Source organism: Mus musculus, chromosome 3 (genome assembly GCF_000001635.26).
Source record: "Mus musculus strain C57BL/6J chromosome 3, GRCm38.p6 C57BL/6J".
In the NCBI taxonomy this organism is placed as follows: domain Eukaryota; kingdom Metazoa; phylum Chordata; class Mammalia; order Rodentia; family Muridae; genus Mus; species Mus musculus.
In genome coordinates, this window is record NC_000069.6 from 127523251 (window position 1) to 127666857 (window position 143607).

The window sequence follows — 143607 nt, forward strand, 5'->3', positions numbered from 1 at the left end:
AGACTGCCATATCCAGGGATCCACCCCATAATCAGCATCCAAACGCTGACACCATTGCATACATTAGCAAGATTTTATTGAAAGGACCCAGATGTAGCTGTCTCTTGTGAGACTATGCCGGGGCCTAGCAAACACAGAAGTGGATGCTCACAGTCAGCTAATGGATGGATCATAGGGCTCCCAATGGAGGAGCTAGAGAAAGTAGCCAAGGAGCTAAAGGGATCTGCAACCCTATAGGTGGAACAACATTATGAACTAACCAGTACCCCGGAGCTCTTGACTCTAGCTGCATATATATCAAAAGATGGCCTAGTCGGCCATCACTGGAAAGAGAGGCCCATTGGACTTGCAAACTTTATATGCCCCAGTACAGGGGAACACCAGGGCCAAAAAGGGGGAGTGGGTGGGCAGGGGAGTGGGGGTGGGTGGATATGGGGGACTTTTGGTATAGCATTGGAAATGTAAATGAGTTAAATACCTAATAAAAAATGGAAAAAAAAATATATATATAAAAAAAAAAAAAAAAAAAAAAAAGATCACTGGGGCTACATGACAGCTTAGTAATAGATCACTGGTTTAGCATTCCAAAAGCCCTGGCCTGTTTTCTACAATCATACACACACACACACACACACACACACGCACACACACACACATACACGCACACACATATGTGCCAAAACACGCACACACCTGTTTAACACCTGATTAACCTGTTATCACAGATGTGCATGTTAGGGTTAAGGTATGGCTCAATGGTATAGTTCTTACCTAAGGTTCTTTAATCCTTGAATTCACCCACAGAACTGCTAAACGATATTAAAAATAAATAAATAAATAAATAAACCCATACAGAAGTAGTTCTCAACCTCTCTATCTTTCTTTGACCCTTTAACCTTTCATGTTGTAGTGACCCCCAACCATAAAATTATTATTAGTATTACTATTAATTTTTTTTTTGGTTTTTCGAAACAGGGTTTCAGGCTGGCCTCGAACTCAGAAATCTGCCTGCCTCTGCCTCCTGAGTGGTAGGATTAAAAGCGTGCGCCACCACTACCAGGCCATAAAATTATTTTTATTGCTACTTCATAAGTGTTATGAATCATAATATAAATATCTATGCTTTTCAATGGTCTTAGGTGACCTCTATGAAGAGGTTGTGATCTACAGGGGTTGTAACTCACAGGTTGAGAAATGTTATCATACAGAAAACATGTTGTATCAAGACTAAATCCCATTGCTATGGTATCTCATAAGTATATATAAAGTTTTTTGTTTTTTTTTTAATTTGGAGCTGGTGAGAGAGCTCAAAGGAGAAAGTTCTTGCTACACAAGCCTGATAACCTGAGTTCAATTCCCAGGACCCACGTAAAGGGGAAGAGAATCAACTTCACGGAGTTTCCCTCTAAGAGCCACATTCACACCATCACACCATCATGTACACAGGCTTTACACACAACAATACTTCTATAAATAATGAAAAGTTCACAGTTTAAAACAGCTCTGATCCAAGTATCTTGGATTAGGGATGATCAATCTGTATAGAACACTAGCCATGAGCCACAGATCCAGTTCAGATAGGAATGACGTGAGAAACAACTGCCTGGCATTATCCTAGCAACAACTCTGATCTTGAAGAAGAGCCTCACACACAGCACTGGCTGGTGAGGAAGCATCGTCTTAGTCTGCTGCTGGTAAAAGACTGGAGAGATGGCTCAGTGGTTAAGAACACTGGCTGTTCTTCCATAGGACCAGGGTTTTGTTCCTAGAACCCACACAACAGCTCTCAACTATTTGTAACTCAAGTTCCAGCCAATCTGACTCCTTCAAACAGGCAGACATGCAGGCCATACACAAATTCACATTAGATAGGTAGATAGATAGATAGATAGATAGATAGATAGATAGATAGATAGATAGATAGATAGATAGATAGATTCCAGTAATTCAGGAAAACTTAAACTTCAGAAATCCCATTGCCTTCCAAAAACCCTGTCCCAGTCATTTCTCATTCATGTTAATAGAGCTCTTCTTTTCCTCTCAGAGCAGTAGAGCCAAAGGAAATTACTTCAAGGGCCTCGAAGAGAACAAGTGGCTAAATATAGCCACATGGTACTGTAGAAAGCACCAGCTATGTAAGCCTGCCAAAGCTGGGGCCCATCAACAAGGAATACATTATGTTGTTCTTCATTTCAACCTTGATGCAAGAAAGGCTAAAAATTAGTAGTCTCAGCGATTGTTTTATGTAACAATTAGAATTTTACAGGATTGGATTCAGTGTCTCACACAAGCCTCTCAGCCAGGCAAACCTGTCAACTACTGAGCCACACTCCAGCTCCAGGATTTCCAATGACCTAGCATTCGGACTGTCCTTTCAAAGTGCAACCTGGATATTTAAAGGCAGGAACTATGTGACTCCAGACAAAAATACACGGTATCAGCCTGGAAGCCGCCAGTGCCTTCCCAGCTGCTGCTGGGACACTTGTGTGCTAGTGGAATTTGTCTTGCTGCTGATGGCTGGATCTCAGAGCAGCGTTGTCCAGCGCACGTTGAAAGCAGAGCAAGAAGATGAGCTTAGCCATACTGTTTCTGATCATTCCAAAGTATGCAAGCAGTAGGGATGGTATGTCAATACTATGTGGGGGAAGACCAAAAGGACTAAGGAACCAAACACTTCTTCAGCCCAGCGACACACAGGGTCTCCCAATCCCAAGCTTGCACATCAGCTTTATGACAACTGAAACAGTTGTAACCACATCAAAGCAAAGCGGCTTCGACTGAGTATACAGCTTTCTCTCTTGCTCTTAGCCAGGAAGGAATGAGGGGAGAGGTCCTGTTTTAGAGGACCAGAGATCCAGAGATCCTGTTTTGCATAAATGCTGTAGGAGATGAGAAGCTGCACACAGCAAGGAGCACATTGGAAGAAGAGAATAGTACAGAGCTAACACAAGCAGAAGAAGCCAAATGGTGTGGATTAACTTGTTCTATACAGGCCTGACCTTCAGGACATGATAGCACTGCAAATGGCTTTTTCTTTTTCTTTTTCTTTTTCTTTTTCTTTTTCTTTTTCTTTTTCTTTTTCTTTTTCTTTTTCTTTCTCTCTCTCTCTCTCTCTCTCTCTTTCTCTTTCTCTTTCTTTTTCTTTTTCTTTTTTTTTTTTTTCTTTTCCTTTTCCTTTTTTGGTGTTTCCAGACAGGGCTTCTTCTTCTTCTTTTTTTTTTTTTTTTTTTTTTTTTTGGTGTTTCTGAGACAGGGATTCTCTGTATAGCCCTAGCTGTCCTGGAACTCACTTTGTAGACCAGGCTGGCCTAGAACTCAGAAATCCGCCTGCCTCTGCCTCCCGAGTGCTGGGATTAAAGGCGTGTGCCACCACTCCCAGCTCTTTTTCTTTTTTAAAATAAACATTCTCCATAGTTAATGTTACAGAACTCTGATGATCACAGTGCAGAGCCAGGACCTGAGATCTTATTGAAGAGAGGAAGTCTCAGGCCCACTGCAGACCTGCTAAAACACACCGCCATGTGCACAGAGTTCAGCAAGCCTCGTGATAATAACACTTGTCTTGTATGCAAAGGGTCCTGGATTCAATATCCAGAACTAAAAAACACACTATGAAAAGGGACTCATCATCTGGCACCAGAGCCCACCTCTAATGCCCTGTGCGGAATGGATGCGTCAGCAGTTCCTGGAGACAGGAAGTACGAGCAGACATAAGTGCATCAAGTATACACAGAAAGCATGACACTGTGCCCCTCAACTACTATGTACTCATTTGTATAATACAGAAAGTTTACAGCAAAAAGTTAGGACTATAGCACCATTTAGGTTGGATCAAATAGTTGTGCCTATTAGATATGTCTTAGGGTTAAAATGAATGTTTATGTACTGTTCTGTGATATGTGGTGTGCTAGTTTAAAATTCTATGTTGCTAGGAATTAAACCTGAGGCCTGTGGCTATTATGTACACATTTTACCACTGACTGATTTGTGTGTGTGTGTGTGTGTGTGCAAGTATGTGTGTGTATAAGTCACACATGCATGTGTTTGTGTAAGTCACACATGTGTGTAGGATCTTCTGCTTGTCCTTTGTCTATAAGATTTCAGGTTACTACATAGCACTTCCATATATTGCACGTATTAGTTTAGCCCATATTTTTGTTATTTTTCTGGTTTATAAGTTCCCAGAAATTACTAAATTATGACTTGATATGACAAGCAGAGGTGATAATGTTTGAAACTGCTCTTAAAGGTCACATGGAGAGCCACCATGCAGGGAAATTCGGCTGCAACAACAAAGAAAAACCAGGGATTGATTGGCTCTGGGCTCTGCAGAGTCAACAGTCACTCAGAGGTAGCTTAGGAAACTCAAGACCCATAGTGAGAAGCTAGGCAGAGCTTCAGTGGTGAGGGGATGGGAAGGGGCGGTGCGGAAGACAAGGGGAAGGTTCCCAGAAAAAAAGGAAGCTCTGGTCAGCACAGGCCAGGCAGTGGCGGAGGACACATTGGCAAAGTGTGGAGAAGGCATTCCAGGTTTAGAGAATGGCCTTTCTAAGCCCCAAGGAGAGGAACTAGCAAGTCATGTGCTGGGTCCTATCTGCCAATTAACTTGGCTGGCGAAGAAGGTCATGTTAGGGCACAACAAAAATGAGGTTGACAGCAAGCCCAGAATGCTAAACCCAGAAATACAGCCACCAGTAAACAAGGGAATCTCAATGCATTCACAAAGAGTCAAAGGGACCATGAAAACCACAGTCTCCTGTAAAAACAGTTGACAGAAGTAAATACTGTTACAGAAATAAAATCCATGGGTAACTGACAAAACAAACCATTTGAAGCAGGATTATTTATTAATAGGATCGAATATTTTGATTAATACTTATACAAATCAACATTATTAATTATTAATAATTATCATTTTTATCATCAGCAGCAGCAGCTTTTGTCTTGTTTTGTTTGAGACAAGCAGGTTTCCTCTGTGCATTCCTGGCTGTCCTCGAACTCACTCTGTAGACCAGGCTGGCCTGGAACTCAGAGATCCAATTGCCTTTGCCTCCAGAGTGCTGGGACTAAAGATGTGTACCACCATGCTTAAGCTTGAAGCAATATTTTTATGAACAAGAAATATAGAAGCTCAAGGGATTACTCAGCAATTAAGAGGGAGAGCTAGCTTGACAGTGGTGGCACACGCCTTTAATCCCAGCACTTGGGAGGCAGAGGCAGGCAGATTTCTGAGTTCGAGGCCAGCCTGGTCTACAGAGTGAGTTCCAGGACAGTCAGGGTTACACAGAGAAACCCTGTGTCTCAAAAAACCAAAAAAAAAAAAAAAAAAAAAAAAAGGAGCGTGAGCGCTGGAGAGATGGCTCAGTGGTTAAGAGCACTGACTGCTCTTCCAGAGGTCCTGAGTTCAATTTCCAGCAACCACATGGTGGCTTACAACCATCTGCAATGGGATCCAATGCCCCCGGTTCTGGTGTGTCTGAAGACAGCGACAGTGTACTCACATACATAAAAATAAGTAAATAAATAAATAAAATAATTAATTAATTTAAAAAAGAGTGAGAGCTGTTCTCACAGAGAAGCTGGGTTCTGTTCCCACCACACACAATGAAGCTTACAAAACTCCTGTAATCCTGGGCATCCAGCACTATTCTAGCCTCTGTTGTGGGCACTCAAATGTTGTGAGCACACGATGAACATGGTCACACACACATACACATAAAATAAAAGTAAAGATCTTATTTTGTATTTATTTGTTTGTTTTGAGATAGGGTCTTTATATACATAGGGATGGCTGGCCTGGAACTAGATATGTAAATCAGGCTGGCCCCAAATCACAGAAGTCCACTTGGCTCTGCCTCCCAAGTACTGGGAATAAAGGCGTGCATCACCAAGCCTGGCTAACTTTATTTTCTTTTTTTTTTTAATGAAACAGATGTAATTGTTTGTACGATCATGTCTTCCTTCTGCTGTGTTTTCTACTTAGTGTGCTGCCATAGCTCTGTCCTATTTACCTCAACATCACAGTGGGAAATGATTCTAATGTAAATTATTTATGCTAGAAAGTAACTCTTGCCATAGAATTAGCTTAGCCTTTCTTGAAAAAAATTCTTCTGTTGATGGGAAGTAATATCCTGTTCAGTTTGTACTGAGATGTAAACTGTTCCACTCAGGATCGGTCCAACCGGAGAAGCCTGGGTTTCTTAGAGCTTTTCTCATGTTCCCTGAGCTACAAAGAGGACAACTGCATCTACAATCACGTGGCATTCTTGTTCTCAAAAATTATGTGTGAGTGTGTATGTGTGATTATGTGTCTATGTTTATGTTTAGTATGTTATATATATTCTCATAAGTTATATATATATATACATATATATATACTCAAAGATAAACACATACACACACATATGAACATCTCTACACACATACACGCACACACTGACATACACACATATGTACATCATCTCCACATACATACATACATACACACACACACACTCTCACACACACATATACACACACATATACATCATCTCCACACACATACACACACACATATGTATCTCCACATACCTACATACATACACACACACACTCATACACACATATATACATCGCCACACACACACATACACACACACACACACATACACACACACACACACACACACACACACACACACACACACACATACACACACACACTCACACACACACACACACACCCCTCCGGGTCCACAGAGACCAGAAGTGGGTATCATACCTCACAGACGCAGGGTTATGGGTGGCTGTGGGCCGCCTGATATAAGTACTGGGAGTCCACCTGCAGGACTTGCTAAACTCTTTCTTGCTCCTAAGCTGCCTGATCTTTAACTACAGCATGATGAAGCTAAAGTTGGATGTAGTTAAAGTTTAGAGCTATTGCTCTAAAAATCTTGATACAAACCAAGGAGGAAACAAGGTGCTATACTGTGAAGTATCCACTCTGTATTCTTCTTTTTCTTTTCTTTTTCATTTTTAACATTTCATATCTCGAGAAACAAAGAAAAAAATTGACAATTGTAAGAAGCCGTTATAATGACCCTTAGTTAATTGCAGAGCCACATAGCTCAGGAATCCGAGAGTGAATTGACTACAAGAACAAAGCTGATGCATAACAAATCCCTGCAGGGATCCTGCCAGGGCTTGATAGCCCCGGGAGTGATTGAGTACAAAGTGAAACCTGCCAGGGACCAGGAGTTGGAGACAGGAAAGTCTTAAAACCCAGAGTCCATGTGTTTAGTACAGCATGCTTGTTGATCTGGGGACAAAGTGCTAATAAGCACTGAGAGATAAGGACTGAGAGTGAGTAACTGAAATGGAGAGAGAGAAGTGTAAAGATTTCATTGTAGATAAAGCCAGAGAAGGTCATTTAGTTTCTTCCCTAGCGACATTTATGTGTCTTTGTTCTCATCAATGCCAGGCTTTTGTGGGCAAAGGGAACCAAACACTACGACAGAGTCACAACACATACACACTGACTTTAACTAACAAACTTCGTGGTGCTCACAAAGACAGAGCAGAAGGAAGGAACGTGGAGACACAGGAGGGATGAGGGAAAGGGTGACAGTTTAGTTGGCATCAGAAATAGTCTACTTACCAAAAAAAAAAAAAAAAAAAAAGCCGGGCAGTGGTGGTGCACGCCTTTAATCCCAACACTGGGCAGAGGCAGGTGGGTTTCTGAGTTCAAGGCCAGTCTGGTCTCCAAAGTGAGTTCCAGGACAGCCAGGGCTACACAGAGAATCCCTGTCTTGAAAAAAGAAAAAAAAAAAAAAAAAAAAAAAACAGAGAAAGAGAGAGAGAGAAGAAAGAAAGAGAGAAAGAGGCTACTTGATGGAGAGGTGAAAACACGCCTTTTTCAGTCTGGCATCTTCTCTGGGTGTGAACGTCAATGCCCTCTAGAGTGAAGCTGTGGATTTGAATATATGCATTTTTCACTACTTGACCTTTTATCCATTGGTGTCCAGCTTTAGGAACAGAAAACTGTTTCTAATGATGGTGGGAAACTGGCTCTGCTGGGCTTAAAGACTTAATCTTCTCAACTGGTACAGTGGTCTCATGCCTATGTGGTGGAAAGCTGAAGCAGGAAATTTTCATGTTCAGAGTCAGCCTGGCTAGCAAGATTCTGCGTCAGAGAGAAAAGAGAGAGAGAGACAGAGAGACAGAGACAGAGACAGAGAGAGAGACAGATTGAGTCTATTTGGCCTACTTTTAATTTGCCACTTAAAAAAACACAAAAGGAAGTTTAAAGGATGAAAGATATTTAATATCATGAACTTATACATATTAAAATTTTCTAAAGTAATGGCTGAAAGAAGCTCAGTTAGTTGAATACTTGCTTAGCATGAATAAAGGCCCGGGTTTGATCCCAAATACCATTTAAAACCTGGTGTGATGTGCACACCTACAACCCCAGTACTCCAGAGGTGGAGGCAGGCAGAGCAGAAGTTCAAGGCTATCCTTGGCTTCCTAACAAGTTTCAGGACAGCCTGGGATACATGAGATTCTCCAAATAAAATAAAGTAAAAATGTCATAAATGAACCTACGAGTGTATTTGGGCTCCTGAGTTGTCTTTTGTGTTATGCTGTGTTGTGTGTGTGGTGTTAACTACAGCGCACAATGGTCTCCAGCTTGAGGTCCTCCAGCTTGCCTTGGGCTTCTTCCTGTGTGCCAAGATAACAGACTGTACCATCATGTCTGGTTGGCTGGCACTATTAATCAACTCTCATGACACAGTACTACTACTACTACTACTACTACTACTACTACTACTACTACTACTATTATTATTATTATTATTATTATTATTATTATTATTATTTTGTCAAGACAGGGTTTCTGTGTAGCCCTGGCTATCCTGGAACTCACTTTGTAGACCAGGCTAGCCTTGCAATGAAGAGCTATGCCTACCTTTACCTCCCAAGTGCCGGAATTAAAGGTATATACCACCGACATCACTTCCTGCTCCATAATATTCTAAGGACCACAAATGTTCTGTTAATTATCCATTGCAATGTTCCAAGCCAATGAAAAGTATCAGGACTTTTTGAAATGTCCAATGTCTTCATTTAGGTTTTCTGTGACTATCTCCATGAGATAGTTTTACTGACGTTTTGTTCTTTCTATTATTTGTTTTGTGCTTTGGAACAACACTGCCTTGTTAGGCTAAGATAAAACTGGGTACATTTAGGTTATTCAAAATGGTTCGTGATCAAACCCAGAGTGTCACCCGTTCTGTGTGATGGGTAATTGCTCTGCTATGGAATATGGAACTGTGCCATTGCCACTCTGGGACCTGGGAACAGGAAGTACATCTCTGAGTGTGACACACTGTGTTTTCTGTCCTGAGGCAGCCGGTACTATTGAGCCCTCTACAGTGGTTGAGGCTCCCTTGCTTTCCTAGTACACAACATTGAAACCTTGATCTGTTTCCCCCTCGATTTCATAAGGCCTACTGTGAATTCTCAGGGTAATCTTTTCCCTTTCTTTGGTGTAATAGTTACTCTCTGCTTCTTGCAGCCAAATGTATCACAGATAATACAATTTACTTTTCACATGCTCTTGGATATTTAGTAAACAATTTAACATTTATATGCATATGTGTATGTGTGTGTGTGTGTGTGCATGCATGCACATGTGTATGTATGTGGAGGGGTGTTCCCATGCCAGGGAGCACATATGAAAGTCCAAAGACAACTTATTGGGGAGTTGGCTCTCTCCTTCTACCATGGAGGTCCCAGAGAGATTGAACACAGGTCCTCTGGTTTGTCAGAAGGCATCTTTTCCCACTGAGCCATTTTGCCTGTCTGTTCTTGCATACTTAATTTTATAAATCACTGTGTCCCACATCAGTCTATCCCTGCTTTGATTTGACAGGGCAAAAACAATGGAGCCAACAATCTTCCAAGGTCAACTTCAGAAGCTGGATAGAACAGTATCACTCCCATTATTTTGTGCTCTGAGCATGTTTCAGAAATGGTTTTGAGAACTTAGAGGGCCAACTGAGCAGGAACAAGCACGATGGATTTAGATTTGGGACAAAGCTGAACAATGGACTTCTCAGACAGTTGACTGGAGGTCCCAGTGTGTTATTGAACAAGACTGTAATTTTTAATTTTCACTTTACTCTCAGATTTAAGAGATCTAAAATCAGAGTGATACTATAAATATTTGTGGGCTGCGCAGTGGTGGCACACGCCTTTAATCTCAGCACTTGGGAGGCAGAGGCAGGTCAGCCTGGTCTACAGGGTGAGTTCCAGGACAGCCAGGGCTACACAGAGAAACCCTGTCTCGAAAAAGCCAATCAATCAGTCAATCAATCAATCAATCAAACAATCAAACAATCAATCAATCTTTGTGGGTTTAATGAAAGAAGTTAATTAACATTATAGAAAATAAAGTTGAATGACAGAAAAAATAAACTTTTGAGACAGGGTCTCACATATATCCCTGGCTAGTTTAGAACTTACTGTATAGACCAGACTAATCTTGAACTCACAGATCACCTACTTCTCCCTCTATGATGCTGGGATGAAAGGCACACGGCCACATCTGACTTGAAAATAAAATTATATGTAAACTTCTATCTTTTCCCGGTTCTCCCCCTTTTCCTCCTCCTCTGATTTGTTTTGTTGCTCCCTTTGAGATAAGACTTTTGTAGACTTTATGGTGTCTCAGTTGACTGTATATCCAGAGCTAATTTTCCTGCCTTTGCCACTCCGGTGCAGGAAAGGCTGCAGGTCCGCAGCATCGCAGTTGGCTTAAGTTATAGTCCTTTTGTATTTTATCTTGTAATCTGAGATTTGAATGGAGGAGAAACACAAGATTTTCTAATACTTTAGGTAAAGGTCTATAAAATGCAAATTATTTGACCAGTCATTCACATTATATTAAAAATCTCAGTAACTAAGTCCTGACTTCTTTAGCTAGCCCATCAACTATCATGAATAAGTTTGAAATGTTCATCCAAATTTATTACCTCTTTTATATCAAAATGAGGATGATAGGAATATAAGTCAATGTTATTTATTTATTTATTTATTTATTTATTTTGGTTTTTTGAGACAGGGTTTCTCTGTGTAGCTCTGGCTGTCCTGGAACTCACTTTGTAGACCAGGCTGGCCTCGAACTCAGAAATCTGCCTGCCTCTGCCTCCCAAATTCTGAGATTAAAGGCATGAGCCACCACTGCCTGGTTTATTTCTCTCTCTCTCTCTCTCTCTCTCTCTCTCTCTCTCTCTCTCTCTCTGTGTGTGTGTGTGTGTGCGCGCGCGCGCGCGCGCGCGCACATGCATGCGCAGGTGACTGCACGTGCATTCGTGCTCATGACAGTCCAGGTACCCTTGGAAGCCAGAAGCATCGGGTCTTCTTGAAGCTGGAGAAGCGCCTGCTGTACAATCCTGACAGCCTGAGTGACCCCTCAAACCACGGTGGGTAGAGAGAATAGATGGTGAAAAGTTGCCCTCTGATCTTCACATGCTCATGTGTGTGCATTCAGACATACATGTTAACAAAAGACAAAAAGAAAAAAAAAGAAGGAAAGAAATCAATGGAATCTAAGCACAAAATAGCTCCCTATAACTAACTAATTAACTAAGCCTTTTTAAGTGGTTTTGGATACTCTCATTTGATCCAGTAACTGTCAGTATAATCAGATAGTCAATACTGGCATCAATTCCAGTTGTACATATATTTCCTCTGAATCAACTTTGACCAATCAAAATCTAATACAAAGTTGGGCATGGGAGCACATAACTGTAGTTCTACCAGAGGCAGTCAGATCACTGCAAGTTCAAGGTCAGCCAGGGGTCCATAGCAAGACAAAAAGAGCCAAAGAAATGTGCATACGTAATTAAATATAAAGCAGCATTGAATTAAACCCCTGCCTAATCTAGTTTTGAGAGAGGGTCTCATTGTGTAACCTTGGCGGGTCTAGAACTTACTATGTAGCACAGGGCACTCCCTAACGCACAGAAATACACCTGTCTCTGCTTCCTCAGAGTTGTGATTTAAGGTGTGTACCACGAAGCCCAGTTCCCTTAAAATGACATCTAAAAAGATTTCTGGACATAGTCTACAACGTATCTTTATGCATGTTTTGCATGCATATGTACCATGTGTATGACTGGTACCCTTTTGAAAGTATTTTATTTGTGATGGGGGGAGTACACGCATGTAGGAACGAGGCTCTGTTATCATGTGGGTTTCAGGGACTGAACCAAGATCAGGCTCTGCAACAAGAGATTTTTCCCCCCCACTGAACCATCTTGCCAGGTTCCCCAGAAATACACTTTCTAACAAGCTTCCATTTTAAAAAATTTGTCTTTATATACAATACAGGTTTCATGAGGAAAAAAAAAACAAACAAAACCAAACCAAAAAATTTGCTGTTAGTGTTTCCCAAATGTTATAGCAACATCTACAGATACTCCATAGTAAATGTTCGATTCTTCATTGAGACAGTCTCTATGTAACTTCTATCACATCCAGGCCTAAATGGTCCACCCTTCACTTGCTGGAGCTCTTTTATTATAAGCCTAAGCAAGCATAACCTAGAAACAATTATATATAAATAAAATCATGTTCATACATATAAAATCACCCGGCGGAGGAAAGGGTGAGAGGAGAAAAGACGAGATAGGCAACTTGCCAGGGTACTCATATTTGGAAGCGCTCAGCTGTTGCTGCCTAGCCAGTGATCCTTCTTGTGGGTCAGTGACAGAAGACCACAGGGCTCAGGGAGTGCACAAAAACTGCCACTCCCTCCTGCAGGCAGTGTCAAAGCCAGTGGAAGCAGCAATAGCACATTACCTGAGAGACAAACAGGACACTTTCAGGATATTCTGATAATGTCTAGGATACCAGTCCTTCATAGGTGCTGTAAATACGCCTCTGCAAACAACTTGAGTCTTACTAATTTCTGTTTTCTTTTTTTCTTTAGTATAGAACAGAGTTTATTCAGGGCATAGGGAGGGGAGTCAAGAGGGTAGTAGAGGCAGAGAAAGGCAGAGAGAGACTGTAGAGAAGTAGAGACCAGACATGAGCATGTGGAGAGAGGGGTAAGGGAATGGGGAGGAGGGGGAGGGGAGAGGGGACAGAGCAGGAGCAAGAAGGAAAAACCAAGAGCAGACTTGTTTTCTGTAAGGTCGATTCTCAGACTCCCTCTAAGTTCATAGTACCTTGCACATCATCTAATTAAAATGTCTATTTATGAAAAACAAACTCAATGCTTTTAAAATTCAACATCTTAATAAGAAACGTTTGGCACAGTCTGTTGCTTGAAGGAGGGAAGGAAGGAAGGAAGGAAGGAAGGAAGGAAGGAAGGAAGGGAGAAAATAGCAGGGAAAAGCAGTTACAGTCAGTTTACATCTGACAGCCCTGCATTTTTATTTTTTCAATTATATATTTTGTAAATAAAACCAAAACAATTATGTTCAAAACACATTTATTTATGAAATCTGAAGTTGCATTTGCGTAAATTCAAAAGTAAGGGTGTTCATTGAAAAAATCTGACAAACATGCACTTGTTATTAGAAAAGTCTTATTGACACATTGAGGAGCCAAGGTTTTTTCCTTTTCTTTTCTCATGCAGATCTCAACACAACAGTCATGAGGCAGCCCAGCAGTAAGAACACTTCAGCAAGGGAGGCCCAAAAGTCGTCATCTTCTCAGTCATACTCAGAGAAACGGATGTGCTGACTGGCTTGCTGAGTCTTAGCCAGTCTAATCTTCTCAGCTTTGGTGATTAGCTAGAGAGAAGGTGAGAAATTAGAATGCCTCAGGAATTCCAAAATGAAAAACAAGCATCACTCCTAAAGCCTTACCACTATCAGGCTGAGGAACTTAAAAGCTGGGGTAGAAAGACAAATGAGATCATTACGTTCTGATCAAATCAATTTACAGAGAACTGGAAGATTTTTACGAAATAGACCTTAACTCTTAGAAACCTCCATCTCCCTCCAATTACAGTTCATTACTCAAAATCTTTCACTGACATGTCACCCACTCCTCATTGTCCTTTAGCTTTTCTTAGGAAGAGCCACAACTTAGCATTATTTTGCGTACCCCCTGGACCTGGATAATAATTACTAAGACTAAATGGTGTGAGACCCTTAACTACATTGTGAGTAAAGATTTATGTTATTTAAATGAGATGTTGTGTTTCTGGGCTGGGTACTTCTCAAGTTTGCTTTACAAATTGCTTATTGGCCAGGTATGGTGACTTATAGCTTTAAACCCAGCATTCTAGTGGCAGAGGGATCTCTGTGAGTTCAAGGCTAGCTTAAGCCACACAGTAGGACCCTGTTCTCAGAAAAACAACTAAAGCCAAAAGCAACAACAACAGAACAAAAATCAAACTGTGTACTGGAAGGATAATTCAAGCAGAGCTATGTGACTATGGTACACAGCAATTCTGTACACTTAGTTGTTGTTGTTGTTATTATTATTGTGTTTTTAAGATTTATTTTGTGTATGTGAGTTATTATTATTATTGTTATTATTATTATTATTACTATTATTATGTTTTTAAGATTTATTTTATGTACATGAGTAACACCATGGCTGTCTTCAGACCAGAAGACCAGAAGAAGGCATGGTATCCCATTACAGATGGGTGTGAGCCACCATATGGCTGCAGGGATTTGAACTCAGGATGTCTGGAAGAGCAATCAGTGCTCTTAACTTCTAAGCCATCTCTCTAGCTCCTATTTTGTTTTTTTGTGACAGGGTTTCTTTAAGTATCCCTGGAAGTCCTGGAACTTGCTCTGTAGAGGATGATGGCCTTGAACTCAGAGAGATTGCCTGCCTCTGTCTCTAGAGTACTAGGATAAAAAGTATGTGATGCCATGCTCAGCATGTCTGTCTGTCTGTTTATTTGGAATAAAGTCTTATTTTGTACTCATGTCTGGCCTGAAATTTACTACACAGCCCAGGCTGCCCTGAGTCCTGGCATTTAAGGTGCGCCTGTGCACCACCACACCAGGCTCATTTTCTTTCACTCTACCTCTTCTATATAGAATTCTTTTTTCAGTTTTGTTTTGTTGTACCCTTGGCTGTTCTGGACCAGGCTGACCTTACCACATCTATTTTATGTTACAATTCTTTTGTGTCAATTATACCTTCTAAAACCTTAAAATTTGCTTTACAAATGAAAAATTAGGATAAAAAGCTACAAATAAAAAATACACATTATATATTATATAAAATACAAGATATATGTATTTTTTTAAAGGAGAAAATAAGACTTTTTTGAAACACAGAAGACAACAGATTGAAACATGCCCAAAGCAGTTGCTACTGCTTTTCTGCAGTGGGTCTCTGTGTAATGCAAGCTGGCCTGAAGATCACTCTTCTGCCTCCTGAATAGCTGGGACTGCAGGTGCAGACAGCCAGCAAAAAGTTTCCTTAGCAGAGAAAAAAAAGTTATATTATAGTTTTAGGGGATCAGAAGTACACAGCCTTTCTCAGGCACACAGTAAGTCTGAGGTCAGCATGAGGTACCTGGAACCTTTGTTTCAACCCATGAAACAAATCTGCTGTCATATCTGTTGACAGGATTCAATTAAAGCACTGTTTACAAATGGCAAGAATAAAAATTCTGGCTAGCCTAGCAACTAATGATATGTTCCCAACCAGGAATTCTGCCTTCAGCTGGGTAATATCCAGCAGTAATTCCAATAAAAGTCCATTTTGATTAAAAACAAAGGCAAACATCTAAAAATTGTGGTTGGTGGTAGATGCCTCTGGGGGTAGGGTGCGTCCTTCAAAGCCTGACTACGGACCAACAAGTTGCGCTCTTGGGACTCACAGGTAGAGGCAGAGAACAAGCTGCCCTTTAACTTCCACATGCATGCTGTGGCACAGGCACACCCACATGAATTTAAAGATATAATTAAAATAATTAAAGAACAATAATGTCAGAACCACTGAAATTTTGCCATTATTTTCTATATACTTAATGATTCTCATTACTTTAGCCTAGAGTGTTGCACTTCTGAGCTCTCTTGAGTGGATGTGAAAGCTATCTGGTTTACTCTTCTGTGCCACACTGGTATTTTAAGCAAGCTACAGAAGAACGAACGGGTCAATGTGTCCTACGTGCCTGTCACTTTACTTGTAGGAACACAGAGCGTCAGCTCTGGCAGGTAGTCCACAGGGGCAGAGCAAGCGCTCCTTAACACCCTTAAGCAGCTGAGTTCAAGCTCCAGCAGCAGAAAACAAGTTAGATTAGCAACGGTTAGGTGTGGTTCCCTTTCTTCTAGCTGTGTGCTTCAGTTGTTCCTACCTACATCATGCTAACAACCCTGAAAATGAAGCATTTTAACTTACAAAGAGTAACTGTTTTGTTGTTGCTATTCCAGTTTAATTTTATAAAATACGATAGGCAATGTTTATTTTCTTGCTTGAGACTAAGATAAATATTAATGAATTTCTAAAATTAAAAGTAAAATGTTTTAATTACCAGCTTAAAAAAGTATAGCCAATTCAAACAAAACTTCACACCAATTAGAAGAGTAAATATTACTTATTTGTTCTAGATTACTGACATTAACATCTGAACATCTCTAACAAGTTTTGAAATTCACACCTTCAGGAAGAGAAAGCGCCAAGAAAGGAGGCCTTCCCATCTCAGCAAGAACAGTCTCCATTGAAGAAAAAAACTTGACAAAGACCAACAGTAACAACAGCCCTGTCAATCGTTAGAAATGCCAAAGGAGGAAGATGAAAAACACACCAAGCCAATATGCATAGAAAATCTGAACCAGGTCTTTCAAAGCTCTTAACAGTCTATTCTAAATACGTCAGCTACAACAGCATTTAAAAGACTAAGCATCGAATAAATGTCATTCTCAGTGAGTAGCGTTGTATTAATTATCATAGAAATAAAATTGTTGAATGAATCAGTTTGTTTTAATTATTTCAGTTTGCTCCTGCCACTTATTATAATAAAAAATAGCAACCTTTCTCATTGCCATCAGGAGCCTTACATGTATCAAACCTGAACAGAAGATAGTCTTTCTACAGGCACTCATCCCCACACTACAGAACCCAGGAGCTCCAAATCAGAACCGTGCATATTTAAAATGCAATTACAATTATGGATCCTTGTGAGCCAACAATCTTAATTTCATCTACTTTGAAAGAAGGAGAAATCTGTATTCTTTTCCAGTCTGAAGCAGTACTCTCTAATAGGAAATCCAAAGTGAATTTATCGTCATTTATTATTGTCAGAAGATGCATATAACCATTCCCCTTACCTTTTCTGTGCCTCTTTTCTTTTCCCGAGGTTGATTAAGTTTGGCCTGTCTATCTACCAAAATCTTCTGCCAGTACCTCTGCTCATGATCCCCTTAAAAAGAAGCAAAAGCTCTGATCACAGAGTGTAAGGATATACACTCTACCTCACCAGCACGAGTGCTTGGGGAAGAAAGTTAGTTCCATTAGCCCAATGTAGAACAAGTAAGATAATTCCCAATAATAACTGTTTACTAGAAACACAATCAGGTTTTACCAGAAAGGACCTCGAGGTTCCAACTGTGCTTCTTTCTAATTTCAGTCTGTGCATTCATTACTGCCTGAGCATCCTCGGGGGTTTTAAATCGGGCATGGCATTCAGTATCTCCTTCTAGCAAATCAATGTAAACAACTTCTGAGATTGTGGCCAAAATATCCTATATGGGAAAGAAGTATGAAAACTTAAAAATCACACTTACAATGTTTGACAATAAATGAATGTAACCACAGAGGTTGTCAAAATGTATTCTATCAAGCTACCTCTATAGTTGATGGGTAAATATATAAAACATACAGAATTACTCTTTGAATAGATTTATACAAAAATGAGATGCAATTTAATAATTCATCGCGAATTACTGTAGCTCATCCTCTTGGTTCATATTTATGAACTGACAAGGGGCTCTGCTAAGGGTAAGACTTGGAGAGTGGAACGTAAATGGCCCCTCACTCAGCACGCTGGAGGAGGTTAGTACCAGGAAGACTAAAAGAAAAGAAAGATAGGATTGGAGAAGTTGAGTCTCACTCACCTACACAACACCATGTGTGACTTAGAACACAGAGAAGCAGCTTTCAAGATTTTACAATAACCAACAGAATCCTAGGGCTCTCTCTCGGGTAGGTTTACTGAACACAGCTCAGTGGCTCTCAGTTTAGATAAAACACCTAAGTAACCTCTTCTAAGCAAGCCGAGGGCGCCCAGCAAGGGGAGAGTTTTACCTATGACACCTGCTGTGAGGTCTAATTAAGGAGATTCCTGCATTTTTAATCAATTTTTTTCTCACACCAGGTTCTTCACAGAACACAATACATTTATGCAGGAATGTAACAGTAATCTTCATTGTTAAATTTCACTCATTAAAACTAAAGAAACCCTATTTAATTTACAACAGAATTTTCTAGACACAAGAACTCAAATTCTTTTAAAATGTCACAGAAAAAATGTAGGAGATTTTGGACACTGTAGGATAAAAATAGTGTATTAGTTACCAGTAAAGGATAATTGAGATTTGCAGGTCTTTAGAAGACAGAAACTCACCCTTACCACACAATATTCTGTAATGTAAGAAAACCCTTACTGAAAAATGTTTCCTTAATCAAGAAAAAAAAAAAGGACTGGAGAGATTGAGACCTGGGAATCTTCCAATGCTTTTAATCTAGTGAATCATTACTAAGTAAGATACACAGCAAGAGACCAGTCTGTAGTAAGTTGATGAAATTGTAATATATTTCCTATTAGTGGTAAGAGTTTTATAACAGATTTTTCAGATAGTTTAGAGTACCACAGTTCAACTTACTATGCATCCATTAAAAGTCAGGCTGATCTCCTAATTGAAAACCCATATAATGACCAATTAATCTGGTAATCAGCGACAAGCAACAGAGCTCAGGTTTTGTTTCAGAAAAACGAAGTAATTACTAGAGGACTTTCAACGGTTGCATTACCAAGCTCTTCTGCTTGCTCAGGACGGAATCCAGGCCTCCATGCTTGCAAAGCATTTGCTTACTGACATCCGTTCAGGTTCTTCATCTAAATTCTATATTGTTACCATCTTTTCTTTCTCTTTTTTAAAGATTTATTTATTTATGTCATGTATGTGAGTACACTGTAGCTGTCTTCAGACACACCAGAAGAGGGCATCAGATCCCATTACAGATGGTTGTGAGCCACCATGTGGTTGCTGGGAATTGAACTCAGGACCTCTGGAAGAGCAGTCGGCGCTCTTAACCACTGAGCCATCTCTCCAGCCCCCTTTACCATATTTTCAGATGTAAGCTAATAGGATTTAGGATTGACAATTATAGCTTGGTCTACAGTGAGTTCAAGGACAAGCAGGGCTACCCAGAGAAAGCCTATTTTGAAAAAAACCTGCCAACTAACAAAATATGGAATCAAATACCTTTATCAACAGAAAAACTCTTTCAAAGCATAACATTGAATACATATTACTTCAACAACTCCAAGTTAGAATCACCATATCATTCTCCACTGAACTACACAGCCACTAACCATTAGTGAAACAAGAAAGAAAGGTGTACAGGCTATTCGATGTACTTAGGCCTTATTTCCTGAGGAATAAGGTATTTAGGTATTTAGAGTAAACTTAAGAGTTATCAGTGTTACCATGGACTCTACAAGTAGTTTATCAGAAAGGTACAAATTCTGACTGGAGTTGCTTTGTTTTCCATACTATTTTGAAAACATTTCACATGGGGTTCATAAATATTACCTTGACTTGTTTCCTGCCCGGTAGAGGCTCTCCGCTCACAATCTTCACAATCACTCCAGTCACAAACTGTGGGCCTTGTGCACTGACCTTCTCCTGGGTGGAACACTCTTGACCACTGCCTGCTGCTGTGAAGAGGAAGGAGCCAGAGGTAACCTTCCCACTCCTGACATTTCACATGAGGAGCACTATTCTACAACAGCAGCAGCAGCAGCAGCAGCGACTTCTCAGGCTAGTTTAAGGATCTCAGAATTGTAAATAATATTAAGGAATCACACTGCCCATTGGAATCAACATGGCACAAAAGGCATTATACCTCTAAACCAAAGAATAAAGCCTTAATAAAGATGTATGCCTATATGAACATAAGACTATTCAAAGTATTCTATTCTTTTTTTTTTTTTTTTTTGGTTTTTCGGGACAGGGTTTCTCTGTATAGCCCTGGCTGTCCTGGAACTCACTTTGTAGACCAGGCTGGCCTTGAACTCAGAAATCCGCCTGCCTCTGTCTCCCCAGTGCTGGGATCAAAGGCATGAGCCACCACTGCCTGGCTTCAACAATTTCATTTTTTAAAAAATTTGTTTATTTATTTTATTTATGAGGACGCTGCAGCTGTCTTCAGACACTCCAGGATAGGGTATCAGATCCCACCATGTGGTTGCTAGGACTTGAACTCAGGACCTCTGGAAGAGCAGTCAGTGTGCTTAACCACTGAGCCATTTCTCCAGCCACAAAGTATACTGTTCAAATATGAGAATTTGTATAATTTGCAAGAACTTAAAACCTTTACTAATATTACAATGAACGAGAGTAGTGCTCTAATATGCTCCTGCTTGCTGAACATCATCCACTAAGCCTGCAGTCTTTATTTCTCTCTCCAGGCACTCACAAGTGAGCTCGCAGGTAAGTAGAGAAGAATAAACAGACTATTAAAACCTAGTGTGTAATACAAAACTTCACATTTTTACTTTTCTTAAAACATTTTGTTTTTGGAAATGGTTCAGCTTAAAACTGAGGAAGCCACTCTATCACTGCAATAAAACTGCCCCTGAAACCATTCATAGACTAAAGCCCACTCTTCCATTACATGAGCGTCACCCTCTCCGTTCCCCACTGCACACTTACTAGGCGCTTTACAGTCTGTTTCCATTTCTGATTCCAATTTGATTTGAGATATTGTTTTTTTTAGAGAAGCCATGCTAGCTTTTTGCAGTGCCAAATACTCTTTCTTCAAATCCATCCATTCAGTCCTGAAAAACAAAAATTGAGCCATTACAGTGATAAGACGACCCAACTAGAAATCTGAAGTTGATCTAAACACAATGTTCATAGGAACTGCAAGTCTTTCTGACTTTTCTTTCTTTTAAGGCATATGTTTACATTATTTGTTAAGCCATTTGTTAAAGCTACCTAGCAAACACACAAAGGAAGTTTCTTTGTCTTAACAGGCAAGGAAAATGCTTGAGTTTCCTGGTTGCTTCTAATATTTAATTGTAAAATCACTTTTGAGTCACTTCTATTAAGTAAAATCACTAAATCAGGCAACCTGGAGAAAAAGTAAGAGACTAAAACTTAAAGATTTCTCAAATTGCTTCCAATTTGAGAGCTAACATTCCTTAGGATTTACTTGAATCAAAAGGAATTTCTAAGAAGAAAAAAACACCCCATGGAAGCAATTTATTTATTTACATACATTTAACATGTAGATGTATCTTCAAACAGCTAGGGCTCCTCCAGAGAAGCACAATGCATCTCCTGGCTCTGTGGGAGCGCTCATTGTTACCCTAATCTGTGCCATCAAACGGGCAGATAGGAGATTTTTTTTAAAGAGGAGGATATCTTGTGGTAATGGTTTTAGCAGTTAACATTGACATCTGTTTACTTCAAAAAAGGAAAAAAAAAAAAAAAATCCAGACCTACCCAGGTCCCCAGGACCTACTTTCCCCAGAGCTGATACATTAAAATAACAAAGGGTCTTGTAATGATTCTCAGAGATAGAAAGCCAAAAGGAACTCAGGAGTTAGGAGTAGTATAAATACAAGTGGTCTAAAGTCGGCGTCTTTCACCCTCCGAGGACAGAACAGGACTCTTTGGGAGGCGGTCACGAAGGTAAAGGAGGTAAAGCTTATGTCTGTAACCGGGTCACTTTACTTTCCTGTGGGTTTGCTCTTCTGTTTTAACTAGTTGCCTTGTGGGTGGGTTCCCTTCAACTTTAACATGGGAATGCTTTCTGTCTCATCGAAGAGTAAGTGCTTCCATGTTTTAGTAGAAGTGAATTCAAGAAACTCTGGAATAAGAAAGCTAGCCTTTTAATTCAGAGTCTGATGGGAGTCCCCTCTGCTTTAACATGGGGTTACCTGCTGTGTTAAACAAAAGCAAGTGCTTCCATGTTTCAGTGGGGGTGTCTTAAACTGTTCAACATTTTCTCTAAGATGCTGTAGGTTAAGGGAGTTATTGACTGGGCTTCCCACCACTTAAACGTGGTTGTACTTGCTTTAGACCTAAGAAAGTAAGTGCTTCCATGTTTTGGTGATGGTATGTTTTCCTTTATATTCATGCCTTTGTAAAGACCACTCAAGTCTGCTTAAGGGGCCTCCTTTACTTTAACATGGAGGCACTTGCTGTGCATTTAAAAATAAGTGCTTCCATGTTTGAGTGTGGTGGCTCCTACTTAATCTTCATTGTGCTGCATATAGATAGACCAAGGCCGTCACTGTTGCTAACATGCAACTCTGTTGAATAGAAATTGGAATTGCACTTTAGCAATGGTGATGGACCTGTGTCAGTGGCCACTTACTTGGACAGCACTCTCAATGGTATAACCTCCTCGCCCATCTTATGTCTCTCCTTGTGTTTCTTCTTATGCTTCCTCTTCACCTTTGAGAGTGAGTCACCTTTTCTGTCTGTCTCCTTCTCCTCCTCAGTAGAGCAGAATTCTAAGTCTAGAAAAAAGATTTCCGTAAGTCCGTTGTTGTGGTTAAACTGGTTAAAACATTTGTAACCCTACTGCCACGGTACCTCTGCTCTCCTTGGAGACCTCGGAAGCTGCTTGGCCGACGCCATCCTTCTGAGCCCTTTTCTTAGCTTTTGGCCTTGGGGGGAGGCAGTCTTCGTCCTCGGCGCTGCACCTCTCCCTCTTCCCTGCCCTGGCTTCAGGTAAGCTGGATGCTTCCACCTTGTCCCGCTTCTTCTTTTTCTTTGCAGGTTGCTTTGGAGCTTCCGGGGTTTCTGCTTCGGAGCCCTCAGAGGCCGTCCTTGGTCTCTTCGTGGCTTTACACACGCCCGAGCTGCTGCTGTCCACGGCCGACTCTTTGGCCTGCACACTCTCTTCCTTCTTTATTCTGCCTTTTTTCTTTTTCTTCTTTTTCTTCTCTTCTGTAACAAGATTTTATTATTTACAGTCATAATAGTTTATTGTTTACTTGGCCACTCTAAGTAAGCACTCACCTGCTACTCGTAAGGAAGGGATGGGCTTGTTTTTCACTGTCTTGGGAAATATACCAGGCTTTCTAGGTGCTTCTTCTGGTGGGTTGTTCAGAAACTGAAAAGATTGATTGCAGAATTTGTTACTCTTGTTAACCCTGTGCTTTTTCTTTACTTTTCAGGGTCCCACAGAAGTACGTACCTCAATGGCTTTTGCTGCTTGCTCTTTTGTTTCAAATTCCACAAAGGCAAATCCCTTAGGATCCCCAGTAGACTTGTAATGTGGAATACTTATGTAAACCACATTGCCACATTTCCCAAATACTCTCTCAATCCAGCTATGAGTAACATTTTTGGGGAGCAACTCCTGTAATAAATCATGGTATGAACATTTTAAAGTTCCTACATTTTTACCAATAAATGAATTATAAATAAATGAACTAGAATTAAAATTTGTGTCATTTCTTACCACATATACCGTGCGTTCCTCCTCGTCCTTTGGTCTCTCACCTAGGGGTTTTTTCCTCCTGATTCTGGTCCCTTCTAAGTCCAACTTTATGAGGGGGGAAAAAAAAAGGAAAGCTAAATAAAGTCAGTAGTTAATTGGATGTGGGTGACTTGAAATGTAAGTTTTTTACCTCTACAACAGATGAGCTTTTCAATGCTCTGGCTATTAGCTTCCCATCAGTTGTCAGCTTCTTCATTTTGTTAAAAGACACCAGGAGAGAAATGTCCACATCTAGTAAATAGGATAGTGGGATGTTAAACACTGGAATATATACATGTGTGCAAACAAGCACGAGTTCAACATGCAGTTGTGTGTCATGAACATATACAGTACTGAGCTCTCAGGAGGCTCTGGCCCCATATAAATGTGAGTTGGAAATTCCAACAAAGACAAAAAACTTACATCCATCTCTAGACTTTTCAATTTGCTCTCGCAGAAACTTGTCCTTGTGAAGGTTTGCATCTCCAAACCAGAAGTCCACCTGCTTAGCAATATCTGCAAGCACCTGTTTAACCCGGGAGCGCTTCTTTTTTTCTTCTTTTCTCTTAGTGCTTTCTTCCATAGTTTTTTGGTTTTCAGTTTCCATTCTGAGAGGGGAAAAAACAAAAATGCCAAACTGTAAAGTGCCTAAATGCCCCTGTCACCTGAACCTTCCTGCTGCAGGAATTCCTGCTGCAGGACGCCATCTCACTGACATCAGTAAGGATGTTTTTAAAGCTGGTCTGTCAGGCAAGTGCAAATTCTGTAGTAAATTCAAGTAGTAAAACCTCTACCTCAAAAGATGGCCTAGTCAGCCACCACTGGAAAGAGAGGCCCTTTGGACTTGTAAACTTTATATGCCCCAGTACAGGGGAACGCCAAGGCCAAAAAGGGGGAGTGGGTGGGTAGGGGATTGGGGGGGTGGGTATGGGGGACTTTTGGGATAGCATTGGAAATGTAAACGAGGAAAATACCTAATTAAAAAAAAGAGGAAAAAAAAACCCTCTACCTGATAATTACTAATTAAGTACATTGTAGCCCTATGGGGGGGGGGGGAGGGCTGGAGAGATGAACTGCTCCTGAGTTCAATTCCCAGCAACCACATGGTGCCTCACAACCATCTATAATCTGTAAGGGGATCTGCCGCCCTCTTCTGGCGTGTCTGAAGACAGCTACAGTGTACTTGTCTTTAAAAAATAGGTGAATACTGGATCTCATCTCAGGTTTTCAACTCACCGTATCCTTCCAGGCTTTCATTCCTACCATTTAAGCGGAACCCCAATGAGCTCAGTGTTTGCCTAATGCCAACAGTTACCTGACCTCTTCATCTGGCTTTAAGTTTGCCTTTTCTGGATCCTTCCAGAAAAGGGACACTTCCAACTGTGACTAAACTCCTATCTTGGCCTCCTGTCTCATCTATCCTCTCTGAGGGTCCTGGCTATTCAATTCTGGGCTCTCTATCTCATACATACACACTCTCATTAGCTCCATATTCCAACAGTCAATTACACACTTGACATCTCCATTTGTTCATTTAGAGGATATCGCAAACTTTATCTGACAAAAACAGAATTCCAGCCCCTCTCCCTCATCCCTTCTCCTGTCTTTATCTCTTATTCCCTGCTCTTTATCCCTCTGGAATAAATAAATCTCTTTTGTGTTTGAAAAAAAAAAACAGAATTCTATAAATTTAAGATTTTTTTTCCTCTTTGCAAAATACCAACTACAAAACTGTAAAACCAGAAAGCAGTCTCACTCCCTTCCTCATACTCTACAGTCAATTCAATTCACCAGCAGTCAGACTAGCACGGGCTTTAAAATACATCCTCAATTAATCCTTTTATTTCTAATAAGCTACTTGGTCCAAGTTATTATCACATCTCACTTGAACTATTCCAAGATCTTCCCTAGAGGTCAGCTGGCTTCTACTCTGTTTTATTATAGTCAATTTCCTGCTGTTTCTTTCCCTAATACTCACACACACTCTCATGTCAAGTGTGTAATTGACTGTATGGTTGGCTTGGTTATTTACCCAGATCTGTGAATGCCACTGTTTAAGAGAGCTTTGTCTTTCATCCAACCTACAAGAGTCCCATGGATCCCAATCTGAACTATCCCCTAGACTTTTCTTTCAATGCTCACCACTATCTGGAATTAGAGTTTTGTTATCTACCTACCCCACTATAATACAAATATAGAGGCAAAGGCTTTAATCACTACGTATTTGTGAAGTAGTTACATATATTTAAAAGTCCCTGTAGCTAGGCATGGTGGTACCTAAGCCCCAGCACCCACGAGGCACTGGCAGGTGGGCCTCTGTGAATGTCTCGCCCTATATAATGAAAATAAGGTATTAAGCATCTCAAGTTCTTTTCTAAGGTGGTGGAGTATAAACAAATATAAATACAGACTTCAGTGATCAGAGCAGGCTCCACTGCTAACTGTTAATCATAATGGGCGGGCTTACAGCTTTCTAGTTCTTTTTCCTGTCAAAGCCCACCATCTAAGGCAGAGGTTCTCAACCTGTAGGTGAGACACTTTTGGGGCTCACATATCAGATAACCTGCATATCAGATATTTATATTACTACTTAAAACAGAAAAATTACAGTCATGAAGCAGCAACAAAATAATTTTATGCTTAGGAGTTAGTACTACATGAGGAACTGTATTAAAGTGTCACAGCATGAGAAAGGTTGCGAGACTCTGATCCAAGGCATAGTGGAACTCACAGCTACTCTACTCTTCACCCACTAGATCTAAAGCAGAGCACACAGAACTGCAAAACACAGATGCTCACAGTTATCATTCCACTACCTTAGCCCAGAGGCCATTCTTCCTGTTTCTCTTAAGGGTTACTTTTGTAACTTAGCATATTCCAGTTCAGATCAAATACACCTTCAATTTGGAACAAGTTACAGACCAAACAGAAAGTCACATAAACTACAGAACAATTTAGCTTCCCTACTCCAGGTCCAAAGAAAACCAGTTAGTTAAATGGCTACACCTTGGTTACAGAGCTTCCTCATCTCTACCCACTTTCTGTCTGTCTTTCTCCTTGATGCTAGGAATAGGAATTAGACCCATGGCTTTCCATATCCTACCACTGAACCACTCCTCAGCCCTTGCTGCACTCCTAACCCTATTTGTACTTTCCCAAGGTCCTGTAGTAATGAATAATTATATTGCCATTCCACACATTTCAAAGGAAATGTATTCTTTCCGGCCAAAATCTATTTATCCTCACTAATGTTAACACTATAATCCACCAAGTTGACCAAACCATATCTGCATGTGTCTGGAAGTTTTCTCATTTCTGTGGTCCATAAAAGGTAGACACAAGTCTGTGAAGATTGATTAAAGAAAATGTGGTTTAAGCACTTTAAAATGTTGCTGTGGAGAAGTCTGCAGAGATGTGGTTAGGAATACTTATTGCTCTTGCAGAGGACACAGGTTCAGTTTCTAGCACTGATATCAAAGCTTACAACCGCCTATAAGTCTGGTTCCAAGGGGGATCCAAGCATTCTTCTGACTTCTGTGGGCATCCGGTATACATGCATACATTCATACATACACACATATATTCCGGTATACACGCATACATTCATACACACACACACACACACACACACACACACACACACACACACACGTATATTCCGGTATACACACATACATTCATACATACACATGTATATTACATAAGTTTAAAAAAAGACTCGCAGGCTGGAGAGATGGCTCATCAGTTAAGAGCACTGACTGCTCTTCCACAGGTCCTGAGTTCAATTCCCAGCAACTGCATGCTGGCTCACAACCATCTGTAATGGGATCTGATGCCCTCTTCTGGTATGTCTGAAGACAGCTACACTGTACTCATAAACAAAATAAATCTTAAAAACAAAAACCAGCCAGGTGTGGTGGAGCATGCCTTTAATCCCAGCACTCAGGAAGCAGAGGCAGGTGGATTTCTGAGTTCGAGGCCAGCCTGGTCTACAAACTGAGTTCCAGGATAGCCAGGGCTATACAGAGAAACCCTGTCTTGCCCCTACCCCCCCCCCCAAAAAAACAAAAAAAAAACCCCAAAAAACAAAACAAACAAACAAACAAAAAAAAACAAAACAAAACCAAAACCCAAAGGGGGAAAAGCTGCCATGGAAAACATGATGCCATGTTATTTTTACCAATCTTTCACTAAATCCTATCAATTTCATCTTTGAAATGGCTCTTACCCCCATTTAATGTTTTCTCCATCTGCTATTAGAATATGAGTTTATAATTGCACTAGAAGTCACCTATCCTTTACAGAAGTTTGTGTCACCTGTCCATAATACTCATATGGTTTATGATGGTTATATTTTATATTTTTGGGAGTGAGCCTAGCTTTTCATGGCTGAGCTATCTTTCTAGTCTGTGAAGGTTATTTCTAAACTTGAAACATTAGTGATTCTGATAAGTTTTTCTTTTTTCTTTTTTTTTGTAGTGTCATAAATATACTGCTAAATGAATGTGGTGATACACAACTTTAATACCAGTACTTGGGAGGTAGAGGCAGGTGGATCTCTGAGTTTGAGGCTGGCCTGCTCTGCAGAATTTCTGGACAGCCAGAGCTACATAAAAAATCCTGCCTCCAAACAATCAAACAAACAAACAAACAAACAACATCCACCCACAAAACTCACAGTCTTGGAACAAAGAAATTACTGTGAAGCAATGCCAGATATTTATATAGATAGATAGTTTTAAATCTTGACAATCCTACTTGGTCGTTTCTTTCCCCTTTTCAAAGGGAGGCTGAAAGGTTATGTAATTCAGTCAAAACTAGGTAGGTAAGCAAACCGAGGTGTTTGACTCTTACACTGTCTACCGTTTAGTAGAAGCTACACTCTGTCAGCATTCACACTATATTCTGACCCAGGAATTTCTTTTTTGGGGGGTGGTGGGTGGTGGTTTCAAGACAGGGTTTCTCTGTATAGCCTGGCTGTTCTGGAATTTACTCTGTAGATCGGGCTGGTCTCGAACTCAGAAATCCACCTGCCTTTGCCAACTCCCAAATGCTGGGATTAAAGGTGTGCGTCACCACTGCCTGGGCTGTCCCAGGAATTCTTCATCTGACCTCCCTGACACTTCTGGGAGTTTAAAGACATCTTAGGAATCCATGAGATGTTATAAGACAAACTTTTAAACAAAAGGTAAAATCATGCTTATACAAATATAAAGGAATATGGTAAATTTAAGTGGAACTAGTCTGTTTAAAGGAGAAAAGACCAGATCAATATGCAGCATAAAGTCAAAATGAATGTTAACATATACTGGTCAGGGGCAATGATTGGGCAAACATGGTTTTCATCTTTATGTTTTCAACAAGTTACAAAGTTGCAACACTGCCCAAAGACAGTGAATGTCACAGATAATCTGGAAGTAAGCTGTGCTAGATGTAAAGCAAAAGACCATTTTTTTTTTTTTAAATTTTAAATCAAAGGTTTTGTTTGTAAAATCACATACAAAATGTTTCCACAGGTACATGTAAAATTTTCAAAGGAACTCGACAATAATATTTTCCAGGCTTTAAACAAAAAGAAGAGTACCCAAAAGATTGAGAACCAAAGTTGTAGTCACGGCAAACCCTTTAGCGGTCTGGAACTTTGCTCCAAATAATCTTTTAGTGTGAATGTTTTATGAAGTCATTCGGTTTCCCACCACCGCCCGGCTTCGAAAGACTACTAAAAGGCAGTCTTACTTCTTGAGGATTTCCATTCTCAATGAACTCTCCACTCATATTTCTCCTTAATTTCTCATAAACGCACTCAGAACTTAAATTCATTACTGTTAGCCCCTTCTACAACGGCTTTTTCTATAGAGGGACTAGCAAAAAGAAAAGACTGAACTTTAGAATGCAAGTTCTCACAACTGATGTCCTTTGGGAAGACAACCTGCCTAACACCCACAGTTCCTCTGAGCAACCCTACTTCCGCACAGACTCCCCCCCCCCCCCCCCCCCGCAGCCGGGCGTGCCCCAAACACCCCAACCCCAAGCTCGGCCCGCCCCCTCTGTACTGAGCTCCGAATAGCAGGGGCCGCCAGGGAACTGCGCGTGCGCACAACGCACGGCGCCAAACCAACGGCACAGTGGCGACGGGGGCGGGGTGAGGCGGACCGCGGATGGAGGGTGGCCCTCAGGAGACCCGACTGAGAGGAGTTCCCACCTCTACGGGTCTGAGAGGCTCTGCAGGCCAGTAGTGACTTACTCCGTGCTCGTCCCCAGATCCACGGTCAGCGCTTGTGTTCTCCCACGCTTTCCTTCTCCCGACCCCTGCGGTCGGCGGAAATTTGCGTCATTCGAGTAGCGACGCGCTTCTCTCAGCCCGCTACGGAAAGACGGGTCCGAGGCCCAGGGTTCGTTGCTGACGTCATAGGCGGAGCATCTCGGGGGCGGGAGCCACGCGGTGACTGCGCTGGCACGCGGAGTTCCATTGGTGGTTTGCGAACGGCGGCGGGCGGGGCCTCCGCGGTACCGTCCCTGCTTGATGACGTCACTTAAGTTGGCGGGAGAAATTAGAAAGTGGAGTTTATGTCATTGAGCCGGTGAAGTGGAGACTTTTCTCTCCCGTGTTCTAGGCAAGAAGGGTGGACAGACCGGGCGACTTGGCGCGGTTGGGAGAGCACTGGACACTGACTCGCCTCCACGGAAGCGACCCACGAGGCGCCGTTAGAGTGCCGGGTGAGGCGGTCACCATAGCGGCCCATCCCGGTTGTGGGTGTTTTAGGGGCTGACATAGGACCAAGGGGGCCATTATTATTTAGTGATACAAAACCTTGAAGTGTCAAGGCTTGGCAAGTGAAGCTATGTTTCTTTTAGGGATCTGTACTGTTCCTTGTGGTTTAGCAGGCCGTTCGTGGTTTGGAAACTTTCCTGGTTTGAGCGGTGCTGTTCTGAGCTATTGTGACAGTTTTTCATCACTGCAGAGGGCCAGATAGAAACTGTTGTTGGGCTCCAGAGCTGGACTTCCTAACGTAATAGATCAAGAATAGGACCTAAAAGAATAGGACCTAAAATGTTCATTGCTAACTAATTGTCAGGTCATGTCCCTGGAACCACTTGAAGATATGTGTGCTTATGTGTGCTGCTTTTGCATCTGTATTCAGTTCACCATCGACGATTTCAAGATTTCAAAATTTGACCTTATAGTTAACATGGTAGTTACAGTGGCTGCTGCAGCACTGTCCAAGAGATTTTTCTTCCTGGGTGTGGTGGCATATTGCTTGTAATATCCCAGCTATTTCCAGAGGCTAGGACGGGATTGTGCAATATGGTCAGATCCTATTTTAAACAAACATAAAGGACTGGATGCATGTAAGCACTATTACCTAGTTTACATATAGTCCCTTTTGTCAGCCCCTAGCACTGGGTAAAAGAAAGAACAAAATTTTCCTTGCAGAGGAATTATATATTGTATATTTGGCTCTAGGATGTTGTGCTATATTGACTAGGGTATATAGTCAACCCTCTGTACCTGTAATTTCTGGATCTGTATTCAGCCAGTTATAGATGGGAAATAGAAAAAAGTTGTTAGTACTGAGCATACAGATTTTTAAATTATCATTTTTATTTCTTCCTTTTAGACAGTGTCTATCTATGTAGTTAGTCCTGACTGTCCTGGAGCCCTATAGGTAGACAGGCAACCAGGCTGCCTTGAAGTCACAGATCCACCTGACTGTGCATCCTGTGCACTGGAATCAAAGTTGTGTTCCACCAAGTCAGGCTTGTTACCATTTCTTGAACAATGCAGTTTAATCACTGTTTGCATATCATTTACAACCTACTAGGTACAAGTAATCTAGAGATAACTTATTTATGTTAGAAAATATGTGCATGCTCCTATTATATGCGAAACAACTATGACGTTTTATATGTGAACTCAAGTGGCTGGCGCCGGATGTTAATATTTGTGGTCCTGAAACTAGTTCTTGGATAACTAGGGATTACGCTAGCAGGAAAAATTTAAGACACAAGGGGGCCATCTTGTGGTAAGTATAATGATTTTGAAAAATAAAATTGAAGTTGGGTTCTAAGGAGCAGTACATGTTGAAGGGAAAACAATCCATTTTCTGGTATATAGCAAGCCACTGGAGAGATGTTTACAGATTTCTAGTAACTATGAGTTTTACCTTTATTTTCCTGTGTGGTGTCACGCAGTTCTGTCCTCCATGACAGATACAGTTTTGTTTCTCTTGGTGGCTTCATAGTCTTGGAATTGTTTGGTTTCTGTCTCCAGTCAGGATTTATTGAAAAAGTTTGTACTTGATATTTATTCTTTTTATCAGGGTCGATTGACCATTCTTTGCTGTTTTTCATTTTAGAGGATATAAATGCTGACTAAAAACTGATTGTTTTCTGGACCTGACTAGTTTATAATCTCAGAAGACACAATGGAATGTCAAGAGTTTATTGTAAGTTGTCTTCTTCCTCTTCTGCTCCTCCTCCTCTTTTTTTTTTTTGTTTTTCAAGACAGGGTTTCTCTGTGTAGCCCTGGCTGTCCTGGAACTCACTCTGTAGACCAGGCTGGCCTCGAACTCAGAAATCCGCCTGCCTCTGCCTCCCACTTGCATTGCTAGACAGGTTTTGTTTTTGTTTTTTTGTTTTTTTTCTTTATATTTAACATTTGAGGTAGTAACATGCAGCTGGATTGTCACACTTGTTTCTGTATTCAATCTAATTGAATCCAGCACCACATATAACAGCTGGGAACTGCATTCTTCCTCTGACGGAGGTGGAATCTAAAGTTAAAAGCGGTGTGAAGTTGTTCTGACCTCAGATGCTGTGAGCGTTGCGGAGCTGTCAGACTTTGGACTGTACTCAGAGAGCTATGTGAATAAGAAACAGTATGCAACTGGGAGCTGGGCTTCCTCCCCACTGACGATGTGGCGCTTAGCACACTCTGATACTTACAGACTCTTACTTGCCCTTTCTCCTTTACCTACTGGTGCTGCCCAGCCTTAAAATCGTGGTTGGTTTTGTTTGTTTGTTTGTTTGTTTTTTCCCGTTTTTTATGCTGGGGTTAAACTCAGGGCCTCATGATGCTAAGCCTGCAGTTCATTGTTGAGCTACAGCTCTTCCCTGACGGTGGCATTGTGATGACTCCTGTGCTGTTATTATTTTGATAAAGAATGGCAGCCTTATTTTTATATGACCTGTAAACTATATGGTATTAAATATGTGTAACTGGCAGTGATGTCTTCCTCATTTTTGGAAATAAGGTCCTATATACTCATCAAAAGATGAAGAAGTCCAAAGTGTGGCAAGATGGAGTTCTGAAGATCACTCACTTAGGCAATAAGGTAAGTACCAAGCAGTTATTGCAGCCTGTAACAGCTGTGTTTTTGACTTTTGATTGGGCGTTAAGAAAACTCTGTTGATAATAAAATGTCCGTTATGCCCACATGTAACCATGTCAAAAAGACATTTTCGGGCTGGAGAGATGGCTCAGCAGTTAAGAGCATCCCAGCAACCACATGGTGGCTCACAACCATCTGTAATGAGATTCCCTATTCTGAAGTGTCTGAAGACAGCTACAGTATATAATAAATAAATAAATATTAAAAAAAAAGACATTTTCATGTCGGTTTTATTGTACATTAAGAAAGTTCAGTAAGTAAACATTATTTAATTTGTTTGATTGTTAACACGATGAGCTGGCTATGACGCTTCAGCATGTTAATTGTGTTTGCACAACTTACAAGTTAAGCATTTTGTCTGATTTTACTGATGATCAAACTGAGGGTGCAGATGAAGCATCTTACCCAGCTGAAAGTGCAGGGGTCATTCGTGAACTTAGATGTCACTCCGGGACCCATTTTCTAGCTAAGGTTTTTGTTTTGAGACATCATCTCTGTGTTGCCTTGGCTGTCCTGGAACTGTGTAGAGCAGGCTGACCTCAAACTCAAGATATCCCCTTGCCTCTGCCTCCCAAGTGCTGGTATGAAAGGCGTGTGCCGCAACCACCTGACTCTAGCTAAATCTTTTTTATTTTTTTTAAGATTTATTTATTTATTATGTATGCTGTGTTCTGTCTGCATGTATGCTTGCACACCAGGAGAGGGCACCACATCTCATTACAAATGGTTGTGAGCCATCATGTGGTTGCTGGGAACTGAACTAGGACCTCTGGAAAAGCAGCCAGTGCTCTTAATCTCTGAGCCATCTCTTCAGCCACTAAATCTTTTTTTAGTATTAACTATTACAGAAACTTGGTTGTGAGTTATGATATCATGCACATACTAATGACAGTCATGGCCTTCAGATCAAATCCATGCTCCTAAGTGAACGTGTAAAGGCTCTTCACAGTGTGTCTGTATTCTGCTTCTCTGTCATTGTAAAGCAGTGCTTCTCCACCTTCCTAATGCTGTGACCTTTACTCTAGCTCCTCATGTTGTGTGACCCAAACCTTAAAGTTGTTTTCGTTGCTACTTTATAATGTAAGTTGCTACTGTTATGGTAGATACTGGTGGAGATAGAAGTTTGCCAGTGGGGTCATGGTGGAGAACCACTATTATAAATCTATCACTGAGAGAAACTTTTCAGTAAGGGAGAGATTATTTACTGTACTTTTAAAAATTATTAATCTAGTTATTTAAATGTAGGAGTGTTCTGTCTGCATGTACACCTACGTGCCAGAAGAGGGCAACAGATCCCCTTATAGATGATCATGAGCCTTCATGTGGAGGCTGGGAATTGAACTCAGGAACCCTGGAAGAGCTGGCAGTGTTCCTAACCACTGAGGCATCTCACAGCCCTATTTACGTTATCTTCAAAGAATATTTAATTTGTCAAAATAAAAACTAGTGCCGGGCTGGGCAGTTGTGGCACATGCCTTTAATCCCAGCACTTGGGAGGCAGAGGCAGGCAGATTTCTGAGTTCAAGGCCAGCCTGGTCTACAGAGTCAGCTCCAGGTCAGCCAGGGCTACACAGAGAGACCCTGTCTTAAAAAACCCAAAAAACTAAAAAAATTTTAAAAAGGTAAGTAAATAAAATAAAAACTAGTTTTGCCTTAGGCCTGCAAGTTCAATTTATGTATTTATTTATAAAGATTTAAAAATTAATTTATTTTATGTATGTGAGTACGCTGTAACTGTCTTAAGACACATCAGAAGAGGGTACCAGATCCTATTACAGATGGTTGTGAGCCACCATGTGTTTGCTGGGAATTGAACTCAGGACCTCTGGAAGAGCAGTTAATATCTAAACTGCTAAGCTATTTCTTTTTTTTTTTTTTTCTTTAAATTTATAAAGAAGACATTGGATTCCCTGGAGTTGGAGTTACTGGCAAATGTGTCACCTGATATGGGTGTTGGGAACAGAACTCACAACTTCTGGAAGCATGCACTTTTTTTGTTTGTTTGTTTAATTTTATGTATTTAATCTATGAGTGCTCTGCTGCATATACATCCACAGGCCAGAAGAGGGCATCAGATTTCCTTATAGATGGTTGTGAACCACCATGAGGTTGCTGGGAATTGAACTTAGATCCTCTGGAAGAGGAGCCAGTACTCTTTATTTTTTTGAGGCATCTCTCCAGCCCCAGAGGCATGCATTCTTAATCACTTATCTCTCCTGCCCCATCTCACTTCTTTTTCTTTTTTTTGTTTTTTGTTTGTTTGTTTGTTTTGTTTTGTTTTGTTTTTCGAGACATAGTTTCTCTGTATAGCCGTGGCTGTCCTGGAACTCTTTTTGTAAACCAGGCTGGCCTCAAACTCAGAAATCTGCCTCCTGAGTGCCTCTGCCTCCTGAGTGCTGGGATTAAAGGCGTGTGCCACCACGCCAGGCTCCCATCTCATTTCTTTTCTTTTTTTTTTTTTTTAATTTATTTATTTATTTATTATATGGAAGTACATTGTAGCTGTCTTCAGACACTCCAGAAGAGGGAGTCAGATCTCGTTACGGATGGTTGTGAGCCACCATGTGGTTGCTGGGATTTGAACTCTGGACCTTCGGAAGAGCAGTCGGGTGCTCTTACCCACTGAGCCATCTCACCAGCCCCCCCATCTCATTTCTTATTTGGCTTCATTCAATGAGTTCCAGTTCTGTTTTCTTCCCAGTTCCAATGAAGAATCTTCCTGGTAGGAATCAAGGGTTTTTTTTTTTCTCTCTCTCTCTTTTTTTTTAAAGAGTGTATGTGTGTGAATAGACATGTGTAGAGGCTGGAAGTCCACACTGTATGTCTTCTATCCACCTAATTTTTCAAGACTGGGCTTTTTTTTTACTGAACCAGAGCTCACCAATTTGCTAGACTGGCCTCTTAGCTCTATCTCCCTCACTTTTCTACTGTGGCTATAGGCTCATTCCAAGCTTTTCCATCGATGCTGGGAACTGACTCCAGGTCCTTTTGCTTGTCCATAGATGCTTTACTAACAGCTGTCTCCCTAGCACCTGAGTCCTTGCATTTCTTACACTGTACCTCAGCTCTCTGCTAAGTGTATGCAGTAGCATTTGAAGTAGATGTACTTGCAAGTGCAAGTGACAGAATGTGTATAATTCTCTTAGTACATGATTTACTTATTATAAATTTTAATTTCCTATTGAAGATTTCAAGAAATGAAAAATAATATTTTAAAACTTTTATCTTGTTTTCTAACAGGCGATTTTATATGATGACAAAGGAGCATGTTTGGAAAGCCTGTTTCTTAAGTGCCTTGAGGTATTTTGATGTCTTCATCTTACTTCCCTTGAAATGTAAAACTTTTCATAGATACTTCTGTATGTATGAATGTTTTTAATAGTGTAGTCATAGTACTGATGCTGATAGTTATAGCTGGTATTTTGTTCATTTATTATAGCCGTACTGAATGCTGTCAGCCTTTAGTTATTATTTCATTTTAATTTTTATGACAGTGCTATGATGTTTTTACATCAGGAGTACAACACAGAAAGGTTTAGTGCGTGTTTGTGCTCATATGGTGGTTGCAATTCATATTCAAACCAGGGCTGTGACTCTAGACTCGGCTTATATTAGGGGAGATTTTGCTGTGCTGGGGATGGAGCTGAAGACTTCATTCATATCAGGCGTTTGCTCTACTGCTGAGCTCTGTCTTTAGCCTTCACACAGTGGTTTGATCGTCTGTGGAATTATTCCCATTTAAATATTTCCTCAATGCGTATTCTGTTTTTTGCTTGTGTTTAGAACTGCTCTGGCTCCTTTCAGACCCTGAAACACCTATGTAGCCCATGACCTTTGTCCATGCTTGTTGTTCTGAAAATTAGAGATTATCTAATAACAGCATGTGCAAAAATTCATACCATTACTATTAGTAGGTGAATACTTAGCCATGAAATTGTGTATCATTTATAGTGGCTGTTCTTTTAGATTTATGACAATAGGGTCTAGGAGAGGCATTTTCTTAGTAGGCATTCAATTAATGTAGCTACTGTCATTTTATCCTAAGTAGTTTCAATAGTAAACGTTTAATATGATAAAGATGTATTTTCTAAGTTGATAATCTTAGTATTTTACTCTAGAATTGTAAACAATTAATAGAATGACTAAACAATGCTGTTTTTCAGGGAATGTGATTACATGTATGTAATTTAATGTTTGAGATAATTATAAATTTCTAATTTATATACATTTATAAAAATACAGAGTTGATAACTAATGGCTTTGACTTTTAAAAAAGTCATTAGTTGTATGGATTCTAAGAGAAAGGAAGCTTCCCACTGTGTCCGTAGCATGTGACAGAGGGCCTCAGGAGCACCACCGCACGTGCTGCTGAGTGAGCAACTTTTTATTGTATTACTTCCTTGTGTATGGTTTTGATTGTTAGCTAGTCATGATAATGAACAGTTGAAGGATTTGCTGCTTGAATAGTTGAATGTTCACTGCATCTTGTTCATTGCTGGTGAGCCTGCTGGTATATATTAAATTATCCAATTATGCAATTTGGATATTTATTTTTTTAAACGTAGGTGAAACCTGGAGATGACTTGGAAAGTGAGCGGTATTTAATCACAGTTGAGGAGGCTAAGGCTGTTGGAAGCAGAGCTGTTGAACCGGATGGCTCTAGAGAAGCACTGGAGTCAGGCTCAAGGACGCTTGTATCCTCCAGCAGGTCTCTTGGGTGTCAGCCCTCTGGCTTAAAAAGGAAGGCTACTGTACGTTTCTATGTGGGAACCAATATTTCAATGTATAGTTATAAAGAAGTTATTTTTAAAACCAGTAAATTTTTATTATAGGTTGCTGTTAAAATGGTGCTTCATTGTTTACTTAGGAACACAAAAGTAAATCCAAATTAGAAAAGTCGTACTAATATATCTTTATATTTTAATATAGCAAATTTTAAATATTTTTTACCTTAGGCAAAGCATACATACTGTTACTCTTTTTAGCAAATTAATTTTACATTTTCTTTAGAAATAATGGTATAGGACTTTTGGGATAGCATTTGAAATGTAAAATAAGAAAATACCAAATAAATAAATAAATAAATAAAAATTTAAAAAAAAAAGAAAGAATGGTATAGCTGACAATTGTTTTAATTTGTTTAGGGTTTTCAAAGACCATATAAGATGCCAAAGAAAGTGACTATTACTGAGAACAGTGAACCTGCTGCCTCACTTGGTGATGAGAACCCTGGCCCGCCTGGCCCGAGACTTCTTCCCACATTCTCCAGCACACTTCCTTTGTTTCCCACTGTTGGTCAGAAAGATTTAACTCCTGTGTCAACGGATAATCAGAGTCCCATCACATTCAGCAACAGAGAGAGAAGCGACACACCTTTATCACTTCCTTCTTCATACTTCAAGATTAACACAAACACACTAGGTAAAGAGGACAAGCTTTGCTTTCCTGTCAGTTCTGAAACCAAACATTCAGACTCTTTACTGGCCAGTGAACCCATGAGAAGAAATGGTTTAGACTCTCACTGTCCTGGAGTTTCACAAAACGTCAGAAGCAAAGCCCAGATATTAGCTCTTCTGAAGTCCAGCTCAACTAACAGGAAGGATCTGCATGGTGAGATTCCAGGACACTTTCCTAAGATAGAACCACAGGGGTGTTTGAATATTATTTCTAAGCCAGAGGAAGACTATGCAGAAACACAGAGCATAGGGAATTTACGCTGTGAGCAGCAGTCAGAAAATCCTACAAGAACCACAAGCCGGTGGGCCAGGTATTTACCTTCCCAGAGATCACCTCCCTGTTCTGCTGCAGATGAGAATGATACAGAGGACAAACCAGAAGCCCAAGAAGATGTGAACATTTTTAACTTGTCTGAACTTTTACAAAAAAAGTCAGAGCTCTTTGAAACATGTTCCAAAAAGGGAGAATTACACAGTGAGGACAAGCCAGTAGATAATACTTGCCAATACTGGAATCAGGAGGATAACTTAGCACCTTCATTCTGTAAGAACAGCAGTGTCCTGGTTAGCTGCAGCAGTAAAGAGAATGCCAGTTTATTATCAGAATCTGACATTCAGTACAGTAGCAAAGTACCAGTTAATCAACATGAGAAGGTGTGGACTCGAGAAGGTTCTCAGGGGGCAGATGCGGATGCAGCATTGGAACCGGAGTATAGACCAGTGTCACCTTTGCCAGAAATAGGACATAAACAAACTGAAGTTGAAGCTTCTCTAAGTACCAGCTCTAGGATCTCTGACGACATTGCTGACATGGGTTCTAAAAGCAATGCTGATAGAGAAGATCTGAAAACTGTTCATAAAGCTGTGCAACCATTTTTGGAGGTTTCTTTTAATCTGAGCAACTTTGAGACCAGTGACACTGATGAGGCGTCACAAGAAGACAGCAGACTTTCCCAGGATTCAGAGCGGTGGGAGAAGGAAGCTGTGCTTACAGATGATTCTTGTGTTCAGAAGAGCTGTGAGGATATAGGCTGCCGAGAAATTGTAGGAAAATTGCCACTCCTGTCATCTACCGATGACGAGCCTAAAGAGGCCCTCCCTGCTGATGGGACTCTGTTGTCAGAGTTCTGTGATAGAACCTGTGTGGGTTTCAATTCAGGACCTCATGGAGATGTAAAAACTGGCAAAGCACTAGAGGGACAGTGTCATAGTGACACAGGGAGCAGTTTGGACTCGTCGCTGGAGTGGAGTGAGGATGTAGCAGGGGACAGCAGAGAAGATGCTAGTCAATCTATCCAAGGCAATGCAATTAATTGTGGTGGTGTTTCACCCTCAAAGAAACCCAGAGGTGTAAACAGAAGCTTATACAGTCCTTATCTTCTAACCGCAGTCACTGACCCAGCGCCTGAGAACAGTGACCTGCTCTCAGAAGGTACCCAGCTTTTTATTTTGCAAAGTCACAGAGACAGAAATGATGAGCAGGTCTTATCACCAATCTCTAGCAGTGACATTAGTGGCCAGCTCTTGAGTACCACTCAGGATCACTTTGAGTGTCATGAACTAGAAGAATCCAGCACTCAAATTTCTAGTCCTTTATTTTATCCTATGGGAATCAAACATCCTATTTATAGAGACAGCGAAGCATATATTTCTGAGTCTAAAGAATTAGGAAGGATTAGAAGTTTGCCGTGTGATCATTTTGAAGTGGAAACTACACAGAGAAACCAGCAATCCTGGGCTACTTCTAAAAGTTCTTCAGAACTTTCTGAAGTAATAAATAACATGTCCCTTTTAAAGTCACAGTCTGAGCATAGCACAGCTTTAGGACACTTGACAATACTGAAGAAAAAGCACGCCTTTCCACATGAAGTTCCGCACAGTCGAGACCCAGATGTCAGTCCTAAAGGTTAGAGTCACTGGCATTTTTTTTTTCCCCCTTTGTAGCTCAAAGGAAAGGAAGAGTCCTGCTGTCTACTGTATTAGAGATTTACATATGTGGTGGCTCACGTCTGTAATCTCAGCACTTGGGAAGTAGAGACAGTATTAGGAGAGTTCAGAATTATCTGCAACTGTCTCCTGAGTTTGAGACCAATCCCTCCATAGATGGGGCTGGAGATTACACAGTGTAATCCATGTATTTGGTAATGACAACTCTCAGAGAGGATGATATAGTGAAGACTAAGTCTTTGTAACACGGTTCCCTAGTCTATTTAACATTAACCAGTCTCTATGGCATCTCTTCTGAAATGCCCTGTGCATTCGCAGAACATTGACAGGTATACGCAAGGGTGTGTTCAGGTTAAGCATGCTAGTCCACAGCTGTACTGCTTTTCCTTTCCATGCCTACATCCCCAGCCCAGAGTGCGCCACAAGAGTGCCCTCTGCTTCGTCCGTTCTGTAATGTTTCTTTATTCTCACAGTGGGAACAGGCCCTTAAATGTCAGTATATTTTACTCGCGAAATCCCGCAGTGGGTAACAGATCATTGCGAAATTATCACAACAGTGTTACTGCCTGCAAAAATCTATCAACTTTGTAAAGTTCACAAGTTCTTTCCGAGTCACTGTGGTAAATATGGTTGAGCCTCTCTTAGATTTTATAATTCTGCCATTTTCATGATTTCATGCACTCTTCATTCGTTTCTCTGTTTTTAAAATGAGTGTTGGTCTTTTTAATCTTGACTTATAATCATTTTATTGTGTATTGGCAATATTAATCCTTTATGATATCTGTCGCATATGTGTGTTTGTTTGTTTGTTTTTCAACATAGGGTTTTTCTATGTAGCCTGGGCTATTCTAGAACTTGCTCTGTAGACCAGGCTGGCTTCAAATCTGACTGCTTCTGCCTCCTGAGTGCTGGGATTAAAGGTGTGTGCCGCAGGCTGGAGAGTTGGCTCAGTGTTTAAAAGCATTTGCTGTTGCAAAGGACCTGGGTTCAATTCCTAGCACACCTAGAGGCTTACCACCTCTTCTTGCACCAGCATGTCTGGTGCACAGACACACAAGATAAAACATTCATATACATAAAATAATAAAAAAGTCGTTCACCCCCACCTGGTTTATGTATGTGCATTTTAACACAGCATCTTGCTGTATAGCTGTGTACCCTTGCTGTATGGCTCTGACTGGTCTGTAATATATGAAGGTAAATGAACAACACTATGATACTCACTGTTAGAATTAAATACTTACTTATCTCAAGCCATTTTTGCTAAAAGTATGAGTAAATTCCTATACATTCTAAAATTTGAAATTTGGTTAAGTTTGATAGTAATTTTTTTTTTAAGATTTATTTATTTGGGCTGTCGAGATGGCTCAGTGGGTAGGAACACTGACTGCTCTTCTGAAGGTCCTGAGTTCAAATCCTAGCAACCACATGGTGGCTCACAACCACTCATAATGAGATCTGACATCCTCTTCTGCCACACCACGTCTGAAGACTGCTTCAGTGTGCTTTTGTATAATAATAAATAAATAAATCTCCAGGCCTGAGGGAGCAGGGCCAAGGGGAGTGAGCAGAGGTCCTAGAATTCAGTTCCCGAAGACGCCACATGAGGGCTCACAACCTTCTGTGCAGCTACAGTGTACTCATACATAAAATAAATAGATACATCTTTTAAAACAAAGATTTATTTATTTAATATATATCTATGTGTACACTTGTGTGCCAGAAGAAGGCATCAGATCTCATTTTGAAAGATTATGAGCCTCTATGTGGTTGCTGGAAATTGAACTTAGGACCTCTGGAAGAGCAGTCAGTTCTCTTAACTGCTGAGCCATCTCTCCAGCTCAGTAGTTTATTTTCTCAAACAAAAAAAAAAAAGATTTTTTTTTAAAGATTTATTTATTTTATATACGTGAGTACTCTGGAGCTGTCTTCAGACACACCAGAAGAGGGCATCCTATCCCACTACAGATGGTTTTGAGCCACCATGTAGTTGCTGGGAATTGAACTCAGGACCTCTGGAAGAACAGTCAGCTAAGAGTAGCTGCTGAGCCATCTCTCCAGCCCCAAATGAAAATCTTAATAATAAAAATGAAAGCCGGGTGTGGTGGTGCAGGCCTTTAATCCCAGCACTTGGGAGGCAGAGGCAGGCGGATTTCTAAGTTCGAGGCCAGCCTGGTCTACAAAGTGAGTTTCAGGACAGCCAGGGCTACACAGAGAAACCTTGTCTCGAAAAACCAAAAAAATAAAATAAAATAAAAATTAAAAAATAAATAAAAATAAAAATGAATGGATGTAACTGATTGATAAATTAAAATAAGAACATAGCATTATAATATGAATATTTGGGAAATACAGCATTTTATTTTGAGAAAATAATCAAATTGGAAGAGACGATAACATTGCTTTACAACTATTCTGTGATGTGGTCATGCTCTGAGATGAGCTTAAACACCAACTATAGAATAATTGGTCACACAAGGCATGCAAGACTGACTTCTTGCATATCTCTGACCACAACATTTTTATCTACTCAGGAACACATAATTATATCTTACGTAGAGACCACCTTATTTAAAATTTTTTGTTTATTAATATTAAACACACAGCCAATAGTGCTAGTGAAAACAATCCGTATGTATTTTCTATGCAGCAGACATCACAACTCTCACACTTCAGAATACAAGATAGCACTCACTCTAGGGGACTTTAAATAGTGAAATCAGTAAAATCACAGAAATATGAACATTTTGGTACTAAATTGACTGAAAAAGGTATGACTGTGTACAGCATGAGGTAAGGCAGTGCTGTCTTGCTGGGAATGTGCTCGGCTGCTGGTCTGCCACCTTGCCAGCCTCATACCCTGCTTGCCTTTTCACACCTGCTTCTGGACTATGGCTTAGCTTTGCGTTAGGTCTCAGGTCAGGGTTACTTCCTAGGAGTGACCTTTCTAGAACGTTTGTGTTGTAATTCACCACCGTTCTGTATGATACCGTTTCCTGTTCTACTCTGCATTTATCTGGTATAACTGTGTGGTTGTCTTCTTTGTCCCCCTTTTCACTGCTATGTCCCCGGTGCTTAGTTCCAACGCTCTGGGTAGCAGATCTCTGGTCTGCGTAGAGGGCTGCAGGTCAGAAGCATTTCAGATAGGTTTAGATCGATTGGAGCGCCTTATAGCCCTCGACCCCCACCCCCGTGCTTATGTATAGCAGTAATAGTTTTATTAGCTTTCTTGCTCTCCACAGTTGGGCAGTACTTCATTTTTAACATTTGTATTATAGGTGATTATTAATTTAGTATGCGAAAGCATATCCCTATTAAGATCAGTAAGAGAACTGGAGGGAGGGCTCAGCAGCTAAGAATTTCCTGCTCGTGCTGAGGAACCTGATTTCGGTAAAGCATCCCCTTCTGGTCTCTGTGGCACCCGACATGAATATAGTGCATATATGCATGTGTAGACAGATATGCGTGCCAAATAAAGAAATCTGTCTGTCTAGTGTATCTATTTGAGACAGGGCTTCTCCATGTAGCCTTGGCTGTCCTGAAACTTACTGTAAACTAGGTTGGCTTTGAATCTACAATCTATCTACCTCCACTTTCTGAGTACTGGGATTAAAGGCATGTACCCACATATGGTCATATTTTTTTTTTAAAAGTAATCAGTAATGTTTTCTAAATATATTGAATTTTTGCCATAAGAATGTACCAGCCTATACAGAATGGTATACTCATACTCTGTATAGTATACTATACGGAATCTTTACTCATACTCCAGATTAAATGATTATCAAGATATTACTTTTTAAAGTGTATTGCTTCAGTTTTAGATGGAAAGGCATTTTTGCAAAATACCGTGATGCATATGACAAATGAGGCTGTTTGATTCTTTCATTGCAGCCAGGAAATCACCTGCCATAGAAGTTTCGCGTGCTCTGCTAGAGTGTCCTTGTGAGCATCGGGCTTCTCAGCAGGTACGTATGTATCTCTCTCTAACTACTATGTTTTTCTTGTGTAGAAAATAGTGACAGATTCATATGCATGTAGCATATACTTTGATTATACTTTCTCACTACTCTCCCCTGCCCCCATTCTGGTCTGTATTCGTTTAAGCATCATTCGTGTCATACAGTTGATAAGAATTGTCTTGTTAGGGCTCCTGTTGCTATGATTGTTACTATGATGAAACACCATCACCAAAAGCAGCTTGGGGATCCGAGTGGTTATCTCAGCTTACAGTTCCAGGCAACAGTCCATTACTGGGGAAGTCAAGGCAGGAACTCAAGTCAGGCAATAGGGCAGGAATCTAGAGGCAGGAGATGGTGCAGAGACCATGGAGGGAGGAGAGCTGCTTACTGGCTTGCTTGATCTGCTTTCTTATAGAGCCCAGGACTATCAGACCAGGGACATGCCACCCACAATCCTCCCCCATCAATCACTAATTAAGAAATTGCCTTTCAGCCACATCTTTTTTTTCTTTCCTTTGACTTCCACATCATAGTCAATCATTGAAGGAAGTCAGGAACCTGGAGGCTGGAGCTGATACAGGGACCATGGAGGAGTGCTGCTTACTGGCTTGCTCCTCATAGCATGATCAGTGATTGGTTTTTTTTTTTTAGACAGGAATTTCTTTGTGTAGCCTTGGCTTTCCTGGAACTCACACTGTAGACCAGGATGGCCTCAGATGCAAGAGATCTGCCTACCTCTGCCTCCTGAGTGTGTGGGCCACCACCACCACCTTCAGCCTGCTTTCTTATGGAACTCAAGATCACCAGCCCAAGGGTGATATCACCCACAGTAGGTTGGACCCTCCTTTATCAATTTTAATTAAGAAAATTATTTTTGGGTTTTCCATAGTTGATCTTGTAGAGCAGTGGCTCTCAACCTTCCTAATGCTGCAAACTTTAATACCGTTCCTCATGCTGTGGTGACTTCCAACCATACAAGTATTTTTGTTGTCACTTCCTAACTGTAATTCCACTACTGTTATGAATCATAATGTAAATATCTGTGTCTTAGGTGACCCCTAGGAAAGGGTCATTTAAACCTGAAGGGGTGCCGGGCAGTGGTGGCGCATGCCTTTAATCCCAGCACTTGGGAGGCAGAGGCAGGCGGATTTTTTAGTTCGAGGCTGGCCTGGTCCAGGAGTTGCTGTGAGTTCCAAGACAGCCAGAACTATACAGTCTCAAAAATCCAAAAGAAAAAACCAAAACCAAAACAAACTGAAGCGGCTCGTGACCCACAGTTTGAGGACCATTATAGAGGCATTTTTCTCATCTGAGACTTCCTCTTCTCTGATGACTCCAGTGTGTATCAAGTTGACATAAAACTAGCCAGCATAACTGACCCTTTGTCACCTTTATACACAAACACATCACTGTTAAACTACACCTTTTCTTTCTTGTTCATTCCCAAGATCACATATTAATATAAACATCACAATATGAAACATTTTTCAAACTTAAAAAGTTCCATAGTTTTTACAAAGTCAAACATTTTAAAATTTGAAAGACTTTTTTTTTAAATTTGATTTAATTGTTTATTTTATGTATATGAGTACACTGTAGCTGTCTTCAGACACAGCAGAAGAGGGCATCAGATCCCATTACAGATGGTTGTTAGGCACCATGTGGTTGCTGGGAATTGAACTCAGGACCTCTGGAATTGCTCTTAACTGCTGAGCCATCTCTCCAGCCGGAAAGAGTTTTAAAATCTAGAATCTCTTTAAAAGTTCAAAATCTTTTAGCTGTGGGTTCCTGTGAAATCAATAAAATGTTAAAGACTTCCTTACTTTAAGAGGGAAGAACCAGGATACAGTTACAAGCAAAGCAAAACAAAACCCCAACTGCGTAAATAACTCAGTGTCCAATATCTGGGATTCACTCATGATTTGGATTCCTCCAAGGGGCCTGCGTCGCTTCTCAGACTCCGCCCTCTCAAACACAGCTTATCTTCTGGCCTCGTATCTGCTGCTGTGCTTGATGGCTATCCCATAATACTGGCATCTCCAGAGTGCTAGGATCTAGTGCTTCAACTGGGCTGCACTTTTACCAGTATCCTCTCATAGGCCCTCTTCATGGTGCCAAGCCTCAACTCCTTTGCGTGACCCCTTTAATCTTGGCCCTTCCACTGCTAATGAGGCTGCCTCTTTACCAATGACCTCTCCTGGCCTTTCAAAGTGCCCAGTCTGACCTCTTCATGTCTTCAAAACCCGCCACTTAGTTGATTCTTACACTACCAAGTTCAAATGCCAGCACAAGGTACAACTTTGGCCACTTCTGGAACACAGCTTTTGTGTGCTAACTCTGAGGAAATACTTCCCAGATTTCACCCCAGTGATGCTGGCCTCTTATACACAGCTGATTCTTCAGTAACAGCTGACCAGCACCCATTGGCCCAGCAAAACAAAGGTTTTACTTTAGTGGGTCTGGTCTTTTGTTAACACACCTGATTCTTCAGTTCCAGCTGACTAAGACACCACAGTTTCTTCACACAAATGGCTGAGTAGAGTCTTTGCTTCCCTCTGAAACTTCACAAGCGAGGCCTCCGTCGTCTGCACTGCTCTCAACGTTCCATTTTTCCAAGCTCCTATAGCACAACCCACTGAGCTTTGAACACTTTGAACAATGTTAAAATTATCCAGCCCAGAGTTCCAAAGTCCTTCCACAATCTTCTCAAAGCACAATAGGCTGGACCCTCTTACCAACTAATTAAGAAAATACCCTTCAAGCTTGTTTAGAGTCATATCTTACAGAGGTACTTTTCTCAATTAAGGCTCCCTCCTCTGACTCTATCTAGCCTATGTCAAGCTGATATGAAACTAACCAGCACAATAGTGTTCTATAGTTTATACTAGAATTGTAGCAATACAGAAGGTCCCAAACTCTCTTGATTCATGCCTCCCCTCACATTTGAGTTATTTTTTTAAATTTCATTTCTTGGCTCAAAGAAATGCATAATAGTCCATTTGTTGATTACTAGCATTGAGTGATAGTAAGTATGTGTATCTTAGTAACAAGTTAGCAAAGCTGTGAATGCAGCTTATGCCCCATCAGGTACCATTACAGCACCTGGAAACTCAGGGTAGAGTGTGTGACATCATTCTATTTCTTGTTCCACATTGATTTTTCTCATGAGAATTGCAATTGTCTGAGTTAACAATTAGCAATTTCTAAAAACTGAGCTCAATCTAAAACCCAATGTTGGCTAGCAGGAGACACAAGCAGTAGAATTGCTGCATATTTGAGATGAGGCCTGTGTGATCTACATAATGAGTTAGAGCAGCCATTACTACATGGTGTGACCCTGTCCCAAAACTTTAAGAAAAAGGCTGCCGAGATGGCTCAGAACAGTGGTTCTTCAGAGTTCCCACATGACTCACAGCTGGATCCAGTTCCAGGAGGATGCTCTCTCCTGGCCTCCAGGGGATCAGGCACACACATGGTATATAGACAGACATGCAGACAAAACATCTATATACATGAAATTACATAATTTTTTTTTTTGGTTTTTTTCGAGAAAGGGTTTCTCTGTATAGCCCTGGCTGTCCTGGAAATCACTTTGTAGACCAGGCTGGCCTCGAACTCAGATTAAAGGCGTGCACCACCACTACTCGGCTGAAATTACATAATTTTTAAAAATTAAAAATCTCTTGAACTAACCAGTACCCTGGAGCTCTTGACTCTAGCTGCATATGTATCAAAAGATGGCCTAGTTGGCCATCACTGGAAAGAGAGGCCCATTGGACAGGCAAACTTTATATGCCCCAGTACAGGGGAACGCCAGGGCCAAAAAGTGGGAGTGGGTGGGTAGGGGAGTGGGGGGGAAGGTATGGGGGACTTTTGGGATAGCATTGGAAATGTAAATGAGGAAAATACCTAATAAAAAATATAAAAAAAAGAAAAAAATTAAAAATCTCAAAACAACTAGACACATGATGTCATTGAAAGAAGATAGTGGGTCTAATGTTGAGTTAGTTACTTCAGTGTCTAGAGATGTGTGTTGCTGTTTTTTCTGTGGAGCCTCCTGTGACTTTACCACAGCATTCTAGAGAACTTTGTCAGTTTGGGAACAGTGATAGCAATTTCAGAAAAAATTGTGCTAATTAAAATGAATTGAAGTTCTTAACTAAATCATCGAGATTAGTGTTTGTCAGTGGAGACACTCTTAGCATAGTCGGTGCGACAGTTCCCAGGGCACTTCCGTTTCTAGCACGTAGCTGTGGGAGAAAAGAAATGCTTCTTTGTCTTCATTTCAACTTACTTCCTGTGTTACTGGTCCACTTTAATAATATATAAATGGGTTCTAGAAGCTGGCCACAAAGCCAGAGTATGCAAATGTCTGCTCTGTAGTGAACAAATGCGTATCTGCACAGCTTCACCATGTGTCCTGCTCTGACACTTTACACTCTTCTGTTTCTGACTAAATACATAGAAACATTTAAGGAGTGCTACCCACTCTATTTCAAAAATTGGCAGACAAGGACACTGGCTGTTCTTGCAGAGGAACCAGGCTTGAGTCTTGGTAGCTAAAAGTCACCTGCAATTCTAGTTCCAGGAGATCTGACTATCTTCTGGCTTCTTTAGGCATGTTTGAAAATTCCTTTCAAAAAGTAAATGTGGGAAGAATATTTAAAGTCAAGATTTATTTTATTGAAATGCATGTTTTTAAATTTAGAAGAATAATTTCAGGCTGCAGTCATAGCTAAGTGACTGAACACTTTTCTCGCTTATATATATATCTGCTTTCCATCCCCAACAGTACAAAATCTTTTTTTCAACTGAAATTCTGTATAAAAAAGCATTTAAGTTTAATTTAGCTGTAGGATCTTTATTCTTAAGTAATAGAAGATTGGGAGTATGAATAGTTGTCTTTTTGTTAATTTGTCCACTAGAAGTAAATCCTTTATGGAGATTCCTTTGGCCTTTTAACTATTTTATTTTCCCATATTTGGGTGGGTATTGTTATCCTGTGGGGAGTAAAAATGCTAAAATCCTCAAGGGGGCAGCAGAGAAAGCCATTTGAAACCGAAAGTAGACTAGGGAGGGAAGGAACATGGTCTCTGAGGGAGGATGTGAGCATTGCAGTCACACTCTTCAGAGCAGGAGACTCAGATACACAGGCTTGCAGAGACCCCACGCTCTAGTCATAGTGAATGAAGACTGAATGCAGACCTCAAGCGAAGTACAGCTTCATTTCTTCTCTTCCCGCTCTTTGATTTTGTGTTTATTTATTGCTTTCTGTGTGTGACAGGCACTGTATTAAATGGTGGTGATGCTTAGATGAAGTGAAAAGGTCTGCCCTCAAAGGGCTTACAATACATTAGTATACAATAAGGCACATTTCTCTCTATATGCATTATGAATATATATGTCATATTCTAATGTTCTCATTTTTAACAATTTGCCTATAGCCTGTTGAGTTTCAAGGACATCAGGTGAAAGGATCCGCTACTAGTGGTGTAATGGTCAGAGGACACAGCTTACAGCGAGGATGCACTCAGTTTCCAGACAGCATTGACTATGAAAACTTCCTGACTGATACTTGTGTTTGGACACCAGGATTGCCTAGCACTTATGGGCAGACGGACTTCTTGCAGGTAAAAGCCATTTTTTTTTTTTTTTTTTTTTTGGTTTTTCAAGACAGGGTTTCTCTGTATAGCCCTGGCTGTCCTGGAACTCACTCTGTAGACCAGGGTGGCCTCGAACTCAGAAATCCGCCTGCCTCTGCCTCCCGAGTGCTGGGATTAAAGGCGTGCACCACCACGCCTGGCTATTTGTGTGAACGTATATGTGGTGTGTATGTGTACATAGGTGCACATGTTCTGAACACATGTGGAGGTCAGAGGTCAACGTTCTTTGATTTTTTTTTTTTTTATTCATGTATTTTATGTTTATGAGTGCCCTGTCTTTATGCACACTAGCAGAGGGCATCAGATCCCATTCTACAGGACTGTGAGCCACCATGTGGTTGCTGGGAATTAAACGTAGGACCTCTGGAAGAGCAGCCAGTGCTTTGTTTTTTGTTTTGTTTTGTTTTGTTTTTAGAGAGAGGTTTTCTCTGTGTTAACCAGGATGTTCTTGAACTCAGAGATCTACCTGCTTGTCCTCCATAGTGCTGGGATTAAAGGTGTGTGCCACCATCTCTCCAGTCCTTTTGCTTTCTTAAACTAATCAGTTAATGAACTTTGTATCCCTACTACAGTTTTCACTCCCTCTTCTCCTCCCCCAGTCCTTCCCCTCCCCATGAAGGGAAGGCCTCCATGGGGATCAGCCAGCCTTGGCATATCCAGTTGCAGTAAGACTAGGTGCATCTTCTCTTATTGAGGTTAGAAGAGCAGCCCAGTAGGGAGAAAGAGCTGCAGAGGCAAGCAGCAGAGTAAAAGACAGCCCCTGCTCCCGCTGTTAGGACTCCCACATGTAGGCCTGTTTATGTGTAACAGACAGCTGTAACGTGTACAGGACCTAGGTCAGTCCCATGCACGCTCCCTGGTTGCTGGTTCAGTCTCAGTGGGTCCCTATGAGACCAGGCTAGTTGATTCTATAGATTTTCTTGTGGTGCCCTTGACCCCTCTGGCTCCTATAAATCTTTTCCATTCTTCCCCAAGCTCTGCCTAAGGTTTGGTTGTGGGTCTCTGCATCTGTTTTCTTCAGCTGCTGGGTGAAGCCTCTGATGACAGTTATGCTAGGCTCCTGCCTGGGTTCCCTAGTGCCCCTGTGGCTTCCAGGAAAGCAGGCAGAGTAGGCTGGAAAATCCCAAGTCATTTTCTTAGGTCAGTCCTAAATCCTTGTACAAGAGCAGTGCAAGGGTAGATGGCTAGGAACTCTAGTAGCCGTACACAGACTGCACGATGCAACAGGCTTTCTGCTGGCATGTTGTTTTGGCGCTCACATGAGCTTACGTGTTATTAGTCTTTCCTCTAGTGGGTTCTTTAGCTGGCATTTCTTCCTCAATGCCAGCTATGTGCTATCTCCTAGTCTTCATAATATCATAAATTATGGTAACCACTGTGTGAGTTATTGAAAAAGAAACTTGCTGTGTGTGATGGAGCTCAGTTCCAGCACTTGAGAAGTTGAAGTAGGAATTTAAGGTCGAGGCCTGCTTGGGCTGTATAGAGAGTTCTAGGCAGTTAAGGAATAGAGAGAACAAATGGGGAAGAGACGTGTATTCTCATATTCATTGTTGTATTTCTAATTATCGTTCTATGTTATGATTATAGGGTATAGATTCTGAGACTGTCACAAAAGACAGAAAATATCTCTCAATAAATGTGATGTATTGCTAACATATGATGTTCTCTGAACTTTAATGTATGTTCAGTATTTAATCAAGTGCTAGGACGTAAGAAGCAGTATTTTGTTAATAACAAAGAAAAATGCTGAAAAAACATTACACAGTGCTTGATCAGTTAGAGTAGAGAAACATTAAAAATGTTGTTGTGGGGGCTAGAGAGACAGCTAAGCAGTTAAAAGCCCTTGTTGCTCTTGTAGAAGGCCTGGGTCTGTTCTCCAGAACGTACATGGTGCTTACCAACATCCAGAACTCTACTTTCATTGATCTCATGCCCTTTTCTAATCTCTTGGCTACCAGGCATGCATACATGCAGACAAAACACAAAATAAAAATCTTTAAAAAAAAAATTGCTGGGCGTGGTGGAGCACGCCTTTAATCCCAGCACTCGGGAGGCAGAGGCAGGCGGATTTCTGAGTTCGAGGACAGCCTGGTCTACAGAGTGAGTTCCAGGACAGCCAGGGCTATACAGAGAAACCCTGCCTTGAAAACACAAAACAAAACCAAAAAAAAAAAAAAAAAAAAAAAAAATTGAGGCAAACTTAGATATCATAACATTTTTTTAAAAAAGATTTACTTATTTTAATGTTTATGAGTACACTTTAGCTGTCTTCAGACACACCAGAAGAGAGCATCAGATGCCAGGCCAGATGGTTGTGAGCCACTATGCAGTTGCTGGGAATTGAGCTCGGGACCTCTGGAAGTGCAGTCAATACTCCTAACCAATGAGCCATCTCTCCAGCCCCAACATTTATCTTCTTTAAGTATATGACCCATAGCACTAATTATATTTGTGGTGCTTTGAAACAGTCTGCCCTAACTGTTTTGTCTTCACTTGAACTTTGTCTTAATTTTCTCTCTTGTGGAACTGGGGACTGAACCTAGGGCCTTATAGTGCTTAGGTAGGAGCGCTACTCTAAGCTGTATCCTGTCCCTGTTTAGTTTTTATTTTGAGACAGGGCTTCCTTCATAAGTTGCATAGCTGGCTTGAACTTATTCTGTTTCATGGAGGCCCTCACATTCTGCTGTTTTAGCCTCCCGAATACTGAGATTAGAGACCTGTATTTTCCAGGCCCAGGTATAATTTATTTATTAAAATGCATCTTTATTCTTATTTATTTATTTAGTGTGTGTGTGTATATGTGTGTGTGTGTGTGTATGTGTGTGTATGTGTGTGTGTGTGTATGTATGTGTGTATGTGTGTGTATGTGTGTGTATGTATGTGTGTATGTGTATGTGTGTGTATGTGTGTGTGTATGTGTCTGTGTGCTTGTGTGTATGTATATCTGTGCATCATATGCACATAGTGCCAGAGCAGGCTAGAAAAACCATTTGTAAACTGAAGTTACAAATGGTTGTCACCCACCATGTGGGTGCTAAGAATTGAAACAGGTCTTCTGCAAGAGCAGCCTGTGCTCTTTACTGTTAAGCCTTCTCTACAACCCATGTATCATCATCATTTTATATACATATATATATGTGTGTGTGTGTGTATAATGTATATAAAATGTGTATATATACACACATACATATATACATACATACATATGTACATACATACACACACATGTGTGTGTGTATATATATACATATATGTTTATATTTACACATTTCTGTACCATGGTTGTCCTTTAACTCACTCTGTAGAGTAGGTTATCCTAGAACTTAGAGATCCACCTGCCTCTGCCTTCTGAGTGCTGGGATTAAAGATGTGTATCACCACTACCCAGCTTATATCTTATTCTTAATTGGCATTATGACTGTATATACTGTGAGGATCAGTGTGACATTTCATTACATATGTGTAGTATTTCCGGATGAGATTGAAAGACTCCGAGAGGAGCCCCTCGCTCAGGCCTCAGGACAATAGCGGACACCCAAGAACTCACGATAGACCAAGCTTGATGTAAACCCTTTATTCGGGGAAAGCCAGAGCTCTGGGGACGACTCATATCCCACGCAGGGGTAGAGGAGTCGACCTTGACGGGAGAGGGGTCCCAGTTTTTATAGGCCCTCAGGGGAGAAAGGAGAAGGAGGGAGTAGGGGATTTCCAGATCTAAACAATGTCTATTCTCAAGAAATGGGTATGAGAGGGGTACAAGGAAAGAGTCTGGTGCAGGTGCAGCAGCTCAGGATTGGCCGGGCTGTGGTTGCTGGGGAGATTTTCTGACTCTTTCTCAGCAACCAATATCACAAACACCTGGCAATGGGCTTCATCAGTGGGCACACACATGAGTCAAGGAACGGTCAAAACATTGGCAGACACACAGGTTCAAGGAGTGGCCAGAGCATTGTGCACCTCTATTTTTCTAAATCAATGAAGCTAGTTCTGCTAACAGTGACATCTATCTTGCCAATTTCAGGGCTTCTGTGACCTTTTACATTCTGTCAGGATCTTTCAAGATCAGCAGTCACCTCAGACATTTGCAGTTATTTGTGTTGGAAACATCCAGTATCCATTCTATCATATTCATTCATTCATTCATTCATGCATTCATTTTTGAGGCATGATCTTACTGTATACCTCTGGCTGGACTGAAACTATATAGATAGATAGGGCTGATCTTAAACTCACAGAGACATGTTTACCTAAACTTCCTGAGGACTGGAATTAAAGATGTGTATTCCCACACCTGACGTTTTGCTCGGTATCATGAAATATTGAAGTAAATGTTGCTAATGCTAGTTGTCTGAATGTGCCACAGAGCATTAGATGTTATCTCTTGTGTCTATCTGCACACCTCCCAATACCCTGCCCACGCTCTGATCATCACTGTTCTGCCTTCTTTTCTTTAGGGTTTGTTTGTTTGTTTGTTTGTTTTCTAAGATCTGTGTGTTTATATGTGTGTATGTATGCTGGTGCTTATAGAGAGGCAAGAAAAAGAAGGCTTTGGAGTTTTCAGAGCTAAGTTATAATTGTTTATAGATTGTTCTGCTTACATGAATCCTGAAATCTGAACTTTGGTCCAGACTGTTATAGAGCAAGTACTCTTTAACCATTGAGCCATCTTTTCAGCCTGCTTTTTGATTTTTAGAGAGTGTAGTAGTTGTAGTAGTAGCAGTAGTTGTAGTAGTAGCTGATCAGCTTGGTCTGGAACTTATGTGTAGTGCAAGCTGGCCTGAAACATTTAATAATTCTCTTGTCTCATCTTGCAGACTGCTGAGATTACAGGCATGAGTGAGCTAACATGCACAGTTGTAATTTCTAACTGTAACTTAAAAATATTTTATATGCAGGCTATTCTTATTAGAATAGGATAATTTTTCATTGCGGTTTTGATTTATGTTTTCTGTTGACAAGTCATAGTGAACTCATTTTCCTATATCTGTTAGCTATTTGCTATTTAATATACAACATTTGTATATTGTTTATAGAAGTCTTTGTTTAAAGTTTAAGGTTAGTCTGGCTAAATAAGAAGCTTTAGACCAGAGAGAGACATTATCACAAAAAAGAAAAAAAAGAAAAGACAAAAATTGAGTTTTGCATAGCAGTGTACATGGGGTACGGATTCTTGAAGGAAAGAAAGAGTTAGGGAGAAAAGAAAAAAAGCTGGCAAGCAGGCCCACTTGATCATTTACCTTTCATGTTGGTTCTGTTGTGGTGTTGAAATTGAACCCGTTCTTCACAGGTGCTAGGCAAGCTCGCTACCACTGCATTATACCATTTGTCACTTTAAAGTCCAGTTGTTTGGGTGCTGGGTTGTCTAACTTTATCTTACCATCTCTTGTCAGATGAACACTTTGCCTGTATTTCTCCTATTCTGTATGTGGTCTCTGTTGATTGTTTCTTTTTCTATGCAGAAAGTTCTTTGTTTCTTAGAACGCCTTTTACTAATTTCTTTTTATTGTCCCTTGCTTTTGTGTCATATCTTCTCCAGAATGGAGTCAGTTATTTCTCAGCCCTCCAATAAAAGGAATATGAAAATATATCCTATTTCATCAGTTACTTGGAGATCATTGGTGACCTTGGCAAGAGCAGTTACAATGGAATAGTATGTGTAGAAGCCAATTCAGAGTGAATTAAATAATCAATGAGAGGTAGGAAAGTAGATCTAAGGCTAACTCCTAAAAGTATGTGTCTCTTAGTTACCTACCCTCCCCCACGGCAAGCCCTGTCCTGCACAGGGATAATAATCAAAGCAGGGCTTCACACTCGCTGGGCAAGTGCTCTTCCACTGACTTGCATCACCAGGCTGGAAACAGGTACTCTTTTTTTCTTTTCCCCATGAAAAGACTTTTCACTAGCAATGACCTACTGTCTGTTGTCTATCCAAATAGGACTGTGAATATAAGAGGCAAATTCTTGACTCACAGAACTTACATGCTAATGAAGTAAGACACAACAAACAGATAACTATTTGGAAGGCTCAAGTGGTCTCAGTAAGTAGATAGCTATGTGAGGTACAGTGGGCTTGTCCAGAAGTTCTATATAGGTAAAGTCAGCCTTCGCTGATAATGTGACACTGGAGCAGAGATGAAAGTGCCATGCCAGTACCTAGGGGAAAAGGAATTTGTGGCAAGAGACCATGGCCAGTTTGTAGAATAGTGAGAAGTGAGTGAGTGAGGTTGAAGGGAAGTGACAGAAAGTGAGGTCAGAGAGCAGACAAGAGGCCTGGGCAGGCAGGGCCATGCACGATATCACACAGCTGCCATGGACACTAAGAGACGGGGGTGGGGGGGGGTTAGAGGATTTGGATCAGTGCAACAGCATTGGCCAGCTGTGGAGAATGTACTAGGAGAGCGGGTACAATACTTAAGTGTTTATTCTTTTTCTTAGTTTTTAATATTATGGGCATTTGTCTGCATTACTTGCATGCCTGGTGTCCAGGGAAGCTAGAAGAGGGTGGTGTTGGACCCCCTGAAACTGGAGGTACAGATACAAGTTGCCATATCAATGCTAGGAGTTAAAGGATAGACACAACTTTTAGTTGCTAAGCTATCTCTCCAGCCTCTTGTTTTGTTTTGGAATCAGGGTCTCACTGAGTAGCTGTTTGGCCTGGTACTCACTGTACTGACCAGGTTGACCCCGAAGTCACAGATCTGCCTGCCTGTCTCCAGAATGCTGAGATTAAGAGCATGTGACACTACACCTGATTTCTTTATTGTGGATTTGACAAATCTTTATTGTGGAGTCACCTGGGAAGAGGGAACCTCAATTGAGAAACTACTCAGATGAGATTGTTGATTGATATGGGTGGTGCCATCCCTGGGCAGACCGACCTAACCTGTGTAAGAGCGGCAAGGCAGTAAGGATTGTTCCTTCCTGATCCCTGACCCAGTTCCTTGAGTTCCTGACCCAAATTCTATCAGGATTGGACTGTGATCTGGAAGTATGAGCCGAAATAAGCTTATTTCTTCTCCATAGTTGCTTTTGATGATGGTGTTTAGCAACAAAAGGCAAACTAGAACAGTTCCGAGTGTGCCTGTCGTTAGGTTTTGATTTCGGGGGAAGCTGCAGCGTGACTTACATGCTGATGTAGTGAGAATAGCATTGGATTAGTTGTATGGTTCAGATCTCAGTAAATGTTAAGTCTTGCACTTGGAAGGAATATCTTGTGAAATGTATGTCAACTGTGGATAACCCTGAGTCCAAAGCATAAGAGAAAACTGGTCAGACTCTGAGTATGCTGGAATATAGTTTGCACAGGTCCATACGTGAGGTGGGATTTGGATTGAACCCCTGAGAATGGAAATTTACCTTGAGAACTAAGTCCTCACAATGGAACCAGTGCAAATCAGACACGATAGGGCGCGCTCAGGGTGCTATGGCCGTAGACCCAGTCCAAATCAGACACGATAGGGCGCGCTCAGGGTGCTATGGCCGTAAACCCAGTGCAAATCAGACACGATAGGGCGCGCTCAGGGTGCTATGGCCGTAGACCCAGTCCAAATCAGACACGATAGGGCGCGCTCAGGGTGCTATGGCCGTAGACCCAGTGCAAATCAGACACGATAGGGCGCGCTCAGGGTGCTATGGCCGTAGACCCAGTGCAAATCAGACACGATAGGGCGCGCTCAGGGTGCTATGGCCGTAGACCCAGTGCAAATCAGACACGATAGGGCGCGCTCAGGGTGCTATGGCCGTAGACCCAGTGCAAATCAGACACGATAGGGCGCGCTCAGGGTGCTATGGCCGTAGACCCAGTGCAAATCAGACACGATAGGGCGCGCTCAGGGTGCTATGGCCGTAGACCCAGTCCAAATCAGAATGCCACTCACTTCACTATAAGTCCCAATCTTTATCTTCTGTACTTTACAGTATTGTTTAGGTTAGTAAGTTTTTTCCTTTCCTTGCTTTTTTGTGAAAATTTTATAGTTCTTTGCTCCCACTGTGCTTGGATAGTTACTTCTGGAGGTTCTCGGAAGTCAAACTAATAGAAAACGAAGCATGAGAACATTTTAGATAGTGATTTTCTTTTTTCTGGACAGGTGATTTCTCCAGAACAAAAGATCCCTGCATTGAGCCCTGCACCTACTTTTTCTTTCAACACAAGAAATGAAGACACTGTGCTTGAGCTCTCTGAGGAGTCTCTGAAAACAAGAACTCTCCCTGGTGACCTTCACTTTCTCAGCCATTATCTGTGAGAGTGTGCTGGGCTATGGATGGCAGGGAACCCGCTGTCTCTTCCCTTGGACTTTTTCTGTCCTGGATGCTTTCCCAAGTGCACCTCTTCTAGTTGTTGCTTCCTTCTCAGCTGTCTGTCTCTTCACTGCCTCTGAAAGGGTCCCTACCTACCTTCCCGTCCGCTGTCAGTACTTCTGGTTGACCTTGTGTAACCTTTTCATCGCTGCTGTGGGCAGCTGGCAGTGTCAGGAACTGCTCAGTGACTGCTCTCCTCCAGCCTCCTCTCAGGCCATTTGGACTTTTCTGCTTCTTGAAAAGTATTTTATTCAATAGAATCTCTTCCCACTAACTGCTGTTTTCTGATAGTTTCATTGATGTATTTTTTTTTCTTAATCTGAAGTTAGGTTTGGTGATTGATGTTTTCTTGGTTGTGAGTGGATGATTAATATAAAAAAAGAAATAAGCCGGGTGTGGTGGCGCACGCCTTTAATCCCAGCACTTGGGAGGCAGAGGCAGGCGAATTTCTGAGTTTGAGGACAGCCTGGTCTACAGAGTGAGTTCCAGGACAGCCAGGACTATACAGAGAAACCCTGTCTCGAAAAACCAAAAAAAAAAAAAAGAAATAATTTAATGTAAATCAGTAGTTGAACTAGAGATGGCTTAATGGTTGTGTCTGATTGAGGCAAAAAAAAAAAAAAAAAAAAAAAAAAGAAGAAGAAAGAAAAGGGGGCAGGGTAGGAGGAGATGTGAATGGGGTGGGTATGAGGTGGGGTTCTTGTAATCCCAGCACTCAAGAGACAAGGCAGGCGGATCAGTACTTGAAGCCTAGCTTGGACTACCTGGGGCAAGGGAGGGGAGTGTATAGAAGAGCATCCTCTGAACGCAGTCAAGCGGTAGTGGAGTGGAAGGGGTTTTCACAGGGATGGGTCTTAGCTCTGTAATAGAGTTTTATTTCTGTCACCGTTTCTTTTTTTGTTTTGTTTTTTGTTTTGGTTTGATTTGGTTTAGTTTGGTTTTTTTTTGTTTGTTTGTTTGTTTTTGGTTTTTCGAGACAGGGTTTCTCTGTGTAGCCCTGGCTGTCCTGGAACTCACTTTGTAGACCAGGCTGGCCTCAAACTCAGAAATCCGCCTGCCTCTGCCTCCCAAGTGCTGGGATTAAAGGCGTGCGCCACCATTGCCTGCTTCTGTCACCGTTTCTTAATTCAGTTTTGGATTATCCCCTAATACTTCAACAAAGAATATTCTTTGGCTCACTGCTATACTACCCAAGTGATCATCAAAATTTATTTCCTATGAAATAGACTGTGTCAACTATTAAAGAATCTGTAATATTTTTAGATAAAACTTTAATAATGTATTAAATCCTATGCAGTTTTAATGATTCATTAATGTATTTCTGCTTTTTACCTTTTTAGCAATTTCTCTGTTCCAATAGCTGCTGATAGAAAGGAGGAATTATAAAACTCATTTAGACAAAAGCTCACAAAAAGTGGTAATTTTACAAATAAAGCTAAAAATCTTTTGTCGTGAAAGATAAAATTCATAAATCACATTTTAAGTGAGCTCTGGGTTTTGCAGAAGGAATGTGAATAGATATGAATTCACTCTGTGGTTTCTTTGACTGACACTTGGTACAAACTGCACTCTAGACCTCTGTTACCTCATCTGTAAAATGGGGATGATACAGCTTTTCTCAGATTTAAATGCTTTGAATGTTCTATAAATATAATTGAGTTATTAAAGATACTTAGCTCAATAAAAGGAAAGAGAAGGACTTATATTTGTTAGCTTCATAAGAGTCTTCAAATCTATAAATTAAAATTTGAATCTTTAGATTTTGATATTAAAGCATTTACTTTGTGAGGGAGCTAGAGACTTACATTATTTTCTATTTTACACAGAAAGTCGGAACTGTCCGCTCTTGCCTGTACCCACTGCTTTCGAGAGCCTGGTGATGATTGGTGGAACATTTGTATTAACTCAGCACTATGTTTTCTTTCAGGATTGAAAACCATTGGTTTCCAGGACAGTAAGAACCTCCAACGGTTTCCGTTTCTAAGTGGAGCCTCAGCTCCCTTTGCCACTTTGCCAGCTGATGATGGCCCAGCTGTCTTAGATCCCTGTTCATTCATGATTGATGATGACGCGCGAGAGCCTTCTGGTTCTTCCATGTTGAACCTGTGTGAAGAGTCAGGTCTTTCATTCGACCTTGGACTTGAGGGCCAGGGTGGGACTCCAGGAGGTGTTTCACTGCTTCCTAAGAGTTCTACTCAAAGCAAGTGGCTGAAATATCAAAACCCACCCCAGTGCAACTCAACTGCTCCGAACAGACTTGCCAGCGAGGTGACCGAGGGTCTCTTTGCTGAAGCGGTGTCTGGCTTGCATTTTAGCCACACAAGTGAGAGTGAAAGTTCTGTTGACCCTGTGCGCCTGCAGATGATAAAAGGCTTGCTCCATCAACAGCAGCAGGATTTGGTTTCCAGAAAGCAAGCTTTTTCTCTGACTTTAAATCAGACTTGCAAGACTCAGGAACATGAGACTGTGTTAGGAAGCTCTGCCAGCAAGAACTGCAGAGCCAAAGATCTACAGGTGAGGTTTCCTCGTGTGCGTTGTCACCCTCAGGTGCTGTGTGGATTCCAACAGAAGATAAGCACTATAGCTTGGAGACAGTTTACTTTTTGATCAGATAGTTGTTTCGTACACCTTTCCCAGTAGTTATGAATATTGAATTGTATATTTGAAAGTCTCTGGTTGCAGTCCTGGCCATATAAAAAGTATTTAATAAGTTTTAGCTATTATCTCTCTTTCTGCCATGACTTCCAGTACTGATCTCCCTGTGATTGTTTTTATTTTTGACAATCAAATCAATCTTGCTGATTGAATTATTAAAGATAAGGCACACACATCTATTCCAAATTTGCTATGAGTCATTATCCTACTCATGACAGAAATAGAAATGTAATGTGATCCACTTGTAGTAAAACATATTCAAAATCATATTAAGAGGCTGATGAAAAGAATTAAAAGTGTCATGTCATGTCATTCAGCCTCTATCTGGTTTCATTCTATTTCAGGAGATAAATAATTCTGATCTGTGCTTCCCAAATGGGCAGAAAATAATATCAGCTTATCTCCCACAAAGGCAAGTTCACATACCTGCTGTTTTCCAGTCTCCTGCTCACTATAGGCAGGTCTTTACAGCTTCCATCATAGGTATGGCTGTTACGTTTTTATTCTGACTGACATTACTTGGTGTGAGTATTGAACTACAGAAACGCATAATGCTTTCTGGGTTTTCATAGTCACCTCTGGAGATTTGGTTTGCATGTCTAGTACCTATCAGTACCTTTGTTCTAATGTTAGATCAAAACTGAGCTTTAAAAGAGGGACATCGCACTACTTTTTAAGTTCTGACTTTTATTTATTAAGATAGAAGCAAATGAACCCATTACATTTAAATGGAAACTTTTTTTTTAAGATTTATTTATTTATTTCATGTATATGAGTATAACATTGCTCTCTTCAGACACACCAGGAGAGGGCATCAGATCCCATTACAGATGGTTGTGAGCCACCATGTGGTTGCTGGGAATTGAACTCAAGACCTCTGGGAGAGCAGTCGGTGCTCTTAACCACCGAGTCATTTCTAAATGGAAACTTTTAAGTATGATGAATAATTAGGTCTGAATGTTTTGAGGTATAAGAACAAAACTTGCCTTTTGAAACATTAATTGTTAAAACCCGCCTGTTATCCTAGCTCATTGGAGACTGCAGGAGCTTGAGAGTTTGAGACACAGTAAACCTGTCTCAAAAACTACAATTACAATAAAGTAAATAAATAAATGATGTGGTTTCCAAAAGCACAGTATTTATATGTATTGAACTATTACAGTGAGGGGCTACAGAGATGGCTCAGCTATAAACGTGCTTTATAGGGAGTATAATAGAGTCTGATAGACAAGGACATAATACAGCAGTATTGGATACATTATTTGGATGGCTTTGAAGCTGTTTTGTTTTGTTTTGTCTTGTTTTTGTTCCAGTTTGGCAAAATTAAGACAATGTTAAAGTACAAAAGGGATGTTATCGAGTTGGAGTTCAGGCTCAGTAGTTAGAGTGCTCATTACTCTGTCAGAGGGCCTAGATTCAATTACTGACACCCACCTAGCTGTGCACAACCATCTGTAGCTCTGGCTCCAGGGCATCCAGGGAATGTCTTTTGATCTCAGTGCCACTGGACACATTTGATGTGCTTACATGCATGCAGAGAATCACAAACATAAAGTAAAATAAATCTTTAAATTAATGGATGTTATAGTATTGGGTTATAATTGACTGCTAAAAGGCTGTTTTCAAATTGACTAAACAGCATTTGATACAAATATAATTTTGTATTTAATTTTCAGTTGTTTGTTTTGTTTTTTGTTTTTTTGGTAGAGCATCTGAATATATTGCTGTTTGAATTGGCACAAAGGCTGTACAAAGCACTTTCCAAAGTTGACATATCCTTTTATACATCGTCAAAAGGAGAGACAATGAGAAGTGGAAAAAATAATTCACCATCCTGCCACCATAATCAACCTGCCAAGCTTGTCATGGTTAAAAAAGAAGGTCCAAATAAGGTATTGCTTCTGCTCCCTCCCCACAGTGCCTTATGCATAGTTTAGGTTCTTGGACACTGAGACATGAGTTTTCTTTGTGGTATTAATAATCATAAACATAATCATAAACACAATAATCAGTGCTTTTTAATGGAATAAATGATCTGTGTGTGTTCCAGAATACAAAAATATAAATTAAAGTTAGCCTTCAAACTTCTTAGGAACTCACTGCACAGCACAGTAGTGGATGCAAACAGATACAGTGAAGAGAATGACACACACAAGAGAGGAAGGATATGCCTAAGCTACAGTGTCAGCACTGAGAAGTGGGATCCTCTGCCTCAGGGTCTAGAAAATGCTGAAATAAGATAGAAAGACATGAAGGTTGAAAGTTGCTGTACCAGCACTAGACAGGCCAAGCGAGTAGAAAACCACGGTGACCTCATGTGTATTCCTAGCATCACAAAGAGGGTTAGTAATATGTGGGTAGCCTTCACTCATTTGCACAACTGCTTTTGCCTATAATAGCAATAAAATAATTTCACTATTTGTATGCATCATTAGTTGAATATGTAAATTTGACTTTAAAAAGTCAAAAGCAAGAATTCATAAATAATAACATGGCCATAGATCAAAATAAATGACCATCAACATCTTTGTGTTCTTTTCAAGATTACTTGATACATGTTTGCATGTTCATGCTATGCTGTTTGTTAAAAGGGTTAGGTTACAGAGTATAAAATGCACCATTTAGTGAACTTTGTTTTAAGAAAACCTGTATGTGTGTGTATATGTAGAAAAAAAATACAAAATATTGCTAGTAGTTGTTTCTGGTAGATGTTAAGTTGTCTAGTGGACACTTAACTAGGGAACAATACATTACAATTTATGGCTATTTTTTTTTGTTTGGTTTTGGTTTTGGTTTTCCGAGACAGGGTTTCTCTGTATAGCCCTGGCTGTCCTGGAACTCACTTTGTAGACCAGGCTGGCCTCGAACTCAGAAATCCGCCTGCCTTTGCCTCCCGAGTGCTGGGATTAAAGGCATGCGCCACCACGCCCGGCTTATGGCTAATTTTTAAATACATTTTTTTAAGACTGCACATTAGTGTTTTGCCTTGCATGTATGTCTGTGTGAGGGTGTCAGATCCATCCACTGGAACTGAAGTTACAGACCGTTGTGAGTTGCCATGTGGGTGCTGGGAATTGAATCTAGGTTCTCTTAATCACTGAGCCATCTTTCTAACCCCTTAAATACATTTTACAATAATATTTATTTATTTTTATTTAATGTATATGTGTGAGTGTCTGCATATATATGTATTCACCTTATACATATCTAGAGCCCATAGAGGCCAGGAGAGAGTGCTGGATCCTCTAAATCTGGAATTACAGGTGATCATGAGCTGTCATGTGGTTGCTGAAAACTAAATCTGGGTCTTCTGCAGGAGCAATGAGTACTCTTAATGCTGAGCCAGCTCCCTGGCTTCTTGAATAAGTTTGTTCTCAGAATAATATACTCTTGATGAAGAAAAAATAAATAGGAAAGTAATACTTTATAATTTTAATACGTGCTTAAATTAATAAGAAAGTTTATTACTTGGAATACATTAATAACAGGTAGACTTTATAAATTGCTTTGCAAGGATAGTGCAGAAAATGGTACACAAATAGAAATAGGATTGTTTTCACTAAGTTATGCATAGTAGGCAAGCACTTACTACTGAACCCTTGAATTCTTCATATCTTCTTCCTGCTTAGGGCCGTCTCTTTTATACATGTGATAAGTCAAAAGATAATCAATGTAAATTTTTCAAATGGCTTGAGGAAGTGACTCCAGGACAGTTACCACAGAATACGTCTCAATCCACCATGGTTTTTAATGATATTAAGAGTATTGGCTCATATTTAAGAAGTCAAAAGGTACCAGTCTATGAAGAATGCCAGCTTTTGTTGAGGTATGTTTTATGGTATCATACCATTTCCTGTAATTATATCAGAAAGTAGCGACCCTGGGGTCAGTCCCAGAGTCTTGCACATGCACAGTCATTGTACTAATATACATTTCAAACCCATCAACGGCTTTAAAAGAAATTGAGATGGAGAAAGCATGAAGGAGACAACTTCCAGTCCTATAATTTTAAATGGAAGTAAAGCTTTAAAGTTTCTCTGATCCTCTCTAAACATCAAGTGATATCAATAATGTTCCAACAACTGGCAAAAGATAGTTTGCTTTGTTTTCTTTTTCTTTTTTTCTTTCCTTCCTTCCTTCCTTCCTTCCTTCCTTCCTTCCTTCCTTCCTTCCCTCCTTCCCTCCTTCCCTCCTTCCTTCCTCCTTTCCTTACTTCCTTTCTACTCATGGGTATTCACAAACCTAAGGGAAACCCCATTTACAAATACAGTAACAGTAACAACTCTTTAGCAGTACAGGAATAAGTCATACCCAGGCTTGAATTAAGAGCCGATAGGATAATAGAGTATTAGGTTTTAGAAGCAGAACTTTATAAAAATGGGCTCCTTAAAGAGGTAAAGATAGTGATAGTTTGCATAGGCATTTAATAACTTATTGAAAATGTATAGATGCCAGGGTCTTTCCTAAATCCTCATAACAATAATGTGTAAGAAATTATTATTCGAATTTTACAGCTGTAAATGTAATTTGATTTGCCTGATATAGTTGTCACCTCGGAGCCTTACTGCTGAATATGCTCATTCTTTCTAGTTCTTTCTGAACTCTGGCTGGCTGGTTCACCTCAGCTGCTCTGGCTCAAAGTCCTTTTCCAGCTGACTGATTCAATTTGGCTTCTCTCAGCTTCTCACTGATTTGCTTTGCTTGGCCTCAAACTAACTCTGGCAATTTGTTCTAATCTTCTGGCTTGTTCTTATTTTCTGGCTTCACCTGCCTCTACTGAGCTGCACTGACTTCATGACCTCAGAAGTGGACTCAGCTCTACTGCACTGCACTACTCCCTGCACTGACTGCCAGCTCACTTACCTCCAAACTCACGGACAACTGGCTTTCTCTCCCTGCCCTGCTCTTACATAGCTTTTCTCCTAAGACTTGGGCATATCGTATTTCTGACTTATTTTGTCAAATCTTTCCTGATTTGTCACGTTGTCTGCCCCTCAATTAAATGGCCTTGTTTGGGACTAAAGGTGTGTACCAAAGGATTCCAGCCAGAGGGTTTAAAGGTATATACTAAGGGTATGTCTGCATTCCAGCCCGATCAAACAGATCCAGAAGGTCTTTGGATATGATCAGAGCAGCCATGTTGCTGGATTATAATTCCTCTACATACAGCCATATAAATTTATATAGTCTAGCTTTCTAAATAGTTTTTCTGTTTTGATTATTGTTAAAGCTGGTGACAGGTCTGTGAATTATTCTCTTCCTTTGATAGAAAATGTTTATAGTTTAAAACATCTATGAAAGTAAATAAACATGTACAACTACAGTTCTTTACTTAACACGGTGTGTTAAGTATTAAAATAATTCTTTAACATTCAAATTCATTTTTAGAAGATTTTCATAAATTATTGATGCACATGGTCATGTCAGTGTGTATGTATGTTATGTCAGTGTGTATGTATGTTCATGTTTATATTTGTAGAGGTCAGGAGAGGTTATTGAGTCCACGGGAGCTGGAGCTACCAGTGTTGGTGAGCTGCCAGGTATGAGTGGGAGCCAAACTCAGGTCTTCTGAAGGAGCAGGAAGTGTTCTTAACCTGAACACTCTCTTAGCCCCTCAAATTCACTGTACCTTTTTTTGTGTTTTGTTTTGTTTTCAGGAGAGGATTTGATTTTCAGAGAAAACAGTGTGGTAAACTAAAGAAGCTAACTACTGTAAATCCTGACTTTTACAGTGAAACAAAAAGTAAGATTTATCTTAAGCTGAGTCGGAGGGAGAGCTCTTCAGTTTATAGTAAAGGTTGGTAGACTGGATCAAGTTCATGATTAAGTTCTGTATAGCTGAGGATTTTGGTCAAGATGTAGCTCTGCAAATCTTTTATATTAAAAAGAATTCCTAAAGTATCATTTAATAGTGCTATATCATGAAAGTTGTAGTATAATTGTTTCTAAAAATCATACTTAAAAATTTTAAATTAAAAAAAATTTATTCCAGAAGCCACTTTATTGAAAAGTTACACTGAACTCCTGGCATCATATATACAATAACGCGATTTAACTCGGCATTGTCCTAATGTTGAAAATAAATTGAAAATGTGATTAGTTTGTCATTACTTCTTTTATTGTTTGTCCAGCACTGGATCCCAACTTTCATAGTTTGAAGTAAACTCCTTTTAAACATATATTTTTAAAGGCCTTTAGGTGTACTGAAGTAGATCAGTCATCACCCTTGTTCTTGGGCCTAGTTTTCTCTCTGCTCCCCATACAGTTGGTATTGCTGTAAGGATACAGCTGGGTATGCTATAAGGAGTTTTATATTTTCTTGTAGATATGGAAGAGTTTCTTTTGAATATAATTCTTGTAATGGAAATGTTGCATAGTAGGCCATGAAAATGTTACATACATCTTTATCTTAGAGTTGCAAACTGACGTCCATAGTGGTTTTATCCATGTTTAGTCCTGGAACAAGAGAGCTTGTGGCTCATCCTACTCACGTGCCTGCAGGCTTAGTTGGCACTTTACTCTTCTCCAGTGATTTCAAAATGCTCCGTGTGTTCATTAGCTACATGTTTCTCACCTACTTTACTTGTAGGTTTTAGCAATCCTGTTTACAAAAGATGTTTATGTATTCATGTTGTTCCTTAGTTGGTCATTTATACTGTGAATATTTGCTCATGTAGCAAATCTTTTAATTTAAAGACTTTTCTAGATTTCTTTTAAAGTTAAGTGGGAGAAATCAAGCCCAAGGTGTTGCCTGTGTTAGGAAGGCACTTTATCACCGAGCTGCTCTCTTGCTTTGTTTACATTTTGCTTTATTTTTGTTTTTTTTTTTGTTGTTGTTGTTTTTTGAGACAATGTCTTTGTGTTTTAAACTCACAGTTATCCCTGCCGCAGCCACTTGCATGCTGGGGTTAATAGTAGGCATCTCCATGATGGGCTTCTGTGAGTCAATTATGTATCTGTCCCAGCTTCATACATACTGCTTTCATTACTGTAGCTTCTTAAGTCCTAACCAGACTATACAAAGTTTCTTTCATTTCCAGAAGTTATTATCAACACTTTGTATTTCCATGTGCATTTTAAAAACATCTGATATAGTTTTATTTAAAAACAGCTGTTGGGTTTTTGATGGAAGTTGAACCTCTAAATCAAGTTCACAGGGGTCCCAGTATGCAGGTGGAACTGGGACTAGCTGAGTAAGGTGGCTTTTGCCTCTCCCCGTGTGGGCTTGGTAGCAATGCTTCTATCTGCTCAGTAAATACTGTTTTATAATTTCTGAGCTCCATAACTTAAAACTTTCCTTGTTTGTGGGGGGCAGGATCTCATCTCACCCTCCTGACTGCCCGGATTAGAGTCATGCATCTATGTGTCCAGCTTGTATCATCCTACATTGAAGTTTTACAGATCCCTGTAGAAATCATTTGCTCAATGTATGCATACTTTACATTTTCTAAAACTTATATGGTTTGTATTTTTTTGTTCTCTTGATCCATTTTGCCTGAAGTTTGTTCATTTTGTTAGTTTTGTGAATTTCTTGTCTTCATTGATCCAAATATCAACAAATTGACCTTGACATTTTGTTTTATTTACTTATTTTTATAAACAAAAGAAATTGATTTTACTTCCAGTGGTTTCAAAGTCTAGATCAAGGTCAGGGAAGGCTGCTTTCTTGCTCTCCCATGCGACTGCTTTGAGTTCTCACGTGGTCTTGGTACCTCTTAAGACCACACCTTTGATGTGATGATTGCTTTAAGACTGGAGGTTTCATTTTGTTTTATGCTTGTTTCTTTTACTTTTGTTGTTCCTGATGTGTTTTCTTCAGATCTCTTTGCTTTTGCAGGATTATTACATCATTCTTTTTCACACATCTTAAGGCAGATACTTGGCTTGAAGATTTTGAGGTTTTTTTCCTTTTCTCTACTATACTTGTCCTGGTCTTAAGCATACTTGTACTGGTCTCAAGTACCAACATGCTTTCATTGAATACCTTTTTTCATTACAATTTCCATCTGTGCCCCAGTTCCTGAATAACAACTCAGAGGCTTCTATTTTTAAAAAATTCCTAGACCTTAAGCTATGCTTGTTCCTCGACTAGCTTGTAACACAGTTAACCTGTTTATACTAGTCTATGCCCGCTGTATAATTGGTTACCTATCTTCAGTTTCATATGTCCAGCTCCCTCCAAGTCCAGGTGGTGAATCTTTCTGCTTTTATTTCCCAGAGTTCCTCTCTCTTTCTGCCAGATGCCCCACCTTCTAATCCTGCCTTAGTGATGCTTCCACACAGTACACAAGAGATTATCCCTACATAATTGTTTTAAATTGTCCATTGGATTTCATCTTCAACCTATAGGTTATTTCAGTCTTTAGTATTCAGACATTTAGGAACTTCTGTTTTATGCTTTTACTACTAATTGCTGGCCTTGTTGTTTTATGGGCAAAGATTATAGTTTTTATGCTATCACTTTTTTTTAAGATTTATTTATTATTATATGTAAGTACACTGTAGCTATCTTCAGACACCCTAGAAGAGGGCATCAAATCTCATTACGGATGGTTGTGAGCCACCATGTGGTTGCTGGGATTTGAACTCAGGACCTTTGGCTGTCCATGCTCTTAATCACTGAGCCATATCTCCAGCCCCTATGCTATCACTTTTTAAAATTAGTAAGAGTCTTTATTTTTGTTTTAAGACAGGTTCTCGCTATATATTGAGGCCACAATGTACCTTTTTAGCCTTCTGAGTCATGGGATTACAGACCTGCACCACCCTATCCAAACTTTCAAGGTTTTCTTACTGGCTTAGTGCATGAGAAATATATATTGTTGAGCTATTGGGTACAGAGTTCTTTAAGTGCCAGATCACATCTAGTGTTGTCTGCCTAGATATTAATTAGCTGAGTGCAATCAAGGAGGGTGAGTTGAATTCTTTTATTATGGCACACATTTTTTTTTCTTGTCCATTTAATCGTACAGATTACAGCAGTTTCATCAGATAAAAACATGTTTTAAGTTATTACCTTCTTGGTAAATTAAAACATTTTCATGATATAGAGATTCTTCAACTACAATACTCGTTAGTTAAAATGTTTTATCACTATAGATATATCAGATTTATTGTTACTAATGTTTACTTGATAAGCTACACTTTCTACCTATTTGTTGTTATAACTTTGTTTCTTCTTCTTTTTTTTTTTTTTTTTTTTTTTTTTTTCCTGAGACAGGGTTTCTCTGTATAGCTCTGGCTGTCCTGGAACTCACTTTGTAGACCAGGCTGGCCTCGAACTCAGAAATCCTCCTGCCTCTGCCTCCCGAGTGCTGGGATCAAAGGCGTGCGCCACCACGCCCGGCTAATTTTGTTTCTTCTATTGTAAAAATTTTACTTATAAATAGATTAAGCTCAATTAACTAGATTTATTTATTTATTTATTTTTGGTTTTTGGAGACATGGTTTCTCTGTATAGCCCTGGCTGTCCTGGAACTCACTTTGTAGACCAGGCTGGCCTCAAACTCAGAAATCCGCTTGCCTCTGTCTCCCAGGCGCTGGGATTAAAGGTGTGCACGAGCACCGCCCAGCAATTAACTAGATTTATTATGATTGATAAATTTGTATGTTTCAATAGACTTGTATTTTTGTTTATTTTACTATTTCTTATGCTTCTTTATTTCTATTTTGTTTTATTTGTTTTTGAGACAGGGTCTTACTATATACTCTTGGTTAGCCTAGAGCTTGCTATGTAAATCAGGCTGTCCTTGAACTAACAGAGATCCACTTGACTCTGTCTCTGAAGTACTGGTATTAAAAGTGTGCACCACCATGCCTCCCTATGCCCCTTCCTCTTTTTTAATTATAAAAGTTAAAAAACAATTGTTTGGGAGTGTTTTGCAGTGTGGATACTGGAGATTGAACTGGGGCCATCTCGGGGAGTGGTCAGTGTTCTTAATGTCTGAGCCATCTCTTCATCCCACCTTTAAAAAAATGATTTGACTATTTTTGTGTGTTTATGAGCGAAGCATACACATGCTGTGGTACCTGTGTGAACATTAGGGGACAACTTTTAAGTTCTCCTCTACCTTGTTTTGAGAGGCCTCTTGTTTCTCCTGCTGTGCTGTGTATGTGAGCTTTTAACCTATTTTGTCTCTGCTCCCCAGAATCTTATCCCATGGGAATTCTCGGATTATGGACATAACCCACCTCACCTAACTTTTTATGTGGGCTCTGATGACCAAGCTCAGGCCGTCGGGCTTGACCAGCAAGCGCTCTCACCTCGTGGCAGTTGGTGTTTGTTTGTTGAGATGGGCTTCTGTATGTAACTCTGGGTGGTTTGGAACTAACTCTGTAGAATAGGCTAGGCTTGGACCCAGAGATCCTACTGCCTCTGCTTCCCCCAGGGCTGCTGGGATTAAAGGTGTATGCCATGCCCAGCAAGAGTTTGTTTGTAACCACCTTTACCTCTTGAGCCATCTCCTTGTCCCTTTGTCTCCTTTCTATGCTCTTTTAAATACTGTTCTACTTCTAAAAATGGGTAATTGATACAAGTACTGGAAAGCATTCACATGCCTTCCCTGTTTGCCCAGACTCTGTCCCTCGCTGTCTCCTCACTGCCTCCCTCCCAGCTGATGCTATCAAAACAAGCTATACTTAAGGTATAGTGTACAGGTAAATCGGTGAGGAGTTACTGTTGTTCCAGTGTCATTAAGCTGACTCTTGAGGTTGATCAGTAGCTTTATTTGTTGCAAGACTTTCTGAATGAAATAACATTATGTTGATAGGTTGAAAGAATAGGTTGAAGGTCTATTGTCTGAAAAGCTGGATTCTAAAATGCTGTGACAGCTACTTTTTGAGTGTTGACATGATACTACCAGTAGACAGTTATATATCAGAGAAAGTACTTTGTGTTTATATATTTTTTTAAGTATTAAACTTATTGTATAAGGTCTGGAGAGATGGCTACCACGAGGAGATGGGAGGTAGAGACAGGAAAATGGCCAGAAGCTTAGGCCAGATAACCTAGTGGGAAAAATACTAAGAAGATTCCGTCTCAAACCTAGTGTAAAGCAAGACCAGCACCCAAGGCTGTCCGTGCCTTCCGTTCGTACACTGTGGTGCACACTCACTTGGGTTCTCATATATAAATGAGCATGTTCACAATCGACACATGTTGTAGGATATATTTTTATTTTATGTATATCTCAGAAGCTGTATGAGTATATGGGCGTTCTGTTGTGAGTTTTAGTGGTCTAATATCCAGCATGGTAACAATAATCAATCATAATGTACTATGTACTTGGAATCTGCAAAAAATGGAGATCTTAATGGTTCTTACCATGTACACAGAAATAACCATGTCAGGAGTTGTATATTAGCTTGATTATGGGAATCATCATACAAGATATATCAAAATTTGCTGTGGCTGGAATTGTAGTACAGCTGTAGAATGGGTCCATAAAGCACTAGATTCAGTTTCTGCTACCACCCCAAACGCCATGTTAAACATCCAACTAGTGTTTGTTTGTTTTGCTCAAACCTACCTCAGTAAAGCTGGAATTTAAAGATGTTTGTCCTTCCAGGTGATCTTTGGGTTATTTCAAAAACCCTAGACTTTGAACTAGATACTTTCATTGCATGCAGTGCCTTCTTTGGGCCATCTTCTGTCAATGAAGTGGAGCTGCTGCCTTTGAAAGGTTATTTCCCTTCTAATTGGCCCACCAACAGTAAGTACCATTATGCCCACCGTAATCTCTATTTAAACAGAACAACAGGCAGAGGAGGCAGTAAGAGCAAGAATGATGTATGTGGAATTGTTTACTAAAGCCAATGAAAAGCACCCATCTCCAGTTTCTAATGTTGTATGGATGGTGATACTGAAAATATGTATTGTTTCTGTTGCCACGACAGAACACTGGCAAAAAGCAATGCGGGGGAGGAAAGGGTCTATTTTGGCTGGTTATAGTCCATCATCAAGAGAAGCCATGGCAGGTGTTTACAACAGGAACCTGGAGGCAGGAACTAAAGCAGAAGTCATGGAGGAGCACTGCTGACTGGCTTGCTCTCCATGGCTTGTTCAGCCTGCTTTGTTCTATAACCAGAATCACTTGCCCAGAGATAGCATTGCCCATAGTGACCTGGGCCCTTCCACTTCAGTTATAAATTCAAGAAATGCCCCCACAGGCTTGCCTTCAGGATAGCCTAATGAAGTATTAACATTCTCTCATTTGAAGTTACGTCTTCCTAGCTTGTGTCAAGTTGACATAAAGCTGACACATGTATGAAAACAGAATTTGTAAATATATCTACAGTTCAGGTCCTATAGGGTAACAATATAATGAAACCTTAAGGGGCTGGCGAGATGAATCAGTGGTTAAGAACAATTGTTGCTCTTGCAGAGGCTCAGGTCTAGTGCCAGTACACACATGATGGCTCACAGTCATCAGTAATGGCAGTTATGAGGATCTAGTGCCTTTTCCGATCGTCAAGGGCACTAAGCACATATGCAGTATACATGTATGCAGAAAAAAAACCACTTATACACATAAAAAAATAAATCTTTACAAAAAAGAAATCTTGAACTATCATTTAGCATTTGGTTAGAATTGAATTTTATATACTATATACTTGATTTTAAAAATATATAGGCTTCAGACATAAAACATTTTTCATAATTGTATTTACATGAGTTCTAATTTTCTTGGTCTTTGAAAGTATATTTAGTGAACAGTGCATCATTACATTGTGAAGTTCTTAGAGATTTGAGATTCTAAAGAATATGATTTTTATTTTGAGAGTACTCAACCTATTTTGAGTTCTCTTTTTAGATATACTTATTTTTTATGCATCTGAGTGCTTTTACCTGCATGTATTGCTGTGCTACACATGAATGCCTGATCTACAGAGGTGAGAACAGGGCGTCAGAGTTCACAGATGACTGTGGGCTGCCATGTGGGTGCTGGGAATCCAGCTGTGGCTCTGGAAGAGAAACAAATACTCAACTGCTGAGCCATCCTCCAGCCCTTCTTGAGAAATTTTTATGAAGAAAGATTAGCCACCTTTTTTTTTTTTAAGTAAATCTTTAGCCAACCTGGACTATGAACTATGGACTTGTCTCAAACAGAAAGTTACAAATTTTGCTGGCATTTAAAGTCCTAAGAAACTTTAGTAAATTTCCTTCCATCTATTTCTATAAATCTGGAGGCTTCTTGAAACTGCTCCATACATCTCAGCCTGCCTGCCTGCCTGCCTGCCTGCCTCCCTCCCTCCCTCCCTCTCTCTCTCTCTCTCTCTCTCTCTCTCTCTCTCTCTTCCTTCCTTCCTTCCTCCCTTCCTTCCTTCCTTCCTTTCTTCCTACGATTTACTTATTCTGCATTTTATCTGTTTATTTGCATGCATGCCTATATGAAAGAAGAGGGCATCAGATCCATTGCATATGGTTGTGAGACACCATGTGGTTCCTGGGAATTGAACTCAGGCCCTCTAGAATATCAGCCAATGCTCTTAACCATTAAACCATCTCTCCAGTCCCCAGTCTATTTCTGACAGTTGAATTTGATCTATCATGAACTAAAGACACAGAATTTAATGATCCCGCTTTTAGTATTTCATGTTTTTAACCTTTGACCTTCCATTCCCTCCAGCCCCCTTTGTTTTGGTTGAAAGAAGATCTTGCTGTGGAGACCAGGCTAACCATGAACCCACAGAAGTCTCCCTGCCTCCACTTCTGGAGTGCTAGAATTGTAGACATACATGGCCTGTTCATTTTTTCCCCTTATTTTTATTTATTTGTTTAGTAAGCCTGGCTGGCCTCCTGCTCACAGAGATCCATCTGCCTTTGTCTACTGAGTAGTAGGATTTAAGGTGTGCTCTACTATACTCAATTGTTTGTTTCTGTTTTTTCAGTGAATGAACTTAGCCAACCAGTATGACTCTAACCAGAGACCAGTGAACAGCCATTTTTCATGTTTTAGTGTTTGTTACAGATGCTTTCTTAGCAATGTTAGCATTCTAGCTTCCTGTTTTCCTGTTTATTATGTTTTAATAAATGATTAACAGAGAAATACAAGAAAGTTTAAAAACCGCATAAATACTATAGCACAAGCACTATGTTGATTAAAGAGAATTGTTGCTCCAAGCAGTGCCCTGCACTGGCACTGTCCTGTATTTACTGGACAGAGTTCAAGTGTGATTTCAGTTATGCAGTTCATGAGCACCCACACACAAAATGAATGAGCACAGAGCATAGTAATATAAACAGATAGATGCATAAAGACCTCTGCATGTCCTAAAAAACGTGCCATCTGACTAGTTCAGAAGATAACCTCTGAGGTATAAGGATATTTCATCAGTTTGTGTTGGTTTTACTTACATCTAATCTTCATCTTCCACGTTGTCTCTGTAGTCACAGTCCATGCATTGTTGGTTTGTAATGCCAGCACAGAGCTGACAACTCTACAGAACATTCAGGACTACTTTAACCCAGCTGCTCTTCCACTAATGCCATACCTGCTAGCAATGTAAGTCATTTTTAATCTCTGTGTCATTGATATTATATTATGGAGGCCTAGCTTCTTTCTATTGTTTGATAAACACTATAGTCAGAAGCAACTTAGGATGAAAGGCTTATTTCATCTTAGAGCTTAGAGTTTATCTCTAAGGGAACTTGGTGCAGAAACCTGGAGGCAAGACCTGAAGTAGAGACCGACCATGGAGGAGCACAGCTTACTGGCCTGCTCAGTCTGCTTTTTTTATGCAACCCCTTGCCTAAGGGTTGCACCACCTACCGTGGGCTGAACCCTCCCACATCAATATGCCCCACAGACTTTCCCATGGGCCATTGGTAGAGACATTTTCTTAACTGAGGTTCCCTCTTCTCAGATGCCAACTTTTATCAAGCTAGCAAAAAATTTATCAGCTCAAGTGGTAACGGAAAGTACAATATCAGAATATTAAATACATTTACCAACAAAACTTTAATTATCTTTTAAATTTGGAGATTACTATATACTAGAAATCAAGCATAAAACAGATGTGGCTCAATGGTAGAATGCTGTGAGCATGTGTGAGGCTCTGCTTTGATCCTCTGCACCAAAAATAAATAAATAACATTTATAGAAGGGAAGAAAGCTATATGTATTACTTTCCTTTTCACCAGTTTATTTGTTGTCATTCACCAGTTCTGACCAGTTCTGAAATTAATTCATTTTATTGAGGGAAGGGGGTACCTTTTAAAAGGGTCATTACAGTATCTTCTTTTAAATAATCTACTGTGTTATAGAACACTCTCTTCTAAAAAAAAAGTTTATTTATTTATGGTTTTGTTTTTTAATGTATGAATGCTCTTTCTGAATGTACTACTGTATGCCAGAAGAGGGCATCAGATTCCTTTATTAGGTGGTCACGGACCACCATGTAATTGCTGGGAATTGAACTCAGGACCTCTGGAAGAGCAACTAGCACTCTTAACTGCTGAGCCATCTCTCCAGCCTCATTGTGCAAAATTTCATTCATTTGTATGGATTTTTACATGTATGGGTGTTCAGCCTGCATGTGTGTATGTTCATCATTTGTGTGTCTGGCATCTGGGAGGCCAGAAAGGTTATTGGATTCCCTGGAAGTGTTATTACAGCCATATGTGAGCTGTCATGTGGGCTCTAGGATAGAATCTGGGTGTCCCGAAAGTGCAACCAGTGCTTTTACCTGGCCTGCTCTCTCTCCAGCCCCTTATCTGTATCTTAATGCTGCATAATACTTAACATTCAAAAGAATGATTTTACAGTGTAGATGTTGATACTATTTTCATTCTAATTACCTGCATTTCACTTTAAAATTTTTCTAACACCAAAGCTCCTTTTTAAAATATAAGAAATGGGGCTAGGCTACAGCTCACTCTATCACATCCACAAGGCCCTTGGTTACATCTCCAGTACCAGGTTAACCAACTGTGGTAATAAACTCCTGTAGTCTTAGCACTGTGGAGGTGGGACAGGAGAATCAAATTCTAATTCATCTTCAGCTACTTAGAGAGTTCCAGGTTAACCCGGCATACATGAACATCCTGTCTTACTAAGTCAATGAATGAATTAAAATAACTGGGAAGTGGATTTATACTTAATCCATTAAAATGAGAAAAGTGTGGTATTTTTGCACTGGGCATTGAATCCCATTCATGCTAAACAAGTCCTCTCCCACTGAGTGACCTTTCCAGCTCCTACCTTCCAATTTGGATATCAGTCTTGCAGCATTACCCTTTTCTTTGCCACAATGAAACTCTAGTTATTTTATTTAAAAAAGCCTATTAACTTCATTTTTTATATATTTTAAATAACAGTAAAATCCATTTGCCTATTGTAAGTTTACCTGAAGTATCAGCTATGTTAATTATCTAAAGCCTACTACCTGTTAGTACCATGAATTTGTGGGAACATTTCAGTATTTATATATCTATTTGTGGTGACTGGGGTGTCCTATAAAAAATTAATTTGTAAATTACTTAAACTCATGCCATGGATAGTGGGTATTTTGTAAATATTAGTTCTCTTGCACCCTCCAGAGTGAAGCCTATCCATTTGTTACCTCCAATTTTTTTTCCTGAGGATTGTAAAGTGAAAGCTAACTCATGAATAAGTCCACTCACACATTTCACAATTCCTAACTGTTTCTGATGTTCTTTTTTACTAGGTCTCAGTCAGCTACAGTTAGCAGTAAAAATATCAGTAAAAGAAAATTTATCCCACCAGCCATTACAAGCATTAAAACAAAAACGGAACTCCACCTTGGAGCGACCCTGCAGTTAGCTAGGGAGTTGATTAACGTACACAGGTTGAACAAGGACCAAGCTACAGCACTAATTCAGATAGCTCAAATGATGGCATCCCAAGGAAGTGATGAAGATGCCCTGGAGCCCTTCGGCCATTCCCTGCCTATCACAGTCATTCATGGTAAGAGACATTGTAGATTATAGGCAATTCTGCCCTTTTGGGTTTCCTAGTGGGTAAGGATGCAGCATCCTGAATCAGAACTCTGCTTTCACATCTTGGCTCCAGCATTTTCTTGCTCTGTGATCTTGGTAGGTGACTTATTTCCTAGCTTTGATTTCTGTAAAATGTGCATTAAAAGTAGCATGTGATTCTGGGGGAGTTAGTTCTGCTACTTCTTTCTCTCTCCCTCCCTCCCTCCCTCCCTCTCTCTCTCTCTCCCTCCCTCCCTCCCTCCCTCCCTCCCTCCCTCCCTCCCTCCCTCCCTCTCCCTTTCCCTCCTCTCTCCCTCCCTCCTTAATCTATATTCCTTTTTCTCCCTCTTTCTCTCTCCCTTCCTTTCTTTCTTCCTCTTCCTCCCTTTCTCCTTCTCTCCCTCCCTCTCTTTCTCTCCCTCCCTCCCTCCCCCTCCCTCTCCCCCCCCTCTGTTTTGAGGAGATTTTTTTTTCAATTATTTATTCACTTTACATCCTGATAAAACCCTCCACCCTTCTCCCACCCTCTCACCTCCCTTCCCTTCTCCCACTGCCCCCGCCCCAACTGCCTAGGCATATTAAGTTGAATCAGCACTAAATCCATCATCTTCCACTGAGGCCACACAGGGCAGCCCAGCTAGGGGAAAAGGGATCCAAAGGCAGGCAACCCCTGCTCCAGTTGTTAGTGGACCACATGAAGACCAAACTGCATATCTGCTTCATATGTGTAGGGGTTTGTTTTGATTTTTTGAGAAGGGGTTCTCTGTGTAGCCTTTGCTGTCCTGGAACTCACTCTGTAGACCAGGCTGGCCTCAAACTCACAGAGATCTGCCTGCCTCTTCCTCCTGACTGCTGGGATTAAAGGTATGCACCACTACCACATAGCTTGCTTTTCTTTTTTTATAGAAAGCTTTTCTGTCCAACAAGACCATGATAAATAGTCTTACTTCTCTGCTTTGTTACCCTGTTATCATTATCTCTTTACCTATGATTTAGCCTGTTGACTGTAGTGTTCTCTGTTTATTCTCTTGTGTTGCACATAGTAGATGGACACTCTGATTTTGAACATATTAACTAATTAAATGAAGGTGGGTGAGATAGAGAAAATACTGCTTGTACGTTCATAAAAGGTTTTATGATGTTTTAGGTGTTTTTGGAGCAGGCAAAAGCTATTTGCTGGCTGTGGTGATTCTGTTCTTGGTAGAGCTGTTTGAAAAGTGTGATTCTGGAACAGTTGGCAATGCAAGGCCATGGAAAGTCCTCGTTTCTTCTTCCACTAACGTAGCTGTTGACAGAGTGCTTCTTGGGTAAGTGTGGCAAATGGACGTAAGTGACTGTGTCCCAGTGTCTGTACATATGCTTGCTGCCTGACAAGAGTGCAAGGCTGTCGCTTCTGACCCAAGAGCTATGATGTAGTAATAGTCTAACTTCTTAACTACTGACTGTGCGTTTATCTGACAGTTTGGCTAAAGATGGAATAACCCTAAAAATACAAGTTTGGCCAAGAACACGTAGGGTTGGAAGTGCGTTGCTGTAGGGTGGGGGGAGTCTGTTGTGAGCCCTGAGCATTCCTTAGAAAGGCATTTCTTGGGAATGCATCTTGGACTGATGGGATACTATCTTCCTCTGGAACTAAAAGGAGGCTTGCCTGCTGCTTGTTATTGAGAATAGTAGACGTCCGCCTTCAGTGCTCCTGAGCTATCCAGTAAGTGAGGCCACTGCATGCACAGGGATCTGCTGAGATGCTCTGCAGAGGACACACACGCACCATGGGACTTCAATTTACTGTCATACAAGTAGGCTAGAGGCAAATCCCAGAAACTGCCATTTCAGAATGGCAATTGGGCTGGAGAGATGGCTCAGAGGTTAAGAGCACTGACTGCTCTTCCAGAGGTCCTGAGTTCAATTCCTAGCAACCACATGGTGGCTCACAACCATCTATAATGAGATCTTGTGTGTCTGAAGGCAACTATAGTGTACTTACATATAATAAACAAACAAACAAACAAATAAATCTTTAGGGAAAAAAAAGAATGGCAGTTATATGCCATTCTCTTGCTCATACATCTGTATAAATACATTAACATAGCTGAGCAATGAAAGTTATGTCTTTGTTTTAATAAGAGAGACACAAAGAAGACAGTAGCAATATAGTATAAGTAAATACAAAAAGAAATTTTAATTTACTCTGTGTATGTATATGTGCATGGTAGAAATGCACACCTTTACATGTGTAGAGTCAGAGAAGAATATCATGTCCTATGTTATCAATCTTCCTATTACTCTGAGACAAAGTCTTTCACTGCCCCTGGATCTGGCCTCTGTCCCTCATGGTGATAGAGTACAGGAGACCACGTGACTGTAATAGGTTTTGTCGAGATTGTCTAGGTTGGTTTCTTTAGTTGCCAATAAGGACTGCTGAAATGAATCAACAGGCATTTGCTGCCAAGCCTGTGAATGGAGGCGCATGCGTGCCCAAATTGGTGGCACGGCACAAACACATACACAGTACATAAGTATAGTTTTTAAATGCCAAGGAAGTACAGAATACTTACCAATAATTCAGTATTTATCTGAAGTTCCATGTAAGCAACAGCTATATTTTTAAAAATCCATGATTATTTATGAATCTTGCTTTTTGTTTAATTACACACTCACACTCTCTCTCTCTCTCTCTTTCTCTCTCTCTCTCTCTCTTTTTCTCTCTCTCTCAAGTAGCTTCCCTTTTTTCTATCCTCATGAGAATTGAGCATATTCTAGTCTGTCAAATCTTTAAGGCTCTGATTTTCTTTGTGAGGAAAGTGGTAAGACATCACTTTCAAATTTGAGTGCTTCCTTCTACAAACTAACTTTACCTTCATTGTTTGGATTAAAGGTGTGTGCTAAGGGCTGAGCCACACCACAGCTAGAGACAGGTATTTTCAATAAATACACAATTAGGGTTCACAGTATGATCAAATGTCCTGGGAGTGCTCTACCACCAGGCTATACTCACAGCTATTTTAGATGGCTGTTTAATGCTTGGATTTCTGCAAAGGACCAGAGAAATGTGATTCTGTAAGTAAGGTAGATGCCTCAACTGCAAATAGGCTGGATTCCTACATTTCTTCAGAGTGGAGTAACATTCTTGTGATTGGAACAGACATTGTCTACTGTGATGCTCAGAATAAGACTTTTTTTTTTTTTAGAAAAAAAATGAAAGTATGGATACATATAATAACCAGTCCCCTCTAGTATCAGTGCTCTGAGAATACCGCCCATACCATGTTACTGATTTAATACAAACTGGAGTTGAAAAATGAGCACTAGCGATTTCCGAAGGAGAAGCAGCTCACTTTTCTCTAAATTGAAGTTCACTGGTTACTTCTCATCTTAGCCTGGCAAAATAACTTATGGCGGGAAGTGTTTATCACAGTTCACATCCACGGTTCGAGGCCTCTCGCTGGGGAAGCCATGGTGGCAGAGGCATGAGGCGGCTGGTCCACCCACTCACAGGAGGCAGAACGAGATAGGTGCTGGTGCTTTTCTGTCTTTCTGCCTTTCACTTCCTGTGGGACCCATGATTGCTGCCACCACCACCACCACCCCCCCACCATCCCCGTTGGGCCTTACCCTTTAATCTAGGCCCTCCTTTACAGTCATCACTACCAGAGGCTTACCTGCAGCTTCTTTCTAGGTCTTGTCATACTGAAAGATTTAAAATCGGAATCTTTTTATGTTCTCACAGAGTAGTTTTGGGAAACTATGTTTACAGGGCTACAGTTTGCTCTAGTTCTCTTTAAATTCCAGTTTCCAAGGTGGTACAAGTGTTTAGACGACTTGGTGTTCATGGAGCTGCTCCTCTGAGCTAGCATAAAGCTAGAGGGAGGGAAGGGAATAATTTCTCCTTCTGCACAATTCCCTAACCAGGGGTTAGGAGTTATCTGCAGAAGAACATTCCAGTCTCTGGAGGCAGACAATCTAGCCTTCCTTCTAGGCTTGACTGGCTCCACTCATTTGTTTGTTGTTTGTTTTTATTTAATATTATGTGTATGGGTGTTTTGCCTGGATTTATGTGTGTGTGTCATGGGTGTGCAGTGTCCAGAGAGGCCAGAAGACATAGGATCTCTTGGAACTGGAGTTATGGATGCTTTTAAGCCACTATGTGGGTGCTGGGAATTGAACCAGGGTTCTCTGTAAGAGCAGCAAATGTTTTTTAATCTCTGACCTATCTTTCCAGCCTCATCCACTTGTTAATGATGTAGACTCGGCTAAGTTATCTCACATTGAGCTTCAGTGTCCTCCTCTCTGATGGGATAGTGCGCATCACTAACATACTGAAAAAGCTCTTAATGCAAAATATATAGTATCTATTGCTTTCCATATTCTGTCTTTAGGGCATTTTATTTCTCATCAGTCCCAAAACTGGCATTTATGAACACTTAATGACCTCTGTAGAGATGTGAATAGTTAGTTCCCAGTTGATGGCTATTTGCGGAGGATTAGGAGGTGTGGCCTTGCTGGAGGAAGTATGTCACTGGAGGCGGGCCTTGAGGCTTTAGAATCAGGATGTGGGCTCTCAACTGCTGCTCTAGTTGCCTGTTCTCTCCATCCCACCATCATTGACTGTGACTCCCCAGCACTGTAAACCCCAAATAAAAACTCCTTTTTTTCTGTAAGTTGTTTTGGTCACAGTGTTTTATAACAGCAACAGAAAAGTAACTTATATAGTCTGTTAATATAAAATAAATCTATCTAACTTTTTCTGCAGAATGTGCTGAGGAGGAGGTAGCTAGGTAGTGGGATGATTGTAGAGCACACATAAAGGCTTGGCTTTAAGCTCCTGCACCAAGAAAGGAAGATAACTGCCAAAACCCTCTCAGTATGTTCTGTGATATAATTCTAAAATATAGACCTAAAATAATTATGATAATAATATGCCTGAACTTGTTTGTACATGTCTGTATGTCCAGCACTCAGTAGGCTGAGGCAAGAGCATTGAGAGTTTAAGGAAAGTCTGGGCTACAGACCGGCACGCTGTCTTTAAAGGAACGCTTGCAGTAATATAAATCATACATGAAACTGTGTTATACTCTGTTTGTAAGTAAGGAGAATCTGTTTTGTCTTGTTTTCTTTAAGGCTTCTCAGTCTTGGATTTGAAAAGTTCATCAGGGTTGGAAGTGTTAGGAAGATCGCCAAGCCAGTTTTACCCTACAGGTAAAACCACTAAATCCTTTTGTTTGTTTGTTTTTTGGTTTTGTTTGTTTTGTTTTGTTTTTAATTAGGTATTTTCTTCATTTACATTTCCAATGCTATCCCAAAAGTCCCTCATGCCCTCCCCCCCACTCCCCCCCATACACACACACTTCTTGGCCCTGGCGTTCCCCTATACTTAGGCATATAAAGTTTGCAAGTCCAATGGGCCTCTCTTTCCAGTGATGGCCGACTAGGCCATCTTTTGATACATATGCAGCTGGAGACACGAGCTCTGGGGGTACTGGTTAGTTCATATTGTTGTTCCACCTATAGGGCTGCAGACCCCTTTAGCTCCTTGGGTACTTTCTCTAGCTCCTCCATTGGGGGCCCTGTGTTCCATCCAATAGATGACTGTGAGCATCCACTTCTATGCTTGCCAGGCCCCGGCATAGCCTCACAAGAGACAGCTATATCAGGGTCCTTGCAGCAAAATCTTGCTAGTGTATGCAATAGTGTCAGCGTTTGGAGGCTGATTATGGGATGGATCCCCGGGTATGGCAGTCTCTAGATGATCCATCCTTTTGTCTCAGCTCCAAACTTTGTCTCTGTAAATCCTTCAATGGGTGTTTTGTTCCCAATTCTAAGAAGGGGCAAAGTGTCCACACTTTGGTCTTCGTTCTTCTTGAGTTTCATGTGTTTTACAAATTGTAACTTATATCTTGGGTATTCTAAGTTTCTGGGCTTATCACTTATCAGTGAGTACATATCATGTGAGTTCTTTTGTGATTGGGTTACCTCACTCAGGATGATGCCCTCCAGGTCCATCCATTTGCCTACAAATTTCATAAATTCATTCTTTTTAATAGCTGAGTAGTACTCCATTGTGTAAATGTACCACATTTTCTGTATCCATTCCTCTGTTGAAGGACATTTGGGTTCTTTCCAGCTTCTGGCTATTATAAATAAGGCTGCTATGAACATAGTAGAGCATGTGTCCTTCTTATCGGTTGGGGTATCTTCTGGATATACACCCAGGAGGGGTATTGCTGGATCCTCTGGTAGTACTATGTCCAATTTTCTGAGAAACAGCCAGACTGATTTCCAGAGTGGTTGTACAAGCTTGCAATCCCACCAACAATGGAGGAGTGTTCCTCTTTCTCCACATCCTCACCAGCATCTGCTGTCACCTGAATTTTTGATCTTAGCCATTCTGACTGGTGTGAGATGGAATCTCAGGGTTGCTTTGATTTGCATTTCCCTGATGATTAAAGATGCTGAACATTTTTTCAGGTGCTTTTCAGCTATTCGATATTCCCCAGGTGAGAACTCTTTGTTTAGCTCTGAGCCCCATTTTTTAATGGGGTTATTTGATTTTCTGAAGTCCACCTTCTTGAGTTCTTTATATATATATTGGATATTAGTCCCCTGTCTGATTTAGGATAGGTAAAAATCCTTTCCCAATCTGTTGGTGGCCTTTTTGTCTTATTGACAGTAAGACCACTAAATCCTAACAGGTACAGAATATTCTAAGAAGTATGAACACTTTATGGGTTTTACCTTACATTTGGCCTTTGAGAAAGAGATAGCTTTAGTTTTTAGTTAAATTAGGAAACCTACATAGAAATGCTAACTTAGAACAGGTAATCCAAAGCACACGGAGTGGCCCGGGCCTGTAATCCTGGTCCTTGGGAGGCAGAAGCAATTTGGTCTCTGAGTTTAAGGCCAGCCTCATTTCCATGGCTAATTCCAGGTCAGCCAGGACTAGACAGTGAGACCTTGACTTAGAAAAACCAAAACAAGGGCTGGAGAGATGGCTCAGAGGTCTGTTCTTCTAGAAGTCCAAAAGTTCAATTCCCAGCAACCACATGGTGACTTACAACCATATCTATAAGATCTGGTGCCCTCTTCTGGCCTGTATGCATACATGCAGGCAGAACGCTGTATACATAATAAATCAAAAACAAACCAAAACAAGCAAACAACAACAAAGTCCAATCCATTCTGTTCCTTGTATACGTGAAATTAACAAGGAATATTTTTTCTTGTTGCTCAATTTTAGCTTGCATGCTGGCTCAGACAATGAAAGTGAACAATTGAAGGAACTCAATGCACTGTTGAAGGAAGAACTGACTCCTATTGAAAGAGTTTATGTCAGAAAAAGTATCGAGCAGCATAAGCTGGGAACCAACAGAGTCCTGCTAAAGCAGGTGAGGTGAAAGTGCATCAGTTCCTTCCCCGTGAGCATGTTCTGCTCAGGTGCTCTTCATCCGTGGCGATGGATGATCTTAGATTCAACAGGTTGTGTGCTCTGTGAGTCCTTACCAACTCTACCCACTGCATGTTGTATTTGCTGCAAGCATTCTCCAAGCTGTGACTTTTGGCTTCCATCAACCTGTGCAGATCTTGTCTGCTGGACCTGGGATCTGAGGACCTGAGAGAATGGGTAGGCCTAGAGAGAGTTTCAGTGGACCTTTATATAGCAAAGAAAGCAGTGATCCAAGGAAGGCTGTGTGGGCTGAGAAAAGCATGATTAGAAAAACACATAAATAGGCACATACTAAAATTAACAAAGCAGCCCTTTCTAAGAACTGTCTTAGGACAGACAAATTTAAACACAATTGCCTGGCATAACTATAGATTTTATGTGGGAAAACATGAAAGCAAGGCAGAGGCCATATCTAGATTGAGGAAACACTGACCCGATTGAGTTCTATAGCTGTGTTCTGACATCCAGCAGCAAACATGTCTTATAAATTGAATGTAAATGTCACAAGAAGCAAGAAATCACATCCAAGGACAATTCTGGCAACAAACTGCACCTGAGGTAAAAGACCCTCTCCTTTTTTTCCTGGAGCCGCTCACCGTTGTTCACCATGGGTCATTCTCTTGACTGTCCTGACAGTGATGAACACATCTTATTACTGTGCCTGCAGCATTCTTTCTTCTCCCTTTACATAGATGCTTGAAGAAGAAAGTGGGGAGCTTTGAATAGATTCTTGGTGAAATCCATAAAATTAGTTGTATTCTAGGAGAAAGAAAGAAAAAACGATTTTATTCTGGGTAAAATGTCAGAGTGAAAATTTGTCTTTGATGCTATCCTAGAAAGCCAGGGCTCAGGGGGCTGGAGAGATGGCTCAGAGGTTAAGAGCACTGATTGCTCTTCCAGAGGTCCTGAGTTCAATTCCCAGCAATCACATGGTGGCTCACAACCATCTGTAATGGAATCTGGTGCCCTCTTCTGGGGTGTCTGTAGACAGCTACAGTGTACTCATATAAATACAATAAATACATCTTTTAAAAAAAAAGCCAGGGCTCTCAGGGTCTGTCTGTGCCCAGGGTAATCCACTCATTTCCGGCACTGGGAGCCAGGTGCCCAGACGATAACAGGAATTACTGTCCTGTTGGTGAAGGGGACAATTCAGAAGCTTCATCTTATGCAAGTGGTGCCCAAGGGACAGAAAAGTGGTGAAGAACCGGTCAGAATGGCTACAATCAAAAACTCAGGTGACAGCAGATGCTGGCGAGGATGTGGAGAAAGGGGAACACTCCTCCATTGTTGGTCGGATTGCAAGCTTGTACAACCACTCTGGAAATCAGTCTGGCGGTTCCTCAGAAAATTGGACATAGTACTACCGGAGGATCCAGCAATACCTCTCCTGGGCATATATCCAGAAGATGTTCCAACTGGTAAGAAGGACACATGCTCCACTATGTTCATAGCAGCCTTATTTATAATAGCCAGAAGCTGGAAAGAACCCAGATGTCCTTCAACAGAAGAATGGATACAGAAAATGTGGTACATTTACACAATGGAATACTACTCAGCTATTAAAAAGAATGAATTTATGAAATTTGTAGGCAAATGGATGGATCTGGAGGGCATCATCCTGAGTGAGGTAACCCAATCACAAAAGAATACACATGATATATATACTTGATGATAAGTGGCTATTAGCCCAGAAACTTAGAGTACCCAAGATACAATTTGCAAAACACATGCCAGAAGAGGAGGTTGCCCAGAAGAAACTTAAGAAACAAAAACTCATGGCTCGGGAATAAATTGAGCATGAAATAAATGCAGATAAAGTTTAAAAAAAAAAAAAACAGCTGCTAATGAGGACCCAGTTCTAATAATCATTACCTATTCACAAATGAAAGTATATTAACAACAACAAGAACAAAACCCCTTTTTTAAAAATATGCACTAACAAATGTCCAGTTCAGGAAAGCAGATAGACTTGACACTGCTCGGTGCCCAAAGTTTATAATAAATTTTTAAAAAATGCTTTATAGTTATTGCTTCCTAGTCAGTAAATAATAAAATGTCTTCTACTATTTGACTCTCAGCAGTATAATAATGAATTCAAAGGTAAAAATGGTTGGTCATGTGAGCACAGGCCTTTAATCCCTATATATGGGAGGCCGAATCTAATGAGTCTCTGTGATTTTAAGCCCAGGCTGGTCTGTAGACTGAGTCTAGTACAGTCAGAGCTCCATAGAGAAACCTGTCTCAAACAACAACAAAAGCTTAAAGTAATATAATTCTTTAATGGAAAAACTTCATCCTTTAATTTTTAAAAAGAAGTTTATTGATTTATAAATTTCAGCTTTTCCATCTAAAATTGCTTTTATCAGATACAGTTTCCAGAACACAATTGTATTTTAAAATATTACTTAAGATTTGCACAATTTAAATACACTAAAGGTAAAGGTATACTTGAAGGTCTATTTTCTGCTCACGTTGCCCTGGAATTCCTGATTCTCTTGCCTCAAGCTCCTGAGTACTAGAATTACAGGCATGCCCTGCTTTAGACAGGTGCCTTGTTAAGTAATCATAGAGCCACAGTGTTCAGGGTAAAGCAAAGTATGGCTTCTTAGCATGTTCTGTGTTCTTCGTGGGGAACTTAGGTCAGAGTTGATAAAATGTGTTCATTCATTCAGGCTCACCTAGAAGATACAGGAAGACATGTCATCCTTGATGCTTCCTGAGCCACTTGTGCCGTAAAATGTTCCTTCTGTTGGAATGCCACAGCGAATATGTTCTTGCTAGTGCTGGCATACAGCAGCTTTAGATGTGGGAGTGATGGAAGTGTAGCAATAAACTGACAATTGATTTATGAGTAGCAGGAACCAAGATACATTTGGTTTGTCTTCTGACTTAGGCTTCAAGTTCTCCATTAATTTGTTGTTTTCTTTTAATAGCCATTGGCTAGTGATATTTCTGTTTGCCTGGGCAAGATGACTCAACAACTATAATCTCCACACTGAGAAGGGAGGTTGAGGCAGAAGCATTTTGAGGCTAAGCATGGGCTATAGAGTGAGATATTGTCTCAAAACCACCGTTTCTTTCTATTGAAGGTCCGAGTGGTTGGCGTTACCTGTGCAGCCTGCGCATTCCCGTGTCTGAATGACCTTAAGTTCCCCGTGGTTGTGCTGGATGAGTGCAGCCAGATGACAGAGCCAGCCTCCCTTCTTCCCATTGCAAGGTACGCTGGACGGCTCTTCCCAGCAGTGCACACAAGTCAAGTATGTCAGACATTCCCTGAGTCAGACTCTCCGCAAACATGTCAGAAGTTTTAGCAATTCAGTTACTAACATTACTTTTGTAAATAACAAACTTTTTGAAGTAAATATGTCAAAATTTTGTGAGCTCATAGTTTAGCCATTGGACTTACCTCACAGTCTTTAAAACTATTATCATACTACTGGTGGCTTTATATATAAACTATTATAGCATTCCCCTTATTTGTCAGCTAGATTAATGGTTTCTACTCCACTGGGCAGTGTTATTCAGTTTCCTTTCTTTTGTATGATTTGAATGCTTTAGCTTCTGAAAATATTTTTTAGTTTATGAGAGAATATGTTGAAAATGAAGATTTGTCCCCAGAAACTAAGCTGTTATAACCATTAGAAAGTTGTGCTTTTAAAACATCTTTGGAGGCTGAGATACAGGTCAATGGATAAAACATGTTTAATGTGTTACCTGAGTTTCGTCCCCAGTACCATGGAGAATAAAGTAAGTCATGTCTTAGGGAAGAGTCACCACAGTGAGACTCGAGACCTTGCTCCTCCGCGGTTGTCAGGGTTTGCCTGGGACCCTGGGCGTGAGGTTTTAGCCTTTACTGAGATGATACTGGGCAGTCAGGCCGGCTTGGTCACTTCCCAGAAGACAGGTTTGCAGGAACACTGAGTACCGGGGAGTAATGCAGTTGTGCTGTATTCTGAACACATTGTGACCATGTGTGCTGATAGCTGTGTGCGCCTGTGCAGGACAGAGGGAAACAGCCCGTGCCTTCCTTCCGACCTCCTCACATTCTTTTCTTCCTTTTGTTATTTTAAAAATGTGTTTGTTTATTTTATTTCCAGTGTTTGAGTCTTGCTCGTGTCTGTGTGTCATGCACATCCTACATCTGGAGTGCAGTTATGGACCATTGTGAGTTGCCCTATGGGTGCTGGCATTTGAGCCTGGGTCCTCTGCAAGAGCAAGTGCTCTTAACCACAGAGCCAGCTTTCCAGCCGCCTTCACCTTGTTTTTTGAGGCAGTGTCTCTCACTGAATCCAGAGCTCACTGTTTCACTAGACTGGCCAGCGAGTCCCTAGAGTCCTCCTGTCCCTAAGCGCCCGGCACTGGCATTATGAATTTGTGCTGCCGCCACTGTGCCTGGCTTTCTGTGAGTGAGAGGGATGTGAGCTCAGTTCTTGAAGGCACTTTAACCACTGAGCCATCTTCCTAACCCGAAGACTCTGCGGTAACTTTTCAAAGCCTTCAGCTTGCTAGTTAGCACCACTGAGCCCCGCTAGGTCTGAGGACTTGTCCTGCCTTTGCATTTGGAGAACACATTTTGGAACGTACAATGGATGCTGTCTGTTTATCTTTTCTCTTTGCTTAGATTAATTTCTGAATTGTTTCTTTTTAGGTTTCAGTGTGAAAAGCTAATTCTTGTTGGAGACCCCAAACAGCTGCCTCCTACAATTCAGGGTTCTGATGCAGCTCATGAAAATGGACTGGAACAAACTCTCTTTGATCGGCTTTGCTTAATGGCATGTACTTCTAAAATGCTTCAAGTTACCGCTGGCTGTAGACTGTGTGGGTGGATGAAGGATGAAGAGGTGGCCCCTGATTCTTGTTCTTAAGTATTTTATAGTGGAGTTCTTTAGAAAGTACTCTTCTTAAAGACAAGTAGACTCTCTTTATTCTAATATGCCTTTAAAAATGGAGCTGTTTCTCTGTGTACATCACTTTTACTATCCATGAGTGTTCAACTTAAGGTGAGCAGTGAAGTGGCGTTTCGTACAGTCAGGGGACCCAACAATTGCTAGGTAGTGCTAAGGGTTTTTTCCCAATTAAAAAATTTTTTTCTATAATTTATAGAATTATAATCTATTATAATTTTTATTTATTTTTTGTTAACATGCAAAAAATTGTTTCAGTGTGACTTTTCTATTCACACATACATGCCATTCTCTTTGTTTATATTGCTCACCTTCCCCTCCTCTCCCTCTCCTGTTGGTCTGCTTTCTCCCTAGTATCTGCCTTCTGCTTTCCTGACATATGTATTCCATCACTCTTTTGGTCACCCTCCTCCTCCCTTCAGAGAGTCTCTACTTTCATGTCCTCTGTGGACACACACACACACACGTGTCCATGTGTGTGTGTAAGTTCCATATATGAGAGGAAAAGTATAAGATTTGGCTTTCTGAGTTTGGGCTGATTTCACTGCCATTCTGATTTCCAGTCCCATCCATTTTCATATAAATCACATAATTTCTTTTTCTTTTCGTTTTTAAAGGGGAAACACTGTATTAGGATGAGCTATTGAATTTTTTTTAAAGATTTTTTTTTTTAATTTTATGATTGTGAGTACACTGTAGCTGTCTTCAGACATACCAGAAGAGGGCATGGGATCCCGTTACAGATGGTTGTGAGCCACCATGTGGTTTCTGGGAATTGAATTCAGGACCTCTGGGAGAGCAGTCAGTGCTCTTAACCTGTGAGCCATCTCTCCAGCCCCCTAATTTCATTTTCTTTACAGCTGAATAAAACTATTGTATATATGTACCATCTTTAAAATTGTGTGTGTGTGTCTTGTGTGTGTGTGTCTACACTTGGGTGGAGGTCAGAGGACAGTTTACAGGAGTCAGTTATCAGGTAGAGAGAGGCTTGATGGCAAGTGCTTTTTACCCACTGAGCCATCTCACCAGCCCTACACTCTTGTTTTTTAAGTCATCCCAAATAGCAATTTTGTACTCAATAAATGATGACTTCCAAGTTCTCCTTCCCTCCTGGGTCTGTTGACCTCTAGTTTTCTTTCTGGGAAGGCTTCCTTCTGTTCCCTGGACATTAGGTTCCTGTCTCCCTGACACAGCTGCCACCACCCTCTCAGCATTGCTTGATCTGCAGTCACCAGTGTGGTCATATACATCACTGGGTACTATGTTGTGTGGCCACTGCTGACCACACAGGCTGACCTCACACTCAGAGATCCACCTGCCTTTGCATCCATAGTTCTGGGATTAAAGGTGTGTACCACCACCCAGATTTATAATTTCTTTTAAAATATTTATCTGTAGTTTTTCTCTTGTAGTTTATCTCAGAGCATAATGTAACATTAAAATGTTTTAAATAGGTTTTCTCCTTCCCTTGGAATAAAAGGAAAAGCTATATTTTAATTTTTTGTTTTTCTTCATTTAATTTTCTTAGGGCCACAAACCCGTTCTGTTAAGAACCCAGTACCGTTGTCATCCTGCGATCAGTGCCATAGCTAATGATCTGTTTTATGAAGGAAGCCTAGTGAATGGCATTTCCGAGAGAGAGAGAAGCCCTGTACTGGAGTGGCTGCCCACGCTGTGTTTCTATAACGTCACGGGAGCAGAGCAGGTGACTGACATCAGTGGTGATGGGAATCTACTTAATATCTTGGTTTGATTTTATTGTTGTTGTTTGTGTGGTTTTACTCAGCCTTCCCATGGCCTTTCTGGGAAGATAATTTTGGATCTGTTTCTTACTCCAGGTTGAGAGAGAAAACAGCTTTGTGAATGTGGCAGAAGCCACGTTTACCCTCAAGCTAATCCAATCACTGATGGCAAGTGGGGTAGAGAGCTGCATGATTGGGGTGATAACATTATACAAGTCGCAGATGTACAAGGTGTGTGCTGGGTAGGATGGCACTTGTCACACAGTAAATATCACATTCTGCATTATAGTGTTTGGTATTGCACTTGCAGTAGTTCACTTGGTACCTGAAATCTTGGGGACTGTCATCTATGTACTTACAAAGGAACATTCTGATGAATTTTTCTGGCCTGGATTTTTTCTGCATAACTCAATGCAAACCTAACAAGGTTTAATTAAATTCAGTATACAGCTGTTGGGAAAAAATGCAAATAAACAGATTAGAGGAGGAAAATGTGGTGTATGCTTTGTGTCTGGGGACAGATGGATTGAGACTGTTTTTCCAAATGTTCTTGCATTATTATATCTCATCAGGCAATCAAGGATGGATACCAGGTATTAATGTACATAAAAGCCAGTTGTTGCTAAGTAGATTTTTATAATCTTTTCTTAGTATTTTTTATTTTTCATTATTAGCTACTTATCTGCTCAAATTAGCATATACCAGTAAAATCCCTGCAATAGGTTAATCACTTTTGATTATTCATCACAAATAATATTGTCATTTCCAATTTTAGATACTTTCTACCTAAATCCATGTGAGTCATAAGAAAGAAAGAAAAATATTCCTGAATTTACTCCTGAATGGTTGAACTGCCCAGTTTAGAGATGGAGTTTTTCCTGATTTCTGCATTTTCTGACCCTGTTTGTTTGTCTGCAGATTTGCAATTTACTCAGTGCTGTGGACGTCGGCCATCCTGATGTTAAAGCTGTGCAGGTGTCCACAGTGGATGCCTTTCAGGGTGCCGAGAAGGAAATCACTATTCTGTCCTGCGTGAGGACAAGACAAGTAGGGTTCATTGACTCAGAGAAACGAATGAACGTTGCTTTGACCAGAGGAAGGAGACACTTATTGATTGTAGGAAGTTTGTCCTGTTTGAGGAAAAATCGACTATGGGGGCGTGTGATCCAACACTGTGAAGGTAAAAAAAAAATGCAATTAAAACTGACTCAGGGGCGATTTGTAAGGAATCACTGGGCCCATGGCCCCTTGGGAGATGCCAGAGGGGACAGTAATGTGGAAGCCCCTTTTGGTAAGGAACGATTCCCGTGTTCTGTATCTTTTCAGGAAGGGAAGACGGATTGCAGCATGCAAGCCAGTGTGAACCACAGCTGGACCATCTTCTTAAAGACTATTTAGAAAAACAAGCAGAAGAAAAACAGAAAAAAAAGGAGAAAGAGAAATCAAAGGATAAATCTCATTAACAACGACAACAAATCTGGGCAAGGGTGTTTCTATTGTAAATTCAGAATCTTTTTGTACTTATTCTTAATGTTTTTCTTTACTCTAAAGTCCCTGATACAAACAAGTTTCATTACTTAAAATAATGTACTGAATAAGTGCATGCGAAAATGTGCTCTTTAAGGTGTGCTATACATTAAGATAGGCAATTGCAGATGCTTGTGTGACAGGCAGATATTTTGCTTGTGAAAGTAACAAGTTTTACAAGAGGCTGGAAACCATTCCTGAGATTATCTGTATGCATAAAAAACACACAACTGAGTAAAAAACAAAAAAACATAAAAAACCCAAAAGTCTGCGTGCTGAGCACAGCTCCCACAGTGGATTCTTCTGACAGACTGGAACCCGTGCATCGCCCCACCATTTTACAGCTAAAACTACTGATAATAAAAAGCTAAATAAAGAAGCACGAGAGGAAAGGTGGACACAGCACTGTCCTTTGCACTGCTGCTCGGTAAGTCAGGTTTCTTCACATCTCCTTGGACAGAACTTACTAGTATATATGTAGTAGAATAAATGGATAAAGTCCTTTTTATTCTAAAGCTAACATGTTCTTATAGAAAAATATACAAAATACAGATTATATAAAAGAAACCAAAGTTACTTAGAAATCCACTATTCAGATAATCATTAACATATTCAGTCTTTTTCTGTATATTCTCTCTATAAATATATACATGTAAGTTTTGAACCACTTGAGTCTACACGATTCTTAGGTATTGTTAATAAAGGAATATATTCATATCCAGGTAGAAAAAAATGTCAGTCTTAATCCTAATTGGTATTATTTTTAGCAAGGAAAACATTTAGGGACAACCCAAGTCATTTAGTATTTATTCTGAGAATCATTTTAGAAATTATTTTAAGAGTACTGAAAATTGTGTCCCCAGATTTCCTTGTAATAAAAACTTCCCAGTCTAGGGCTGGCAGGATGGCGAGGTAAGCAGAAGCACTTTGCTGCCAAGCCTGACAACCTGAGTTCAGCCCTGGATCCCCCACATGGTACATAGCAGGGCAAGCTGATCCCTGCAGGTTATCCTCAGACTCCACACATGCAGTGGCTCACAGCGCCCATCCTTCACAATATGCTAAATTAGTATAGTTTTAAAATGGTTATTTATGGTTATTTATTTATAGTTATAACGGTTATTTACTTATTAAAAAATGATAACTGTCTCTGGAATTCTTATGTGGAAAAAAAAGGTAATTCCAACCACACTTGTGGTAGAGCAGTGGGGTGTGTGTGTGTGTGTGTGTGTGTGTGTGTGTGTGTGTGTGTATGTAGGGGGTAAGGACCACCATGTATGTCCTTTGGTTGGTGATTCAGTCTCTGGGAGCCCCCAGGACTTAGGTTGGTTGACTCTGTTGGTCTTTTTATGGAGTTCCTATCCCCTCTATGTCCCTCAATTCTCCCCCCCCCCCACACTCTTCCATAAGACTCCCCAAGCTCTGTCCAATGTTTGGCTGAGGGTCTCTGCATCCATTTCATTTAGATGCTGGGTGGAGCCTCTTAGAGGACCAGGTATGGGGAGAGATGAGGAGAGAGGACAAGGAGAATAAATGGAAATTGACAGCCTGAGGGTGGGGGCACCTCTAGGACATACGAGAGACCTGGGATCCAGGAGTCTATGAGGATGACTCTAGCTGAGACTCCTGGCAGTGGGTGATATGAAACAAAGTGCAGGCACAAAGATGGAACAGAGACTGAGAGAATGGCCAACCAATAACTGGCCCAAGTTGAGACCCATCCCATGGGCAAGAACCAATCCCTGACACTGTTAATGATACTTGGTAATGCTTGCAGACAGGAGCCTAGAATAAATCTCTTCTCTTCTCTTCTCTTCTCTTCTCTTCTCTTCTCTTCTCTTCTCTTCTCTTCTCTTCTCTTCTTGTCTCTTCTCGTCTCGTCTCGTCTCGTCTCTTCTCTTCTCTTCTCCCCTCCCCTCTCCTCTCCCCTCCCTTTTCCCTTCTCTCCTCCCCTCCCTTCCCCTCCTCTCCCCTCCCCTCCCCTCCTCTACTCTTCTCACCTTTCTTCTTTGTTTATTTTGGGTTTGTTCTTTTTTCCTTTCTTTTTATTTATTTATTTATTTATTTATTTTTTTGACATAGGGTTTCTCTGTGTAGCCCTAGCTGTCCTAGAACTCACTCTGTAGACCGGGCTGGCCTCAAACTCAAGAGCTCTACCTGCCTCTGCATGTCTGTCTTTTAATTTTTCAGTTGTTTATTTTTATGTACATGATGGTTTTGTTTTCATGTATGTCTGAATACCACTAAAACCAAGACTATAAAATAAAGAAACAATGTGAAAGCTGTAAGAAAAGCACCAACTCCCAGAGGGGAGCTCTTGTTCTTGCGAAGTACCCAGGGTTTGATTTCCTAGCACCCACATCACTTCCTCAGGCACCAGGCATGCATGTGGTACAGACAAAGCAGTCATACACATAAATATAAACAAACAAACAAAACATAAAGTTTCTAGGAATAAACTTAAGGATAGAACATTGCGATGAAAATTTTACAACACAAGAGGAAAGAATTTGAAGACTCAAGACAGGAAAATCCCCTATGCTGATAGGGTAGCAGAATCAATATTTTTTTAAAGATTTATTTATCATTATATGTAAGTACACTGTAGCTGTCTTCAAGTCAGATCTCATGGATGGTTGTGAGCCACCATGTGGTTGTTGGAATTTGAACCTTCAGAAGAACAGCCAGTGCTCTTAACCACTGAGCCATCTCACTAGCCCCTAGAACTAATATTATAAAAAGGCTTGTCAGTGCAATCCTTATAAAAAAAAATTCCAGTGACATTCTTTAGAGAGTCTGAAAGAGCAATCCTAAAATCAGTATAAGACCACAAGAAAGAACAACAGAAACAACAAAAAGCCAAAACAGTCTTAGTAGAAATCTTGGTTCTGGAAGTACTGCAATCTCTGAGTTAAAAATATACCATAGACCACAGTAACAAAACTATACGGCACAAAACCAGACATGAAAATCAGTGGATTTCTATAGAGGACCCAGAAATATACCCATATGGTTCCAGCCAACATAACAAAGGTTCAAAAATATATATGAGAGGAAAGAGTTTGCTCAATAAATGTGCCGGGAAAGTGGATATTGATCTGCAGAAGAATAAAACTTGATCCATATCTCACCCTATACTCAAACCAACTTTTAAAAATGAATCAGAACTGGAGAGATGGCTCAACAGTTAAGAGCTCTGACTGCTCTGAGGACCTGAAGTCAATTCCCAACTACACATGGTGGCTCACAACCATCTCTACCATTACAGATGCCCTTTTCTTCTGTGTCTGAAGACAGCTGCAATGTACTCACATACATTCAATAAATAAATAAATCTTTTTTAAAAAGTGGATTAAACATATATGTATAAGACCAGAAACTACTAAAGGAAATTATCAGAATATAGGAAGGACTCTCTGAAAATGACCCCAATTAACTCAGAAATAATTGCAAGAACTGACAATGCAAGATCTGAAATTAAAATGCTTAAGCAAGGCAAAGGAAGCAATGAACAGAGTGAAGAAACAACCTACAGAGTAGGAAAAGCCCTGCCTGCCTCACATCTGTTAGGTCAATCTCCAGAATCTATAAAGAAGTAAAAACGACAAGCCAGCAAGGTGGCTCAGTGGGTAAGGTGCTGGCCACCTATCCTACATGAAGAAAGAAGCAACCCAACTCCCACAACTGACCTCTGACCTCCATATGCATGCTGTGACACCCACTCCTCTCCAAAACACCAAACATAACCTAATAGGACTTACAAAAAAGCCAACTCATTTAATGAAGAAATAAATTGGATAATTCTCAAAGGAAGAAAAACAAATGGCCAGTAAATGCATTTCAAAATGTTCAGCATCCTTAGACATGAATAAAACGCAAAGTAAATTAACATTTAGAGTTCAGCTTCCTCCAATCATTGTCTATCATTAAAAAAAAAATCCAAAAAACAACAATAACAATAAGAAACAAAATAACAAGTGCTGAAGAGCCCCTGTACAATTCTTTTCTTTTTTGAGATGGAGTGGGTTTCTTTGTGTAGCCCTGGCTGCCGGAACTTGCTCTCTGTAGACCAGGCTGGCCTTGAACTCACAGAATCTGGCTGCCTCTGCCTTCCTAGTGCTGGGATTAAAGTAGTGCTCCATAACTCCCTAGCAGAGCCCCTGTACACTTCTGGTGGGAATATAAATGAATGCAGCCAGGGCTGGTGAGATGGCTCAGTGGTTAAGAGCACCGATTGCTTTTCCAAAGGTCCTGAGTTCAAATCCCAGCAACCACATGGTAGCTCACAACCATCCATAACGAAATCTGATGCTCTCTTCTGGAGTGTCTGAAGACAGCTACAGTGTACTTACATTAAATAAATAAGTGAATAAAATAAATATTTTTTTAAAAAATGAATGCAGCCAGATTGGAGGGTCTGTCACATGTCCAGCTGTAGCAATCCTGAGTACAGTCAACACAGCAGGGATATTTGGGAACTTGTATTTGTTGCGTCATGATTCACAGTGGTCAAAATAGGGAGTCAGCCTAGATGCCAATCAGTGGGTCAATGGATAAACTCACACATTTTATTCAGCAGTAAAAATAAATTAATAAAATTATGACATTCCCAGAAAAGTGAGAAGACTGGAAATCACCATGTTAAATGAAATAAGCCATACCCAGAAAGACAACCATTTTTCTCCTATATGCAGAATATGGGTTTTAAAATATATTTCTTGAGAGTGGAAGGGGTCTATGTAGGTAGGAGAAGGCATCTAACAGGAGATGAGAGGGGAAACAATAGAGGGTAATGAGGAAAGACAAATATTGCACATTTTATTTCGAGGCATATCTTTATGTGTCTGATATGGAAGCAGACAGGAGATTATTTGGGGAGAAGGGACCACAGAAGCAAAGGGGTAATGGGCATGTGAATCCGAGTAAAGTACAGTGATAAGTATGTATGAGGATGTCTTAAGAAAAGCCCAGTACGGGCTGGAGAGATGGCTCAATGGGTAAGAGCACTGACTGCTCTTCCTAAGGTCCTGAGTTCAAATCCCAGCAACCACATGGTGGCTCCCAACCATCCATAATGAGATCCGATGCTCTCTTCTGGTGTGTCTGAAGACAGCTACAGTGTACTTAGATATAATAAATAAATTAAAAAAAAAACAAAAACGGAAAGCCCAGTACGTTGTATACAAACAAAAATTAATGGAGATGTAATAGGAAAAAGGGAAGTCTGAAAAAAAAAATCTACCATACTACTTAAAGCAGCGAAGAATGATGCTTAGCTTAAAGCATGTTAGTAGCCAAGCTGGTAGTCTGTACAGCTCTCATGATTTGATCATCAAACTCGGCTTCAAGACAACACGCATGTTGTTTGATATCTCCTCCACAACCAGTCCTGTCTTCAGAAGCACATACTGCAGGTTAAATCCTGAAGTTACAAAGCCCAACTTAAAACTTCAAAATAGCACATAACGTTTGGCATTTCACATTTAGGCAAACGCGTTTGGTTTGAAAATGCCAAGGCAAACCTCTGAGGCTACACGCTCTCAACTCCAGTTTAATTTGAAGGCAGCTGTGAAGTAGCTTTATACTAATTAGATTTTTTTATATTAAATAAGAATGAACTGGAAATTGGTGATTTACTTGACAGATAATTGGGCTTTGAAAATTAAATAATTGCTCTAAAAACATTAGCTCGGCCCTGATTTGAAATGCCTGCTTTGTGATTACCCGTGAGCAGAAAGTAAGCTTGGTCCAAGTTGCATTAATGTGATCATACGGCCAAGGAAAAACAGTGACCACCTCCCTAAGCCTCCCTTCTTCCCACCCAGAGGCAATAGTTACTTCGATAAAAGACAAAAATCAAACAAAAAATACAAAAACACTAAGCCTTTCCTAACAGTCTGTAAATTATTGGTTTTTCTTAACTTTCCACTCTCTAATTAGACAGATCTGAGTGCGGATAAATAAGTGTGAGAGTTGAGCAATAGATTAGTCTAGTTCAAGTGCCCACGGCACATGTGTGAATCTTGTTTTATGGGTGGGTCTAGGCAAGGAATGAGAGACTAGTAACACACCACTCAAACCTCAGTTCCTCTGGGCAAGGTGATACTCTCCCTAACAGAGAAACTTGTGAGCACTCTGGAAGCACAAACACTGGTGGTATCCACTCTTTTGGAATGTGCTCTTCCTCCTCCTCCTCCTCCCCTTCCTCCTCCTCCCCCTTCCTCTTCCTCCTCCTCTCCTCCTCTTCCTCTTCCTCCTCTTCCTCTTCCTCCTCCTCCTTTAATATATACTGCCTGGGAGCTAGAGAGATGACTCAGAAATTAAGAGCACTGGCTGCTTTTCCAGAGGACCTGAGTTCAATTCCCAGCACTCACACGGCAGCTTGCAACCTTTTATAACCCCAGTTTTAAAGTTTCTGACAGCCTCCTCTGGTCTTCATGGTTAGCACACATGTTCATGGGGCACAGACATACAGGCAGGCAAAACACCCATATAGCATAAAAATATTAATTTTTAAAAAGTGTCTCTGTGCCAGGTGTGGTGGCTCACGCCTTTAATCCCAGCACTCAGGAGACAGAGGCAGGCAGATTTCTGAGTTCAAGGCCAACCTGGTCTACAAAGTGAGTTCCAGGACAGCCAGGGCTATACAGAAAAACCCTGTCTCGAACCCCCCCCCCCAAAAAAAAGTGTCTCTGTGTGTGAGAGTGGGGTGGGGTCAAATGTTATCTTTCATTGTTCTGTGCCTCCGTTTAGGTATTACAGAACCCATCTGGTATTTTGAATGAGTGATAACAATCTTTTTGAGCATCAAATAGTTAAAGAATCAGGGCATACGCAAAAATGTAAGGAACAGCACGCAGGCTAGGGAGCTGATCTGAGCATCCTTGTACAAGATGATAATTGCTCTTATGTGCCACTCGTGTGGAACAAGCGCAAGCCAACTGAATGATGTACCAAGGATGAAACAGACTGAATGTCGGAGAAGGAGCTGATATAAATAGCTTCAATGCCAATGGCTTTCAGACTGCACTTTGCATTTGTAATTTGGCACCAGCCTGATGGGTGAGCAGTGAATCCTACTCTCCAAGTAGTGTAAGAAGAGGGCCAGAGTTCTGTAGTAGAGCACTTGCCCATGTGTACAAGGCTTTGGGTTCGATTCTTACTGTTTAACAAATGTAAAGTGACCAGACAGACCGTTTTCTTTCAAAAACAAAAAACAAAAAACAACAACAACAAACAATCACTATATATTCTGTTTGCTTGGTTTTGAGACAGGATCTCATTTTATGGTCTTGGCTGCCCTTGAACTCTCAGAGATCCACCTGCCTTCGCCTGCCAAGTGCTAGGATTAAAGACGTGCTTTCAAAACCAGGGGGAAGATGCTAAGAGTTGACTGGAAACAGCTGACTTGGAGTAGACATGTTGGTGGGGGGAAATGAGGCTTCCCATGGGCTTCCCCTTCACGTCCTGACTGCCTTTACTTGGTCATACAAGCCTGAATGAGAAATGGCCTTGTGAGTTCATTACGCAGATAGACCACCCTTCACTCACCGAGTAGTGGGTGTTCCTAAAATTAAACTCCACCAAACAATTTAGATCAGACTCGAGTAAAACTGCCTAATTCAAGTCAAACCCATCAGTTCCAATTAGGAATGCATAGCCCGAGCTAAGAAGTCCAACAGGAGAACTTTAAGAACTAATTACAAAGATAGCGAACCAAACCCCAACCAGAAGAGTGAAGCAACACAAAAGTTAATATAGTCAAGTCAGGGTGTCCCAGAGTCCTAGAGTCTCAGAGTGTTCAACAGTGGTCCAGATGCCAAGGCCTGAGTTAACTCATCCCAGTGACCTGAATTTCCCTTCTATTGTTTTGATGAGGATTCAAACGAAACAAAAACCAAACAACCTCCTCCCAGGATTGCATAAGACCATCATTTCTGATTATAATGCTCCCAGTGTTTGCTTAGAAAATTCAAAAGTTGAAATCTAAATCACTCAGTGACAAAAGACAAACACCTTTTTCTCTATTGTTTATGTGCTTAGGGCCTGGGCCGTTGCTCAAATAGAGATGCCACCTGCATTGTGAAAATTTTAAAAAATTAAATGTCTGTCAAAATTTGATTTTAAACTCGGATATTTTGTTATTTTGGTAATTATGCTAAAGTAGATTTACTACAATTATTCCTATTTCTTTTTCTATTGGTCTGTCTCTATTGCTAATATACTTCTAAACCCATTCCAATCCACAGGTGAAATGTAAAACAGCTTTTTACGTTTTACTCCTGGGAAAACACAATAATTTGTAAATTTTTATTTTATTTTATTTTATTTTTGTAATAATGTCTGATAACATGAAGGACGGGTAATTTTAATTGAAAAAGAGCTGAAATGGGAATTAGCGTATCTGGACCCAAGGGATGACTCCTAAAGTACACCCATCTTTACCGGGAGCAGCAGGTGGAGAGGTGCGATGAGGGACTGGGGAAGGGGGTCGCCGCGGTTCCGGGTGGAGCTGGTGGCCCGCGAGTTTCCCCGGAGGCCCTGGGCGTCGCTGTACTGCCAAGTCCCGCCAGGGGGAGCTGCGACCTCGCCTGCCTGCCGCGCGCTCCTGCTGCTGTCGCGAGCTGTCGAGGCTCAGGTGTGGCCCGAAGGCCGCGCCAGTCCCATCGCCCCGGGCTGCAGGAGCCCCTTCCCCACCGCTGGGCGCTGGAGGAAAGCCGGGTGTTGTGTTGTAAAAGCCTTCTCCACCCGGCTCTGCTTCTAGGCGTGAATGAGTGAGGGGTGGGAGGGGCGCGCGGGCGAGCTGGAGAAAAGAGGCGCTGGCGGACTGAATACCTCCTTTAAATTACTGCTGACACCTCGGTTCCAGGCCCCTAAAATCTCAATCAACAATCCATTAGAACTCAACAGGAGTAAAACTAAATCCTCGTTTAAGTGTATTTATCCGATCTCCTTTCTCTCTTTCAAATGCTAAATCCATTTCAGCATATGCCCCTTCTTTCTCTCGCCTTTTTCTCAAGACTGGCAGCCCATACCTCTCTTGTAAATATGAGAGATGCTAATCATATGACATATCACGTCTCCGTCGGAGCCGGAATAAAGCCTTCAGATTTGGGATCATTGCCTCCAGACAACAGCTTCATCAGCCGGAAAGTTGGTTTTTTTCTCCTTTCCTTCAACTCTCAATCCCCTCTTTGTCTGGAGGAAAATGCAGCCGACTCGAGCCACCCAGGCCATATGGTTCACTCTGTATTTTCTTAGTTGAATTCTGAATTGTTTCTGTGACTTGTGAAGTTTTTTTTTTTTTTTTTTGGAAGTGCATATAAAGAGGTAGGAGAGCTACTTGTGCGGGGAGCGCTGCCCGGCGCGCCGCGGCCGCCCCCTCACGGCCGGGAGAGCCAGCTCCGCCCAGGCCTGCACCAACAGAAGCATTATCTCAATATTGTGACCAACTGCAGAGCCGGGCGGCAGCGTGGTTCGCTCCAGGTGCAGACTTGGCGCCTCTCTCTTGACTTGGCACATAGAGCGTGCTGGAGTAACACTAAAGAGAATGAAAGAACGAACAATCAGCTTTATATGTGTGTGTGTATGCTTATATATATACATATAAAATACATTTATATACACACAAATATATATAAATATACATATATGTGTATATATATATTAGGGGGTTGTAAATATCTCTTTGGCTATCTGAAAATTGATTAACCCCCCTCCTCTTGCCACACTGTGTTGCATTTCGTGTCTGCATTGTCTTCATAGTAGACACTATTTTCAAGCCTCTATAGTTTAAACAAAATCGTTTGTTTGAATGTAAGTTCCATGCAGCTATGGAATGGTGCCCATGTTGCACACCCCAAAGATTCTCTGGGCTGGTCTAGTCCTTGACATGCCTCGGATGCTCTTCAGTGCACCCTTGAATGTAGGAAGTGGTGATGAGTCAATGAATAAATTAAATATGAATCTTCTTTCTCCAGAGTGTAGTTTAAGAAATCTTGTCTGCTAAAACCCAAACTTATTTACCCCAGCCTCACTATATAACAGATACCAGCAAGAAATAACGCTATTTCTACGAAAGTTTTTAGTTTTTTTTTTTTTCTCCCATGGTGGGAAAATGGGGGTTGGGGTGGGGATATCAGCTTTCAAGATCTTCATCCATTTCTGAGTAGGTTTTGTGTTTCCCAGGTTGGGGACAGTTCCTGAAGGCAGCAGGCTGCCAAATTTCCTTTCTCTCTATCTCCTAACACAAACCCAAAGAGCCCTTTCACCAAATCATTGCATTCTACAGAGGTGGTCAAGCTAGCACCGCTTTTCATGAAACGGAGAAAGAAAAGGGTCCTTGAAGTTTAGAAGATGCCCAAGGAAAGTCCTTGAATGACATCAAAAGAATGAGTTTCCATAGCTGTTGAAGCGCGAGGGTAGTGTATCCGCACAAAGGGGGACGGGGCACCAGGACGGTCCCACTGCTCTGTCCCAGGACAATTGGGTCACTGAAATAGGGAATTAATTACCATTGGAGAGTGGGCAGCCCATTCAGTACTGGCTGAGTTTTATTAAACGCCAATATAAATAACAAAACAACTCTTGTGGCTGCACTATTCCTACACGCCAAAGGAAGGATTATGCCGGGGATTAACATCTTAAAGTCTATGAGACTTTCTGACTCAGGGCTCGGGGCTGGTAATCGCGTTTGTCTCCTGGTTCAGCGATTAGTGCTCTTTCTTGCACTTTCTCTGGATAGCCAATGTCCCTTTTTGCAGGCACGCAGGCTTGAGAAGGCGTTTTCTCCTTGGAAGGTTCCCCCAACTTCACATTCAAGCTGCTCTTTCCCCTTTACCTGAGTAAAAAAAAGCATGGAGCTAGCCGGGACCCGCAGCATCACCCTCAGCGAAAAGAGCGCGGGGGTGGGGCGAGGGGGAGGGGAGGTAAAGGACGAGACTACTCCAGCCTCGGCTTTCCCCAGGGCCTGCTGGGGGAAAGTGAACAGAGGACCTAGACTCGGGCCTGCCCGCACTTACCAGACCTGGTGAGGCAAACCTGGTCACCCGGAGCACACTCCGAGGCTTGAGGCAGTGGACTCAGGCCTGGGAGAAAGTCTCCTCTGACTTTGGTTGTCCCTAGCTGGTACCTCCGACGCAGAAAGAGGGGCTGGCACTGGGATGAGCCAGCGCAGGCAGCCCTGTAGTGGGGGCCTCTCCAGGACTCGGTGGAAGCCGCACCCTCCCCTTACCGGATCTTAAGTAGGAAGAGAGGGTGAGAATCCCAAGCAGGAGCTATGATGGGGGGGGGGGGACCAGGATGCAGGGGTTTAAATTTATATTACTTTCAGTGGCTCAGTGGCTCCATAAGAGGAGGCTTGCTGGAACTCTCGCCTGCCTCCACCGGCAGTAACTAACCTGAAGGTCGCAGGATTATTTTACAGAGAAAGCTAATTGTCTGTCCCCACGCTTGCGTCTCCTCCAGCTCTGGAAACTGCGTCTCTAACCCGCAGGGGAGCCTAAGACGCCCTATAAAGACCCCGAGATCTGCTAACTTAACTTTCTCGCCATCTTTCCTCCTTTCCGACAGCTCACTCGGAGGCTTAGGGCTCCGGGCTCCACAGCCTAGCTTTGCAGTTTGTGTCTGCAGAGTGCAGACACGCGCCTTTCTGGCGTCGTCGCGGGATAGCCACGAGTACTCTGGAGGAAGGGCTCCCTTCTTCACGCCCCGGTAGTCATCTGTCGAAAGTCTGGACCATTTGTCCTCTCTCGCCACTTGTGAGGTCGAAGTGCTGACCTCCCCACAGAGACACCTACCCTAAACTTTAGGGCTTTGGGCCATCACAAAGTTCAAGCTTCTTAGAAGGAACAAAGGTTTTCTAAAGGTCTCCACCCCTTCACCCCTCCCCTTACTTCAACTTTTTCTCCAGCTACACGCACTAGGCCTCCTTTCTTTCTAAGGCTTGGCGATGATTTTAAATCACTGGGCTCCCATTTCTTGATAACAGCCCGCTTTGAGCTTTTGTTCTCTTAAAGTAGGATTGCACACTGAAAGAGGGACTGAAGATGAACAGTTTGACCCTTTAGACAGTTCACGCTATGGACAGGCGCGGCCCTGGGTCGCCGCCATTCTTGCCCGGGCTATTCACGCGCTCCCCACCCCCTTCACAGAGCATTTCAGCCTGGTTTCATCTACGCAAACTTTCAGACCACACAAGTGCCTCTTGAATTTATTTAAGTTAAAAGAGTGCTGGAAGGGTCTAGCTGAGGATGTTTGGAGTCCCGTCTTTCGTCCTTCGCAAAGCTGAGTACAAACTGAAATTGCCTTTTTGTTTTCTCAGTGAAACTGAGCACAATGTTGAACAGTTCTGCTATCCAACCAACTGAGCGTGACCGGTTAGTTGGCTCTGGGTTGCACTGTATTGTTAGCTTGTCTTTGGACTTTCTTTCTTTCTTTCTTTCTTTCTTTCTTTCTTTCTTTCTTTCTTTCTTTCTTTCTTTCTTCCTTCCTTCCTTCCTTCCTTCCTTCCTTTCTTTCTTTCTTTCTTTCTTCCTTCCTTCCTTCCTTCCTTTCTCCTCCTCCTCCTCCTCCTCCTCCTCCTCCTCCTCCTCTTCTTCTTCTTCTTCTTCTTCTCCTTCTTCTTCTTCTTCTTCTTCTTCTTCTTCTTCTTCTTCTTCTTCTTCTTCTTCTTCTTTGAATAATATTTTTAGAGTAAGAAACATGTATAGAACTGTTCTAGTATTAAGAGATGGCAGAGGGCTGGGGTTGTCACACAGCACCTTAATCCCAGAGTCCAGCAGTCAGAGGCAGGTGGATCTCTAAGAGTTTGACAATAGCCTGATCTATGAAGCAAGTTCCAGACCAGTCAGAGTTATGTGGGGAGACCCTGTCTCAAAAATGTTAGAAAGAGAGGATTAGACAGAGACGAGACTCAGAGAGAACAGCTATTGTTTCAACATTTTTTTATGTCTGTCCTTCACACAGTTACCTAATGCATATCCATTGCATAAAGCAAACAAGGAGGTTCTTACTCAAAAAGTGAAAATCTATGAGCCCATGACATCTTGATATTTAAATGATTTAGAGACCAATAATACCGGTATCTGAATATGGAGGCAGTGCTAAGTTTCTTGACAGCTTTGGAATGCACCGTGTGCTCTCCAAAAACAAAACAAAACAAAGCAAACTCCAGACAAAGAAATTTGCAGTTAATCTTAACACTATTTCACTATTGTCAGCATCTGCTCAGACAATTCTGTGTACATTATTTTCATAAACCACAGACAAGGTGTGGATTTGTCTTTTAAAAACTCTATTTGTTCTATTTTATATGTTTGAGTGTTTTGCCTGCACATATGCATATCTGCTATGTATGTGCTGGTGTCTGTGGAAAGGTCAGAAGAGAAGGGAAAAAGCCAGAAGAATGTGTCAGAATGCCTGGAACTGGAGTTTGGGATGCTTGTGGGCCACCATCTGGTGCTGGGACTCAAACCCAGGTCCTCCAAGAGCAACAGGTACTGTAAAGTGCTGAGCCACCTCTCCAGACTTCTAGGTGTGGATTTGTCAAAGGAAGTCACTTGCATGGTCAGGAGATCATAACACTGCACAATGCCAGAGGAGAGGAGAAAGTGGGGACTCAGACACCTCGGTACTGCTAACAAGCAATGAAAGGACTGGATTGTGTGTGTGTTTTCACTGGCACTGAGTGTTAGACTCAGCTTGATATCATTGTTAGTTGAGGCTACACAGGCTCCTAAGGTTCCCTTTAAAGCTTTAACTGAATTATGACTATGTTCTGACAATATTTTGCCATTAAGTCACCCAGCACTGCCTGGCTAAGCAAAATAAATAAATAAAAAATAAATAAATAATAAAATAAAATAAAACAAAATTGAAGCAACTTGCCCAAAGAGATATATTTCTACTGATATCCAAATAAGCCTTCCTTTGTTTTCGAGTGCATTAATTTAGCCGCTTGTCTTCTCTTGCAGGCAGCCCCCGTGGAGAGGTGGAGCTGTCCCGAGGCTGACACAGCAGGTTCCTCTCATCATTCTGGTATTTGTTTTTAATGGTCTTTGATCATTTCATCAGATCCTACTGTTCCCATCCTTTATTCTATTCAAGTTTATGAACAAACACAAACTCCGCATCCACTCCCACATGTTCCTTAAATCCCCATCCGTTCAGCCAAGGCCAAACAGACCCTTAGTGGGGGTTTCTTTTAGGAAGAATTTGAAGGGTGGTTAAGTGTTTGGTCTCAATGCTAACTACGTAAGGTCGCGTGCACCTGCAACCATGTGGGCTGTCCGACAGCTCTCACTCCAAATATATATTTTTTGCCTTCCAGACTATTCGGCTTCTTGCGAGTTTCTAGACAGAGCTAGAGACTCAAAGGAAGAGTCTCTGAGAGGGCCGGATGGCGTGTGTTGAAGTCCAGTATCGTCTGTGCCTTCCCATTATTTCAGTCCTGTCTACAAGGGAAATTAAAGTGTTCCGAGAGGATCTAGCGGGAACTAGATGAAATAATGCTTTTACATTTAGGAAATGTGCTTTTTTTAAAGGGGGAAGAAATGAAAGTTTGACAGAAAATACTGGAGGTTGGGGTGCTGCAAAGATCCAGACTATTTCCCTGGATGCTAATTTTGCTTTTCTTCGGCTCCACGCTCTCCAAATCCTGCTCCGTAGCCCTCTAAGGGAACTAAACACACGCAAACCGTGCCAATGCGAACAGTGCTCTGGCTGAACTCTTCTCTGAGATTCAGCTCATTTTCAGTCCCAACGAACTAAGGAGCCAGAGACCTGCGGATAATCTCTTTCTCTGGCTCTGGTGGACTGCTAAAGCCCCTCCCAAGACTCTCCTTTCATCCTCGCAAAAAAGGACCCCGCGACCGGTCCCAGATGACACTCAGGACTCACTCACTTCTGGGACTCTGGTTCTGCGTCTAGTGGTAAAGGGGAGGGACAGACAGCAATTCAGAACAAGTTTCCTCTCAAGTCCAGCAGGGAGCTAGAGCTCCTTTCTATTTTTTTTCTCCCCATTGAAAAGGCAGAATTGGGAGGACAGGCCCTATGTCTCAACAACGCCCCCCAGAGCGGAGCAGAGGTCATACAAGTGTCAGAGTGATCCACTCGCTCCTAGGAGCAGTAGCACGCCTGCCTTTGCCACCCACACAGGAAGCCACCTTATAGTATCATCTGGCTCTAACCTGTTGTTGGTACCCATCCCCTTCCGCACCAGAAGCCCCCCAAATTACGTCAAGGCGTGAAGCCTCACTGTGTCTCAGGGAAAATGGGTGTGTCAAGTGAGTGCGTTTATTTTATTTTATTTTATTTTATTTTTTTTTAATGCTCATCAATTGCTCTCCGACCAATTTCCCCTTCTAGGGGACGTCTCTGTGAACTCCTAATGTTTCCCAAACAGTCATAGACACGTTTCTCTAGAACTCAGGCACACTCTCTCACAACGTGCCTCCTGTCTGGCACACGTACGTGACCCCTTCCTTTTCCTAATTAGACTAAGGTGTTTTAAAACCCGTTTTCTAGTTGATACGGCCCCAAAGAGGCTTTGCCGAGACATGGCCGGCAGCACCACCAGGCTGCCTTCTCCGGGATTCTGACTCTCACTAATTCAAGGCTCCGGTCGCCCGCCCGTGAGACCCCGGCTGAGACGGGCGGGACGCGTATGGAGGACTCGGGCGGGAGCAGTAGTCGGGGTGCCCCCCCCCCCCCCCGCCATGGGCCCCCAGCACTCGGGCCCCTAATGAGCTGCTGAAAGGGAGCGGGCTCCGGTGCGCGTGGCTCGCAGGCCTCCCGGAGTCCCGGGAACACTGATTGGCCAGCTGCGCCTCGCGACCTCCTTTCATTAATAAATTAGCGGCACGCTCCAGCCGAGCGCGAGCCACCAATCACAATAGACAGCGGCGGCGACAACAGCCGCAGCTTGAGCCACTGCCGCCGCCGCGGCTTCGGTAGCTTGGGCTGCAGCCTGGAGCGCCAACAGGAGCTTTAGAACCATTTTATGCTGATTAGATAAAGGGGGGACGGAGGGGCGGGGGTGATGGAGGAGGAGGATGGATGGCCAGGCCAGGGGAGGGGGAGAGGGACTAAAGAAAGGGAAAGAAATGAATGATGATAATACGATGAAAAGAATAAGCTGGGGAGGGAGAGCGGGGGACCAGGACAGGCGGAGGAGGAGAGGGCGGGGGAAGGGTAGGTGAGGAGGGGGCCCCGGGGCAGATCTGATTGTTTTCTTGGTGGTATATAAGGGGTTTTAAGGAGAGTCGTGTGCCAGACACGCAGCCACTGAACCACAAGCAGCTCGGCTTTAACTGGAGTGCCTTGGAGTCGCGTGCCAGCAGCCACACGGCCAGGGACTGACTGACAGACAACCACGCACGAGAACGACAACACACGAGACTCGGGCGAGCTGCCGCGGTCGTCCGGGCTCTTGGCAAAGTCGCCCAGCCGAGAGGCCCCCCCGCGGAGGTGCGCCTAGGAAGCGCCAAGCCCGCGGCGCGGAGGACACCGTGCTCGGTTCCGGGCTGCGGGGACATTCCCGGACACACACCGGAGCAGCAGCTGCGCCGCGACACATCTGGAGCCGCGTAGGTAAGTGTGCATGCCGCGGCTCTCCACTTCGCAGGCAGTGTCCCCACGCAGGCTCACGCCGCCCACGCTAACTCCATCGCTCTAGACGCAGTGACTTCTGTGACCGGCAGAAGGTGGCTCGAGCCCGGGGCGCTCCTCCCCAGCTCTGTCCTCGCCATCTTCGCGAATGCACATTGAGGGAGATGGAGGGGGGGGGGGCGGGGCGCGGCGCCAGCGACACTTTACCCTGTCCATTCTGGGAATAAATTTCATCTGCCTCTTCTTTCTCAGGATGTTCGTCAAATCTGAGACTCTGGAGTTGAAGGAGGAAGAGGAGGTACTGATGCTGCTGGGCTCGGCTTCCCCGGCCTCGGCGACCCTGACCCCGATGTCCTCCAGCGCGGACGAGGAGGAGGACGAGGAGCTGCGCCGGCCGGGCTCCGCGCGTGGGCAGCGTGGAGCGGAAGCCGGGCAGGGGGTGCAGGGCAGTCCGGCGTCGGGTGCCGGGGGTTGCCGGCCAGGGCGGCTGCTGGGCCTGATGCACGAGTGCAAGCGTCGCCCGTCGCGCTCACGGGCCGTCTCCCGAGGTGCCAAGACGGCGGAGACGGTGCAGCGCATCAAGAAGACCCGCAGGCTCAAGGCCAACAACCGCGAGCGCAACCGCATGCACAACCTAAACGCCGCGCTGGACGCGCTGCGCGAGGTGCTGCCCACCTTCCCCGAGGATGCCAAGCTCACGAAGATCGAGACGCTGCGCTTCGCCCACAATTACATCTGGGCGCTCACCGAGACTCTGCGCCTGGCGGACCACTGCGCCGGCGCCGGTGGCCTCCAGGGGGCGCTCTTCACGGAGGCGGTGCTCCTGAGCCCGGGAGCTGCGCTCGGCGCCAGCGGGGACAGCCCTTCTCCACCTTCCTCCTGGAGCTGCACCAACAGCCCGGCGTCATCCTCCAACTCCACGTCCCCATACAGCTGCACTTTATCGCCCGCTAGCCCCGGGTCAGACGTGGACTACTGGCAGCCCCCACCTCCGGAGAAGCATCGTTATGCGCCTCACCTGCCCCTCGCCAGGGACTGTATCTAGAGCTGCGGGTCTCCCTCTCTCGTCCTCTACCCGGCCCTCTTCCCATCCTTCTCCCGCCCCTCACCCTCCACGCCCCGGACTCCACTTCACAGAGCAGAGGTGGCCCTTGCAATCCCCTCGGCGGCTGGTGCATTCGGGGGTGGAGACCAGCTCTGGTTTATTGAAGATGTGAGGATTTATGGTCAAAGAGGACTATGGCGTGTGGGAGTGGGGGCTGGCGTGGGGAACCTCGTAAGACTGTAAAAGACACTGAGAAAAAGTACCATAACTAACGAGTGTGCAGAGCAGACTGACGCTCCTCCCCTCTCTCAGAGCTGCTGGAGGAGAACTCCGGGCAGGCAGTTCGTGTGAATCTCTCAGAGGGAATGCAACTGGTCCCTGTGATCTTTTCACCTTCGTTTCTACATAGAGATGTTAATGTCAGTCGAAAGAAATGTATTTTAGCATCTGAATGAATTTACTGGTAATAATATTATCCACACATTTGCAATGGCTGGCATCTGCTCTATTCCCATTGCTGTCTGCAGGCTGTGGGAATTTCACCTGTCAAACCAAACTTTCCCTCTCTGATGTGCACTTTGTTTTTTTCCCAGATTCGTCACAATGCCTATTGTCCCGCCCTTCTTTTTGCTTTTTTTCTCCATTTTGCCATCTGTCTCTTATGATTTATAAGGGGGAAAAACTTGTTTTGTTAGAGGGCCAGGTTAGAAGTCATTGTATAATTTGTAGGCTTTTGTAAGGGTTGAATGCAAGCGTGGAAATTTAGGCTGAATTCTCTATCAAAAGAAAAAATGTGAAGGAAAAAGGAAAAATCAGGAGGGAGGATTGCTTCATGCATTATTTATCTCGACCTTTTAGGGGAGAAGGAACTCCCCCATCCTTTCAAGAGATTAAAAATAAATCAACAGTCTGAAAACCTAAGCAGACACGGGGCATTGCCAGGATCAGCCACACACGTGTTTCCTTCTATTTATTTTGAAGAAAAATTTCATGGGAAAGTATGTATTTTTTTGTATATTCTACAGAGTTTATTCTAGTATGTATTTACATCCCGAAGAATAAGAAAATTGTTTTGTGATTAAGCTATAAATAAAGTATCTAATTTTCATAAGTTTGTATTGAGGTTTGGCTTTTGCGTTTGTTTCTGATGTGGCTGGCTTTTAATACAGAATGAGTTGTATTTTACTAAAGTTTTCACATATTGAATTGAGTATATTTGTATCTTGGGTCATGTTTGATGTGGAATTTCACTAAGAAATTACAAAATATGGGATCCTACTTGAAACACCAACCCTGAAATTGGAGTATGAAATCCATCACAAACCCACATTCTGTTTTTAAGAAATCACTTCTTAAAGGCAGGCAGATTTCCATGAGTTCAGGCTTAGTCTACAGAGTGAATTCCAGGCCAGCCAGGGTTACACAGTGAGACCTTGTATCTAAATAAATAAATTAACAACATACTGAGCTGGGGACAAGTTCAGTGGCAGAACTCTGGATGTTTAAATCAATAAATACATGCTGCCTGGGCAACGAAGAGCAAAAGTGGGGATCTTAAATAATAATTATGTCACAACAGACTCCAGTGTTCAGAAAAAGCTTTATTTTAATAGCAGGAGGTTGAGTAGGCTGTAGTGATGCACGCCTTTAATCCAGCACTTGGGAGGCAGAGGCAGGTGAATCTCTATGCTAGCCTGTACTACACAGTGAATTCCTGGACACAACCAGGGTTATGTAGAGAGACAGATGTTGCATATCTGTTAATTGAGAGAGGGAGAGAGAGAGAGAGAGAGAGAGAGAGAGAGAGAGAGAGAGAGAGAGAGAGAGAGAGAGAGAAAAGAAAGAAAGAAAGAAAGAAAGAAAGAAAGAAAGAAAGAAAGAAAGAAAGAAAGAAAGAAGGAAAGAAGTTTTTTGGTACAGTGTGCAAATCTGTTTTTGCAGTTAACTTCTTTTGGCTTCACCTTTCTTTTGCTGTTGTTTTGTTTTTTGAGGGAGTTTCTGTTCTAGCTGTCCTAAAATTCAATTTGTAGACCAGGCTGGCCTAGAAATCACAGAGAACTGCCTGATTCTGCCTCCTAAGTGCTGGGATTAAAGACCTGTGCCTCACCACCATGCCTGGTTCTCCTTTATGACCTTTTTTTAAAAACAATTTTTTAATTAGATATTTTCTTCATTTACATTTCAAATGCTATCCTGAAAGTCCTCTATACCCCCTCCCCGCCCTGCTCCCCAACCCACCCACCCCCGTTCTTGGCCCTGGGATTCCCCTCTACTGGGGCATATAATCTTTGCAAGACCAAGGGCCTCTCCTCCCAATGATGGCCGACTAGACCATCTTCTGCTACATACGCAGCTAGAGACACAAGCTCTGGGGGTACTGGTTAGCTCATATTGCTGCTCCTCCTATAGGGTTGCAGACCCCCTCAGTTCCTTGCATACTTTCTCTAGCTCCTCCACTGGCGGCCCTGTGTTTTTTATGACCATTTTTAAACTGAAGGAACTGTATATTGATCCCTCATAGAACATCTTTTTCTTTTTAGTTTATTATGGATGGTTGGTTTTGTATTAGGCACTTTAACAAGCTAGTTGGCTTCAAAGGTCAAAGTTCTAGAGAAAAGGAGACATTCAGAGTTAGTGTAAATTCAAATAATACCCAGAGAGAAATAGCTTTGCGTTCTATTCTTTGTTAAAGTTATTTGAAGAGGAGGCAAAATGGCTACGACTTACACCTCATCCTCCAAACACTTCAATGACCAAGCAAAAGTTGACCACATTCAAGAATTAAGCCCTAGATGAACAGATGCAAACAGAAAATCATTCAATTAAAAGAGTTAGCTGGCCAATGTATCTTCTTCCTATAAATGTCATATCTGTTTTTGCTTTGAGCTAAATGTTCCTTTGCATAGAGAAATTACGGCTTCTTTTGAGGTCTCTATCTGAAACTGTCCACACTCATAGGGATTTTTTGAGGTTTAATACCTTTACATGTTTTAAACATTTATTTTGTACATAGGATGTTGTGCCTGCATGTGTGTCTGTGTGCCACATGTGTGCAGTGCCAGAAGAGAGAGTTACCACCATGTAGTCGCAGGAAACTGAATCTACATCATCTGGGAGAGCAACCAGTGCTCTTAAAAGCCACCTCTCCAACTCCAGTGTTTAAAATCTTAATAACTACATTGTCTTCAATCAAAGGAAGATTCAACCCGAAGATTTTGCTTAGCTTTCATACTGGACAAAGGAGGGCCTGTTTGACCCACCTCCTTCTTGTGAGATGCTAGGAACTGAACCCGGTGTGTCCTGGATGTGAGGCAAGCTCTCTCCCAATGAGCTGCCTTTCCTGCTCAAAAGCAATTCCCCTCCTTTCTCTTTACAATGTGGTGATACATTATGGATACAAGGTGATATTTTTCTACTCATGTCTATGCTTTTAACAATCAAAAGTCTAAATTAGCAATCAGAGGACTGTTAGTGTAAAAGTTTGAAAACAAACCTGTCTGTCAGTTGATGATGGTTATAGCCATAAGCTTTCTCTGAAAACTGCCTGAGGAAATAGCAGTTGAGGGGGTCCCATAGCCAGGTGTCCTGAAGGTCTAGGCTCAGCCACTAAGGCTTGGAGTAATGTCAACAGCGGGTTGATGGGTTGATGACTCAACCCCAGGCATCCGGCAGTCTCACCTCTACAGTTTCTCCAGCCCCAGAGGTTTGCTCACTGCCTGGAGGTGCAAGCTTGCGGGTTGTCCACACACAAGCACCCTGTGCTACATGCCAGGCATTTTTTTGCTTAGCACCCCAGAACCCTCCTCTCACTCCTCTTCCCATGTAACCACAGATTATTATACACCAAATTTGGTGCTGTTGGTTTTGTTTGTTTGTTGGTTGGTGCTGTTGGTTTTGTGGTGTCTAATCATCTTCAGTCGTGAAAAATGCTGTCTCAGGCATCATGTGGTGATGGCTCAGAACAGATGGCTTGCTGAGTAGCAGGACCTGTGTTTGATCCCTAGCATCCAAGTTTTTAAAAGTCCTGTTGTAATCTCAGCACTGGAGAGACAGAAAACAGCAGATTCCAGGGCTTGCTTTACTGGCTGGCCAGCAAAGTCCAATCTGTGAGCTCAAGTTCCATCCTATTGTTTTTCTTTTGAGTATATATATATATATATATATATATATATATATATATATATATATATATATATATTCACACAGAACTAGCTCTGTAGATCAGGCTGGCCTGAACTCACAAAGATTCTCCTGTCTCTGCCTCCTGAGTGCTGAGATTAAATGTGTGTGCCACCACTGCCAGGCCTAGGAGATTATAATTTAATTACAACATATCTCCCTTCCTTTGCGCACCCCCCCCAAGCCCTCCCATATACCCCTCCCTGTTCTCCTCCAAATTCATGGCCTCTTAAAAAAAACTAATTGGTATTGCAAGCATGTGTGTATATTTAATACACACATATTCCTAAATACAACCTGTTTGGTCTGTATGATGCATCCTGTATGTATGTATGTATGTATGTATGTATGTATGTATGTATGTATGTTTCCAGTGCTGACAATTTGGCACTGCACAACTGATTGGTGTGCTCTCTACACCCACAAAGTGTCTCTAACATGATTGCCCAAATGTGAGCTGAACGAATATGACACCGGTGAACATACCAAACAGGACAAGGAACAGCAATTGAGGCCTCAACCCTACAAGCAGCCTCATTTGAAACAAAACAATAGTAGATGGGAAGTGAGGAGGAGAGTATTGATGTTCACCTCTCTCTCTCTCTCTCTCTCTCTCTCTCTCTCTCTCTCTCTCTCTCTCTCTCTCTCACACACACACACACACACACACACACACACACACACACACACACACAGAGGCACACATACATGCACACATACACACTGGGTTCTTTCTGGCTCACTTAGCCCCGGGATTAGTTCACAAATCACGGTCACTCCCAAAGCGAGTGGGCTGAGGCCCAGTCCTCCCAAATCTTTGTAAGGATGAACATAGGCACAGGACTGAAACTGCTGCTTCCTCTGCAGTTGGCAGGAAAGAGGCTCACTTGCTTGCTCGCTCAGTAAGGTCGTGGTGAGCCCACTGTCATGGTCTCACTGATGTGGGAGCATGCTATTCTATCTCAGCAGGCTCTATTGAAGTCAGATTTCAAACAGCTCTCGGAATATGCTCTTCAGTGGACAGTACACTGCACCGCTGTTGCTAGATCTTTCTAGCAAAGGGGCTTAGCTTCGGTTGGTTTAGTCGTCGCGGGACAGCAGGGGGCTCGACATTGGATTCATTATTTGTTCTAAAGTATAAAACTACCCGAGACTGAGAAGGGTTAGAAAGAGCAGGACCCGGCCCAGAGATGAGCCTGATTTCAGAGGAACGCGGCCAGGGCTTCTAGGAGGTTCCAGACTCTGGAGGACAGGGTCGTCGGTGGCCTTGGCCGCTAGGGTTTGGTCGGCGGGATATCTCGGAGTCGTTCAAGCCTACGCCGGTCTCCGCAGCGCCACCGGGCGGTCGCTGTCGCAGGTGCCGGGGCTGAGGAAGGGCCTGGCTGTCAGGCTAGGCTAAGAGCTGTGGCGCCCCTCAGTCCCGAGCATCTTCTGCACCTCACTGCCCTAGGCAGGTGGTGACTTCTGGGCACCGACACCTGGAACCCGTTAAAAGCTCCTTCTCACGCTGGTCCAGGGCCTTCCCCCAACCCGCCTAGGGCTCCCAGGCAAGCTTTGAATGTATTAATTAAATAAAGCAGGCTGCCCTTGAATCGGGCCAGTGGTGGGAGCTCCCAGGAGCGTGAAAGTCCTGGCCTGCGAATCAGCAAAAGAAATGTGTGAAAAGAGAATTAGTGAAATTAGGTTAGGCCAATAAAACGTGAGGGCTGCAGCACCCCTCCCTTCCCGCTGCCCAAGCCTGGGGCTAGAAGGGCTATCTGGTCTGAGCTATTGTTTCCAGCCCTGGCAGGGGGTTCATTGTGTGATAAATAATTCCCCCTCCGTTTTCTTTTATTCTTACTAAAAATGGGTATTTGCATAATCAGCGCTTTGATGTGGCCAGAAATCAGAGGTTTGGTGTCCCCCCAAGTCCCGCTATTGGGAATGAAGCAACAAAGCTAGATCCAGATCTTTCTTTACTTCGCTGAGAGTGTGTGGGGTAGACCGTCACTAACAGCAACGTTAAGCCTCTGCCTCCCTTTTAAAAGGATCTACTTTAATGATTAAACTTAAGGAATGTCCAAAGTGTGTGCGTGTGTGCGAGAGATGAACGTTCTCACCCCTCTCCCGAGGCTTCTCCCTTTGGAGTTCATTGTCCTCAGAAGTTTGTTTTCCAAGGCTCTTGAAGTGGGGGCGGGGTACGCCTGGATTCAGGGCGCCCCACGTGGCTTGGAGAGGGTCCCCACAGGGGTCCCTCGGGACCAGAAAAAAGCAAGGTCTATGGTAGTGAATCTTTCTACATTCCCCTCTCTCCCGCGTTTTGTTTTCCCAGTTTGGTTTATCCAGCCAAGATGGACAGGGCTGATTTAATGGAGGATCCGGATCAGAGTAGAGATTCAGTCCTGGCGTGCAGTCTGAAGAGGCGGGGTGGGGGTGGGAGGAGATCCCTTAGGAGGTAGCTTGGGGCAGTTTTAGAGGGTGCCCTTCTCGGGACAGGAGAGACCCAGTCATCCGGAAAGCAGAGCTCCAAAACCAGCTTGCCGAGCTAGTGTCATTCCCACTGCAAGGTGGCGTGAATTGGGAGGTCCGGTGGGAAAGTTTCCTGATGGTGCATGCGCTGTAATAAAAGACTTTTCCTGCTTCGGGTACGAAGGTGCGGGGGTGGGGGTGGGGTAGGGGGAAGGTGAGGGCCGGTCTGCCTGCTATCTCTTACTTTCTCGGCTTTTCCAGATGCTCAGACCGAGAAGAGGGAGAATAACGGCTTGGATCACTGATGGGGCGCTCCTGGGCCAGGCCCAGCTCAGCCTTCATATGAGCACCAAGCGCAAATGGATGCCGGGAAGCAGTAGGTCCCTGGGAACACAGGGCTATGCTCTGCTCCCAGCCCTCTTCTCACCGCCCGGGTCATCATTTTTCTGGTGGGCCACCAGCTTTGGTTCTCAAAGCTTCAACCGTGGTCCGCTCACCGACGCTCTATTTACGTTCTGGTCTTTTTTTTTTTTTTTTTTTTTTTCTATTTTACTTTCCAAGGCTGTAACTGTATAAATGTTTGGTTTTCTTTGTATTTACTTTCTAAAGTGGCACAGGCTTTTAATCCCAACACTGGGGAGACAGAGGCAGGTGGATCTCTGAGTTCGAGGCCAGCCTGGACTACAGAGTTCCAGGACAGCCAGTGATACACGGAAAAACCCTGTCTCGAGCCAAAACAAACAAACAAACAACAACAACAACAACAACAACAACAACAACAACAACAACAACAAAAGAAAGGAAGGGAGACAGAGAGAAAGACAGAGTTCCCGTTCTTCTGTTCTTCTAGATGGACTTTTATCCTCAAGGTCTGACTTAGGGTATTGGGGCTGCTGGTACGTGGCGGACACCACAGTAAACCGAACTCTAGAAATGAAGACCAAAGAGTTAAAGCTATTTCTAGAGACATTCCTGGAAGGGAAGCTGTTCCCACTGTAGGTGGCATTTGAAAGAGATATCTGATGGATTCAATCACCCAGTCGTACACAACTCCCCTTCCTTTCTAATGAAGCTAACACCTCCCATTTGTCCCTCCCTCTTGCAACCTTATATGCACACCATTTCCATTTCAGTCTCCTTTGCTCCCTACCTGGAAGAAGGCCTGGAGATGTTAAACAGTGAAGAGCCCTGATCTCTCGATTGTATTTGATGTAGAAACAAACGAAAGAGTGAAACCCCTAGCAAATGGAAACAGGAGTCCTAAAAGTGAGAAGCCTGGAGCTGGTTTCCATGGCAGCAGCTTGCCGTAAAGCTTAATTCCATGTGACAAAGAGGTCATCTTCCTTTTCAAACGTGTTTATGATCCTTTTGTGTATTGTATTTTGGCATAAAAGCTTGTGTGCCCTGACAGGGCTCTGCAGGCGTCTCTGTGACTCTCAAGGGGGTTTATTGCCTCCTTGGTATAAGAATAGCAGAAAGAAGACAAACCAGTGGCACTGTGACAAAGGAGGGGACCCTATAGCTTGCCATTATTTTCTCCCTATAATACATAAGTCTCACTATGCATTGAAGCAATTAAAAAATGAAGGACTATTTTTTGCGTTTTTCTACAACCTATTGCATTTACTGAAACACCCATGCAAACAAAATCAAAAAGACAGATGAAACGGGAGGATAACAACTCATTTACTTCTCGCTTTACTTTACTAATCATCTTGGAAAAGAAATCAAATGTGATAAAGCTTTAAACATGCCTAGGGAGCTTTGTAGCCGATGGCTAAGCACCAAGTTGAGAAGAACGCTGCATTAATTCATTTGTGCTTAACCTATGCCAAAGTATCTAGAACATGCCCACAAATGTGTTTTTAAATTAAATCAATCTAAATTAGTCCTAATTTTTTTTTTTTTTTTTTTTTTTTGTACTCTCAACATTACAATGTTGTTACTAGCTTGGCGACAGATAAGAAAGAAACATTGTATTGGTGAAGCCTTAATGCTCCTACAAGATCCTCCCTTCAAAACCAGTTTCTCTTGATTTAGGAGGGGATGACTTTAGACTATGTCTGTATAACAATGGACACGTGCATAGGCGAGGATTTCCAGTGGAGCCCTTGACAGGATCTGCAACGGAGCATCATCATTTTCAATAGATGTGGAATGCTTCACCAGACAGACATCTACAGCTACCAGAAAACTGACTTTGATTATTCTGTACAAAAATAACTTGAAAAGGGGTTTTGGTGGTAGTTGACTGCATTCTTGGGTACTTTGCAGTACCCACTCTCATATTCTGCAGCATTGTGGAGGAATTCTTATCTAGATGCCCAAGATACAATGTATTTTTCAGGATACAATTGTTTTCTGCTCCAGCAAGAGCAGCTGGGCTGCACAGGGCTCCTGGTAGTCGTGCCTCCTAGTCTGCACAGACCTCAGGGTTTTGTGGATATTGCCTAACTCCCAAGCAGTAAGGCAGCAATGACCACAGATCTGGAAAAGCAGGTTGGTGCGAAGCTGCTAGTTTATAGCTTGTTAGGTGCATGTTGGTTTTTTATCTTTCCAAATAGGCATCATAATACGTTTCTTCTTTCAATAGTGTCCTTTTCTTATCTCAGCAAAATGAGTGAAACCTTACACTGGGACATTTCAACCGTGATGTTTCCACATCCTTGATGAGCATCTGTTTCTTGACCTTCACACTCTTTCTATTTGTGGTGCACCTTCAAATCCTAGAGAGTTTCTCTCAAATCCAAGGGGATTAGGAGCATTATAGTTGTATCTGGTGGCATGGCACACATCCCTACATGGGTAGAAAAATATTCCCTTCAAGGCCAGCCTGGGCTCAATAGTGAGGGCCTATCTTAGAAAAACTAAACCCCAACAAAAACACAAGATGAAGTATCTATCGTTAAACAAGGTGGTATATACCACTCAGATGTTTCTGTACCTCCTAGAATCTTTAGCATATGAAGACTCACCTAGTTTCCTTCTGTGTATTCAAATATTATTATCATTACTATTGTTATTGTGTGTCTGTATACATCTTGTGTATGTGTGGCACATGAACCACACTGCATGTGTGGTGGCCAGTTCTTGGATGTTTTTTACTTTCTACTCCTGTGTGGGTACCAGGAGGCTCCAACTCAGGCCATGAGTTTGTGCGGCAAGCCCCCTTTACCTAGTGAGCGACCCCACTGGCTCGTTGTTCCACTGGGCCAGAGATTTGGGGTCAATGGTTAAGAGCACATGCCGCTCTTGCAGAGGATCCAGACACACGCTTGCAGAAAACACTATACCCACACAATAAAAATAAACAAATCAATAATTTTTGAGTGCACAGTGTATTTCACTAGTGCTATGGGTATCGCATTATCATGTAACAGAAGTCTAGATCTTTTTCATCTGGAAAACCTGAACTCTATACCCACTGAATGGTAACTCCCCATTTCTCCCTCCACACAGCTAGCTCCTGGCAACTTTTAACTCTACGTTACACTCCTGTGAGTTTGATAATGAAATATCTCTCATATAACAAAAATGATCTTATTTTCCAAGCATGAAAGGTTCTGTTCCCAATCTTTTGCTTGTTTTACTAAACTTTATATTTTCACAATACCAATAGGGAGGTATGTATACAATTCCACCCTCCCCTACCCCACCCCACCCTACCCCACCCTTCCCCTATCCATCCCCTAGTCCTTCCCCACCCCTCCCCACATCCAGTCCTCTGATCCATAGCACAGAGACATTGTCCCCTTTGCACAGTGGCACACCAAGGGCAACTTTGGAAAAGTTCTCTCATTGTCTGGGCCCTTTTTAATGGCGTGCATCTACTTCTGAAAGAGAGTAGGTCGTTATGACTTTGTCTCGTTTGCTTTAGGAAGGGCCCAAGGCAGTTCTATAGGGCCAGAGGGCAGTATGTCGAGTAGATTGCTCCTTGGGACACATGTATAAAATTCACTGAGATAATTACGTCTAAAAGGGTGGGCAGCATGGTTAAATCACATATTAAACTGAAGCCTGTCTTGGGGGAAAAAAAGAAGAAAAGGAAAAAAAGAGAGAAAGAAAACAAAACAAAAACTGAAGTGTTATAATGAGTTCAGAAACTTAGAGTGTCTGATAAGGCTTTATTTCTTTTCTTCCCTTCTTTCCTTTTTTCTTTCTTTCTTCTGTTTGGATGATTGTTTTATTTTCCATTTGGGGGAAGCCAGAGTTCATGAACTCAAGAGGCCCCCCTTCACAGCCTTTCCTGTTACTGAGTGGCTATGGCTGCCAGGCCCAAGATTACACCAAATATCTAAGATCTGAATAAGGTTTCCAAATATTTAATCCAGAAGATTGTCAGTTTTTCAACAAACTAGAGAAGTTTTGCTGAACAAAACCTGACAATTTATTTTTGGAAAGATTTGAGTGTGTGTGGATGTTTTCAGATTGAACGCAGCCACCTGCACATGCTAAGCAGATGCTAGGCACATGCTAAGCACATGCTAGGCACATGCTAAGCACATGCTAAGTACATGCTGCAGCACTGAGCTACAACCCAGCCTCTATTTTCAGAAAGCTTTTAGTTTTCAAAGAACCCATGTTGTTGACCAGGCTAGCCTCAAAAGCTTAGAGATATTACTGCTTCTCTTTCTGGAGTGCTGGGATTAAAGGCGAGTACCACCTTAACTACCTCCTTAATGTTGCTTTTTATGGCTACCTCAGTAAGAGCTAGGGACTAGAGAGATGGCTCAGCAGGCAAAGGCCCTAGCCTGTAGACCTGAGTTCAATCCCTAGAATCCACATAAATCTAGAAAGAGAGAACAGATGTTAAAGTGTCCCTGTAACACACCTGCATCCTCACGCTAGTAATAATGGTAAATACAAATGTAACGAAAATGAAAGATAAAAGCTGGAGGAAGGCAGCCAACCACAAGTGTCCTTCAAGCTATGTGAAGGTTTGTCACCGACATATGACTTGCCGAGTACCACTTATCTCTGAAGAGAAGCCAAATATGTTGGTGGTTGCCAGCTGGGGAGGGAAAGGGTCCCTTCCATTCAGAGACTTCCCTCCCTCTGCCTGCCGCCTCACTCCCTGCCTCCCTGATATTCACAGGTGTTTCTTGATTTAGGCAGCGTGAATCTGTAAACCCATCACATGGTCGTTTAAAATTGCTCTTCTTGGGGTGGAGGGGCGGGGGCTTAGATTAAGTCTCGGCTCTTCATGAATAGCTCTGCTCTTTTTTAATAAGGAAGAGCTAGACTGGATGAGTGCCGACGGCGTATTTACCTTCATGAGCTAAAAGGGGAAAAAAAGTTAATTACTGCTCCGAGCAAGTTAGTCTGGCTGTCCTGAGCTGTCTTTTATTAGTTGTCCCCCTCATTAATTTCCCTCACTGGATTTGCTGCTAATAGCTGCCTGGTCCCCGTCATCTCAAAGCCGCATCTGTGCCATTGAGCCGAAAAGTAGGAGCCTGGCCAAGGGGAGGGGGGTGGAGATGGAGATGGGGTGAGGAGACGCTATTTACAGATCAGCTCTTATTAATGTGACAGACTGGTGTGCTGAAGAGGGGAGAGGGTGGCCTCTGAGTTGAGGGCCAGAGAGCAGGGAAGAGGCCATGAAATCTGCAAGACCGAGCCGCAAAGGCCTTCGGACTTTCCCTTCACCGCTGGGCCGGTGTTCTTTGAGTACCAGCTTAGAATTATGAGCTGACAAAGTGTGCCGCCCTCCACCCAACTACACTATATGTTGTAAAAATATTAACCTTTTATTGGGGAAAGCTTACATTTTCACATTTCCCTTATATAGCTTCTAACCTCCTAAAAGACTTAATTTAGTGAGTGGCAATGTATAGACTGGTATTCGGTTTTCATTCTGCCCTCATCTTTGAGGCACGTTGTTTCCACTGTAATCAATTACCTTTATTTCCCATGTATTACCGTCAACAGGCATGCTCTCTAACTAACTTAGTTTGTAATATCTCCCCTCATTAAATGCAAATTCTTCAGGAGGACAAGTTTGTGTTTTCCCACAGATGTGCTGTTTCATCGTGCTAGCTCCAGCATTAACGTGACCACCCCCATAGAGTAGGGGCTCAAGAAACCTGTGTTAAAACCGGACGTGGTGGCTGCTCCCTCGAGTCCCAGCAACACTGGAGGCTGGAGTGTGAAGATTGTTTGAAGCCACAAGTTGGAAACCAACTCAAAATAGATAGAAACTAAAGATGTTTAAAAATGAAAAGAAATGCCTGGCGTGGTGGTGCACGCCTTTAATCCCAGCACTCGGGAGGCAGAAGCAGGTGGATTTCTGAGTTCGAGGCCAGCCTGGTCTACAAAGTGAGTTCCAGGACAGCCAGTACTACACAGAGAAACCCTGTCTTGAAAAACCATTAGAAGAAGAAGAAGAAGAAGAAGAAGAAGAAGAAGAAGAAGGAGGAGGAGGAGGAGGAGGAGGAGGAGGAGGAGGGGAAGGGGAAGGGGAAGGGGAAGGGGAAGGGGAAGGGGAAGGGGAAGGGGAAGGGGAAGGGGAAGGGGAAGGGGAAGGGGAAGGGGAAGGGGAAGGGGAAGGGGAAGGGGAAGGGGAAGGGGAAGGGGATCTGTAAGAGAGCCAATTGGAGGTTCAGAGTAGAGCATACACAAACACAATTGCTTGAGTAGCTAAGGGAAAGAGAGCACACCTTCCAGTATGAATATATTTGAGCCTGGGTTGCATTTTGCTGTAATAATCGAACAGGGGTGCCAAGAAGTGCATACTGACAGGAACCTGTTATAGCTGTCTCCTGAGAGGCTCTGCCAGAGCCTGACAAATGAGGCAGAGGCAGAGGCAGGTGAATCTCTGAGTTCAAAGCCAGCCTGGTCAACAAAGTGAGTCCAGGACAGCCAGGCTTTTATGTAGAGAAATCCTGTCTAAAAAACAAAGCAAAACAAAACAACAACAAAACCAAAACACCAACCAACCAACCAAATTAAAAAAAAACAAGTAATTTTACTTGTTTATTTCTTTTCTTTTCAAAAAGTTTATTTCTTGAAAATTTCACACATATAGCATAAAATATGATCATACTCAACTTGAATTTCTCCTTCTTGGTATCAGCCAACAGCCCTCCCCTCCCAATTTCATTCTCTCCTCTCCTCTTGCTCCTTCGACTTCTTTCCTATAATCTACTCAGTCACTAGGTTCGATGAGTGCTGTTCATAAGTGCATGGGTACAGAGCCATTCACAGAAGCACGGGCAGCCTCCCCCATTGATGCTGGAAATGTGGCCTTCTTTTTTTTTTTTTTTAAAGATTTATTTATTATTATATGTAAGTACTCTGTAGCTATCTTCAGACACACCAGAAGAGGGAGTCAGATCTTGTTACGGATGGTTGTGAGCCACCATGTGGTTGCTGGGATTTGAACTCCAGACCTTCAGAAGAGCAATTGGGTGCTCTTACCCACTGAGCCATCTCACCAGCCCGAAATGTGGCCTTCTTGATCTCGTGCAGACCTTGTGCAGGTCCCCACAAGGGCTCTGTATCCACTAGTGCATTAGCAATGCCATGTCAAGGACTGCACTTCAGCACCCCTCCCCCTCTTTCAGAGTTTACACTTTCCACTTGCTCTTCCTTGATGTTCCCTGAGCCTCAGCAGTGTGTGTGTGTGTGTGTGTGTGTGTGTTAAAAATGTATCACTCAAAGCTGAACATCCAGAGTCACTTACTCTCAGCACTGTGACCAGTTAGGAATCTCTCCGTTGACTACTGCCCACTGCAAAAAAAAAAAAAAAGCCTCTCTGAAACAGGCTAATAGCAGCCCGCATCTATGATTATAAACATCAATACTTAGAAGGTAGTTTGACAATGTAAATATTTAGAAAAAGACAAACAGCAGCTTTCACTCTAGGGCCGATGGTGTTTTTCAGCTATGGGCTTTTGACCAGGTTTGTAGTGCTAAGAGTGAGTTTCCTCCTATGAAACAGGACTCAGATCCAATCAGAAAGTGATCGTTATCCTATCATAGTCATTCAAGGCAATTGCACCAGAGGATCCATCTTCCCTAGCAAGTTAGTGCTGCATCAGGCAGTGTCCAGCTCTTTGGTAAAATCATAGATGTCTTCTCCCCTCCAGCAGCCTGCACGATATTTTCCAGCACTGTAAAAGCTAGCCAGCAGGGAAGATGTTTCCTGGTGCTTTGAGACAGATTCTCTACATCCTGTAGTTAAAGTCTGTAATGTTTGCAGCAAGAGTCTTATCATGTTGGTGACCAACAGCCTGTGCTGTTTGGGAGATCTTCAATTACATATACGTGTATATATATATATAAATTTTTTATTATATTTATTTATTTATTGGATTTTTGGTTTTTTTGAGACAGAGTTTCTCTGTGTAGTCCTGGCTGTCCTGGAATTCACTCTGTAGACCAGGCTGTTCTCCAACTCAGAAATCCACCTGCCTCTGCCTCCCAAGTGCTGGGATCAAAGGCGTGTGCCACCACTGCCAGGCTTCAATTATATTTTTAAATTGGGTTGTGAAATGGTGGTTTTCATATGACTTTCCTCCTCTACCTCACCCCCAACGCCCCATGTTCTTCCCCACTTAAGCATTTCCACCTTTAGAACCCCCCTCTCTGCTTCCATTTTACCTGTAATCTACTTCCCTGAGTGGACCCCACCATGGCTGCTTTTGTTTTGTTTTGTTTTTTCGAGACAGGGTTTCTCTGAATAGCCCCGGCTGTCCTGGAATTCACTTTGTAGACCAGGCTGGCCTTGAACTCAGAAATCCACCTGCCTCCGCCTCTGTGCTGGGATTAAAGGCGTGCACTGTCACGCCCGGCACGGCCGCTTTCTTTACAAGCATTTCGTTCTTCTTGCTTCTGTGCTGTCATTCTTTCCCTTGAGATGGACTGGACAATGATCTCAGTTGGATTTGCTATGGAGAACAGTGCTACATTGTATAGCATAATTTTGACCAAAACCAGACCACAGTTATGATGGTACTTTTATAACACACAGCAAACCAAAAGAGTAAATATTAAAAGTGTGTGTGTGTGTGTGTGTGTGTGTGAGACAGCATACCATTTGGTACTATTCAACTCTAAACACGTATTGCTCTTGTGTTGTGATGAAATAAACCTAACACAAACTTTATCATAAGTATTTTAATTTTTTATTATTTTATGTGTATGAGTGTATGCCTATGTACTCCATGTATGACTGGTGACCTTGGAGACCAGAAGATAGTATCAGATCCCTTAGAACCGAGGTTACAGATGATTGTGAGCCACCGTGTGGGTGCTGGGAATTGAACCCAGGTTCTCTGGAAGAGCAGCCAGTACTCTTAACTGCTGAGCCACCTCTCTAGCCTCCTATTTTAAGTGGTTTTAAGGGCAATTGTGCAGAATTAGCTGCGTTCATGCGGCAGAGACGACTGCACCATTGTACAGTTCCAGAACTTATTTAGCATCTCAGAGAGTTTGTGCCCACTAAATAACAGTCCCACACCACTCCTGCCTCCTGGAAAACAAACATAAATTTGCCTACTTTAGGGAGCTTATAGGATTGAAATTGTATCTTGCTTTGTATGCGTGTGGCTTGCTTCTTTCAGTTAGTTAATATTTCCAAAATTATTCACATTGAGGGAGATGGCTCAGTTGGTAAAGGTGTCTGCCTCCAAACATGACTTCTTGAGTCAATCCTTGGAACCATCTGACCTCCACCTGCATGTCACGATGCATCCCTGTGCGCTCTCTCTCTCTCTCTCTCTCTCTCACTCACTCTCTCTCTCTCTCTTAATATTCACTGTTTTGGTATGCTGTGTGTTTAATAAACTCAATATTTCAAACACAGTCACTGTAAATTGCTCTCCAGCCCACATTCTGGGCTAGGTAGTATTCTAGCAACTTCGATGTGCTCCTGTTGATTCTGACAATTCATCTCCTCAGTCACTGGTCAATGGATGTGAAGAACAAACCTGAGTTAATCAGGAAAGAGAGACGAGATAAGAACACCATTTTGGCAGAGAAAGCTTAAGCACTCTTTGTCGTTTCATCCGGGATCCTTGGTCTTTGGATGCTTTGTATATTACAGAGGAGTCACAATCCTTTAACTCATGAAGCATGAAGAAAGCTAGAATTGATGGCCACTGAATATTTTGAAAATAATCCATGCTTGGACATTTGCCTTGCAAATATGGGGACCTGAGTTTGATCCTACCTGAGCCTATGGTCCTAGCACTCAATGACAGAGACAAGGAATTGCCAGGGCAAGCTGGTTTGCTGGACTTGCTGTGTCAATAAGTTCTGGTGCATCTAGTATAACACTGGTTCCCAAATGCCCTTCCACACACATGAATATGCACCTGTACGTATGTTCACTTATATGCTAACACAAGGCATGTGTACAACACATATGTGTGCACATACGCATTTGAATACACACACATAGATACATGACACATACACACATAGAATGATTAAAAAAACAAAACAAAACAAAACCCTAACTACTAGGGTATGATTAATCTCAGCACTCAGGAGGCTGAGGCAGGTGGATCTCTGTGAGTTCAAGACCAGCCTTGTATACATAGGCAGTTTCCGTCCAGTCAGGGCTACACAATGAGACCCTGTCTCCCCCTGGCCGATGAGTGTGTGTTGTTTCATTGGCAACAAGAATATATAGAATATAGTTTAGCAGACTAGGTTAATTGTTCTTGAAAATTAGAGCTTAGTACATTTTGGCTACACAGCAGTAGAGTACTCCTAGAAATAATGACATCACATCTTCAGAGTGGCAGAACAGATGGTCCTCAAGCCCCCTGGGTGTGAGGCTTGCAGATATATAAACAATGACATAAACCCACAGAGGCACAACACTGGTAATCGTCACTTCCCCAGTCTTGATACAGGTGCCAGGGATGACTTAATTTTAGTGAAATAAGCACTAGAAACTCCCACAGACCCTCAGAGGGACAAGTCTCTGTAAGCTGCGGCACAGGGGTGCAAGCTTTTTTTCTTTTTCTTTTTCTTTTTCTTTTTCTTTTTCTTTTTAAAAAGCCCAGGCAAAATCCAACAAACAAACAAACAAAAAAGCCCCTGTCTACCCAGGAGCCAATCCCTTTTCCACACTCATTATCATTCAGATGAGTCTTTTCTAAAACAAAGATGTGGGTTTGGATATAGCTTTTTCAGACTCTGAGAATGCCTTTCTTATTCGGATTTACAAATAAAGAGGGCCCTCTGGATCTAATTAAGAGATTTTCACCTGTCATCTTTTATGCATTCATCTCACAAACATTCATGAAGCACGTGCTGTGTTCCGGGCACAATGCTAAATACTGGCTACACTGAGAGTTGGCCCACAATGGACCAATCATAAACTCATACTCTTAATTAATCTTGTGATTTTTAATGATTTAATTCTTTCCTTCAGTGGGGCCTTATTAACGAGGAAGTAGCAGGGTAGGCACAGGGGTTGCCAAAATGAACTCATGGCCTTTGGTGGTTTCATGTGCTCATAATCTAAGATTGTGTGTGTGTGTGTGTGGGTGTAGGGACAAATGACTAATTATTGTGCAATTTAAGTTCCATCAGAAAGGTCTGCAGTGGCTTAAACTGGGGAGAAAAGGAAAAAGAGGAGGAAGGAAGGAGACAGAGAGATAGAGAGAGAAAGAGGCACACACATACACAGAGACAATGAGGCAGAGAAACAGAGCGGGGCAGGGGAGAGAGAGAGAGAGAGAGAGAGAGATTTACTAGGGAAAGTTGTGCCTAGGGGAACCACAAAAGGTCTCTTTGAAGAGTCTCTTGAAGAAGAAGACCCCTTTCCAGGCTGGTGTAAGCACAGGAGATGCAGGGAAAGAGTTCTAAGAGCAGATCTGCTTGCCTGGAAAGAGGGGATTCTACCTGGAGTTCAAGTTGGAGAGCTATGGAAGGAAAGAAGCATGCTTGAGAATTATGTAGGGCGGTTTGTGTATACTCCCTGATATGAGAATAGCTTTTAAAACAATGTTCTTACTAATTCTGTGAGGAATTTCATACAACGTATTTTGATCGCATTCATTCCCTTCTTCCAGTTCCTCCCAGATCCTCCATACACACCCAAGGCCCATTCTCTACACTCTTCTCTATAGAAGAACAAAACAGAACAAAACCGACAGTCCCATCCTGTCCAGCTTGTGTTGTCTGACTGCTCTGGGACAATGGGGACTGACTTGGGAGTCTAGTGGATTCACTATGTGTCAGATCAATAAGAAAAATGGCACTTCCAGCAGCTCTAAGATGCTAATTGCCCCTCAGCTAGGGGTGGGACTTCCTACCCGCTTTCCTCTTCTATGCTGGGTTTCTGCCTGGACTGAGTTTGCACAGGTCTTAGGCTTGCACTCACAATCACCATGAGTTCATATTAGCATCTTCCCTGTTGTATCTGGAAGATACCATTTCTTTGGAGTCATCTTATTGCTCCCTGAGTCTTGAGGATGTGTGTGTGTGCGTGTGCGTGTGTAATATCAACATACTATTTAAGGCTGGACATTTCTATGACTCTTACTCTCTGCATGTTATCGGGTTGTAGGCTTCTGTGTCAATTCCCATCTACTGCACGAAGAATCTTCTCTGAGGAGGGTTTGAGGATACTATAGGTATCTATAGCTATAGCAATTAGTCATTAGGAGTCATTTAGCAGAAATATTAGTAGTTTTTCCCACAGGGCCCATGTCTTATCTAGCCTCAGGTTCTTGGTTTAATAATTATTGGTTTCATCTTGTGCAGTCAGTCTTATCCTAAGTCCAGTTCTAAAGAGTGATTGGCTACCCCATAACACTGTGCCAATGTTGCATCCAAGAGCCTGTTTTCCCAGGCTGGTTGTTATTCTAGTTCCCAGAAGTCATAGCTGGGTGATACTGATGGTTTTTCTCTGGCATCATGCATTCTACCTCCTAGCACTGTGAATATCAGCTCGTGGGATGAAACTTCCAGGTGAGGTCCAGTTTGATTTCTCCATGTTCTGTGACTCAAGTGTATCTGATCTTTGCTACTTTGTAGGTTTTCCTTCCACCTTTCTTTACCGGCTTTCTGCCCTTTCAATCCCCTAATACTAGATAGGAGAGGAAAAAGGATAGAGGGGAAAGGAAAGAGATCCCTGAATAAAGTCAGGGGTCAGAAAGAGAGTAATGTTATCATTAGACTACTTCCTGCTAATAAGAGGCAATAAATTCCTTGGGGCAAGTTTGATTTTCCTTGTCAGGATATCTAATTTCTTCTTCTTGTTGTTTGTACACAACTACTTAACAAACCATGACCAACAACAAACAACCCACCTTTTGAGGCTCTAGCATTTTTTTTTGAAAAGATTTATTTATTTTATGTATGTGAGTACACTGTAGCTGTCTTCGGACACACCAGGAGAGGGCATCAGATCCCATTACAGATGGTTGTGAGCCACCATGTGGTTGCTAGGAATTGAACTCAGGACCCATGGAAGAGCAGTCAGTGCTCTTAACCACTAAGCCATCTTTCCAGCCCTTGGGCTCTAGCATTTTTATACCCTCAGAAAAGTCCCAAGAATACAAATGTCACACAATTGCAGAAACTATCTGCACCTGGCAAAATCACACCCCTGCTGGATCATGAGGAAAATCATAGTTGGCTTATGTGGACAATTTGAAGCAATCACACATCCCACATCCGGGATTAAAACAAAAACATATTCTTATAATATTTCTGGTTTTTTTTTTAAAGAGTCCAAATAGCAACATTGTCACTACATTCAACTATGTGGCTTGTTTAGCAATAAGAGCTTACTGTCAATTTTTAAAGGGTAATCAAGACCATTAACAATGGACTGCAATGTTTGTGGGTCTATGGAACCCTACTCATCTGCAGCCCATTCCTGGTGTGGTGGTTTTAATACCTTTGGCCTAGGGAGTAGAACTATTAGGAGTGGGTGTGGACTTCTTGGAGGAGGTGTGGCCTTGTTGAAGGAAGTGTGTCATTGTGGGGGTGGGCTTGGAGACCCTCCTCCTAGTCCCATGGGAGCCAGTCTTCTCCTGGCTGCAGTCAGATCATGATGCAGAACTCTCAGCAACTTCTACAGCACCATGCCTGCCTGGACAGTGCCATGCTCCTGCCATAATGCTAATGGACTGAACCTCTGAAACTGTAAACCAGCCCCAATTAAATGTTGTTCCTTGTAAGAGTTGCCTTGGTCATGGTGTCTCTTCACAGCAATGAAACCTTAACTAAGACACCTGGTACTGGGGTTTTTATTTAGTAGTGAGTATGTGATGTCTAGTTAGGTTATTGTCCTCGATTACAGGATAACTACACTTAAACTTTTCTTCTACACAGACATATATATGTACATATGATATATATTATATGCAATATAACATATAATAATTATATAGTGTTTATATTTTATATAATTGTATAATAGATAATATATAATGTTTATATATATATATAATATATATGAAAGCTTCAATAGTAATACATTTCCATGTGTTTTTTCAAAAGGCCTTTAGTATTAGTTATCCCTCTCCATATTTCTTCTTCTACCCTTTCCTTCCACGCCCCCCCATACAATTTCATCCTTTCTACTTATTTTTTTAACACTTTATTCTATTTCTCCTTCCTTGAAAGACCCTTCATATTTCCTGGTCACTTACCAGTTACCTAACTTCTGTGGCTCTTTCAAGGGAGATACACATATCTAGAGCTAAAAGTGCTAACATGCATGTGGAGAGCCTTTTGGCAGGAATCTGACATTAGGCCATGATAAAGAAGGAAGTTCAGGCAAGGACCAGACATTGGCCAAGGACAAGGAAGAATCTGGTTTTAGGGTGGAACAAAAGAAGGAGGCTTCAGGCAAGACTTGGGCTTGGGCAAGGAAGTGGGCTCAGGTATTTTGGTCATTCTGACAAGCCCTTGGATACAACAAACAGGAGTAATCATGGGGCTTTGCTTACTGCCTTGCTAGTTCCTTATTGTACTGCTCGCCCTTTATACTTGCATGTAATTAAAATGGTATGAAAGCAGATTGGGAAAACTAAATTTGCCTTCAGTCTCAGACTTGACTGGGGACACGCTGCAGCACTGTCTAATCATCTCTTTCTTTTTAATTCTTACTCCCGCGCTGGAGAACCTGTTGACTGAGCGGGCTTGGTCACATCCACATATGAGAGAAAACACATGATGCTTGCCATTTCTTTGTTTGTTTGTTTATTTATTTATTTATTTATTTATTCATTCATTCATTCGATGTGGGTCACCTTGTTATTTATTTATTTATTTATTTATTTATTTATTGGATGTGGGTCACCTTGCTCGGAATGACTGCTTCTGATTCTATCCATGTACTTGCAAATTTTATTTTTGCTTAGCAGTTGTATAAATACTATTGCATTGCTTGAATATGACACTGTTGTTCATTATCCATTTATCTGTTGATAGACATTTAGGCCATTTGCATTTCCTGGCCTATGTGAATGGACCAGTCACAAACATGGACAGGCAGGCACCTCTGTAATAAGCTAGAGAGTCCTTTGGGAGAATTCCCCAGAGAGCTGTAGCGGGGTTATATGGTAGTAGATCTACCTTCAGATTTCCATAGGGGCTGTACCAGTTTGCACTTCCACCAGCAGTGAATAAGTGTCCCTCTTCCGCCAAGTCACTGACAGCCTCTACTATATTTTGTTGTTGTTGTTGTTGATGTTGTTGTTGTTGTTTTGTTTGGGGTCAGAAACGTCCAAGTAGCTTTTAAATTTAGATTCCCCTGATGAGTAAGGATGTTGAAAAATTTAAAGTGTTTCTCTTTCTCTTTAAAGTGTTCCGTCTTCTGAGAAATTTCTGTTTAATTCCATACCTTGTGTGGTTTTTAATATTTATTTTATTTGATGTTTTGCCAGCCAGTATGTGTATGAACCATGTGCCCATGGCACTGGACTTACAGATAGTTGAGAGCTACCATGTGTTCTCTGCAAGAGTAACCAGTGCTCTAAGCTGATGAGACGTCTCTCCAGCAACCCCATGCCCTGTTTTGTACTGGGAGCATTTAGTTTTTTTTTTTTTTGTGTGTGTGTTTGTTGTTGATCTTTAGTTTTTTTGAGTTCTTTGTGTACTCAGGATACTAACTCTCTGTTAGCTGTATAACTGGTAAAGATTCCCCCTCCCCATTCCATAGGCTGCCTCTACATTTGACTCACAGTTCTTTGCTGTACTTAGTATTTTGATGTAGTCTCATTTGTTGATTGCTGGTCTTGATGTGCTGCCAGGCTTTTGTTGAGAAACGCCTTTCCTGTGTCACAGGGTTCATGCTTATTCCCTAACTTCTTTTCTTTCAGAGTCAGGATATCAGGTGTTAGGTTGAGGTCCTTAGTTCATCTGTAGTTGAGTTTCAGACATGATGAAAGACAAGGATCTAGTTTCCTTCTTTTACGTGTAGCTCTACAGTTCTATCAGTACCATTCGTTAAAGGGACCATCTTTTTTCTCCAGTGTTTAATTTTGGTCTCTTGGTCAAGCATCAGGTATCTGTAGGTGCATGGACATATGGACTGATCCTCAATTCTTTTCCAGTCATCACTGTGTCTTTTTTTCTTAAATGCATCTACTATGCTACTTTTAGTACCATAGCTCTGTAGTATAACCTAAACTCTGGAATGTGGATATGCCCACCAGTTCTTCTGTTGTTTAGAACTGTTTTTAGCTGTTCTGGGTATTTTGATCCTCCAGTTATGCAGTACCACCCCTGAAGAGTTGTATAATCTTGGGAAATTGGGCTTGGGGGAGTGAACTTAACAAAACTAAGTTGGGAAAAGAGGCAGAGTAACACAACAAAATGCTATTCCTATAGCTTAGGGTGTAAGTGGTAGGGTGTTTGCTTGGCATACACCAAGTTCTAGGTTCATATCCACAGTTTCACCAAAAGAAAAACAACACTGTCCTTTTTCAAACACCAACCAAAATGTGACACTGTGTCAAGTCCTTCACAGATATTAGTCTTATGGTGAGTCTTTTTTTTTCTTCCTTAACTTTTATTTGTGGGACTGCTTAGGCTCCAAGTGGCCAAGAGGACTTAACTGGGGTCAGTTTGCTAGTGAGTGGTAGATTGAGATACATTTTCGTCTAATTTCCTAGACACTGCCCTTCACAGAGGCCCGAAGGTGTCTGCAAGCCTTGAAAATGGAATTGATCACCAACTGAAGTTTACCAGCCACTGCCCCAAAGAGGAAGGATCAGAAAGGACATGCAACTCCAGGAATCGTTTCAGAGTGCACGTGTCTGTTTACTAATTTCTTTTTCTATTTTTAACCTCAGAGAAGGAGAAAGAAGATAAGTTATAGAAGCCGGGTGTGGAAACATGGCTGGAATCGTGAGGTCAAGTCACCCTCCATAGCCCTGACATCCCCTGTAGAGAACCCAGCTGGCTCTCTAGTTAAACCCTTTGTTTATTGTGACTAGAGCAAAACACTGTGCTTAGTGATGTCTCTGGCAACTGGGTGTGTATTAAGAGAGAGAGTTATGTGGTCATCATATCTTTGTCAATTTATGTCCTTAGAAAACATGCAGAGCAAGGAATATGTAGTCAAGAGGATGGTCCGTGGGAATTTGAAACAAGTCACTACGAGAGTATTCCTACACTTCTTTTTTTTAATTGGCTATTTTATTTATTTACATTTCAAGTGTAAATTTACATTTCAACCCCCCTTCCCTATTTCCCCTCTGCAAACCCCCTATCCAATCCACCTCCCCCTGCTTCTATGAGGGTGCTCCCCCATCCACCTACCCTCTCCTGCCTCAGTGCCCTAGCATTCCCCTATGCTGGGGCATTGAGCCTTCATGGGACCAAGGGCCTCCCCTCCCACTGATCCTAGACCTTTTAAGTAAGAAGATGCCACCATTCCTTTAGAGAGGTTGAGACCCTGCTGATCCTCAGGTTTCCATTGCTAAGCCCGACAAGTGTTACGGCACCCAACAAGATCAATGCATCAGGAGTTCTGGGAAAGGCCGTGAAAACAATATCTCCTCTGGTATCCTAGTGGTCTATTCTAGAAACCATCTTTTGGGTGTGGCTTTTTATTTTTTAAGTCCCATCTGCTGAGATCGATGGCAAGGCTCTCCCCTCCTTAAGGCTGAAGACAATGCACTTAGAGAAACTTTCCCAACTGAGAAGCAACCATTTACACCAGTATGTTTTTTTTGTTTTTTTTTAAACATTTAGGTTTAGCAATTCGGAGCACATACAGTTTTTGCAGAGGACCTGAGTTTGAGTCTGAGCACCCAGGTTGGGTGCTTATAACTACCTGTAACTCCAGCTCCAGACATTCTCTTCTGAATTCACTGGGCACTTGAATTCATCTGCCTGTGCTCACCTCCCAGCATACACATCATTAAAAGAGAAATAATAAATATTCACAACAATTCATATCAGTTTGAATCTAGACTTGAGTTCTCTGGTTCTCTGAGACTTAGCACTTTGGATAAGTATGATTTTTGGCATGGTGTGACTAAGGAAATGACTCCAATTATTTTGCAGGGGCAAAGGAGAAATGCTTCAGCAGGGAAGAGTGTGTAATTCATCTTTGCAATAGAAGACACCGCAGTAAACAAGCAACCCCTTGTCCAGCTCCCCTTTGGCAATGGCATGACAGAGCCAGAATAATATTCCCTGAAAGCATCATTTCCTTGAATCCTGAAATGTCTATTAAGATCAGTGGCCATAAAGACATTAACTTTCTTTTTACATATTTTTCAATTTTTTCTCTTAAACATTTGGTATGCATGCTGGTTAGAAAATATTTGTAATTGGACCCTTTTGGACAAATCTTCAAAAATGATCCCATAGATAAAGATCAATACATCCCAAAGACCAATGTGTTCAGTTCATGCTGAGTTTCATTTTAATCAAACATACACACACACACACACACACACACACACACACACACACACACACAGAGGGGGTGGGTTCTCTGTGTAGCCTTCTCTGTCTCAGAACTTGCTCTGCATCTCTGTATGTAGACCAGCAGACCTTGAACTCCGAGATCCCCTGCCTCTGCTCCTGAGTGCTGGAGTCAAAGGTGTGAGCCCAGCTTTAATCAAACTTTTAAAAACATGAATGACAACGTCTTTTGATGCCTTGGGCAATTTAGAATTGTCTGTCCCTGGACATCAGCTGTAATTTAGCCACTGTAGAAAAAAAAAAACATTGTTTATCTAAATAGGTTGGGTCTTAAACAACAGTCTTTCTGATCACCTGTGTATCCCCTCTCTGCTTGTGAGCCAAGAGTGGAGTGCAGTAAAAGCGACACCCGCAGAGCTCTACAGACTGCAGAGTAAGTCAACCCTGTGCATAGCTGTGTCTAAAGATGCTTAGGAAGAACTTTTCATTGATTCAACGTATTCTAGCTCAGCCAGAGATGAGGGGCACTTAAGTGTGCAGGGAAGACAGAATCTCAGGTCTCTCCCAGAGCCCATGCTGCCAGTGGCTGAACTGTGCAGCTCTGACCATCCCACACTATATTAGTTCATCCTCAGTGGCACTTGTCTGTACATCCTAAGCGTTTGCAACTTCTTTTTAGCAGACAAATATAGTTACGAGTCTTTCTTTCACAAGCTTCTAGACTTTACTGTTCTGAGCTTTTAAGCATCCCCATTGGCAGATCTTGCTAACTTGTCTAGGATGACTCTGAGGCTGGCCCTCTGATGCTTGTGTGGCGGTCCAGCCTAGCTCTCTGCATGGATATGCCCTGGAGGCCGGGGAAGGATACAGCTGGCCAGAGGCTCCTGGCCCTCCTCTTCCATCCTCTCTGGTGCAGGTGGCTCACGGACTGCTGTCCAGCCCAAGGGAACACAGCCCTCGATCCAGGTGCTCAGCCCAGAGAGAATGTTCCCTATTGAAATCACGTTGGGAACATGGCCTCTCAAAGCCAGTCGCTGTGTGTTCCTCTGTTATGTGAAAAAGACCATGGCGAATGTCTAACAAAAGTGTTTAAACAGCCCCTTTCATTTTTGGTGATTTGTGTAGGAGAAGAGTTTAAATCTTATGACTGTCTTTAACAGAGAAAAATCTATGAAGTCCAAGGCTGACTCTTAATCATACAGTATACTTAAACACACGCTCATTTAAAGTACTTTGTATGAGACTCTACCCTGTACATATTTTTACATTATAGGGAATAAAACTTAGGTGAAAATCACAAATTAGGATATTCTTTGACTAAAATCCCTATGAAAATAAAAACTAAACTTTAAAACCATAATAATGAAGAAATTTTTAGTGGTGTTGCCTAAAATAATGGAACCAAAAGAAGACACAGAATTCTTTTTAATCAGTGTTATTTCTGGTAAGACTCAAATTAAACTTGAGAAAACTTTTTAGTTAAAAATGTTTTTTTCTTTTGGAAAGAAAAGGCCTCTTCTTGCACTGTGAACTTTAACTGATACAATTATTTCTTGTGCCACAAAACACTCTGATACTTAACATTTTCCCTAAGAACAAGAGTAACTGTTACATACTTGATTATGTAAAAGTAATAACTTTGTGTAACTCAGTTATTTGCCTCTGCCTTGGGAAATAAAGGCTATCGCTTGTGTTTCACTGTGAACTCAGGTCTATAAGCGATTTGTAGAAAATGTGATTAGTGAGCGACGAGGACAATAGAACAGCAGCCTTGATCACTGGACACTGTGTGCCTGACAGATCTGCAACTTCCTCACATGAAGTCCACCGCCCGGGGGCCAACGGCTGCTCATTTATTTCACCAAATTTAAATCAATCGGGGGGAGGGGGAGGCAATCAGACAATAAATTGTGTGGTCCATCTCTGGTAATCAAGTTGGCATCTTCAACAGCAAGACTTGTACAAAGATTTCACAGCTCCCCCTTTCAAGCTGGGTTTCTCTTTGTGCTAGCCCACGCAGAGAATAAAAGTGGTCCTTCACTGTAAAATTATGTTTTTTTTTTCCTTCTCTGTTTTCTTAGCGCATTCTCTGCCTTACCACCTAGTAGTCGAGCCCAGGGTCTCCGGCTTCTGGGAAGCTGCCACCTCACTGCTTGAGGGGGATTCTTTTGTCTGGGCTCTGGAACAAGATAACCGACTTAATCTTCCTAGTAACACGTGAGTCGCCATGTATCATTTTAATCTGTAAAACACTGGGGCTGAGTAGTGTCACATGCTGATTTTACTTTTCTATGAGAAAGTGACTCCCTGGCTCAATGATGGATTGCTTGTTCCCTTTAAACAACAGTCAAGATGGTGAATGCCCCGGGGTGACAGACAAGAGCCTGCAGTGGGAACCGGGGCAAAGCCGATGGCCCGGTTCAAGTTCACCTGACAAAGCTGGGGCGGTCTGCAGACAGCATTCGACAGAGGATTATTCACACTTGTATTATATTTCTGAATGCATTTTCTTTCCCGTGCAGCTGCAGAGCTCCAACACACTGGAGGCTTATGCACCATAATAAAGAGATTTCTTTTCTCTCTCATTCTCTCGTTGCTTACACGTTACACCTAGTTTCTACGGAACCGTTCAGGCCGGGGACGTCTGTGTATCCAGATAATACAGAACAAACGTGTTTTCAGAACGACAGCCCCGTTAAAGCCAGTGATGCTAAAGTCAGTAATGCTAGCCTGATGTTTCTGGTCTCAGAAGCAATCAAGATGAATTCTTCTTAAGTTGAACTTAATTCCTGGGACTCAGCTTTTTAAAAGAAAATTCCGCATATTCAAAAAATGAGAGCGTAAAATCAAATTTAGTTCACATTGGAAAAAATGATAATGGAGCATTCTGAAGACTTCCTTGGATTCTCAGTGTCTCTCTGATGGTAAAGGATGGGGAAGGAGGTTGGAAAGCATCTACCACTCTAGCAAACTAGGTTTCTGTATAAACTAAAGGTTGGATTGAGGATATTTGAATTTTCACTTTGTTTTACCACCTGGCTACAGAGTTATTTTCTGAAGCCCACTGTCCCACTTTCTGATTGCTTCTTGCCTTTGTAGCAAGAGGAGGGAGCAGTAGGCACTGAACATGAGAGCTGCCTAGAATCACCACCAGGCCCCTCCTTTATTAAGTTTTTTAAGCAATATAAGCTTCGGGCCCAGTACAGCCTGGCAAGACATTCAGCCATGTCCCTAAGGCCCCAAGTGATCCCATCCTGTCCCTTTTCCTTCCCCGTACTGGTCCAGGCTGTGTCTGTATGAACAACACAATGTAGAGGTGACGGTGTAACTTCTGGGGTGAGGTGTTACATGTGCTATGGTTTCTGTCTATCTGGCCTGGTATTTCTCACTCAGCCTGAAGCAAACTGTCAGGTCCTGTGGAGGAGGAAGGGGAGGGGAAGGAGGAAGAGGAGGAGGAGGAGGAGGAGGAGGAGGAGGAGGAGGAGGAGGAGGAGGAGGAGGAGGAGGAGGAGGAACCAAGGCCTCTGACCCACTCTGTCAGCAATGGCTGTGTGAGACAATAGATGCAGATTTTCCAGGCCTAGCCAAGCTCCCTGGTGACTACAGCCCCACTGACATTCGACCATGGCCTATCAGACCCCTCTAGTCTGAACTACTTCCTAAGGCAACCCCGACTTCCAATCTATGCAAACGACAAGGTAGTTAACAAATGCAGTTTGGTTGCCTTTCTCATTTGAAAATATTATTTGTGTTAGTCGTAGTATTAGACAAATAACAGAAAGACATTTAGAATTCACCTGCAGTATGGATAATATGGTCCAATCTTATATTCGCGTTGATATTGGCTGAACAGCGGTGACTATTCAGTTATTATTGGAGCATAAAGTAGGCTTGCATAGGTTGTGATAGGGTTCTTAGGGAAGACGTTTTACTCCAGAAAGTTTTGTTCTTCTCCCTGTCATTGCTTTTGTGTTGTAAGAATACACAAAAGAAAGATACAGATAGCCATGCTAATTAAGCCAATTAAGAGTATGTGAGTCATTTCCTAGTTGGTGACCAAGAATGGGCTCTTGCATCAGGGTCTCTTGGGGATGAAGCTCAGAGATACAGTGTTTTTAAAGCCGAGCTCACAAACAGCATCACTCCCATCAAAGTTGGATGAGGGTCTTAACTCTGGCAGGTCACAGAAATGACTTCAGACATTCCACGGCAATTACTTTTGTTTCATACCTTCCTTCTTCAGTTAGTCTACATTCACTAGTTTGGTTGATACATCAGGATCATGGCCAAAGTGACGGGAATGTCAAGTGTGTTGTCAAGGCAAGGCAGGTACGACTGTCTGAGGCAGAGGGCTAAGGAGAGTGTCTAAGCAAACACGAAATGGAGTCAGAATAAGATGGCCGTTACCTTAGTCACTTCATTGTGACTTTCCTGGGAAGATGTAGACAGATGTCTGTTCACCCCTAGACATAGCACTGGCAACCAAGAAAAGCAATTACCCGACTCAAATCTAGCTTAGTGTGAGTTTACTGGAGTTACTTACAGCATGGGTGACTCAAAGCCAGCTACTGCCACCAAAAAGCCCACGCCAGCATGAGTGATGGCTGTATCCTTAGAGCTAGCTCCTGGAGAGCTTTTTCAATCTGGTCAAAGATTAAAATTGCTCCAGCAATTTTAAATGCCTCTGTAACCCTGGGAAGGAGGCCTTGTGAATATTTATGTTTTAAAACTTTGGAAGACTGTATGTTTGTTTACTTTCTGAGCCTTTCATATGGAGACATGACAAATTGGTCTGAGTTATGCTTATTTTGCTTAACATTTTCCTGCAATGACATACTTACATGGTTGTGTGTGTGTGTGTCTCTGCTGGGAGCCAGTCTGACCCAAGACTTTCTCCAAGGCCACAATAAAAGGACAAAAGGAGCTTTAGTTCTGTGTCCTTGTCCGTGAGTGGACAGGCCACTCTAGAAGGTGCTTAGAAGATGGCCATGCTGAGAGCAGTGTAGACTGTGGACGTCCAGCTCATGAGGTTTCAGCATAAAACAATATTAGCAACTTCTTTAGAAATGGTTCCTGTGATATGTCATCAAAGAATCTGACTGCTTTCTTTCTCTTTCCTAAGAACTTGTCTAAGGCTAAATTAAAAATTAATCTAATAATTTCTTTGGTGGAAGCAATTTCAGGGCAGCATAACATTAAATCTATGGCATGGTTATTATTATTATTATTATTGTTGTTGTTGTTGTTGTTATTGTTATTGTTACTGTTATTGTTATTTTATTATTTCAGGGAAGTTTAACATTAAATCTATGTCATGGGTATTGTTATTATTGTTATTTTAATTTAGTTTATGTGTATAGATATTTTGTCTATATGCATGTTTGTATACCATATACATAATTGATGTTTTCAGAGGCCAGAAGAGGGAATTGAAACAATCACCTGGGACTGGAGTTACAGATGGTTGTGAGCTGCCATGTGGGTTCTGGGAATTAAACCTGGGTTTTCTGGAAAAGCAGCCAGTAAATAAGGAGTAAGGACAGGGATGCTCTTAGGGCAGGACCTACGCAACTGAGCTCTCTGCTTAAGGGCTTTCCTGCTCCTAGAGAGAAATTTCAAACAAAAGCTGCTGTGTAGGCTTAGTTTTTCAAAACCTACTTTAATCAGAGTTCTTAAACACTCCAATCTTCCTTCTAGCCTACTAACCAGAGGTAGGCGTAAAAGAAGGTTAATAGGAAAGGGGGGTTGTGGACCTGTTTAGGAGGAGTTCTTTGGGGTGATTTCACTCTTCATTATCAGGATACCAGTAGTCCGCCATATCGGCAGGAATCAGCAGAAACAGCCAGAAGCAGCTGGAATACCACGAGAAGTTCTTTGGTGAGTTTCTCTCTATGAAGTGAAAACCAGCAAAGACCAGCGAAGAAGCCAAACCATTGAAGACCAGCAAAGTGTTTTGTGGCTTAGTGATGCAAGAGCATCTCTCACTGTCTATGGGGTTCTATTTATATTCTTTCTAAACATCATTTGCCCTTTCAAGTGTCTGTTTCCAGCAAAATATCATATGCCCTCTCTCAAGACAGCTTCCAAGCCGGGCGGTGGTGGTGCATACCTTTAATCCCAGCATTTGGGAGGCAGAGGCAGCCAGATTTCTGAGTTCGAGGCCAGCCTGGTCTACAAAGTGAGTTCCAGGACAGCCAGGGCTACACAGAGAAACCTTGTCTCGAAAAAAACCAAACCAAACCAAACCAAACCAAACCAAAACAAAACAAACCAAACCAAACCAAACCAAACCAAACCAAACCAAACCAAACCAAACCAAAACAAAACAAAACAAAACAAAACGAAAACAAAGACAGCTTCCAGCAAAACATTACATGACACAACTGAGCTGTTAAAGAAACCAGAAATTTCTACTTCACTGCTGCTAATGGGATCAACGGGCTCAGGGCTCATTCCTAACTGGCCACCAAACTTAGTAGTGTGGCCCAAGTGGTATTGGCTGTAGAATCATGAGGGATGCAGATAGGAAGAGATTGTGAATTCTTTCTCTCTGGTTTCAGATTGCTGCTGAGGCCAGGCAGTGTATGGTAGGGGAATCCCTGCCTGAAAGTTCCAAGAGGCCATTGTATGACTCTGTGAAAGTGAAGGAAGGCTGCAATGGAGACCTACATTGGTTATTTTTTTTGTTACTGGGATAAAACATCAAGACCAAAACTAATAATAGAAGAGATAGTTTATTTGGGCTTATCATTCCAGAGGAAGGATTCTATCATGGCAGGAAGACACGGTAGCAAAAAGCAGCTGCGATGCCTGGAACAGAAGGTGAAAACTCACATCTTCAAGCACAAGTAGAAA

The 143607-nt window shown here is 41.9% G+C and overlaps 4 protein-coding genes, 2 long non-coding RNA genes and 5 other non-coding genes across 27 annotated transcripts in view; 8 read left to right on the top strand and 3 right to left on the bottom strand.

The window, feature by feature from the left end:
* Nucleotides 1-13463: 13463 nt before the first annotated feature.
* On the bottom strand, nucleotides 13464-30099 carry Larp7 (La ribonucleoprotein domain family, member 7). Its single transcript, NM_138593.2, has 13 exons — nucleotides 29933-30099; nucleotides 24112-24296; nucleotides 23840-23940; nucleotides 23671-23754; nucleotides 23404-23568; nucleotides 23226-23319; nucleotides 22797-23153; nucleotides 22576-22720; nucleotides 20904-21028; nucleotides 19782-19906; nucleotides 17549-17708; nucleotides 17295-17386; nucleotides 13464-13784 (listed from the first exon to the last, which is right to left on the bottom strand). The coding sequence occupies exons 2-13, from the start codon at nucleotides 24293-24295 to the stop codon at nucleotides 13704-13706; spliced, it is 1713 nt and encodes a 570-aa protein (NP_613059.2). The 5' UTR covers nucleotide 24296; nucleotides 29933-30099; the 3' UTR covers nucleotides 13464-13703.
* Nucleotides 21839-23653, top strand: Gm51018 (predicted gene, 51018). Its single transcript, NR_146435.1, has 2 exons — nucleotides 21839-21896; nucleotides 23384-23653. It is a non-coding gene; the product is annotated as a predicted gene, 51018 (long non-coding RNA).
* Nucleotides 21978-22051, top strand: Mir302b (microRNA 302b). Its single transcript, NR_030403.1, has one exon. It is a non-coding gene; the product is annotated as a microRNA 302b (primary transcript).
* On the top strand, nucleotides 22113-22180 carry Mir302c (microRNA 302c). Its single transcript, NR_030404.1, has one exon. It is a non-coding gene; the product is annotated as a microRNA 302c (primary transcript).
* Mir302a (microRNA 302a) lies at nucleotides 22246-22314 on the top strand. The gene has a single exon (NR_029653.1). It is a non-coding gene; the product is annotated as a microRNA 302a (primary transcript).
* Mir302d (microRNA 302d) lies at nucleotides 22374-22439 on the top strand. Its single transcript, NR_030405.1, has one exon. It is a non-coding gene; the product is annotated as a microRNA 302d (primary transcript).
* Nucleotides 22483-22557, top strand: Mir367 (microRNA 367). Its single transcript, NR_030268.1, has one exon. It is a non-coding gene; the product is annotated as a microRNA 367 (primary transcript).
* Nucleotides 30100-30145: 46 nt separating the features above from the next.
* Zgrf1 (zinc finger, GRF-type containing 1) lies at nucleotides 30146-94773 on the top strand. Of its 10 annotated transcripts, none has more exons than XM_017319725.2 (26): nucleotides 30146-30405; nucleotides 32046-32135; nucleotides 32943-33023; nucleotides 36321-36380; nucleotides 37646-37831; nucleotides 38225-40442; nucleotides 44378-44451; nucleotides 49890-50075; nucleotides 58196-58319; nucleotides 60334-60920; nucleotides 61406-61544; nucleotides 62769-62953; nucleotides 64691-64887; nucleotides 66719-66858; nucleotides 72629-72772; nucleotides 75451-75565; nucleotides 77730-77989; nucleotides 79148-79307; nucleotides 83119-83196; nucleotides 85235-85382; nucleotides 88534-88661; nucleotides 90093-90285; nucleotides 91877-92053; nucleotides 92187-92321; nucleotides 93009-93270; nucleotides 93417-94773. In XM_017319725.2, exons 2-26 carry the CDS (start codon nucleotides 32115-32117, stop codon nucleotides 93551-93553), a joined length of 6135 nt encoding a protein of 2044 aa, XP_017175214.1. In that variant the 5' UTR covers nucleotides 30146-30405; nucleotides 32046-32114; the 3' UTR covers nucleotides 93554-94773. The 10 variants fall into 10 exon arrangements, 8 of the variants coding, with proteins under 8 accessions (XP_017175214.1, XP_006502172.1, XP_017175215.1 ...); XM_006502109.4 differs by having other exon boundaries at nucleotides 90093-90216; nucleotides 93417-94758; XM_017319726.2 differs by having other exon boundaries at nucleotides 38225-39968; nucleotides 93417-94350.
* An 8138-nt stretch (nucleotides 94774-102911) lies between these two features.
* On the bottom strand, nucleotides 102912-105553 carry Gm40147. Its single transcript, XR_867627.3, has 2 exons — nucleotides 104639-105553; nucleotides 102912-103158 (listed from the first exon to the last, which is right to left on the bottom strand). It is a non-coding gene; the product is annotated as a predicted gene, 40147 (long non-coding RNA).
* Nucleotides 105554-109482: 3929 nt separating this feature from the next.
* Nucleotides 109483-112386, top strand: Neurog2 (neurogenin 2). 2 transcript variants are annotated; one of them, XM_030252394.1, is made up of 3 exons: nucleotides 109483-109567; nucleotides 109865-110207; nucleotides 110478-112386. In XM_030252394.1, the coding sequence occupies exon 3, from the start codon at nucleotides 110479-110481 to the stop codon at nucleotides 111268-111270; it is 792 nt and encodes a 263-aa protein (XP_030108254.1). In that variant the 5' UTR covers nucleotides 109483-109567; nucleotides 109865-110207; nucleotide 110478; the 3' UTR covers nucleotides 111271-112386. The 2 variants fall into 2 exon arrangements, with proteins under 2 accessions (XP_030108254.1, NP_033848.1); NM_009718.3 differs by lacking the exon at nucleotides 109483-109567 and having other exon boundaries at nucleotides 109886-110207; nucleotides 110478-112381.
* A 31081-nt stretch (nucleotides 112387-143467) lies between these two features.
* Alpk1 (alpha-kinase 1) overlaps nucleotides 143468-143607 on the bottom strand; it is a 113830-nt gene continuing 113690 nt past the window's right edge. For all 7 annotated transcript variants that reach the window (XR_003954389.1, XR_003954388.1, XM_006502102.3 and 4 more), the window contains one exon: nucleotides 143468-143607. This exon is cut by the window's right edge. The gene's annotated coding sequence lies outside the window, so the exon portion shown is untranslated.

Excerpts from the sequence above, each read along its gene's own strand:
- Larp7 (NM_138593.2), bottom strand. The coding sequence starts at position 24,295 with ATGGAAACTGAAAACCAAAAAACTATGGAAGAAAGCACTAAGAGAAAA. Across the intron at positions 23,755-23,839 it reads AAAGCTCATCTGTTGTAGAG|TTGGACTTAGAAGGGACCAG; the intron begins GTAAAAAACTTA and ends CCCCTCATAAAG. Across the intron at positions 13,785-17,294 it reads AGAAAAGAGGCACAGAAAAG|CTAATCACCAAAGCTGAGAA; the intron begins GTAAGGGGAATG and ends CCTTCTCTCTAG.
- Zgrf1 (XM_017319725.2), top strand. The coding sequence starts at position 32,115 with ATGGAATGTCAAGAGTTTATT. Across the intron at positions 62,954-64,690 it reads AAAAAGAAGGTCCAAATAAG|GGCCGTCTCTTTTATACATG; the intron begins GTATTGCTTCTG and ends CTTCCTGCTTAG. Across the intron at positions 90,286-91,876 it reads GGTGGATGAAGGATGAAGAG|GGCCACAAACCCGTTCTGTT; the intron begins GTGGCCCCTGAT and ends TAATTTTCTTAG.
- Neurog2 (XM_030252394.1), top strand. The coding sequence starts at position 110,479 with ATGTTCGTCAAATCTGAGACTCTGGAGTTGAAGGAGGAAGAGGAGGTA.